The 127571-nt window shown below is 41.5% G+C and overlaps 7 protein-coding genes, 3 long non-coding RNA genes and 1 other non-coding gene across 15 annotated transcripts in view; 7 read left to right on the forward strand and 4 right to left on the reverse strand.

Moving 5' to 3' along the window:
- The window catches only part of LOC144065551 (uncharacterized), a 38806-nt gene extending 33671 nt beyond the window's left edge, over nucleotides 1-5135 (reverse strand). The window contains exon 1 of the mRNA XM_077588505.1: nucleotides 4938-5135. Coding sequence (XP_077444631.1) covers nucleotides 4938-5034 — 97 coding nt within the window. The 5' untranslated portion in view covers nucleotides 5035-5135. The remainder of the gene's footprint in view (nucleotides 1-4937) is intronic.
- LOC144065657 (uncharacterized) lies at nucleotides 1377-5766 on the forward strand. The gene is made up of 6 exons (XR_013297236.1): nucleotides 1377-1841; nucleotides 2272-2478; nucleotides 2691-2788; nucleotides 2877-3099; nucleotides 3572-3673; nucleotides 3749-5766. It is a non-coding gene; the product is annotated as an uncharacterized LOC144065657 (long non-coding RNA).
- A 2619-nt stretch (nucleotides 5767-8385) lies between these two features.
- LOC144065533 (uncharacterized) lies at nucleotides 8386-33485 on the forward strand. Its single transcript, XM_077588478.1, has 2 exons — nucleotides 8386-8910; nucleotides 30844-33485. The coding sequence occupies exons 1-2, from the start codon at nucleotides 8766-8768 to the stop codon at nucleotides 32748-32750; spliced, it is 2052 nt and encodes a 683-aa protein (XP_077444604.1). The 5' UTR covers nucleotides 8386-8765; the 3' UTR covers nucleotides 32751-33485.
- Nucleotides 19355-24747, reverse strand: LOC144065679 (uncharacterized). Its single transcript, XR_013297263.1, has 2 exons — nucleotides 20784-24747; nucleotides 19355-20699 (listed from the first exon to the last, which is right to left on the reverse strand). It is a non-coding gene; the product is annotated as an uncharacterized LOC144065679 (long non-coding RNA).
- A 10892-nt stretch (nucleotides 33486-44377) lies between the features above and the next one.
- On the forward strand, nucleotides 44378-53864 carry LOC144065514 (uncharacterized). Of its 2 annotated transcripts, none has more exons than XM_077588431.1 (3): nucleotides 44378-45128; nucleotides 48672-49235; nucleotides 49887-53864. In XM_077588431.1, the coding sequence occupies exons 1-3, from the start codon at nucleotides 45068-45070 to the stop codon at nucleotides 51638-51640; spliced, it is 2379 nt and encodes a 792-aa protein (XP_077444557.1). In that variant the 5' UTR covers nucleotides 44378-45067; the 3' UTR covers nucleotides 51641-53864. The 2 variants fall into 2 exon arrangements, with proteins under 2 accessions (XP_077444557.1, XP_077444558.1); XM_077588432.1 differs by having other exon boundaries at nucleotides 48672-49091.
- A 7011-nt stretch (nucleotides 53865-60875) lies between these two features.
- On the forward strand, nucleotides 60876-63105 carry LOC144065578 (general transcription factor II-I repeat domain-containing protein 2-like). Its single transcript, XM_077588553.1, has 2 exons — nucleotides 60876-62690; nucleotides 62871-63105. Exon 1 carries the CDS (start codon nucleotides 61061-61063, stop codon nucleotides 62675-62677), a length of 1617 nt encoding a protein of 538 aa, XP_077444679.1. The 5' UTR covers nucleotides 60876-61060; the 3' UTR covers nucleotides 62678-62690; nucleotides 62871-63105.
- Nucleotides 63106-68046: 4941 nt separating this feature from the next.
- LOC144065586 (uncharacterized) lies at nucleotides 68047-71663 on the reverse strand. Its single transcript, XM_077588562.1, has 2 exons — nucleotides 71264-71663; nucleotides 68047-70744 (listed from the first exon to the last, which is right to left on the reverse strand). Exons 1-2 carry the CDS (start codon nucleotides 71295-71297, stop codon nucleotides 69255-69257), a joined length of 1524 nt encoding a protein of 507 aa, XP_077444688.1. The 5' UTR covers nucleotides 71298-71663; the 3' UTR covers nucleotides 68047-69254.
- Nucleotides 71664-73471: 1808 nt separating this feature from the next.
- LOC144065594 (uncharacterized) lies at nucleotides 73472-82931 on the forward strand. Of its 3 annotated transcripts, none has more exons than XM_077588574.1 (2): nucleotides 73472-73763; nucleotides 80619-82930. In XM_077588574.1, the coding sequence occupies exon 2, from the start codon at nucleotides 80926-80928 to the stop codon at nucleotides 82363-82365; it is 1440 nt and encodes a 479-aa protein (XP_077444700.1). In that variant the 5' UTR covers nucleotides 73472-73763; nucleotides 80619-80925; the 3' UTR covers nucleotides 82366-82930. The 3 variants fall into 3 exon arrangements, with proteins under 3 accessions (XP_077444700.1, XP_077444701.1, XP_077444702.1); XM_077588575.1 differs by lacking the exon at nucleotides 73472-73763 and adding an exon at nucleotides 76115-76326; XM_077588576.1 differs by lacking the exon at nucleotides 73472-73763 and having other exon boundaries at nucleotides 80691-82931.
- Nucleotides 82932-95782: 12851 nt separating this feature from the next.
- LOC144065656 (uncharacterized) lies at nucleotides 95783-108225 on the forward strand. Its single transcript, XR_013297235.1, has 2 exons — nucleotides 95783-99808; nucleotides 105916-108225. It is a non-coding gene; the product is annotated as an uncharacterized LOC144065656 (long non-coding RNA).
- A 4660-nt stretch (nucleotides 108226-112885) lies between these two features.
- trnai-aau (transfer RNA isoleucine (anticodon AAU)) lies at nucleotides 112886-112959 on the reverse strand. Its single transcript has one exon. It is a non-coding gene; the product is annotated as a tRNA-Ile (tRNA).
- A 10336-nt stretch (nucleotides 112960-123295) lies between these two features.
- LOC144065561 (uncharacterized) overlaps nucleotides 123296-127571 on the forward strand; it is a 5571-nt gene continuing 1295 nt past the window's right edge. Inside the window, exons 1-3 of one of the 2 annotated variants that reach the window (XM_077588524.1) lie at nucleotides 123495-123599; nucleotides 125810-125843; nucleotides 126567-127571. The exon at nucleotides 126567-127571 is cut by the window's right edge and continues 1295 nt beyond it. In XM_077588524.1, the coding sequence (XP_077444650.1) occupies nucleotides 126674-127571 (898 nt within the window). In that variant the 5' untranslated portion in view covers nucleotides 123495-123599; nucleotides 125810-125843; nucleotides 126567-126673. Of the gene's footprint in view, nucleotides 123600-125809; nucleotides 125844-126566 lie in introns of both variants that reach the window. The other variant, XM_077588522.1, reaches the window with a different exon arrangement.

A 127571-nucleotide genomic window follows, 5' to 3' on the forward strand; every position in this document is an offset into this window, starting at 1 on the left:
AATGCTTGTAATGCGCAGGGAGGCTAATTTTAGGGTGAACGTCTGCTGGGTTGTTCGCAATAAGTAGCGTGCCGGCAACAAATAAAACCAGTCACTAAAGCGGTCAGGGCCATACAAAAATTGAATTTCGTGTACAGACAAGACGCACCGACCGATTGGGCGCCTCGACCATTTTAGAATTTTTTTTAGACTTTTAAGTGCGCCCTACAGGTGTTAAATTACGGTACTGTTTGGCCACCATGGATGGCGCCATTTTGACGGCAGGAGCAAAATAACGAATGTGACCCCGGACAGGAAATTGAGTAAAGTGCAGGATCACACAATTCCCAAAATTCTGGTTTCACGACAGGTGTCAAAAAAATAAAAGCATTTCATTCTGTATGAATATGCTTCAAACTAATATTTATTGTCTATACTTTATTAACAACTACATAGCATTAGTATTGCAAAACACATCAAATAGTCGTTTAACTCATGGACTCCCATTGACGGTGCTGCCATTCAGCTGGGCAGGTTGGCGGCGACAAACAGATGAACGTCGATCATCGTCATTGGCAATGAATGAGTTAAAGAGCTATTAGATATTGAGTTAAGAATGTATTTAGAAGGAATTTAATCTATTGTCTACAATAGCGCAAACTGCTCCAACTTGTATAATTATTAATTAATTAATTAATTATTTAAACTACCGGGAAGAGCCCAGCCCAGTGCGTTTTAGTTGTTTAAACGTTCCTATTTTTTTGTTTGCATGATTTTGTTTTAATCAGTCAATTGTCTTGGAATCAAGTTTGAACCTTTTTCTGTCCACGAGAAAGTAAATTATTTGTACGTAATTGGAAGACACCGTCCTGGCTGTTTATTGCAGCACACACACACAAAAATCGCATCTTCTACAGAACAACTCAAAACGAGGACATTTAAAGTTAATAAACTAAAATAATAAAAATACAATAGTAAAATAGCACTATGCTTACATCAGCCCTGTATCTGTAGACATTGTAATTTATTTTCGAGACATGTAAATTAAATGTCAACTCACCTGACATTTTGGGGTTTAATGATTGCTTATTTTAGCGACGTGTTGATGCCAAATGCCTTGTCTCTTCACTTTATTAGCGGCTAACTTAGGCTAGGCTAAGCTAAACAAGTCGCGAAGTGTCAACGTCCTCCAAAACGATGGGTTCAGGGCATGCCCTCAAATGTCCGCCACATTTCAATGGCCAAAAAGTACATTAAACGTAGATCTGCTCGAGGCCGAGGGGGACAAAAAGCATAAAATAAAGGCTGTGAGCCCCGATTGGGACCGCTTTCGGATTGCGACCAATCGCTACTGCGCATGCGCGAAACAACGTCATTTCCTCTCAAGGAACAAGAGATACTACATAATTTGAGTTATAAAACAAACAAGATGATACATGATCGGTGTAAATCAAGTCAGAGTGTAATGGAAGAGTGAAAGTAAAAATTTGAATACGCAAGACTTGCAAGTCCCGGAGATTTAATGGTTAATTTCGGTTCCACTGTTTCGACACGCCTCTGCTCCATTTGCTCGAATCGGAATCGAGCATAACATCTCTATCTTCAAGTCGTCTATAAAGCTTTGAGCCTTGCTTTGGCTTAGCTTAGCTGGCATCGGGGAAAGGAACTAGTCTAGAAATCGTCGAAGAACTATTTTGAAGCTTTGCGCCCTACTTTAACTTAGCCTAGCTAGCAGCTATCAAAAGAACAAGTCATCAAATAGCTCGTTTACGTTTTGCGCCCAGTTTAGCTTAGCCTAGCTAACAGCTATCAAAGGCGCCCCCATCAGAAATCACGCGTGGAAATGCGCAAGAGCAAAACCGGTAAAGTCCCAGGAGGAACTTTTTGACGTCAAACAGGAGTATTCACCCCCAACATGCGATCGTTAATGGGGTGTACATTAAACACTTGATCATGTCACACAGACAGCAAGTGGAAGTGGGCTTGCAGCACAAACATTACATTGAAATATCTTTTTGGTCTTTATGATAATTATTATTCTAATAACAATAATCTGCTTAACATATGATGACCACAACACCCTCAACAAAATTGGTGGGCAAGTAACTATAAAAGCAAAACGGTTTCAGCATGGAACTGAATTGGACACTCATTGATGTCAATGGCAGGCAATACATTAAATACCATCAACTATTTAAAACAACTTTACCATGTTATTAAAGCCGTAACATAAGTCAATTTATGTTTTTAATCATTAAAATGCATTTTCCCTTTCTTCTCATTACATCACAGACAGAGCTTCAACAAGATCTTTGGCTGTGGTCCTTTGACTCTTTCATCTTCAACAACATCACAGAGTGGAGCCACGTATAAATATTTTTGAGGATGGGTTTACATACAATTAACCTTACGGGTACTTCAGCACTTTTGTCAATTGAATCAGTTCAGAAAGACAGCTTTTCACATGAATCCAGCAATGGAGGTGCTATCTTTCATGGGGTAGGTAAAAACTTGGAAATGTAATTTTTGCAAGATTATTATTATTTTTATTTGATCATTGGAATTTCTAAACTGGAAAATTGTAACCATTAATGATTGTCTGCTTGTATCTAATTATCTGCTCTTTATAAATGATACTTTTTGATATTGCATCATCCTTATAATCCCAAAGACACTGTGTTTACGTTGTATAACTGTTTTGTTTTCTAAAGCTCACTTTAATGTCAGTGTTGACTGTGCAATTGAAGAACTCCTCCAGATGCAACCCACTTCTTTGTCAGAGTGGGAGCAGCACATGTACAATGTCGAGGCAAGTCATGTCGAATGGAATCAATATTAGAGCTCATACACAGTTTAAGTGGAGCATATCAAGATAGTTTTGGTGTGTGCTTATGCAGAAAATCTACATGATTTATGCTTTTGGAGAAGGAGAACAAGGTTCCATCCGATATCTCAGCTGAAACCATGAAGCAGTGGTTGCTGAGCAACATGAATGAGTACCAAAGGCTCATGTGAAAATGCACATATGTACGTGGAATAATTAGTCATGTATGCCCATCTTAAAGGTTCTGCAGCTTTGAAACCAAACTGCATCCCAGGATGTTCGCTCTTCTGCAGGAGGTGAGTTCAGAAAAATAGTCAGGATACTGAATCTGGAATTATTTGAATAGTGTGTGCTATAATGCAATATTTCAATGTTTTTTTGGAAGGAGAACTAAATTCACGTGTAAGCATAAGATATTAGAATATATACTGAAGAATTTTGTCCATCGTAGTAGTTTGTATATGCAGTATATTGACATTCAGGTCCCTTTCCATTCACTTGAACGTAGCAGTGTGATGAGGAAGAAGAGTTTGGGGATTTGAAATGAACTGATATTCGAATTGATAATGTGCGATTTTTGCATTTTCATATCCTAATTTTATACTCATATCTCCAGTTGAAATAATCATATCATATGTGTAAATGGTGTGCATTCATTTGGGCCAAATTGAAATACTAGTCAGAACAAAAGTAAAAACTTTCAAGTTGCCACTGCATTGTCAAATTGTAGCAAGCAGACCTTTAACTTGTGACTGTTTATGCATGCAGGCCTGGACGAGGGCAAGGCGAATGTGCCTGAATCAGATACACGGGCAAGTCTGCAAGGAATTCACCCAAGAAGAACACATTTCGCAATTGTACAATAGAAAGGTAAGGAAATGATTGTCTTTACAAAATGACCCACGCGGGACAATTTGTAACCTCCTCTTTTTTTTTCTTGCGAAGGTCACACTCGAAGCCTCCGCAAGTACCTTTCAATCGGTGTCCTGCACACTCCAAAGGACCGTTGTCTCCTCAGGAGGTAGAGGTGGCTCTAAAATGCAAAAATGGTACATCTTTAATTGGAATATCAGTTCATTTCAAAACCCCAAACTCTTCTTCCTCATCACACTGCTACATTCAAGTGAATGGAAAGAGACCTGAATGTCGATATACTGCATATACAAAGACCTACGATGGACAGAATTCTTCAGTATTTCCTAATATCTTATGCTTACACGTGACTTTAGTTCTCCTTCCAAAAAAAAAAACATTAAAATATTGCGTTACAACACACACTATTCAAAGAATTCCAGATTCAGTATCCTGACTATTTTTCTGAACTCACCTCCTGCAGGAGAGCGAACATCCCGAGATGCACTTTGGTTTCAAAGCTGCAGAACCTTTAAGATGGGCATACATAATACCAGTGGCGGGCGGTGCATTTTCTGGTAGCGCCTTCAACGTATCAATCCAACCCTCAAAAACTATTTTATGGCTATAAAACCTCTACTGCAGCTACAGCTGCAACACATAAAAAACAATCAATAAATTAATGCACAAAAATGGGGTAAAATCCACTTCCTAGCAGCATTTCATGATTAAATACAAATACTGGAGCTTTTCAGACATTAAAACCAGGCCAGGGGGTGATTTTCCCGGGAAAAGACAGCGATGAACGTCAATGGCGTACGGGCAAACATTGCCCGAAAATGGGGTAAAATCCAGCCGAAAACAGCATTTATTTATTAAATACAAATACTGGAGCTTTTTAGACATCAGAACCGGGCCCGGAGTATCATTTCCCCGGTAAAAAGACAGCGATGAACGTCGATACGTCCATACGTGAAATGACAAAAAATGCACTAAAATTAGGTAAAATCAACTTCCTAGCATCATTTATTGATTGAATACAAATACTGGAGCTTTTGAGACATTACAACCAGGCCAGGGGGGTGATTTTTCCCGGGAAAAGACAGCAATGGACGTCAATGGTGAAACGCCAAAAATTAAACTGGGGTAAAATCCACTTCCTAGCAGCATTTTGTGATTAAATACAAACACTGGAGCTTAAATACAAACACAAGCTTTTCAGATATCAGAATTTGGCCCACAATTGAAATATTATTTAGGAATATAGCTATATTTTACTTACCAAAAATCCTTTTTACACAATATCCATCCTCCTTTCTTTCTTCCTTCTTTCCTATCGCCATCGAAGTTAATGATGAAAGTCGAGCCTGTCCTGTCATATTTCTGGCATAGTCCGTTTTGAAAATGGCTTTAAATCAAAACAACAATATACTATTTGCTTGTGGAGCTAATTTAGCACACTAAAAGTGCCGCACACACCATTTTCCCGGCTGTAACAGGCTTGCTAGCTTCGGAGTTGACCGCCCTTTCTTAATGATGTCCATTTTTTCTGGAAAAGTCCGTCTGGAAAATAGCTTTGTGAGAGAAATCTGCAACAGAATCCATTTGTTTTTGCCACTGTCGGCCATGTGGGTGGAGTTTGCGATCTCTGCTGCTTTGGCCCGCCTACTAGCCAATCATAGTTTGTGAAAGCAATGACATGTCCCAGCCAGCAAAATGCTAATGCCTATGAAAAATCATTGTGGGGTTGCCAACTCGAAATCTGATTGGTTAAAAGCAACAGTCTAGTTTAATGCAGCAGAGCCCGCAAGAACTGATTGTGCAGGCTTTGAGGCAGATCTGATCTGGCAACAAATAATGGCTGAAATGTGATTGGTTAAATGCTTCAATATGAAAACACACATCTGGAAGCAGTGCAACCAGGGGGAAAAGCAATGAAAGGAAGCTAACAGACCATTTGGAATAATAAGTATTGATGGACAAATTATAATTTGATTCAGATATTTCTTAGGCCAGCAGAGAAGGCCTTGAAGGCCCTGACGGCCCGCCGCTACTGTTCTGTAACTTTAAAGTAACCTTTTATTCACATTAAACATTGCTGCCCACCATGACATATTGTTCTGAACATAAATTATTCTTGTATTATGCTTATTCTTGACATTAACCCTTGTGCTAACAAAATGACACATTTTTTCCTCTTTTTTTTCTTCTTCAACAATCGAACAACAAACTGAAAGTCTCTTGTGCAACTTCTTTGTGTGTGTGCTGTCATTGTCTATGTATGCATGGGTCTGGACTTAGTAAGGGCAGCGTGCAGCCTACACCCTAGTCGAACCTTTGTTTTCATGTATGCTCTTCTACGATCACCAATTCAGTTTAGGCGGTGGCCGTGAGAGGCGGCCACAACGTGTGTAGAATGCCTGGCCTGGTGAGTCGCTGCGTCTCTGCGGTGTCTGGCAATCCTGGTGCCGGTATAGACGGGGTGCGAGGAGCCAGACTGCTTGGGGCGCTGGGGCTTTCCGCACGGTGCGATTCCCCATGGCCTGACCCATGGGCAGTGTCTGCCCGGGCTGATGTCCCTGTTCCAGACTTCGCTGTTCTGGCCCCCTTATTGGCATTATTTCCACCGAGCGCTCTGCCACTCGTAGATCCACGCAGTTGCACCTGTAGAGAGTAGTTACTGCCTAACCCCTCTGTGGGCGTGGATTTCTCGTTTAGCCCTGTGGCTAACACACAGTCCTCAAATTCAGCATGAAAAATGTCCCAGTTCTTTGGCAAATCCCAGAACATTTTCATGCCCTCTGGCGCCGGAATCACATTGTTTGCCATTGCTTCTAGTTTTAGCCAGCCACTCCTGACACCATGTTCCGGATCGTGTCTTTATTCAATTGAATACAAACAGCGCGTAGCATTATGGGTAGAACTGAGAACGTGCTACAATGATGAACCACTAGATGTCGCAAACTGCTCACTATAGAGTACAGTGGTACCTCGAGATACGAGCTTAATCCGTTCCGGGACTGAGCTCGTATGACAAGTTACTCGTAACTCGAGGTAAAGTTTCCCATTGAAATGAATGGGAAACAATTTAATTCGTTCCAACTCTCTGAAAAAAACACCAGAAACAGGATATTGGATTGAAAAAAAATGTTTTATTTCTTATAATTCGCCATATATTGACAAAGTAATAAATAACGAGCGGTTTAATAGAAATAAAGTGTTTAATCTAACTAAAATTGGCCGGATTTCGCCGAGGGGAGAGGGGCTTCGTTTTTTTTTTCCCTCCACACAACGCACTCGTAAACAGAACAAACACTCCACCCTCACGTTCGCTATCGATGGGCTGTTTGCTGTCGTACTATTCCCTTCAAAATATTCCGAAAATGATGCACACAAATGTCCTCACAATCGGAGAACGCACGACCACTTGCCAACGAGCAGCAAGCAGTCTTATCAGCGATCGCCCCGCTGCTCATCTTCTTCTTCTTCTTCTTCTTCTTTTTCACCTCAGGCGCCTGAGGATTACCCTCAGCAGCGCTAGGGCTGCCACTGGAACACGGATAAGTTCATCCAGGGAGTTGCCCAAGCCGCGATGGTAGCGTTCGGTCATTAAGGCCGGACAGCGGAGCCATAAGTGTTCAGACGACTCTGTTTCCTCGTCGCACAGGCGGCAGCGATCCGAGTCGGATTTCTCATGGGAGCTACAGGGGCGCTGGCTAGCGGCTCCTTTTAGCTTGTAGCATCTGTGTTCGCGTCCCATCGAACGGCGCCTATGATAGAGTTGCTACCGGGGATACTTTTGCGAGCACGAGTATACTTCATTACCCAGAAAGCCCTCTTTTCACCGCGCATGCGCGTTGTGCGTTTCCTGGTCTGAATAGCTCATCCGGTGCTCGTAAATATTGTTATACACGAAAGATATGCCAAAAAAAAAACCATGGCAACCTGGCTTGGTCGCATCACGAAACTTTGACCGCATCACGGGCGAATTATTCGATCGAAATTTCCCCCGTAAGACGAGCATTCCGTATGACGAGCATTCCGTATGACGAACGGTCGTATGACGAGGTACCACTGTACTATAATCTGTAACAGCGCGTGGTGATGACGTCATATCTAAGGGGCGAAGATTTTGCCTTCAGACGGGAAAAACATAAAAAAGAGAAAGGAAAAAAAGAATAGAAATACGAAACATATTGTGGAAATGTATGAATTATAAACCTTTTCTCCAATGGAAAAATGATAACCAACTGATCTTTTTTAGTCATTTCGTTTTGAAAACTCATACAATCAATACAACCAAGATAATAACGAAATTATTTAATTCATAAATGCCATTCAGGTATAAACTCTGTTAAAATATATAGAGACACAAGTCAAAGTTTTTGCCAGGTTTAACAGTATTAAAATTTAAATATACAAATGATACGAAGATCGGGGTTAATGAATATACCACTTAGTTATATGTATTATCCTATTAATATTAAAACATTTTTTTCATATATATAAGAAAAATACGTGGGGCCAAACAATATATATTAACAGGGGTTTGATACTCGTGGACTGCAACACACATCATAGATCAATTTACAAATAGAAAGTTTGAATAAACCTTAGGAATGATAATAACACACTTTTTTTTTATTTCCGTTAAAAAAGAACACAACATATCGACAAAAAGCAGCGATTCCGACACAATGTCTCCCATCATTGATTCCCCCCCAAATTTTCAAATATAGATTGAATATTATACATACGTGAAACATCTTATTTTGAACGGAAGGTTGGCATTACGGAAAACTGTCTTTCCCATCATGCACCCCTGACAGGAAATGTGAGGGCAAAAAAAGTAAAAATGGCCGAATAGGGAGCGCTTAGTCTGCGATGATTTGACTTTTTGCCCGTCTAATTTGTCTTTTTATTTCAGTCACTTAACTAAACTGAAGTATTGAAGGTGTTTCTAGCATTATTAACTTCACGGATTCAACATCAGTCATCCATCTTAAAGCTGTGCGACTTAATTTAGCTTAGCTTCGCTAGCTAGCTGCTATAAAAAAAACAAGCGTCTCCATCAACACGTCGTCAAAACATCCGAATTCAAGTGTGCGGAATGGCCGCCATAAAAACAACAACAACAACAACAACAACAAAGTTCCAGGAGGAACTTTTTGACGTAAAAGAGGACCTTACACGTCACCGCCACCCCATTGAATGCAAATTAATGCAAGCAAAAGTTATTCTTCACAGACTAGAAGGTGGGTTCACTTTTGCTGAGCATTTGTTTACAGTACACGGCGTGATTTATATTTTCCGTGTCCAAATATTATTCTATTGATGTTGCAATGTATGTGAGACTATTTAGGTATGTGTAGATTTTATTAACTCCCAATTCCATATTTAAAAGCCTGCAGTTGGGAATACTACCCGTGGATTACAATTTTTTGCATGTGTGAATACGTTGACTGCGTCTATTGGTCCAAAAATTCATGAAACAAAATAAACCCCAACCCACCCAGCCGAACCCCAATTTACAAATTTCTCAAATACACACTTCAATTTAAAAAAAGAAACATCTGTCTTCTTTCATATTGTATCATAATAATAATAATAATCGGACGTAGGCTTTTTCATCATCATTGACTCGACAAAAGCCTAATTGTCATCATACCCAGCTGTTTATGACGAAATTGGTAGTGTTTGTCCACAAGGTGCGCTTTCCCGGCAAAAGGCCCAAATAAGGGATAATTTCAGACTTGTTGGCATTCTGCCGTGATGGATACATCGCATCACCCCTCGAGCGCAACCAAATCCCGGCCACTGCAGAAAACGTTTGCCTCGCAGATGCCAACAATGAAAAAAAAACGGATCACTTACCTCCCACTGTCTCCTCACTCACCTTCAGTCAGCCAGTAGGAGGCAGATCACCGCCCAACGTCCCTCACCCCGAAGTTATTACACAGAAGGGATTGTGTGTCGTGCTACCACAAGTTCAGAGTCCTGATGGCTGTTGAAAAAAACTGTCCTTAAGCCTATTTGTCCGTACTTTGTGAGACCTGTAGCGTCTGCCAGAGGTCAGCAGCTGGAACAGGTTGTGACCAGGGTGGTATGGGTCCCCGGCAATGTTCCCGGCTCTGCTGAGGTAACGAGGGCTGGCAATGTCTTCCAGTGAGGGCAGAGAGCAGCCGACGATCCTCTGGGCAGTGTTAATCACTCTCTGCATTGGCCTTTTTGTCTGCTGCCGTGCTTCCAGCGTACCACACTGTAATGCAGTATCCAGGATGCTCTCCACAGTGGCTCAAGAGAAGGTCACCAGAAGCTTAGTGTCCAAGTTGTTCCTCCTGAGTACCCTGAGGAAATGGAGTCGTTCGGTGCCTTCTTAACTACTGCCGTGGTGTATGTAGACCAGGAGAAGTTAAAGGACTGGACCCTGTCTACACATACTCTCTTTATGAGGAGTGAGGCCAGATAGTTTTTGTGTTGTTCAGTGTGAGATTGTTTACCGAGCACCACGAAGACAGTTTGTTGACTTCATCTCTGTAGGCCGACTCATCCCCTCCTGAGATGAGTCCGACCGCAGTAGTGTCATCGGCAAATTTGATGATGGAGTTAGACTGGTGGTTTGGTGTACAGTCGTATGTGTACAGGGAGTACAGAAGAGGACTCAGTACAATGCCTTGAGGGGAGCCAGTGCTCAGTGTAATGGAGGAAGAGAGGTGGGGACCAAGTCTAACAGTTTGTGGTCGGTTGGTTAAGAAGTTCTTTATCCAGCAGCAGATGGGAGAGGATAGTCCAAGGTGGGAGAGTTTGTCAGCCAGAATGTCCGGTATTATAGTGTTGAAGGCTGAGCTATAGTCAATGAAAAGCTTCCTCACGTAGTTCCCATGGTGCTCCAGGTGGCTCAGTGCTGTGTGTAGAGCAATGGCGATAGCATCCTCAGTGGACCTGTTTGCTCTATAAGCAAACTGGTGGGGGTCAACTGAGGGAGGGATTGTATCCCTGATATGGGATACTTTTCAAAGCACTTCATGTTCACAGGCGTAAGTGCAACAGGCCTATAATCATTCAGGTTGTCAATTGTTGGCTTTTTAGGGACAGGGATAATGGTGGCTGATTTCAGGCAGGATGGGATGATGGATTGTTGCAGGGAACAATTGAAGATCTTTGTGAAAACACCAGTCAGTTGGTCAGCACAGGCCTTGAGCACCTTCCCAGTACTTCGTCAGGGCCAGCAGCCTTCCTGGTGTTCACAGTGCAGTACCTGTCTCACTTCATGTTCCTGAAGCTCCAGTGACTGGGTCTGATTTGTCAGTCTCAAAGCGGGCAAAGAAACGGTTCAGTTCCTCTGCTAGTGAGGCATCTGCGTTAACAGACACATTTTTGTCATTGTAATTGGTAATACAGACGCTCCCCTACTTACGAACATTCGAGTTACGAACAACGGTACATACGAACATGTCTGCAAATTGCGTTTATGTCGAAAAATGTTCGTAAGTTCAATTTGTATTGCACGCCTTTTTCCGAGTAGTGCTTCTTTCCGCTGCTAATACCGATGCCTGGTGCTGTGAGAGCTCAGCTCACCCAGCATCCACCTTCTTCTGCCCAGTTCGTTGCAATGCGGAAGTGTGTGAACGTGTCTCCAGTGCGCAAAGAACCTTTTTCATTTTTATCATTAAATATCTCGTGCATCCATTATTCAATATGGTTGGTGAAAAGCGAAAGGCTTCTATTGAGGGAGGTGCAAGGAAGAGGCAAGCCATTTCATTTGAAACGAGTGGCAATAATAACGAAGCTTGATGCGCGTGATAAAATGGTGAGCGTTGCACGCGAATACAACTTGAATCGTTCGACCGTCAGTACCATTTATAAACATAAAGATCGAGCAGCAGGACCCAAATATTGAACGTTGCACAAAGTTTGCAAATCAATTGAATGATGCCATACAGTGCTACCGCATCATTTATGATGAAAAAAAGAAAACTGCAATCGTCATTAGATAGCTTCTTTCGGCCAGTTTCTAGTAAATCTCTCTCTCTCTCTCTTTAATGTATGTATACAGTACTGTATGTATTCTCTCCATTTTATGAAATGTTTTTTTTCCAGTACAAACCAATGTGTGTTACTTATACAAGCCTTAAACATAGAAATGCACTTATATAAACCTTCAATATACTTATATAGGCTTCAATATACTTATATAGGCCTTAAACATAAATTATAATACAAAATATAGCACTGAGCAATTTACGAACAAATTTAACTTATGAACAATCGCTCGGAACCTAACTCGTTCGTAAGTAGGGGAGTGTCTGTATACACATATATACCGTATTTTCACGCCTATAAGGCGCGCATAAAAGTCAAAAAAATTCTCCATAATAGACAGGGCGCCGAATAATCCAGTGCGTTTTATATATGGACCAATACTAAAATTGTTATCACGATAAAATAAAATAAATCAGTCGATAGGATAACTACGGAAACCAGCCCCCGACTCTACTATTTTCCCGTAGATAAAGTACTGCGCAGTGACTGCTGGGATATAGAGTTCTTAATACACCCAGTTCTTCAATACAGTTAGTATGATGGCAACCACACTAATTTGGTGCTGGCCGTCATTTCGGCTGTATTTACAAAAGAAATCCTGCCGCTAAATGTTGGCGTCAACAGAGCATTCACAGCTAGACTGTGAACTATGTATATATATATACAACTAACTACGCCAAGCAGCCCGACTCTACTATTTTCCCGTAGATAAAGTCCTGCGCAGTGACTGCCGGGATATAGAGTTCTTGCGTGCAACACCCACACGCTAAAAACACGCTTTAAAAAGGCAACGGAAGCAAAACTGAGTTTGGTTGTACTTTATTTAGACATTTTACAACTTACTCACGTCATCATCACCCACAAATCCATCAAAGTCCTCATTTTCTGTGTCCGAATTAAACAATTGCCCAAATGAGTATTCCAAAACGCTGGGTCCCGCGGTTGTAGTTCTTCAGCCTCCGGGAATGACGGCAAGCTCCGAGTTATTATATATATATATAATATATACATAGTTCACAGTCTAGCTTTGAATGCTCTGTTGACGCCAACATTTAGCGGCAGGATTTTTTTGTAAATACAGCCGAAATGACGGCCAGCACCAAATTAGTGTGGTCGCCGGCTGTATTTACAAAAGTAATCCTTGTGAACTATGTATATATATTATATATAATAACTCGGAGGTTGCCGTCATTCCCGGAGGCTTAAGAACTACAACCGCGGGACCCAGCGTTTTGGAAGACTCATTTGGGCAATTGTTTAATTCAGACACAGAAAATGAGGACTTTGATGGATTTGTGGGTGATGATGACGTGAGTAAGTTGTAAATGTCTAAATAAAGTACAACCGAACTCAGTTTTGCTTACGTTGCCTTTTTAAAACATGTTTTAGCATGTGGGTGTAGCGAGGAAGAACTATATTTCCCAGCAGTCACTGCGCACCGGAACCCGGAAATAGGCTGCTTCAGGTAGCCAGCGCTATTGCGTTATGATGTTCATCCAGATATAATATATATGAGTCTAATGAAATGGTGCGTGCTTTGTGTGTTTTAAATACAGAAATAGCACTCGTTACTGACACTGCGGCGTAAAATACGATGCGCCAAATAGGCGTGAAAATACGGTACACATATATACATATATATACACATATACACATATATATATACACGTATACACATATATACATATATATACACATATACAGTGGTACCTCGACATACGAGCGTAATCCGTTCCGAGACTGAGATCGTATGACGAGGTTCTCGTAACTCGAGCAGACGTTTCCCTCTGAAATGAATGGAAAAAATAATAATTTTTTTCCAGCCCCCTGAAAAAACACAAAAAACAGGATCTTTGATTGGAAAAATGTTTTATTTCTTCTTATTCCCCATCTATTAACAAAGTAACACAAAACTAGTGGTTTAATAGAAATAAAGTGTTTAATCTAACTAAAATTGGGCGGATTTCGCCGAGGGGAGGGGCACAAAAGGGGCGGGGGGCTTCGGGTTTTTTTTTCTCCACACAACGCACTCGTAAACAGAACAAACACTCCACCCTCACGTTTGCTATCGATGGGCTGTTTGCTGTCGTACTATTCCCTTTAAAATATTCCGACACAAATGTCCTCACAATCGGATAACGCACGACCACTTGCCAACGAGCAGCAGTCTTTTATCAGCGATCGCACCGCTGCTCATGGGAGCTTCAGGGGCGCTGGCTAGCGGCTCCTTTTATCTTGTAGCATCTGTGGTCGCATCCCCTCGAACGACGCCTATGATAGAGCTGCTACCGGGGATGCTGTTGCGAGCCAGTGCCCCTGATGTTCTTATGAGCAGCCAACGAGAAGTAATATAATACTCCTCGTATTAGATAGAAATAACAGGAAATGCAGCAGCTGAGCTTACCCACGTATTGATTGTGGGTAAAGTTTTATTCTGAGTGCCATTGCCTGTCGGTGTTGTGTGCACGAGTATACTTCATTACCCAGAAAGCCCTCTTTTCCCCCCGCATGCGCCTTGTGTGTTTCCTGGTCTGAATAACTCATCCGGTGCTCGTAAATACTGTTATACACGAAAGATATGCAAAAAAAAATGCCATGGCCACCTGGCTTGGTCGCATCACGAAATTTTGACCGCATCACGGGCAAATTATTCGATCGAAATTTCCCCCGTAAGACGAGCATTTTGTATGACGAGCGGTCGTATGATGAGGTACCACTGTACACATATATATATATACACATATACATATATATATATATATATATACACATATACAGACACTCCTCAACTTACGAACGCAATTGGTTCCGAGCGATTGTTCATAAGTTGAATTTGTTTGTAAGTTGATTTAGTGCTATATTTTGTATTATAATTTATGTTTAAGGCCTATATAAGTATATTGAAGGTTTATATAAGTGCATTTGTATGTTTAAGGCTTGTATAAGTAACACGCATTGGTTTGTACTGAAATAAAACATTTAATAAAATGGAGAGAATATGTACAGTACTGTAGAGAGAGAGATAGATTTATGTATTAGAAACTGGCCAAAAGAAGCGACCTAATGACGATTGCACAGTTTTCTTCTTTTTTTCATCATAAATGATGCAGTAGCACTGTATGGCATCATTCAATTGATTTGCAAACTTTGTGCAACGTTCAATATTTGGGTCCTGCTGCTCGATCTTTCTGTTTATAAATGGTACTGAATGTGCAACGCTCACCACTTTCTGACGCGCATCAAGCTTCGTTATTATTGCCACTCGTTTCAAATGAAATGGCTTGCCTCTTCCTTGCAACTCCCTCAATAGAAGCCTTTAGCTTTTTACCAACCATATTCAATATTGGATGCATGAGATATTTAATGATACAAATGAAAAAGGTTCTTTGCACACTGGAGATACATTCACGCACTTCCGCATTGCAACGAAGAAGGTAGATGCTGGGTGAGCTGAGCTCTCACAGCGCCAGGCGTCGGTATTAGCGGCGGAAAGAAGTACTACTCCGAAAAAGACGCGAAATACAAAATTGGACTTGCGAACATTTTTGGACTTAAACGCAATTTGCAGACATGTTCGTATGTACCGTTGTTCGTAAGTTGAATGTTCGTAAGTAGGGGAGCGTCTGTACATATATATATATACACATATACATATATATATACATATACATATACATATACATATACATATACATATACATATACATATACATATACATATACATATACATATACATATACATATACATATACATATACATATACATATACACATACACATACACATACACATACACGCACGCACGCACGCACGCACGCACGCACGCACGCACGCACGCACGCACGCACGCACGCACGCACGCACGCACGCACGCACGCACGCACGCACGCACGCACGCACGCACGCACGCACGCACGCACGCACGCACGCACGCACGCACGCACGCACGCACGCACGCACGCACGCACGCACGCACGCACGCACGCACGCACGCACGCACGCGCGCGCGCGCGCGCGCGCGCGCGCGCATACACACATACACACACATACACACACATACACACACATACACACACATACACACACATACACACACATACACACACATACACACACATACACACACATACACACACATACACACATACACACATACACACACATACACACATACACACACATACACACATACACACACATACACACATACACACATACACACATACACACATACACACATACACACATACACACACAGTGGAACCTTGACATACGATCTTAATCCGTTCCGGGACTGAGATCGTATGACGAGATTCTCGTAACTCGAGCGGACGCTTCCCATTGAAATGAATGGGAAACACATTAATAAAATAAATAAATTAAATAAAATCAGACTTAGGCTTGTCATCATCATTGACTAGACAAAAGCTTAATTGTCATCATACCCAGCTGCGTATGACGAAATTGAAAGTGCTTCTCCACAAAGTGCGCTTTTCTCAGGCAAGAGCCCAACCAAGTGATAGTTTCAGACTTGCTGGCATTCTGCCGTGATGGATACATCGCATCACCTCCCGAGCGCAACCAACTCCCGGCGACTGCGAAAAGGTTTGCCTCACCGATGCCAACAAAGAATAAAATGGATCACTTACCTCCCACTGTCTGCTTACTTACCTTCAGTCAGCCAGCAGGAGGCAGATCGCCGCCCAACGTCCTTCATGTTTCCTCACCCCGAAGTTGTTACACAAAGGGGATTGTGTGTCGTGCTACTGCAATTTAGAGTCCTGATGGCTGTGGGAAAGAAGCTGTCCTTAAGCCTCTTTGTCCGTGCCTTGTGAGACCGGTAGCGCCTGCCAGAGGGAAGCAGCTGGAACAGGTCGTGACCAGGGTGGTCCGGGTCCCTAACAATGTTCCCGGCTCTGCTGTGGTAACGAGGGCTGGCAATATCTTCCAGTGAGGACAGAGAGCAGCCGACGATCCTCTGGGCAGTGTTGATCACTCTCTGCATGGCCTTTTTGTCTGCTGCCGTGCTTCCAGCGTACCACACTGTGATGCCGTATGCCAGGATGCTCTCCACAGTGACTTTATAGAAGGTTACCAGAAGCTTAGTGTCCAAGTTGTTCCTCCTGATTACCCTCAGGAAATGGAGTCGTTTCTGGGCCTTCGTCACTACTGCCGTGGTGTTTGTGGACCAGGAGAGCTTGTCCGTGACGTGGGCCCCCAGGAATTTAAAGGACTGGACCCTGTCTACACGAACTCCATTTATGAGGAGTGGGGCCAGATCTGTGCTCTGTTTGCGGAAGTCCAGGATTATTTCTTTAGTTTTTGTGTTGTTCAGTGTGAGGTTGTTCATCGAGCACCACGAAGACAGTTTGTTGACCTCGTCTCTATAGGCCGCCTCATCCCCTTCTGAGATGAGTCCGAACACAGTGGTGTCATCAGCAGATTTGATGATGTAGTTGGACTGGTGGGTTGGTGTACAGTCATAAGTGTACAGGGAGTACAGAAGAGGACTCAGTACACAGCCTTGAGGGGAGCCAGTGCTCAGTGTAATGGAGGAAGAAAGGTGGGAACCAAGTCTAACAGTTTGTGGTCGATTGGTTAGGAAGTTCTTTATCCAACAGCAGATGGAGGAGGATAGTCCGAGGTGGGAGAGTTTGTCAGTCAGAATGTCCGGTTTCATGGTGTTGAAGGCTGAGCTATAATCAATGAAAAGCATCCTCATGTAATTCCCATGGTGTTCCAGGTGGCTCAATGCTGTATGTAGAGCAATGGTGATAGCATCCTCAGTGGACCTGTTAGCTCTATAAGCAAACTGGTGAGGGTCAACTGAGGGAGAGATTGTATTCCTGATATGGCGGGCTATCAACTTTTCAAAGCACTTCTTGATCACAGGCATGAGAGCAACAGGCCTATAATCATTCATGCTGTCGATGGTTGGCTTTTTGGGGACAGGGATAATGGTGGCAGATTTCAGGCAGGATGGAATGATGGATTGTTGCAGGGAACAATGGAAGATTTTTGTGAAGACTCCAGCCAGCTGATCAGCACAGGCTTTGAGCACCTTCCCAGGTACTCCATCAGGTCCAGCAGCCTTCCTGGTATTCACAGACTGCATTTCCAGTCTCACTTCCTGTTCCTGGAACTTCAGTGTATTGCTGCAGGATAGTGGCGGGGGTGTTGAGACTGGGTCTGATTTGTCAGGCTCAAAATGGGCAAAGAAGCGGTTCAGTTCCTCCGCTAGTGAGGCATCTGCGTAAAACAGACATATTATTGTTATTGTAGTTGGTAATATGTCGTATTCCCTGCCACATCTTCTTTGGGTTATTTTCTGTGAAGTGCTCCTCAATTTTCTTAGTATATTCTGCCTTGGCCTTTTTAATGCCTCTTTTCAGCTCAGCTCTGGCAGCTCTATATTTCATCTTGTCCCCTGATCTGAAAGCGGTGTTACAGCATTTGATGAGTGCCCGTGTCTCCTTGGTCATCCAGGGTTTTTGGTTAGGAAAAACCCGTATTTGTTTATTTCTAGTGACATTGTCCATGCAGTTTTTGATATAGGAAAGTACAGCGTCCGTATAGTCCTGGAGGTTGTCGTGTTCAAAGAGTTCCCAGTTGGTACGGAAAAAACAGTCCTGCAGCTGAGAAAGGGCATCCTCGAGCCAAGTTTTTATTGTCTTTATTTGTGGCCTTGTTAGCCTCCGAAATGGGGTGTATGCTGGGGTGAGGGCTAGACAGAGGTGATCTGATTCAGCTAGGTGAGGGAGGGAAGTGGCTTTGTAAGCATGTTTAATGTTAGAATAAACATGGTCAAGAGTTTTGTCTCCCCTCGTGTGACATTTTACGTATTGGATAAACTTAGGTAGAACAGTCTTTAAACATGCTCTGTTGAAGTCACCAGCAACAATACAGACTCCATCGGGATGGTCAAGCTGTTGTTTGTTTACAGCCATTAGCAGGAGGTTTAATGCCGTGTTGACGTTAGCATCAGGAGGAATATAGATCGCCGTTACTATGACAACCGTTAGCTCTCTCGGTAGATAGTAGGGCCTACATCGTACTGCCAATAGCTCTAAGTCCGGGGAACAGTGAGTGTCAATGATCCTACTGTCACCACACCATTCATTATGTATGAACAAGCAAAGTCCTCCTCCTCTGCTTTTGCCTGTTAGCTCCTTTGAACGATCGTTCCAAAAAAGCGTTCGGCTAGCTAGCGATACCGCAGCGTCAGGGATTTGCGGGTGTAGCCATGTTACAGTTCTTAACAAAGCTTTTGGTAGCAATTCGAACTTCCAACTCATCCATTTTGTGGGTGATGGATCTGGCGTTGGTCAAAAAGATACTTGGAAGGGGTGCTCGGTGTGGTTGTTGACTTAGCTTAGCAGCAAGGCCCGCCCGACAACTGCGCTTTTGCTTCCTTTCTCTCCGCCGCCTTCGCTTCCTTCGACGTGCTTTGAGTGGGCTGACTATCCACGGAGATCCCGGAGGTCTCGAGATGCCCTCGGGGATATGGTAGGTTCATTGGTAGTTCGTTGTGACATCGGATATATCGCATCTCCTTCCGATAGCAATTAAGTCGTGGCGACTGTAGGAAAAGTTTGTGTCAAAGCTGGGTTGCCTCGACAATAATCTTCATACAGAGGAAGCAGCAAAACACGTGGTAGTTTTAAGCTCCCGGCCGAAGGAGGTTATCTGGACAGGAGGCCCCATCTCGATGGCTCTCAAAATGGTCGCCGCCCGCTCCTCTCTCTTTGTTCTTGGCTAGCCCCCTTGGCTAGCCCCCACCCTTCCTAAGAAGGGGTCAGCGGACGGACAGAGCCAAGCGTCCACTTCGAGGTCCCCCATCCAGATACGCCGTTCACTCGGTCGGGGAAGGTATTTAATAGAAGTTTAGGCGGAGACAAACTTTTGGCGGGCACACAAAAGGGGTGGGTTATATACAAAGTGATGACAGGCCTTGACCTGTAGGTGTCAGTAAAAATTCTATTCTAGTAACTAAATTCATAAAAGTGCAGAAAGGTGCAAGATTAAATATAAGAATACAGTTCATATTTCACATTTCCCCCCTGTTGTAACTTGAAAGAATTTTCATTAAACATATCAATTTGTATCCCTCCCCTCCAGGTTCTAGAATACAAATATCATTGACAGTTACTCAACAGGGTATGGAAAATAACAAAATCACATGTCAAGGCAGAGGCGAGAAATGATGTAATCAGTGGTAAAAATTCCTCTACGTCCCTCTTAATGAGCGAACCCAATATTTAAATCAAGACAAACACATTTGCATAGAGGACTCGTCACACTTCGAAAGAATGCGATAATCTCCAGTATGGTCTGTCATGCGGGGATACTGTGTCACTATAACCTACTAGCATGTGCTGGATTGTGTTTTGAATCATAACTTCCATACAGGGGATTACACACATAAAAAATACAGAACAGTAGCAAAAACCGCAAGGTTGCAATTTTAAACAGAATTGAGAATCATGACCCGGTTATTAACCACGACCACAATGATACACCTACGGCTGAATGATCCTGGGCCATGGGGTTGACTAGGGCCTTTATTTCAGCTACGGCACGAGTAATGTACTGGTTTCATCTGGGATGAAGGTGCAGCAGTGTTCTCCCATCATGGCACACACATCTCCATCTTTGGCTGTTATCAGATCCAGGACTATCGGTCCTGCAACTTCCCTAAGGGCTTTTAAATCATCTGCTATACCCTGTAGGGCCTTGACAGTTTGGTTAATGAACACTCATGTAACAGCTCAATGTCTTTACACATAATTTTCTGGGGGGGGGGGTGGACCACAACCTTTGGTCAACAGGAACATCATCGCACCAGATTGAATCACGTGGTTTGAATTGCACTGATTTTGCACTGATTTTGATATCTTACTGTTATGTTCACTCTCCTTAAAAGGAATGCATCTTAGACCATCTGCACGACTGCAGATTTAAATGTGACGCCTCGACCCAGTGAATTCAGGATGTCAGGATCTGTGGAAATGGGTATACGGCTACACACATAACAACTTTCATTCGCAACAATCAGTTTTTTTCTGGAACACCATGAAATTATACCACACGTCTTCTTCATAGTAGTTCTCCAGATTGTTCTTTCATCTTGCTGTTGAGGGATCGAAGACCCTCCAGGGCCTTGGTTAAACTCCCGTCAGCTGCTGTGTTGTTCGGGATGAACGTGCAATTTGGTCAGCGAGCTTATACTCATCTGGTACGCTGCGGGGAACCCCGATGTTGATGTAGGTTGGGTCCCCATCCAAGAGCGGACCGCTTGGCTCTGCCTTTCCAGTGATGAGGCAGGACGTTTCCTGCACTTGTTTTCCAACTCGAGTCTCTGTGGGCGGGGCGTTCAGACACGCCCAGGCTGTCACTGACAATCACTGTGATGTGGATGGCAACAGCTTTCACTGTGGCTTCTGTATAGAGGTGCAAAGTCTATGGGAGGTCAGGGTTAAGTGAGGGGTGCTCGTGGCTGGTGAGTAGACGTCAGATGAGTTTCTTCACGGACAAGGGTTTTGACACCGTCCGACTTAGTCCACTCAGAGTCACCTGTCTCGAACGACCTTGAATCGACCTTGGTGAATCGACTTTGACTTTTCAGTGATCTTTGCTGCTGTGGAGGTTGGTGAGTTGGGCCACGAATGGGTCTTCCCATCGTGGAGAGAACCAGGACTTCCTTTTATGACTCGGATCAGGATCCAGTCACCTGGCTACACCACCTCCTGCAAGATAGACAAAAAGATCACGGCAGCTTACATGTTCTTTGGATAAGTTTCTCTCCTTCCTTAGTCTCTCGTCATGGTTCATCTTCCCATAGAGGAAGTTGGAATGGTCTTCCATGAACTATCTCAAAAAGGTGTTAATCCCGAGCTAGTTGGTACTATCTTCATATACGTTTTGGCCAGTGTTAGGCGTTCTGGCCATGGCTTATTTATCTCCCCCATGGTTTTCTTAAGCCTTGGTTTTATCGTACCATTTGTTCGCTCTACTTAGGTGTTTTGCCATGTTTTGCACTATGCTGTTTGCAAAATTAGCTCCATTGTTACTCCAGCTGATTCTGGAGATCCCATGTTCTTTACAGATCAATAAAATAACAAATTAAACAGTTCCTTCAAAAATTTTAAAAGTAGGTATTTCGATGTCCATCATATCTTTTCCTCCCTTTTGAGACATTTATGGCTCAATTTTGGAATACATTTTTTGGTAGGCACGGTAGGCCTTTAGCTGTGTGCAGTTCGTCTGCTGACTGTTCTTGAGATCGGCTCAGTTTTGTTGTTGTGTATGCTGCTGTGTAGTGTTTGCGCTGCTGCTTTAGCTGCTGTGTTCTGTCGTTGTCTTCAACACGTGCTTAAAATTTGCTTACGGCTATTTGGTTCGGCTTAATACCTCAATGAACAAAAATCGCAACAATCTTACTTATTTCATCACTATAGTTTGTGAAAATTTAAATGCCTTATCAGTCAAAATCAAAAATGCTAGCTGGTATTCTATTATGATCACTGCTTCCTTGTTAAGCTCAAGAACCCTATTTGGTTTTCCCCTTTCCTGTAATTACACAAATTAACTAATCATACTAAAAATAGGAAAAACACAAAAAGTAAACCAGGGTGCTTTCTCCCCAGGAAAACAGCTTTCCCGTTCTCTGTAACAGTTAAATTCACATCAATTAATATCCAGAAACAAAATGCACACATTTATAATTCTGAATATAATTGAACCCACTAAGTTGTAATCACCCCTTGTTTGTCAAGGTTAATATTTTAGCATAATTGTATCCTTTAAAGCAATTAAAACTCATTACTTATAAAATGCATACTAATCAAGTCCCAATTCATTTAACAATGTGTATCGCGTTGCATATTAAACTCAGTTGTTTGAAATTCAAAATATCCCAATCTAGTAGTCTTTTTATCAAATGTAACATCCCATTGTCTTTGGAGTTTGTCAATCATCTCCTATAAAACTTTCTTAATCAATATTTTTCAATAGTCAGGCATAAAATTAAAATCTAGTAACATTTCTATCCATTGTAGTTTATTTTCTCTCTAATTGTTTACTTTAAAAATCTGTAAGAAGATCTAGTCTCAATTGTTTACTTTAACTATCTGTAAGAAGGTTTGGTCTCAATTGAAACGCTTTCACTTTTTTTATGGAGACAATAAAACCAATATAAAAAGTTCCTCATGGCTTACAGCATTGCTCCCCGAGCAATAATCTTTCCAATCAATATTTGAGTGCTTGCCATTTCGTCTGATTACGTCAAAAAATTTATCTTACCTGTCTCCTCATACGTTTAAACTGAGAGAACCTTCTTACAGTGCAAAAAATGGATCCCGCTATCTTCATGTCTGCTGGTTGGTCAGGAACACGTGTGTTGAGCACCCAGGCTCCCGGGACCGCCGTTGGTCCAGTCTGTTTTCTGTTAGGAAGCACAGTCTCCTCCTGCTAACCCAAATTCAGTGTGTTCCTTTAAAGTTTTTTTTTCTTTTATGCAGATAGCCAGATTAGCCTCATCCTCTAGTTCCAATCGTGTAGTGAATAATGGCGTTTGGTATGGTCTACTAAATAGGATGTCCATATTTTGTTGTCCGGTTGACCTCGTTATGTAGGCGCAATGACTTCATAACGAAATATGGAACCTTTTTTCAATTGAGTCAATTATTCTGTTAACACAATTTGGATGCCATTATCACAATAAATCAATAGTACTTTGGAATTTCGTATCAAGCACTGTCTGTTTTTTGTTTTTCTCAGTGCTCCTAAATTTCGCATAGCAGATTTGTTTCTCCACTTCAAATTTCACATTTGGAGTACTGCTGCTTTTTCATTAAAAATTTCCTTGGACGAAATATTTTTCTATAATTTGGCGTTGCCATCCGTGAAACGGCTTATTGGCAAATTCCGAAATCGATTCCAATTTGCTAAATCATTTTCCACCTTGATACCTAACCGATTGATCATATCTCGGTGGTCGGCCAATCAAAAACACAAAAGGACAAACAACCATTCACGCTCACACTAATTTTCAGACATCCGTGGTCTGCAATTTTTTTTTTTTTTATCACTGGTGAAGAGCGCCATCCCCAGTCCTGGGGCTTCTTGGCAGCTAACCACCTTTCGCTGTGTCATGGCAAGTCATTCTAAAAGGAAATAGGTCAATGTTGTTTGGTTGGCATCAATTGTTCGATTCTAATGCAATTAATATTCTAATGGTCATTAATATGAACCACGCTAAAGCATATTCCACCTGTTGATGGGCAAAACAATGAATTCTCATCCGTGCACTGATGACAAGTCATGATGTTTATTGCATCTCAGCGAAATTATGCCTATCCTAAATTAATTATTTTATCTAAACTTGCCAGCTACAATTTACCTAATAATTTGGATCAATGCCATTTCTGCATTGTCTTCATGTTTGATATCATTAATAATTTGGATGATTCCTAATCCTTAAGTCTAAATCGCAAATCCCTCTCTTTTTGCTAAAATAGCTAAATTGCACTTGTTGAATTGCTATTCTGCTCCAAGATTGTGTTTATTTAATATAAGAGCCATTTTTTGTAGCTCACTCTTACCACAATTAAAATTTAGAGAAACTAACCTTCTACTTAGCAATTTCTTAATCATTTCCTAATGATAAATTTCAGTGTTTATTAGAGGACCCATAATTTGTCACCAATATGTTATATTGTCAATTTTCTGTCTCTAACTGTCTTCTTTTCTTTCTATTACTCTCTCTGCTCATGTCTCCATCTCTGCTCCTCCTTGCTCATCGTGTGGAATGTGAGATGTAACCTGAGATTTCTTGCATTCCAGTCCCTCAATCCCCCCCCTCGTGCTCCTGGCCCCTGCGAGTGGAGCCCGGCACGAGGAGTGGGCTAAGCACAGGGGGGGCACTGTGTCTCAACAGGCCTAATATATATATATATATATATATATATATATATATATCTTCCTGGGTTAGTGGAAACGTGGGCTGTGGAAGAAAGGCAGTTTTAACTTCAGTTGGCTCGCCGCCATCTTTTCCTTTGTCTCTGGGCTCGGCCATTTTTTCCTCTCACATGTGGTCTGCTTTTCAACCCCCCCACCATCCTGTCCCAATTCACCCTCTCTTAAATACTTATTTTTATCAGTCTAAGTATTCTTTTTCGCCGATTAAACTCCTATTTTTCGCGGCAATCGTACTTATATCGTTTAGGAACGCGTCATAGCGTACTTATATATATATCTATATATCTATTCATATGAAGATTACTTGCATGCGTTTATAGTTTTATTCTATTTCTTTTTTTTTCTCTTTATATCGAGCTCTTTCATTATCTTGGCACTGTATAACAATATATTTCTTCTATATTTTTAACACAACCCTCGAAGTCCCTTGGCGGGGAGGCGCTACCTCCACCTCTGTCTGCTTTCCAGGCAGATAGGCCGACACACAGCCTTTCATCGTGCAGTATACTATCAAACATAATTCCGACACACAGAAAAATGCCTTTCCGACACACAGAAAGAAGAATCTCCGACACACAGAGAAGAGTATACGCAACTTTTCTTTTTTACGAATGAAGCATTTCCCCTCCTCGAAGGGAAACGGGGACTTGGTGGGTTGGATTCTACAAATTAATTTTAAAAAGTGCCTTACCGTTTTTTGGTGCCTCCTCTGTACGAAAGGATAATTCGTAATCTGTTCCCGGGCCAGCAGGCCAGATCGCCCTCTCTCAAGGCTGGAGTAGCCGACGTCAAGCCATCCATCCTTCTGTCGATCTGCCGTGGCCGGAAAGCAGAGAAGAATCTCGGGTTTCAGGCACCAAAATGTCAAAGCTGGGTTGCCTCGACAATAATCTTCATACAGAGGAAGCAGCAAAACACGTGGTAGTTTTAAGCTCCCGGCCGAAGGAGGTTATCTGGACAGGAGGCCCCATCTCGATGGCTCTCAAAATGGTCGCCGCCCGCTCCTCTCTCTTTGTTCTTGGCTAGCCCCCTTGGCTAGCCCCCACCCTTCCTAAGAAGGGGTCAGCGGACGGACAGAGCCAAGCGTCCACTTCGAGGTCCCCCATCCAGATACGCCGTTCACTCGGTCGGGGAAGGTATTTAATAGAAGTTTAGGCGGAGACAAACTTTTGGCGGGCACACAAAAGGGGTGGGTTATATACAAAGTGATGACAGGCCTTGACCTGTAGGTGTCAGTAAAAATTCTATTCTAGTAACTAAATTCATAAAAGTGCAGAAAGGTGCAAGATTAAATATAAGAATACAGTTCATATTTCACAGTTTGCCTCACAGATGTTGGTAAATAACAATAGGATTGAGAAAAGAAAACACCAAACTGGAGAGCAAAAAGCCGCTGCATCCGTGTGCGCCGCCATTTTGGATCCACTAGGTAAGCGGCGTGATTTGTGGCGTTGATTAAGTCGTTCCAACTCTCTGAAAAAACACCAAAAACAGGATATTGGATTGGAAAAATGTTTTATTTCTTCTAATTCGCCATCTATTAACAAAGTAACACATAACTAGTGGTTTAATAGTAATAAAATGTGTTTAATCTAACTAAAATTGGGCAGATTTCGCCGACGGGAGACAGAGACGTTTGGGGGGGGGTCGTTTGTTTCCACGACAACGCACTCGTAAACGGAACAAACAAATTTAAATTAACTTGGATTAATATATACAGACACTCAAACATACGTTTAATGTAACTTTACACAAAACTGAATTCTAATTTTGTTGTAATCTTTTGTTACCTTCGTTTTCAGGGTTGGCGGTTTGCCACGCCTCCACCTTCACGTTCTCTATCGATGGGCTGTTTGCTGTTGTACTACGTATTCCCTTCAAAATATTCCGGAAATGATTCACACAAATGTCCTCACAATAGGATAACCGACGACCACTTGCCAACGAGAAATAGTCTTGTAGTACATTTTAGCGATCGCTCCGCTGCTCGTGAAGACCGGCTCGCAACTCCCTCGTTGAAATGCCTCTGTTTGCAACCGCTTTGAACGGCGCCTATGAGAAAGAGTTGCGACCAGAAATATTACAAAGAGGGAATTGCGAGCCAGTGCCGCTGATGTTCTTAGGAGCAGCGAACGAGAAGTAATATAATACTCCTCGTATTAGATAATAAAAATAACAGGAAATGCAACAGCTCAGCTTACCCACATATTGATTGTGGGTAATGAAGTTTCATTCTGAGAGAGTGCCATTGCCTATCGGCGTTGTGTGCACGAGTATACTTCATTACCCAGAAAGCCCTCTTTTTGCCCGCACATGCGCGTTGTGCGTTTCCTGGTCGATGCGTAGGAGGAAATACTCGTCTGAAATAATCGTTCAGTGTAGCTATTGTTATACACGAAAGATATGCAAAAAAGCTTGGTCGCATCACGAAATTTTGATCGCATGACGGGCGAATTATACGATCGAAATTTCCGCCGTAAGACGAGAATTTTGTATGACGAGCGGTCGTGTGACGAGGTACCACTGTACACATATATATATATACACATACACGTATATATACACATATACATATATACACATACATACACATATACACATACATACACATATACATACACATATATATACGCATATATATACACATACATACACATATATACACATACATACACATATACATACAGACATATACATACAGACATATACACACATATACACGCATATACACGCATATACACACATACACATATATACACATACACATATATACACACATACACACACATACACATATATACACACATACACATATATACACACATACACATAAATACATACATACACATATATACATATACATACACATATATACATATATATATATATATATATATATATATATATATATATATATATATATATATACATACACATACGCATATATACATACACATACATACATACACACACACAAATATACACACACACACACATACACACATATATATACACACATACACATAAATGCACATGCATGCATACAGTAGGTCTTAACACAGCCATTTTTTTGTTAAAGAGCCTGACAGCTGATGGGAGGAAGGATCTGCGGAAGCGCTCCTTCCGGCAATGAGGGTGCCGCAGTCTACTGCTAAAAAAGCTTCGGAGGGACTCCACAGACTCATGCAGGGGGTGGGAGGTGCTGTCCATGATGGACATCATCCTGTTCAGCATTCTCCGCTCTCCCACTTCCTCCACCGAGTCCAAAGGACAGCCCAGAACAGAGCTGCCCCTCCTGACCAGCTTATTCAGCCTGTTCCTGTCCCTCTCCGTGCTCCCGCACCCCCAACAGAGCACTGCATAAAACACTGTAGATACCACCACAGTCTCGTAGAAAGTCCTCAGCAGTGTCCTGCACACTCCAAAAGACCGTAGACTCCACAGTAGGTAGGCGGCTCTGGCCCCTTTTGTACAGGGCATCTATGTTTGTGGACCAGTCTAGTTTGTTGTTGAGGTGAACACCCAGGTACTTAAAATTATCCACGATTTCAATGTCTGTACCCTGGATGTTCACCTGAGTGGTCTGTTGAGGATTCCTCCGAAAATCGATGACCATTTCCTTTGTCTTACTGGTGTTGATATAGAGGTGGTTTTGCCTACACCAGTCAACAAAGGCTGTGATGACTCCCCTGTACTCGAGGTCGTTCCCGTCCGTCACTCGTCCAACAATAGCGGTGTCGTCAGAACTTCTGGAGGTGGCAGGTGTCTGTATTATGTTTGAAGTCTGATGTGTAGAGGGAGAAGAGGAGTGGGGAGAGCACTGTGCCTGTTGGGGCCCCCGTGCTGCAAGCTACCACATCAGACGTACAGTCCTGGAGTCTCACATATTGTGGTCTGTCAGTGAGGAAGTCGACAATCCATGCGGCTAGGTGGTTCTTTACTCCAGCCTCTTCCAGTTTCCCTCTCAGGATGACCGGCTGAATGGTGTTGAACGCACTGGAGAGGTCAAAAAACATCATTCTCAGCGTGCTTCCCGTGTTCTCCAGGGGTGAAAGAGACCTGTGCATCAGGTAGGTGGTAGCATCTTCCACACCAATGCCTGGACGATAGGCGAACTGCAGAGGGTCCAGCTCTGCATTCATCAGCGGGCTGAAGTGATTGAGATGATTCTCTCCAATGTCTTGATCAGGTGAGAGGTGAATGCTACCAGCCTGAAGTGGTTTGGCTACCTGGGGTACGCAGTCTTAGGAACTGGGACCACACAGGAAGTTTTCCACAAGGTGGGGACCTTCTGCAGACTGAAGCTGAGGTTAAAAATATGCAGAATCACTTTACCAAACTGATCCGCACACTCTCTCAGTAGTCTGGAGCTGAGGCCATCTGGACCGGTAGCCTTCCTTGCCTCGTTCTTCTTTAGCTGTTTTATCACCTGATCGACCTTAATGCACAGACCGGTGGAAGAGGGGGAGGAAGAGGAGAAGGAGGACGAGGAGGGAGCATTGTTCTGGTCTGGGGGGGTCAGGGGAGTGGGGGCAGGACTGAATCTGTTAAAGAACTGATTCAGTTCATTGGCCCACTCCCTGCCGCCGGACTCCGGGTCTCTCTCACTGTTGCCTCCATGGCCCGAAATGGTCCTCAACCTCCTCCAGACCTCTGGTGTTGCCTCTCTGGAGTTGGTTCTCTAGCTTCCTCCTGTAGATGGTCTTTCCCTTCCTTATCTCTCTCTTCAGCTCCTTCTGGACCATTTTCAGACTCTCTTTCTCCCCAGACCTAAAAGCCCTCTTCTTCTTGTTCAGGAGGGCCCTTAGATCCTTAGCGTACGTACATTTTCATGAATTTGCACTAGCACCATTCGAAGAAAGACATAATAAATTCTATTTCTATTTAAATGTAACGACTCTGGAGGGAAAGAATGAGTCTCAACGCGTGTTAATACTTAACAACAGAATTAAGCAGTAGCTTTCCTTTTATTGTATCCTTATCACAAACAAACAATGTATTTTTCAAATTACGCAAAGCGCGAGCGCCCTTCACAAGCGTTCAAGAGTCATTCCTGCTACTCTCCCTCCATTTTTGGCTACTTGCTTGAGTAACATAACACTTATTTGCATGCTGTAAATCGAAAATTCAAAAACTAGAGATGTAGATGCACTAAACAACAACGAGAGCAGCGTTCAAACAACGGTGTCAAAGTTGCGGCCCAAGGGCCTAATCTGGCCCAATGCCACTCGTTGGTGCTGCCTGCAAAAGTACTTCATATTTAATGCTAAAATTCAAATGCAGCTTATAAATAAATAGAATACTAATTATCATCAGAAATCATCACTACATCCCTCCGCACAGACATTGAGGTATGGCCCTCCAAGGCAAGAGGGCTTCACCTCATAGAACTACCAGTACCATCAGAGGAGGGGATCGACACCACCTTCGAGCGCAAGAAGGCCGAATACTTGAATCTGGCAACCGAGTGCCAGAAAATTGTCTGGAAATGCACCATCTACCCAGTCGAGGTTTGCTGCCGAGGCTACGTTGGGCTTCTCCCACTGTTTTTAATCCCAACATTCATTCATTCATTTTCTGATATGCTAAATCTTGTATAGGGGTGCTGGAGCCTATCCCAGCTGCCTTCGGGCCAGAGGCAAAGAACACCCTGAATCAAAGGCCAGCCAATCGCAGAGCACGAGGAGAAAAATAACCATTCACGCTCACATTCATACCTAGGGGCAATTTAGAGTGTCCAATCAGACTATACCTCTATTTCAATCTCATTAATCCCCCAAATAATGATAGACCTGCTCTTGAATAAAAGATAATGCTTTTTAATGCCTCCCCTTTGGCGAAAGCATTTTAACTAAATTAAAATCTAAAACATAAAATAAAATGTTCACAATGAAAAGGTTCCAAAAAAAAGATTTGACTAATTTTAAGGAGCTACATCACCAATGAAGAGACTTTTCTGACCAATAGTGCCATACTTTGAAAAATGCACCTATAAACAGTTTTCATTGCATGTTGCTGTTGACGAGAATACTACAGTAGTAAGTACTGCATTGTGACGAAATGGATTTATGGCGCCCTCTTCCGTTTGGTTTCATTTCTGTGAACAAGAAATTAAGTCATTTTGTAATTAGAAAATGGTTAATCATTTATCTTTGTGTCTTGGCAGGTTTCAGAAAGGATCTTGGTGCTGATGGCCAGGAGTCTGTTGACCTTGAAGGGGAAGTTGAGCTCCCCCAAATCAAAGAGGAGGAGCCAGAGTTCCCTCAACAACAAATGGGAGACGAGCAACTTCCAATCAAAAAGGAGGAAGATGATTTCACCTGGTCACTTGGTCAGTTCGTGAAGAGGGAAGATGTTCGGGGCGTGGCCAGCGAAGGGGCGGAGTCTGCAAACACTACAACATGGCCCCTAGTTAAAGAGGAGGAGCCAGAGTTCCCTCAACAACAAATGGGAGACGAGCAACTTCCAATCAAAAGGGAGGAAGATCATTTCACCTGGTCACCAGGTGAGTCCGTGAAAAGGGATGATCTGGGCGTGGCCAGCGAAGGGGCGGAGTCTGCAAACGCCTCAGCATGGCCCCAAATTAAAGAGGAGGAGCCAGAGTTCCCTCAACAACAAATGCGAGACGAGCAACTTCCAATCAAAAGGGAGGAAGATCATTTCACCTGGTCACCAAGCGAGTCCGTGAAAAGGGATGATCTGGGCGTGGCCAGCGAAGGGGCGGAGTCTGCAAACGCCTCAGCATGGCCCCAAATTAAAGAGGAGGAGCCAGATTTCCCTCAACAACAGCACAAGAGAGAAGAGCAATCTCCAATCAAAAAGGAGGAGCAAAATGTCACCAGGTCAACTGGTGAGCCATTCAGGAGGGAAGATAATCTGGGCGGGGCCAACAGAGCGCCGCAGACTGTGAACTGCAGCTCAGCAGAAGGAACGCAAGCAGACATTGTCATCGCTTCTCCACCAGATGGCGACAACGTGCTTCATGACGATGAAGGTCTTAAGAAAAATCCCAGTGGCTGCAAATGCTCTCAGTGTGGGAAAACTTTTGGGAAAAAGTCTTCTTTGAAAACACATATGAGGAGCCACACTTGCGGGAAACAATTTTCGTGCTCAGTGTGTGGTCAGACATTTACACGGAAGGGAAGCTTAATTAGTCATGCAAGAGCACACACAGGTGAAAAACCATTTTCGTGTTCAGTTTGCGGTAAAGCCTTTTCTCAACAGCAACACTTAAAAAGGCACACAAGAACACATACAGGGGAAAAACCATTTTCGTGTTCAGTTTGTGGTCAAACATTCACACAGAAGGGACACTTAACTAGTCATGCAAGAACACACACAGGTGAAAAACCATTTTCGTGTTCAGTTTGCGGTAAAGCCTTTTCTGAAAAGCAAGATTTACAAAAACACACAAGAACCCACACTGGTGAAAAACCATTTACGTGTTCAATTTGTGGTCAAAGATTCATAGGGAAGAGAGGCTTAAAAATACACACAAGAATCCACACTGGTGAAAAACCATTTTCGTGTTTAGTTTGTGGTAAAAGATTTACAGAGAAGGGAAGCTTAAAAATACACACAAGAACCCACACTGGTGAAAAAACATTTTCGTGTTCAGTTTGCAGTAAAGCCTTTTCTAAAAATGAAAACTTGAAAATCCACACAAGAACCCACACTGGTGAAAAACCATTTGCGTGCGTAGTTTGTGGTAAAAGATTTACACAGAAGGGAATCTTAAAAATACACACAAGAACCCACACCGGTGAAAAACCATTTTCGTGTTCAGTTTGCAGTAAAGCCTTTTCTAAAAATGAAAACTTAAAAATACACGCAAGAACCCACACCGGTGAAAAACAATTTTCGTGTTCAGTTTGTGGTAAAGCCTTTTCTCAAAAGCACCACTTAGAAGGCCACACAAGAAACCACACTGGCGAAAAACCATTTTCCTGCTCAGTTTGTGGTCGAACATTTTCCCAAAGGAGAAGCTTAAAAAAACACTTATTAACCCACACTGGAGAACAATGTTTTCCTGCTCTGTCTGTGGCCACAGATTCGCTACAACAGCCCAATTAAAATGCTACACAATTCAAAAACCTTTTCCAGGTGCAGTTAATGTTCGAACATTTTCTCAGAAGGGAACCTGAAAAGAACACTTAACAACCCGCAGTGGCGTAAAGCCCTTTCTTTGCTCAATTTGTGGTACAGCACATTGGTTAAAAATACTTAATAATACATAATACTAAGTTTGTTGCCAAGGAGTTATTCATAAGACTTAAAAGACACAAATGTGTGTGTATTTATGTTCTCTATTAATTGGCTAAAATGACGAGAATCCCTCGTATCATTTTTGAATCATGTTGATAAAATTAGTCTGCTGTGAATTTGTCTCTGTTTGAAAAAGAGAAAAACAAGTCAAATGTTTTATTTCATTTAATCTTCAGAATTTTCAATTAGCTTTGTAAACTACATTATTTTCCTTTTTAACTATCAGAACTGACTTTGGGTTCATTTTGGAGTAGTTCTTTTCTCTTTTTATATTTATCCAAACTGATTTGATTTGTATGTAAATAGACCTCGCAGTCGGTAAATGAAGTCAAATGTGATTTTTTTTTATGTTGAACAATGTGATTGTCCATTGCTTTCACCTGTGGTCGCCTCCCCTGTGTCACCCACCTGTTTTCCATGTCTCGTTAACGCATGCCTTACTGCGGCTTTTTGTTCATTTTAATATTTTTGGGTGTAATTTTTGGCTCAGGTTTTCAGTTTGCTTTTCGTGTTTTTAATTAAAACTCTTTGTGTATACCGTAATGATTGTAATTGACTCACTACGAGTGGTGGGTTTGTGAGCATCACTTGTCGTTTCCACACAGTGAACCACTGCTTCACAGAATACTGACATCTGGTGGACGTTAAAATCACTGCAGGAAACTTTATACAATAAGCCGAAGGGTGAATTAACATCAACTCGATTTCATGTGGGCCGGACTATTTTAGATATAATATTCATATATATATATATATATATATACATAGATATATACATATATATGTATATATATACATATATAATAATAATAATCGGACATAGGCCCTGTCGTCATCATCAACAACAAAAGCCTACTTGTCATCACACCCAGAAACTGCGTATGACAAAATTGGTAGTGCTTCTCCACAAGGTGCATTTACCCGGAAAAAGACCCAAATAAGTGATAGTTACGGACTTGTAATTTGGCATTCTGCTGTTATAGATACAGGTCACTTACCTCTCACTGTCTTTGACTTACCTTAAGTCAGCTAGTAGGAGGCAGATCACCACCCAAACATCTTTTCATATTACCTCAGAAGGGAATGTGTGTTGTGTTACCGCAAATTTAGAGTTCTGATGGATGTGGGGGAAAAACTGTCCTTAAACCTATTTGTCCGTACTTAGTGGGACCTATAGCGTCTGCCAGAGGGCAGCAGCTGGAACAGATTGTGACCAGGGTGGTATGGGTCCCCTGTGATGTTCCTGGCTCTGCTGAGGTAACGAGGGCTGGCAATGTCTTCCAGTGAGGGCAGAGAGCAGCCGACGATCCTCTGGGCAGTGTTAATCACTCTCTGCATTGGCCTTGGGCCAAGTTTTTATTGTCTTTATTTGTGGCCTTGTTAGCCTCCGGAATGGAGTGTATGCTGGGGTGAGGGCTAGACAGAGGTGATCTGATCCAGCTAGGTGAGAGAAGGAAGTGGCTTTGTAAGCATGTTTGATGTTAGAATAAACATGGTCAAGAGTTTTGTCTCCCCTCGTGTGACATTTTACGTATTGGATAAACTTAGGTAGAACAGTCTTTAAACATGCTCTGTTGAAGTCACCAGCAACAATAAAGACTCCATCGGGGTGGTCAAGCTGTTGTTTGTTTACAGCCATTAGCAGGAGGTTTAATGCCGTGTTGACGTTAGCATCAGGAGGTATGTAGATCGCCGTTACTATGACGACCATTAGCTCTCTCGGTAGATAGTAGGGCCTACATCGTACTGCCAATAGCTCTAAGTCCGGGGAACAGTTTCTGTCAATGAGCCTACTGTCACCACACCATTCATTATGTATGAACAAGCAAAGTCCTCCTCTGCTTTTGCCTGTTACTTCCTTTGAACGATCGTTCCGAAAAAGCGTTCGGCTAGCTAGCGATACCGCAGCGTCAGGGATTTGCGGGTGTAGCCACGTTTCCGTGATGAGAATAATGTTACAGTTTTTAACAAAGCTGTTGGTAGCAATTCAAAGTTCCAACTCATCCATTTTGTGGGTGATGGATCTGGCGTTGGTCAAAAAGATACTCGGAAGCGGTGCTCGGTGTGGTTGTTGACTTAGTTTAGCAGCAAGGCCCACCCGACATCTTCGCTTTTGCTTCCTTTCCCTTCGCCGCCTTCGCCTCCTTCGATGTGCTTTGAGTGGGCTGACTATCCACGGATATCCCGGAGGTCTCGAGATGCCCTCGGGGATATCGTAGGTTCGTTGGTAGTTTGTTGTGAAATCGGATATATCTCATCTCCTTCCGATAGCAATTAAGTTGTGGCGACTGTAGGAAAAGTTTGCCTTGCAGATGTTGGTAAATAACGATAGGATTGAGAAAAGAAAACACCAAACTGGAGAGCTAAGAGCTGCTGCACCCGTGTGCGCCGCCTTTTGGATCCAGACTCTAAGAAACATTAGTAGAAATATGGTGTGAAAGACAATGAATTTGCTCAAAATAAATAAGTAGTACAATGTCCTTATACTTTTGTCATATTATAAGATGATACACGTTTTTAAACCGATTTAATGTGTCATCTTTTTGGTAGTTCCAATAAAGCTCTCTTTTTGGTGAAAAATACTCTTTGGGTCTTTTTGTTGACAAAATCAGCCTTCCAAATTCAAAGGTGACAAAAAAGAGAAGCATTATTTGCTAAGATTTAAAACTAAGAGGAAAATGAACACATTAATTTGAACAATTTGACAAATTAATATATAAAAGATTGTTTTCTTTCTACAGGTGTGAAAATACGGTAACTTCATGTCTGAAATTAACGGTAAATTGTTTTTATCTTTTTGATGTTGAAGGGGATAATTGGTAGAAATGTAACTAGATTTTTATTTTGTGTAACTATTGGAAAAACATTGAGTAAGAAAGTTTTATAGGAGATGATAGACAAACTACAAAGGGAATGTAATGTTAAATGTTTGCAAAAAACTACTAGATTGGGGTATTATTCATTTCAAACAACTGCACGATACACATAATTGAATGAATCTGGAGTTCTTGACTAGCATGCATTTTATGTTGCTGTCAAGTTCTTCTCTACTTTCTTCAAATTTTGCCCCAAACTTGAAAAGGGGCCCCGATCTTTTCACAGCAGGAACAACTCAAATCATTCCAGTTTACAATTTTATTGACGTTTTCCAGTGAGAGGAAAGAATTGTTGTTTCAGATTAGCTTTTGCTGAAAGGGTTAGCTGTTATTGTTGGAAGGATTAGCCAGTTGTTGAAATGGTTAGCTGTTATTGTTGAAAGGATTAGCTGTTATTGTTGAAAGGATTAGCGGATATTGTTGAAAGGGTTAGCTGTTATCGTTGAAAGGATTAGCTGTTATTGTTGAAAGGGTTAGCTGTTATTGTTGAAAGGGTTAGCTGTTATTGTTGAAAGGGTTAGCTGTTATTGTTGAAAGGATTAGCTGTTATTGTTGAAAGGATTAGCTGTTATTGTTGAAAGGCTTAGGTTGAAAACCTTAAAAAGGACAGAAGGAAGGAAGCATGTGACATAATTCAAGGGAAAGGAAAGTACAAAGAATGCAACTTATGGTTGTGAGAAAACAAACTAAGCATCAATCAGCTGGTATCTAAGTGGTACTTATATTTGATCCTACCAGTTGCGTGTGATCGTGTCTGAAGGGTATTTCTTGTTCCTTTGTTGCCTGTCTTCTTTCAAGGCTGGACTACTGAATTTATATCCTGGTTCATGACCTATGACTTCAGACAGGAAATGAGGATAGGTGAGTTTGATTGGGTTTTCTTTTCTGCCCCCTGTTGGTCTGGAGGAGGGGCAGACATATCTTCTCCATAGTTGACTTGACACCTCCCACTTGGCATCTCGGTTCTTGAACCCAGAGAGGTCACACAGTTACTGGTTGCTCATCGTCCGTTTCTTTGTTGGTTCATATTTGTTCTTCCACAGGTATCGGGACAATGATGCGTCGTACAACTCTATGCAGAATTGTGGAAGGGATCTTGTAGGGTTTTTTTCCAGTACTCTTTTCCATTTTGTAGCAGCTCTCCATACCCAGGCTATGACCCTGATCAACTTGGTTAGGCTGCTGAATTTCCTTATATTGATCAGTTCTTTCACAGCAGATCCAGCTGGAGGTCTTCGGGCACGGGGCTCATCTCCGCTTGCAGCATGTCGTGATATACTCCGATCTCTCCCATTCGTGGCATGGGTCGGATTACTTGTTCCGGCAGATGGTGCATCGCTCGTACTCCTTTTCGTGTGTGACCTGGTCTGTACTGCTGTGAAGGATTTTCTTCGGAGTTTATTAACTCCTTCCCTGGCATAGGCAGCGACTTCTTTGGTCACTTTTCTATAGGCAGCCTTAAGTATTTGGGTACATCTTGCCATGCGGAGTCCTCCGGGGCAGCTCCTCTTGGTAGTAATGTACATTGATGCCTCCCTGGATCCACCACCAGTCGTCGGCGGACGTGGTCTTATGAATTTCTCCAACTCTGCTGGTTCCAGCTTCTTGGAAAGCTTTCCTGACCAGAATGTCACCCTTCTGTTTGGCGGGGATGACAAGGCCTATCGGATCATAGAGGCCAGCTACCTGACTTAGTAATTGTCTCCTAGTCAGTGTTTCGGGAGTTTTTCTTTCACCTCTTCTTCGAGGAGATTTTGGCCCACTCATTTTCTTTCTTCTCTTTGAGAAGTTAATTGAGGTCATTGGGTACATTTTGTCACTTTCAACAAGGTAGCCGACTCCAAGAGCTTTGTCATTTTCTCCTTTTCTTTGATTTGGCGGAATGAGTACGTTGCTGGATGATACTCCTGATGTGAGTATCTCCCTCCCACTTTGACCTGACCGGAGCCAGGGTTTGAGGAAGAAGCCGCCAGCTTTCAGGATCTCTTCGACTCCTCTGGTGTATTCATCCAGTTTCTCCAAGTCGTTATGAGAGGTAAGCACATTGTCAACATAAGAGTTTTCCTCCAGGATACTACTCTTCTTTTAGGTGAGTAAACATGCTCTCAATGCTCGGCTCTTGGCGTTTGCTCTTGATGCTCGGCTCTTGGCGTTTGCTCTCGATTGTTGGGTTTATTCTGGGATGTTGGTATATGTTCATTAAGCATTTTAATAGGTAATGAAACTATACATTAATTTGTGCTTTATTTTGGGACAAAGTAAGCATGAGGACACTTTCCCCCACAGCTGCTTTTGAGGCCAGTTAATTGTTTTCAGGACTATTGACTGAACAGGACACCTTATTCCAGGCCGATCTGAGTTGGCAATGAAGATCTACAAGGGACTCATAAATTGCTTTGACTTGGATGCCGGCAGATGAAGATAATCGCATTATTGTTTAAAAATATGGCTGCTCTGTTTACCCACTCCAAAATGGGTGGCTCAAATGATAAATCGGCTAAAGACGACGATCTAAAAATGCGTCTGCCGTGTAAGGATTGGAAATTTGTTGAAAATCAGAGCGCTTTTAGGATTGGACATCTAAACTTATAGATAAAATAAATAGGGTTTTGCTGGCTTAAATATGCATAAGATATTGATACTATGGGATAATGTACGTACTAATGCATAGAAGTAATATATATGTATAATATATGAATGGAGATAGAAGTGAGACGGCTTGTTCCACAGATGCTAATTATTGTTTTTGATGGCGAGGCGGGGAAAGGCAAAACGTACTGTTTTGTAAAAAATAGCGGGGCCTCCTCGGCTGGTTGAATGAGGAGGTTAAACAGAAATCGAGCTTTCAAAAATACTATGTGCTGGTTTTGTGGAAAATTGGGGCATATATCGCGTGATTGCCCAGACAAAAGGGTCTCTAAAAACAAGGAATGCCTGCTCAAAATGATTTGAGTGTGAGATTTTGAATATGAGGATGTTGAGCTAAATTTAATGGAAACACTAGCATTTGATTTGGTTAAACCAGAGATTACATTTTTTGTGAATTGGAATTCAATTGATACTGGAGCTTATGAACTAATGGATCCCGTCTGCTAGCGGTAATATGGTGTTTAAAACCGAAAAGATATGGCAAAACGGCCGATTAAATGTTTTTTATACTCTAGACTGGTCAAATAATGCGTCGGCTGCGGGGGAGTGCGGCTGTTTTGCTGCGGCTGATGATTTGGTTGGAATGCGGAGAAACATGAGGACCGCGGGGCGACCGATTGGACAGTGTTAGGAACAAAAGCTTGATTATATGCAGTCATTCAATATACGCGCGGACCGCACAAGCGGCTAAAAAAGAAAACAATGTTTTGGGACCCCTTCCGTGAAGACATTACAATAATTGGCCTTGGGGGTGTTGAAGCAAACTTGAGGGCAAAAAAATGGGTTTTGCTATGATATAGTTATGCTTGCAGCATATTGTGATTATGGGGTCTTGGCAAAATATTGTGACATAGTTGGATATCGGGAGAGGAATTAATTTAGTCTTCTCTAAAAAGTGTTAGAATTGTGCACAGGAGGCGAAGCATTGTGCACAGAAAGAAAAAGAGAGCATTTTGGAATTTATAAACAAAAGATAAGAATGCTGCTGTCGCAGCGAACGTAAAGGTCACAGTTAGCAGCTAAGGGCACGTTTCCGTTTGAACATTTCAGAATAAGAGCAAAACATGGTCTGCAAGGGATGCAGGGTTCCGCGATTGTTTTCGCATTTAATTTTTGGATTTAATCAGGAATGTTTTTCGAGGTGATAGAAAATCTGTTTGGCAAAGATTGAGTTGGTAAAAGCTTTGGAATTGGGAATAGAGCAAGATAGCCATTATTTTTTTTACCAATTTGTGGAGTTCAAAGGGCTCTTAATTAAAGAGAGCTAGTTTTGGAGGGTAAAAGAATATTAATACTGTTTTTGAATGGTTGAATTGTTCAAAATACTTTAATATAGGAGATTGGCTGGTTAAAGAAAAAAAGGGATTGGAAAATTTTCAATATTATGGCATATTGGTGACAATTTGTGGGTCCTTTATTTTACATTGAAATTTGTAATTAGGGAATACCTAGTAAAAGGTTTATTTCTCTAATTTAATTATTGTAGATGTTTTGTGGTAACAGAGAGCCATAGGAAATAGCTCTTATCTTAAGTAAACATGGTATGAGGTGATTTGCAAATTATGTCTTAGGAATTAAGAGTTATTTGGTTGTTAAAGAGATCATACATGAAATTAACAATGAAGAAATGGCATGAGAAAAATCATGGCATTTGTCCAAATTATTAGGTAAATTGGACCTGGCTGGGGTAGCTAGATAATTGATTTAGGATAGGCATAGTTTCCCTAGAAGAAACATGGAGTGTTTTTAAGGTGCACAGAAGACATTCCCTGTTTGTCCTGAAGGGGGAAATATGCTTTGGTATAGGTCATATTGATGACTATTAGGATATTAGCATTGATCAATTGATACAACCAAATGGTGTTGCTGTCTATTGCTTTAGGGCATACAAATTAAGAGAACTTTAGCCAAAACTTACAGCGTTGCAATTATGGGGTTAATACACCTAAATGTTACAGTGATAACGATTGGCAATAACAAGCTTAGGTAAGGGGGAAAGGAACAATTCTCCAAGTTCCAAAATCTGTCTAAAGAATCAGATTATGTTTGTCGCTTTGGGTTTTGACATAATGGGTTGGCACATGAATTTTGAGATATTTGGTAAATATCTACAACAAATTCAAGAGAAATTTGGAAATAGGCTCTATTTTGGCACTGGATGCCCAAATTCTGGTGGGGCCTTTCATGGTGTGAAACAAGTGATGAAATAATTTCTGTTTCAAAAATAGTATGTCCAAATTATAAAATATCAACCTTTGATAATGCTTTAAGTAGATGGGTTGTCTAGAATGGGCAAAATTCGATAGCATTGAAAGGGGGTGTAACTTAATGCAGAACATGGGGGTAAAGTTTTTACAAACGGTTAAAATACTTAAGGGGGTGTGTGTTTCAATGTGTCACAACTTGTCCGTTATTGCATTATTGGCGAATAGAACAAATTTCTATTTGTAGATGTGTGGCAAGCGAATCTAATACATTAATTACCTAGTTCCTTCAGGAATGATTATTGCTGACGGGGCAGCAAGATTGGGTGAACTACCAAGAAGCCCCAATGGGGATGGTGGTTTACACCTGTGGTGAAAATTTACGGACCACTGAGGTATGAGTGAACGACCCAAATTGACTAGTGATTAACGCATCAACCTTGCGGTTCGAGGATCTACTAATGAAAGTGGGGTGGATCCAGACCTTCTGGAGTGTGGAGTATTCCTGGTGTCCTCAAGAATTCGTAGGTTTTCTCTGGGTACTCTAGTTTTACTCCAACAAACCAAAATTATGGATGACTGGTGGAACACTCTAAATTCCCTGATTATGAGTGCGAGCGTGGATGAGTGTCTGTCTTTTGTGTTTTAATTGGCTGGCCACCAAGATATGATATATCAATCTTCTAATATCAAGGTGGAAAAGGATTTGGAAATTTGATTTCTGAAATTGCTGATAAGCCTTTCGAGGATGGCGGTGGCAGAGTAGGACAGAAACAAAAAGAGGGAAAAGAATTTCGCCAAATGAAATTTTTGATTTCTGCAATGGGAATATTGTGAACCTGGGGGGCTAAACAAAAACAAAAGACTTGTCTAGGAGGGCTGCCATTTTGAGTCATGGGAAATTCCATGCCTCAAAAAGGGGGGAGATTGGTAGGCGCTACAAAACTTATGGAATCAATCTATATGCAAATATACGGGCAATTCCCAAAAGCTACATATCCATTTCAAAGGATACATTTGGATTTTATAGAGAATGTGTGGTACATAACAGTCCTAAACTGAATCGGGAAACCTTGTTGCAGAAACTGGTCAAGATTGGCTTGGATGACACATGCGTGCGCAAAAAAACATCAGGCCTTTGATACAATTAACCCATACGGTAGGGGGATTACAAATCATTATTCAGACTGACAAATTAACTTGTGGAAAAGATCCTTGTCTGACGTTTTTCCTAAGTCCATGGGCAGGTGGAGAAGACCCTTCTTACAAATTTTACATTTGTGTCTCAACAACAATGACCATGTCCATGGAAAACCGTCAAAGATGGAAACACCATAGGGAAATTGATGACCAGGGATGATAAATTCATTTCCGCAACAGGGAGTTCCCAAACGGGAGGCGGTAAGAAATAATTGGTTATTGTTGATGGAAAATGCAGTTATTGTAAATCAAACCTGTATAACATGTATGGGGCTCGGCCTCTCTTAAGAGTAGTACCCGCGCAAATTACCCCTGATTGTGTAAAGGAGATAATGATAAAAGAAGATGTAAGCCAAAGTGTGAGAAATGAAATAATGTATACCCTGTTCCAAGAGCAGCAAAGGACAAAGCTAACTTTTCAACACATGTTGCCTTTGATCATTTTACCTGCTTAAACCTTACAGGGCATGGTCTGAAGCTGGAGGCGGTAAATGAGACGTGGTGTGCCCACGTCCTAAAACAGACGGCACCACTGATACCACGTTCTGACCTATGGTGGTGGTGTGGTGGAAATAAATTATACGACTCCTGCCGAAACCCGGCAGGACTTTGTGCCTTGGTCTCACTGCTTTTACCAGTGTCTGTTTTTCCATCTACAGCGGAGGAGATACAATTGGCTGCTCAGAAATCCAGTATGATGGTGGGTCCCTCCCGACGGCGTCGAGCGGCATGGAGAGAGGGAGATCCAACATACATTGATGCGATTGGACGCCGGCAGTTTACCTTATAAAGAAATTATTATGCTTATACTGCAAATTCTTACGCAGGTGTTTTGGTTTGGATCTAATATGAGCAGTTGTTTTTTGACCTCGATGGTGTTATTTGGTTAGCTTATGCAGTTGTTTGATTACCTTAGATGTTTTGAATTATGAGCGACTAAATGGAGAGAAGAGTATGCCGCTCTTCAGAATCCTCCTGGATGAAGACGAATCGGGAGTGATTTTCACTTGCAAGTTGTAATCAGTGTATGTTAAAGATGTCTCCTGTTTGATTAATTTGTATTAATAATTAATCCATCAACGATGATGATGATGATGATGATGATGAAGGTCTTAAGAAAAAACCCAGTGGCGACAAACTGCAAATGCTCTTACTGCAGGAAAACCTTTGGGAAAAAGTATACTGTGAATAGACATATGGGGACCCACACTGGGGAGAGCCCCTTTTCATGTTCAGTTTGTGGTAAAAGATTTACATGGAAAGGAAATTTAAAAATACACAAGAACCCACACAGGTGAAAAAACATATTTGTGCTCAATTTGTGGTAAAACATTCCCATACATGGCAAGCTTAAAAAGCCACACAAGAAACCACACTGGTGAAAAACAATTTTCGTGCTTGATTTGTGGTAAGTCTTTCTCTCACAAGCACCACTTAGAAAGCCACACGAGATCCCACATTGGCGAGAACAAATTGTTCCTGCGTAGTTAATGCTAAACAGTTTTACAGAAGGGAACCGCACTGGGGAAAAAGCCCTTTTTTTGCTTAATTAGCGGTCCAACATTCCCTCCCAAGAAAAGCCTAAAAACACCCATAATAAAATCAACAGAAAGTTCGAAAAAGCAAGGAAAGCAAGAGTTAAATGTTTTATTTCAAGTTAAAAGTTTTCTTTTATTTCTTCTTTGGAAATTGACCAGAACTGACTTTTGATTCACTTTGTAGTTCTATTCCACTTTTATATTTATCCATACTGATTTGATTAGCATTTTGCAAAAAGACTTAGCAATTGGTATATGAAGTCAAATGTCTCTTGTTTGTTATTGGAATTTACTCAATATTTTAGTTATATATAACCATTAATAAAACAAACTAAAAATGATGGCTTGAAACTTGTCGTTGATTGTCCATTGCTTTCACCTGTGTGTCACCCAACTGTTTTTCCATGTCTGTGTATTTATTCTTGTGTTCTACCTCTTTTGGTTCTTTTTTGTTGTAGTTTTGGATCCTGGGCTTATATGTTTTCAATTTTCTTTTGGTGTCTTTAATTAGAACCCTTTGATATACCTTAGTGTTCGGACGATGGTACCTCAAGGATTGTATTGACACACTGACGACACACATTGTGTCGGCACTGTATTGAAACCGTGTTGGTCATCCAATAGTGACCCCTGCAGTAGTTATAAAATCATTGCAGGTAAAAAAATCCGTTTTAAATTCCAAACGGAATTTAAATGTAAAATAGATCAAATTTGAGTTACATTTTTTAACTTGTGTCCTAATTTTTGTTAACTGGTAAATCATGTGAAATAAAAGTGATTATTTCGTTTTGCCTCACACGATCAAAATGATTCCACACTGGGGGAAACTCTTTAGAACTATCAATAATTACGTAAAAGTCCGCCCAACAGACCCACGATAATTTGATACAGTTTATTTCTTTATACGAAACACTTTGGCCAAACGATACATTTCCTGTACTGGTCACGTGATTCTTTCTTAAAGCTATACACGCCCCAATACGGACTTGCTCCCTTGAATTCTCGGCATGCTATTGACTCACCAGTGTCGATCGTCCCAACACTATCAGCAAAACCTTTTTAGCTTAGCCTAGCGAGCAGCTACCAAAGGAACATGTCCGGGTCGTTCAAGAACTCGTTGGACCTTTGCGCACTACTTTAGCCACGCCTAGCAGCTATTCAAAGGAATAAGTCGTCGAATGCTTTTCCAGGCTAATTTAGCTTAGCCTAGCTAGCAGCTACCAAAGGAACACGTCCGGGTCGTCCAAGAACTCGTTGGACCTTTGCGCACTACTTTAGCTAAGCCTAGCAGCTATCAAAGGGATAAGTCGTCGAATGCTTTTCCAGGCAGCAGCTATTAAAGAAATAAGTCGTCGAATGCCTGTTTATGCTTTAGCTTTGTTTAGCTATCAGCTATCAAAGAAACAAGTCACCGAAGAACTCGTTGGAATTTTCCTGGCTAACTTAGCTTAGCCTAGCTAGCAACTATTAAAGGAAGACGTCGTCGAAGAGCGTGTTTGTGCTTTATCTTAGCTTATCTTAGCTAGCATCTATCAAAGAAAAGAGTATTCAAGTCGTCGAAGAACCAGTTAAAGCTTTGCGCCCTACTTTAGCTTAGCTTATTTTAGTTAGCAGCTATCAACAAAGGCGCCGCCATCATCAGAATTCACGCGTGGCAAATGTCCGCAGGAACGAAACGGGAGGAGGAACTTTTTGACCTCAAAGGATATAGACTAGAAGGTGGGTTGACCTTTTATTTCCATTAATTCTCTTAATGTTTAAAGGAAAAGCCTTAAAGGTATTCTACTGACGTAAAAGTATTATAGCGTTCGTAGTTTTTCATGAATTCGCACGAGCGCCGTTCGAAGAAAGACGTAATAAAAACTATTTCTATTTTAATGTGACCACTCTAGGACGGAAAGAATTAGTCTCAACGTGTTTATCCTTTAACAACTGCAGAAAAACATAGCTTTCCTTTTATTGCTTGAGTAACATAACACTTTCTAACATGCTGTAAATTTAAAATGCAAAAACTGAAGATGCAGATGCACTACAGTGCTTCGTGGTGCGGCCTGCTGTAATTAAAAATAAATTGAATATGTACTCTTTTACCCACTATTTTTTTAAAAATAAAAACATTTTGATGAAAAAATCTAATATTGAGTTGTTTTGTTTTAATAAAAATATAATATAAAAATAAGTGATTAAACCATTTTGCTTTTTTAATCTAATTCAAATCATATTTTTCTCTTTATATGAAAAACCAAAAAAAGGAAATATTTGATGGTTTCTTTAAATAAAAATCCCCGAAATAATAATTGACTAGCTACTGAACAAAAGATAATGCTTTTTTTAATGCTTCCCCTTTGGTGAAAACATTGTACAGTGGTATCTCTACATACGAGCATTTCGAGATACAACGAACATTTCGAGCAAATGATTATCTCTAGATAGAGAAAATTTTTGAGATGCGAGAAAGCAAGGTGGCCAAGACATGAGTCTGTTTATCATTGTAGCGCACTTTTTTGCCACATCTCTTTTGTGTATAACAGATATCTACGAGCACTGGGCGGAGCTTGCATTTTCCTGAGTTTTCCCCCCGTTAGTCAATGCATAATACAAAGTGAACAATAATGGATCCAAAGCAAACAGGTGGAATGAAGAGTTGTGCAAAGAAAAGTTGAACAGTTGACAAGCAACATTAAGCGCAAAATAATTGAAAAATATGAGAGTGGTGTACGTGTCACCGAGCTTGCTCGGCAATACGAGAGGAATACGTTAACCATATGCACCATCCTGAAGCAGAAGGACGCAATTAAGGAGAAGAGACCTTCCAAAGGACTAACTATAATTTCCCGCCGGCGCAGTGACATTCATGACGAGATGGAGAGCCTTCTTTTATTGTGGATAAATGATAAACAGTTAGCAGGAGATAGCGTGACCGAGTCAACTATATGTGAAAAAAACAGCAGAATTTACATGGATTTGATTACAACAAAAGGATCTGAAAAGGGGGATCCTTCAACACCTTCAGAACCCTTTAAAGCGAGTCATGGCTGGTTAAAAAAAATAAAAAAAGGATCTGGAAAACACTCGATAATCAGACACGGGGAAGCAGCAAGTTCCAATTCGAAAGCTGTGGTGGAATTAATCAAGACATTTGCCTCGATTATCACCCAAGAAAGTTACATCCCCAACAAGTGTTCAACTGCGACGAAACTGGTCTTTTTTGGAAGAAGATGTCCAGGCGGACATTCATCATGGCAGAGGAGAAGGCACTACCGGGGCAAAAACCTTTGAAGGACCGCTTAACTCTATCCTTGTGTGCCAATGCCAGCGGTGACTGTAAAATTAAACCGCTGCTGGCGTACAATGCAGAGAACCCGCATGCTTTCAAGAGACAAAACATCTCGAAAGAAAACCTACAAGTGATGTGGTGCGCTAATTCTAAAGCTTGGGTTACGCGTCATTTATTCACAGAATGGGTTAATCTGTGCTTTGGTCCGGCAGTCAAAACTTATTTGACAGAGAAAAGCCTGCCAATGAAATGTCTCCTGGTCCTTGACAATGTCCCTGGTCACCCTCCTGGTCTCGAAGAGGAAATTGTGGATGAATATAAATTCATCAAAGTCCTCTATCTAGCGCCCAACACCACGCCACTCCTCCAGCCCATGGACTAACAAGTGATTTCAAATTTTAAGAAATCGTACACAAAGTATTTATTCAAAAAATGCTTTGATGTGACAGATGACACAAACCTAACCCTTTGTGTATTTTGGAAAGAGCACTTTAATATTGTCCATTGCTTGAAAATTATTAACGATGCATGGCAGGGTGTCACACAACGAACTCTTAATTCAGCATGGAAAAAATTGTTGCCAGCTTCCGCTGATAGAGACTTTGAAACACCAGCCCCTGCTGTACATGATGAACTTGTTGTCATGGATGATATAATGTCACTTGGAATTTCCTTGGGGCTGGAGGTTAACGAGGCAGATGTGAATGACCTAATCGCCGAGCACCACGAAGAACTCATGACACAGGATTTAATCGAGCTCCAGGAGAGTGAACATTTGTTGCGTGAACTCAGCAGCGAGGAGGAGGTGGAAGATGGGGACCCCCTGGCTACAAAGGATATCAAAGACATGCTAGCGAAGTGGCAAGTGTTTTCGGATTTTGTAGAAAAGAGGCACCCTGATAAACTGGCAAGTGGTCTCGCGTTACCGTATTGTGAGGACATTTTGTGCGCGTCATTTTCCAAATATTTTGAAGGGAAGGCAAATACAGAGAACCCGTGATGTGTTCCTTTTAAAAACTCCCGCTGAAAGTCCGGGTGGAGTCAACCCGGAGAACAAAGGTAAAAAAACAAAAAACAAAATTAGATTTCAGTTTTGTGTCTGTCTATATTAATCCAAGTTAATTTAAATTTGTTTGTTCTGTTACGAGTGCATTGCTGTGGAAAGCCCCCCCCCCCCTTCTCTCTGTCCGTCTGTCTCTCCCCTCCGCGAAATCCGTCTAATTTTAGTTCTATTAAACACATTTTATTACTATTAAACCACTAGTTATGTGTTACTTTGTTAATAGATGGCGAATTAGAAGAAATTCAACATTTTTTCCAATAAAATATCCGGTTTTTGGTGTTTTTTCAGAGGGTTGGAACGAATTAATTTGTTTTTAGTTCATTTCAATGGGAGACGTTCGTTGGAGTTACAAGAAGATCGACAAGCGAGCTCAGTCCCGGAATGAATTAAGCTCGTATGTAGAGGTACCACTGTAACTGAATTAAAATCTTAAACATAAAAGAGCATGTTTTCAATTAAAAGGCTCCAAAAAAGATCTGGGCAAATTTTAAGGGCCTACCATCACCTGTGAAGATACTTTACTCCCCACTGTTCCTTTTCTTTGTAAAAATACACCCAAAAAATCATATCCCATTCCTTTATGGGATAAGATGGAAGAGCTGTCGGCGCTTACCAGGCCGGAAACGAGTGCTTCCTATTCTGCTACTGTTGTTGTCAGCTCCAGACTACTGAGGAACTGTGCGCATAAGATTGAAAGAGTGACTCAGCATATTCTCTACCTCGGTCCCAGTCTGCAGAAGTTCCCCATCTTGTGGAAGACTTCCTGTGTGTGTGGTTCCAGTTTTATCCAACTTTACAACGTCTTTTTCTTGAATCTGTATCCGTTTTTGCTATCGCAACCAAGATGGCGCCGTTCTGTGAACAAGGAATTCAGTCATTTGAGTTGGTAAATGTTTCATAATTTATCTTCGTTTCTTTGCAGGGTTCCCTAAACAAAAAATGAGAGACGAGCAACTTCCAATCAAAAGGGAGGAAGATCATTTCACCTGGTCACCAGGTGAGTCCGTGAAAAGGGATGATCTGGGCGTGGCCAGCGAAGGGGCGGAGTCTGCAAACGCCTCAGCATGGCCCCAAATTAAAGAGGAGGAGCCAGAGTTCCCTCAACAACAAATGCGAGACGAGCAACTTCCAATCAAAAGGGAGGAAGATCATTTCACCTGGTCACCAAGCGAGTCCGTGAAAACAGATGATCTGGGCGTGGCCAGCGAAGGGGTGGAGCCTGCAAACGCCTCAGCATGGCCCCAAATTAAAGAGGAGGAGCCAGAGTTCCCTCAACAACAGTACAAGAGAGAAGACCAATCTCCAATAAAAAAGGAGGAGCAAAATGTCACCGGGTCAACTGGTGAGCCATTCAGGAGGGAAGATAATCTGGGCGGGGCCAACAGAGCGGCGCAGACTGTGAACTGCAGCTCAGCAGAAGGAATGCAAGCAGACAATGTCATCGCTCCTCCACCAGATGGTGACAACGTGCTCCATGACGATGAAGGTCTTAGGAAAAATCCCAGTGGCTGCAAATGCTCTGCGTGGGAAAACCTTTGGGAAAAAGTCTAATTTGAAAAGAAATATGAAGAGCCACACTGGCAAAAAAACATTTCCGTGCTCAGTTTGTAGTAAAGCCTTTTATCAAAATGAACACTTAAAAACCCACACAAGAACACACACTGGTGAAAGGCCATTTCCATGCACAGTTTGTTAGTCAAACATTCACAATGAAGGGAAGTTTAAAAATACACACAAGAACCCACACTGGTGAAAAACCATTTACCTGCTCATAAATTATGCGATTGAAAACTTTACATCACTTATTTTTGCATCACTCAAACCGGAAGCTGTTTGGTGACATTAGGACAGTGTGAAAAATTAGATTTTGGAATAATTTTGGAGGTGTATGTGATGAATAACAATAAATGAAAAGGATAAAATGTTAAATATTCACTGAATCTGATGTCACCACTATTTTCTCTTTAAATTGTGTACTGGATGACTGGATCAAACCTAAAACGTGACTTTTCTGGCATATATTTTTGCGAAATAATCAACCATGCTGTGATAATAAACTTGTAAAAGTAAGAGAGAAAAAAATATTTCCCATTTTCGACTATATGTAGTGATACATAATATCTTTTTGTCTTTGCAGGTTTCAGGGAAAATCTTAGTCCATTTGGGCAAGAGTCTGTTGGCCTTAAAGAGCTCCCCCAAATCAAAGAGCAGGAGCCAGAGTTCTCTCAACAACAAATTAGAGAAGACCAACTTCCAATCCAAAAGGAGGAAGATGATGTCACCTGGTCACCTGGTGAGGCCTTGACGTGGCAACATGATCTGGGCGGTGCCAGTGGAGGGGTGGAGCCTAAAAATGCCTCATTTTGGCTCCAAATCAAAGAGGAGGAGCCAGAGTTCCATCAACAGTGCAAAAGAGAAGAGCAACCCCCAATCAAAAACGAGGAATGTGTAAAATGGTCAATTGGTGAGCCTTTCAAGAGTGAAGACGATCTGGGCGTGGCCAACACAGGGGCGGAGCTTCTGAGTGGCAGCTCAACAGAAGGATGGCGAGCAGAAAATTTAATTGCTCCTTTATCAGATGGCAACGACTTGCTTTTTGATGATGAAGATGTTAAGAAAAATCCCAGTGGCGACAAACTCTGCAAATGCTTTCAGTGTGGGAAAACCTTTGGGAAAAAGTCTTCTTTGAAAACACATATGAGGAGCCACACTGGGGAGAAACCCTTATCATGTACAGTTTGTGGTAAAACATTTACACACAAGGGAAATTTTAAGAGACACACAAGAACCCACACGGGTGACAAACCATTTTCATGCTTAGTTTGTGGTCAAACATTCACACAGAAGGGACACTTAATTAGTCATGCAAGAACCCACACTGGTGAAAAACCATTTTCGTGTTCAGTTTGTGGTCAGACATTTACACGGAAGGATCACTTAAATCTTCACACAAGCATCCACACAGGTAAAAAAACATTTTCGTGTTCAGTTTGTGGTAAAACATTTACACGGAAGGATCAATTAAATCTTCACACAAGAATCCACACAGGTACAAAAATATTTTCGTGTTCAGTTTGTGGTAAAATATTTACACGCAAGGGAACATATAAAATGCACACAAGAACCCACACGGGTGACAAACCATTTTCATGCTCAGTTTGTGGTCAAACATTCACACAGAAGGGACACTTAAATAGTCATGCAAAAACCCACACTGGTGAAAAACCATTTTCGTGTTCAGTTTGTGGTCATACATTTAAACGGAAGGATCACTTAAATCTTCACACAAGTATCCACACAAGTAAAAAAACATTTTCGTGTTCAGTTTGTGGTAAAACATTTACACGGAAGGATCACTTAAATCTTCCCACAAGAATGCACACAGGTAAAAAAACATTTTTGTGTTCAGTTTGTGGTAAAACATTTACACGCAAGGGAACATTTAAAATGCACACAAGATCCCACACGGGTGACAAACCATTTTCATGCTCAGTTTGTGGTCAAACATTCACACAGAAGGGACACTTAATTAGTCATGCAAGAACACACACTGGTGAAAAACCATTTTCGTGTTCAGTTTGCGGTAAAGCCTTTTCTCAAAAGCAACACTTAATAATGCACACAAGAACCCACACTGGTGAAAAACCATTTTCGTGTTCAGTTTGTGGTAAAACATTTACACACAAGGGAACATTTAAAATGCACACAAGAACCCACACAGGTGAAAAACCATTTGCGTGCTCAGTTTGCGGTAAAGCGTTTTCTCTAAAGCACAACTTAGAAGGCCACACAAGAACCCACACTGGCGAAAAATCATTTTCCTGCTCAGTTTGTGGTCAAAAATTCACACGGAAGGGAAACTTAATTAGTCATGCAAGAACACACGGGTGAAAAACCATTTGGGTGCTCAGTTTGTGGAAAAAGATTTACAGAGAAGGGAAATTTAAAAAGACACACAAGAACCCACACTGGTGAAAAACCATTTTTGTGTTCAGTTTGTGGTCAAAGATTCACACAGAAGGGACACTTAAATAGTCATGCAAGAACACACAGGTGAAAATCCATTTTCGTGTTCAGTTTGCGGTAAAGCCTTTTCTCAAAAGCAAGATTTACAAAGACCCACACTGGCAAAAAAAATATTTTCCCAAAGGAAAGCTTAAAAGATTACTTATTAACCCACACTGGAGAACAATGTCTTCCTGCTCAGTCTGTGGCCACAGATTCGCTACAACAGCCCAATTAAAAAGCTACACAATTGAAAAACCTGAAAAGAAGACTTAACAACCCGCACAGGAGAAAAGCCATTTTTTTGCTCAATTTGTGGTAGGAATATCTTAAAAACACAATTACCCACATCCGTCAGAAACCCTTTTTCTGCTCAGCTTCTTGCCAGAGATTTAGTCGTAAGGATAGACTTAAAAGACACAAATGTGTTGTGATAAGCATTGGGCAATGACGGCTTTGCTTGCTTTATCAATTTCTGTATGAAAGATCATTGTAATCGCAGTATAATTGTATTTCGCATTCTGAAAATCTTGTTTACACTTTTTAATGTGTAATATCGATCCACACTATTCAAATACAGTAATACCTTAAGATACGAGCTTACTACGGGATCGAGCTAGTATGTCAATTTTCTCGTACTCAAGTCAGTTCTTTCCATAGAAATGAACAAAATACAAATCTGTTTCCATTCTAAAAAAAAACAACAAAATTGGTTCTAATTTACTACGGACTCACAATTGGGAACCATCTGGTATGCTCATATCTCAAATTTGTCTCGTATCTCAAGGCAAAAAAATCTCAGAATTTCCTCGTATCTCAAATTTCTCGTATGTTGGAACACTTGTATGTCAAGGTATTACTATATAAGAAATTGAGTGTTGTTGATTTTATTTACATTACAATTCTATCCGAAGTAGTAGAGCCTAAATTAGGAAATTACAAAGTAAATACAGATGCTCCCCTACTTACGAACATTCGAGTTACGAACAACGGTACATACGAACATGTCTGCAAATTGCGTTTATGTCGAAAAATGTTCGTAAGTTCGATTTTGTATTGCGCGCCTTTTTCCGAGTAGTGCTTCTTTCCGCCGCTAATACCGACGCTTGGCGCTGTGAGAGCTCAGCTCACCCAGCATCTACCTTCTTCTGCCCACTTTGTTGCAATGCGGAAGCGTGGGAATGTATCTCCAGTGCGCAAAGAACCTTTTTAATTTTTATCATTAAATATCTCGTGCATCCATTATTCAATATGGTTGGTGAAAAGCGAAAGGCTTCTATTGAGGGAGGTGCAAGGAAGAGGCAAGCCATTTCATTTGAAATGAGTGGCAATGATAACGAAGCTTGATTCGCGTGATAAAATGGTGAGCGTTGCACGCGAATACAACTTGAATCGTTCGACCGTCAGTACCATTTATAAACGTAAAGATCGAGCAGCACGACCCAAATATTGAACGTTGCACAAAGTTTGCAAATCAATTGAATGATGCCATACAGTGCTACCGCATCATTTATGATGAAAAAAAGAAAACTGCAATCGTCATTAGATAGCTTCTTTCGGCCAGTTTCTAGTAAATCTCTCTCTCTGTAATGTATGTATACAGTATTGTATGTATTCTCTCCATTTTATTAATTTTTTTTAAGTAAAAACCAATGTGTGTTACTTATACAAGCCTTAAACATACAAATGCTCTTATATAAACCTTCAATATACTTGTATAGGCCTTAAACATAAATTATAATACAAAATATAGCACTGAGCAACTTACAAATAAATTCAACTTATGAACAATCGCTCGGAACCTAACTCGTTCGTAAGTAGGGGAGCGTCTGTAATCAATAATGTGATTTAAATAATATGGAAAATGTGTTCACAGTTAAAGACATGCCTAAGAAATTTGAAATATTGCAGTTTTTGTCCATTGAATTTGCTAGCAAATCCAATAAGAATATTGAGTGTTATCCAAACATGATACATTTTAATGAAAATAATTGTTAAATTGAATCTAGGATCTAAGAAACATTAGTAGAAATATGGTGTGAAAGACAATGAAACCAATTTAACTTGTCATCTTTTTGGTAGTTCCAATAAATCTCTCTTTTTGGTGAAAGATACTTTTTGTGTCTTTTTGTTGACAAAATCAGCCTTTTCGAAGCTATTGTAGGCCGCAAAGCTTCAAAGTTCTTCGACGACTTGAAGACTTGTTCCTTCGATACATGCTAGCAGGCTAATAGAAAGTAGGCCGTAAAGCTTCAACGAGGTCTTGAAATTGATTTTGACTGATATTTAAGGCCGTAAAGTAGCTAATGCTAGACACATCGGCGACGCATAGGTTGAGTTAGGTGATGAATATTGCACATGCGCGGTTCTAGCGTCACTTCTTTTGATAGCATTCGCTTTATAAATGCAAAAGAGTCGGACCTAGGAAATAAATATTCTTCAAATGGTGTGACATGGTTTTACCAAAGATTATTGCGCAGGTTTGAATTAAATTGAAAATTAAAATAAACCTAAATTACGCGTCTCAAAAGAAGGCGACGCAAAACGCATGCGCCGAACAAATCGTCCATGATAATGGTGCTGTTGCGGTTTCGCCGATTGGCATCACGGGAGAAGTAGTTCTTCATTGAAACGGTTTGAACTTGCGGGAATCAGTCTCTTATTTAGGTGCCGCTCTCTCGTGGTCAGGAGAAAATTTGTTTAATTTTAATTTCAGTATTCGTGGACATTGTACATGTGACATGCTCAAGTGTTTAATTTATTAACGATTGCATGTGGGGGATGTGCAACTAGTTTGGATTGGATGTATATCAATATTTGATTATTGAGGCCTTTATCTGTGTACCTTGACCCCAGCACGGGAGATCTTCATATCATTAAAGTTGGATTGAGGAAGCAACAACTAATCACTATTGTGATTATTTCTCCCCGTGTTTCAAGCGAAAATGCAGGGTGCAACATTTGGAGGCACCGCTGGGATTGCTGTTCAGATTTCCAGTGTCCATGACCTGCTCACTGAATTCTGAGCCAGCTAAATCCCCCCAAACACTACAAACCAGGCAGATGGCAGTGAGAGCCCTGCTTATGTCCCAAAGAGGTGTTTTGCCTGTCAGCAGGGAGGGCGAGATGTACAGTGCACACACTGTTATCGGTGTGGGAGTGGAGAACATTTCCAAGCTGGATGTAAAATCCGAGGAGTCAGACCATTAAGAGAAGCCCTTTTTACACGGCTAGTGGCTGCCCCTGCGGGACGAGTGTCAACCATGAATGAGGAAATGTCCCCTTTGACTCTGCCTTTCTTACAGATGTGTTGTTCAGTGTCAGATGCAAATGAGACAGCTGCTGCGTCAATCAACTCCATACCAAAAGAAGAGACTATAGCAGAGCTAACTCAGGAAAGGGAAGGTGTCGTTCGTGTGCTTTGAGCACATCCAGTCCACTGTCCATCGTCAATCCTCCCAGCATGCAACAGCAGCAGGTGGGAACTCATCAACAACTGATGGTGGAACTTGCCGATTCAAAGGCAAAGATCAGACGACTTAGACAAGAACTAGAAGAGAGGAATGAACAACTGCTGGACAACAGACACGAGCAGGAAAACATGGAGGGAGAAATAAAGAGGCTGCAGCAGGAGAATTTGAAGCTGCTTGTAGACGCCTGTGCAGCCCGCGCCTATCGCGATGAACTGGATGCGCTGGTAGAACCCGCAATCAAAGCTGACAAGCTGAAGAGTGAGGTGGCACGCTACAGTGAGCAAATGCACAAGATGGAGTTTTACAAGGCCAAAGTGGAGGATCTCAAAGAGGATAACAATACTGCAGGAAACCAAAGAGATGTTTGAGGATCAATTGGCAGGCTGGAGGGCATGCTCAGATCAAATCCACCAGCTGGAGAAGCACAGCCTGCTGCTGAAGGCCCGGATCTACGATATGGAACAAGGAAGGGATGCAGATCGTAAATGCATTGAGGAGCTGCAGGATGAAAACTTGACTTTGTGTTTAGCTCAGAGGAGAAGCATGGAGGAGTCTCAGCACCTAGGATGGGAGATAGAACAACTATCTAAAACTAATGACAACTTTCAGGGGCGGCAGACTCGAAGTGAGGAGGTGAGTGAGCAGATCCGTAGTCGACTGTTAAAACTGGAGAAGGAGAACCAAAGTCTTCTCCAGACTGTCGAAGAGCTAAGATCTGTCCATATTCACAACAGCATGCAGTCCGACAAACATACTCCCTACAGTGAGGACGATGCCCAACAGTCGCTTTGGTGTAGTGGCTGGAAGTTATTGACAAATGAAAACATGTCATTTACAAAGCCAATGAAACAGAAGATATTTAATACCCTTGCCGTCTGGAGTTTTCATGAGTATCAGCTCACAGAAGAGGATGTGAAGTGACAAGTTCGCTAGACTGTTCAGAAAAACAACCAACAAGTGGAGAGATATTTGGAATGTACTGATGTCGAGACGACATTTGTTTTGTGGGGGAGTGTGACGTGCTAGAGTGTTTGATTTATTAACTATTGCATGTTGGGGATGTACAACTAGTTTGGATTGAGTGGTTATCGGTGTTCGATTGTTGATTTCTTGATCCACATAGCAAGTGTGACATGTTAAAGAGTGTGTAGGTATTCGATTATTGATGCCTTGGAACCCATAGCTTGGCAAACACGGGAGATTTCCCTCATAACAGTAAAGTTGGATTGAAGAAGCAACAACGTATCACTGTTGTGATTATTTCTCCCTGTGTTTCAAGATTAAAATGCAGGGTGCAACACCATGAGTCAATTTGCAGTCCAAGTTGGTTGTTGTTACTGTCAATCAGCCGAAGTAGCTCAGTTGGGAGAGCGTTAGACTGAAGATCTAAAGGTCCCTGGTTCAACCCTGGGTTTTGGCCACACATTGGACTTTACAAACACAGCCTAATTCAACTGGCAGCCAGTATGAAATCTGTTTTTTTGTAAGCCATGAGTCTTTTTGCAGTCAAGTTTGATTCCTGTCACCTACATGAGCCGAATTGGCTCATATAGAGAGTTTTGGAGAGCGTTCCCTGAATCGACCTCGGGCTTCGGCAGTCCGTTGAACTCTCTAAACCAGACCAATATCAGTTAATGTTCCAATTGGAATATTGTACTAGTAAGCCATGAGTCAATTTGTAGTCCAAGTTGGTTGTTGCAATTGTCAATCAGCTGAAGTAGCTCAGTTTGGAGAGCGTTAGACTGAAGATCTAAAGGTCCCTGGTTCAACCCCAGGTTTTGGCAGCACATTGGACTTTGCAAACACAGCCTAATTCAATTGGCAGCCAGTATGAAATCTTTTTTTGTAAGCCATGAGTCATTTTGCAGTCAAGTTTGATTCCTGTCACCTACATGAGCCGAATTGGCTCATATAGAGAGTGTTGGAGAGCGTTCCCTGAATCGACCTCGGGCTTCGGCAGTCCGTTGAACTCTCTAAACCAGACCAATATCAGTTAATGCTCCAATTGGAATATTGTACTAGTAAGCCATGAGTCAATTTGTAGTCCAAGTTGGTTGTTGTAATTGTCAATCAGCTGAAGTAGCTCAGTTTGGAGAGCGTTAGACTGAAGATCTAAATGTCCCTGGTTCAACTCTGGGTTTCGGCAGTGAATTCAACTAGATAAACCCAGCCTAATTCAGCTGGCAGTCAGTTTGAAAACTGTTTTCTTGTAAGCCATGAGTCGTTTTGCAGTCAAGTTTGATTCTTGTCACCGACATGACCCAAATTGGCTCAAATAGTGTTGGAGAGCGTTCCCTCAATCGACCTCGGGCTTCGGCAGTCCATTGGACTCTCTAAACCGGGGGTCTCAAACTCAATTTACCTGGGGGCCGCTAGAGGCCGAGTCTGGGTGAGACTGGGCCGCATCAGGATTTCCACAAGAAAAGCGCGGATAAAACATTCCAACGTTATCTTTATTTTTTAACAAAAAATAAGGAATTAAATAAATTAACTTAAAGATGAATAAAAGATCAATCAATCAGTAATACAAAAATAAAATAATAATAATGAGCATACAGTAGATATACACTGGCTGGCTAAGTAGAGAAAATGAATTATTTTTATTCCGTTTCAAATGTCTGTATAACAGCTCTTTAACCTTTAACTTTCTGAACTTGAATGGAACATTGAACATGAAATATTCTGAACACGGCTTCTCTTGCCTACTTCTTGCTGCTAGAGACCTGGCAGCGCTTCTTCTCACATAGCTGAGTCACATTTGGCTTGAGGGAGGAAGCAGTGGAGACCCTCAGTAGAGCTTGAAGATGCTCATCAGTAAGTCTGGACCTGTACTTGGACTTATTGAAGTTCAAGGTGGAGAAGAGCTTCTCACACAAGTATGTGCTTCCAAAAAGGCACATGGTCCGCTTGAACATTCGGGAAAGTTCAGGGAAGCTGGGGGTCAACTCTCTCAAAAATTGCCCACGCTTGTCTGCTTCTCCACTCACCTCCCTGAACTTGGCTTTGAGTGCAGAGTTGCACTGCAGGTCAATGAGCGCCATTTGAAGCTCAGGAGGGGCATCTTGCACATCAAAGAAGAAGGGGTCCGCAAAAATTTGGAATGTGGCTGTGTGTCTTGAAGTCTGCAAATCTGTGATCAAATTTCTCCTGTAGCTTCGAAATGGCCTCAACATACTTCTCACCACTGAATAGTGTGCCTGCATCCACGAGAGCCTTGCATGCTGGGAAATGGCAAAGGTTTGTCTGAGAGAGCTGGGCTTTCCATAACACAAGTTTAGTGCAGAATGCTCTCACGTTGTTATAGGCAGCACTGACAAGTTGCCCCTGGCCTTTTAGCTTCTTGTTCAGTATATTAAGCTCATGTGTGATATCAACAAGTAAAGCCAAGTCCATGAGCCATTTGGGATCACTTAGCACAGGAACAGCAACCCCGTCTATCTCCATGAAGTCTTTTACTTCTGCTCTCAACTCAAAAAATCTCTTCAACACGTTTACCCTGCTGACCCAACGTACCTCAGTGAAGTAGAGCACATCTCCATATTCTGACTCCATTTCCTCTAAAAAAGCACGGAACCTTCTGTGCTTTAAGCCCCTGGATCTGATTTGGTTGATGCATTTCACAACGACAGACATCACATTGTCAAACTTCAGGCATCTGCTGCAAAGGGCCTGCTGATGGATAATGCAGTGCAGAGCTATGGCCTCCTCCACACCCTCCTGTTCCAGTTTTTTTGAACAAGTGCTACCAGTCCATTCTTCCTCCCTGTCATTGATGGGGCTCCATGGGTTGTTATTCCAACAAAGCTCTTCCATGGCAAACCGGTATTCTCAATGGCATCACACAGCTGGTGAAATATTTCCTTAGCGGTGGTCTGGCCATGCATTGGAATTACTGTGAGCAACTCCTCCATTACTTCAAAATTGTCATTAACACCACGGACATATATTGCGAGCTGGGCAGTGTCTGTGGTGTCTGTGGTCTCATCAAGAGCCACTGAATATACACTGAAACATTGTGCTTTCTCACACAGTTGGTCATAAATGTCACTTGACAGGTGAGAAATGCGCTCTGCCACGGTGTTGGCAGAAAGGCTTATGTGGTTGAACTGACTTTTCTTTTCTGGACAGACAATATGTGCAGCCTGTAATATGTACTTTTTGATAAATTCACCTTCTGTGAATGGCTTTCCTGCTTTAGCATTCAACTCACAAACGGCGTAGCTAGCTTCGACTGCTGCATTACTGTCTTTGGTAGCCTTCTTGAATAAATCCTGTTGCCTCAGAAGACTTGTTTTAAGACTGGCAACCTGGTTGGCTCGCTCATCTCCCTGGTATTTTTCGTACTCCTCAGCATGTCTCGTAGTATAATGACGTTTCAAATTGTATTCCTTGTGCACCGCAACTCTTTCAGTGCAAATGAGACACGTCGGGGTGCCCCTGTGTTCAACAAAGAAATATTGCACTCCCCGCTTTTCTTGAAACTGTCTGTGCTCATCACCGACCTTTCTCTTCACGGCAGGCTGTGAAAGAGACATCTCTGGGGCTCTGTAATATGTGTTTCCACTTGGAATGAGCCTCGGGTTGAATTTTAACTTTCAGTCGCGCGGGTCTGTGGCGCATGCGCACTTTCGCTCTCCGATCGTATTGGATTACGGCAGTTCTCCGAATTTCTCAAGTGTCATGTTAACGCACTTACTGTTAAGTTTCAGTTTCACTCGCGGAGATGGCTACAGACACTGACACAGGCTGGATCACGGATCATAGCGCCTCATTCAGTTCTATGCTGAGAGCAGCGGAGGAGTGTGCGCGCCGAGCGGAGTGATCAGCTTCACGGCTTCTCCTCCGCCCAGCTGATTGGAGGAATGAATGAGTGAGTGAGCGAGGCACTGGACAGCCCGGACGATGTCCCGCTCTCCAGAGCCGTATACCTCACCGTGATTGGTTCATTCAGCTCCGAACACAACAAGTGTCATTCATATCACTCTTGCGGGCCGCACGAACATTAATATTTCATATTAAGACGGGGGCCGCAAATTATCGTCCCGAGGGCCGCGAGTTTGAGACCCCTGCTCTAGAGCAAGGGTGTCAAACCCGGGTTGGTTCGCGGGCCACATTAACATCAATGCCATTTTATGTGGGCCAGACCATTTTAGATCTAATATCTAGACTTTTTTTAATTTTCAAAATTGGATTAAAAGAACTGGATCAAAAGCTCTAAATAATCCGTTTTTATAGATCTAAAGCAGGGGTCACCAAACTACGGCCCGCGGGCCGGATACGGCCCACGGGCACATTTGGACCGGCCCTCTGAACAATACCAGAGACGCTATCGGATTTTTTTCCTATTTGGCCTTGAAGACTGGGACGTTTTACTCTTGTGTTTGGTTAATTGCACCCCTGCTGAGCCCACAAATCATCCCAGTGAAGCGGGCCTTCGCATTGCTCCTTTGGTGACACGCGCGGGGAGAGTGTTTGCCTTTGATGCATGCGGGCACTTCTACCGTTGCATGCGTGAGCAGAGTGTTAGCGAGACATCTGGACGATCGCAGGTTAGGGCGGAGCCCTGGTACCATCGCTATTGCGATGCTATTCAAGCATATAAAAACTGTGCAACCTGAACGTGTTTGAGAACGGAATAATGGCGAAAAGGTTAGTTAAGAGAAAAATTGATTCAGAATGCAGGGTATTTAACCTGCAGTGGACAAACGATTATTTTTTTGTTCAATGCAAAGAAAAGGCTGTTTGTCTCATCTGTCAAGAGACGGTGGCAGTATTCAAAGAATACAATCTTCGGCGGCACTACGAATCCCGTCACAAAGACAAGTACGATAGCATGCAAGGCCAAATACGAGCAGACAAACTCTCAAAGCTAAAAGTTGGACTATTATCTCAGCAGACTACATTTCTACGCCAAGCTCAGCTGAACCAGGCATCCGTTCGGGCCAGCTTTCGGGTTGCTAAACTGATAGCAAGCAACGGTAAGCCTTTCACTGACGGAGAGTTTTTTAAGAAATGTATGGATGTTGTCGTGGAGGAAGTGTGTCCCGAGAAGAAAGATGCATTTAATGCCGTAAGTCTGTCGGCGAGTACAATCACCAGACGCGTTGAAGAAATCGGGAATAATGTATATGCCCAGCTGCAGCAGAAGACGAAAGAATTTGACTTTTTTTCATTAGCACTGGATGAAAGCACGGACGTGCAAGACACAGCGCAACTGCTCATTTTTATTCGTGGAGTTAGCGCAAACTTTGAGATATGCGAGGATCTGGCAGCCCTCCAAAGTCTCAAAGGGACCACAACGGGAGAGGATATTTTTGACAAAGTGTGCCAAACCATGGAGAAGTTGGACCTGGACTGGTCAAAGCTGGCTAGCATCACGACTGACGGGGCTCCTAGCATGGTGGGCGAAACTCGCGGTTTAATAGGACGCATGAACCGTGAGTTGGAAAAAAGGGCTCTAACCGCCCCGCTACGAGTCCACTGCCTAATTCACCAGCAAGCACTGTGCTGCAAAGTGTTGACGTGGGATTCTGTAATGAAGGTTGTGGTGTCGTGCATAAACTTCATCAGGGCAAAGGGACTTAAACACAGGCAGTTCCAAGAATTCCTGTCTGAACTGGAGTCTACGCACAGAGTTGTGCTGTACTACACAGAGGTCCGATGGCTGAGCCGGGGCAGAGTTTTGAGGCATTTTTACGAGCTTCTACCCGAAATTAACACATTTCTTCATTTAAAAGACAAAACGGTCCCAGAGCTGATCAACCCAGAATGGAAATGGCACCTCGCATTTTTAACAGACGTGACAGAAATACTTAACCGCCTTAACTTGCAGCTACAAGGCGAAGGGAAACTCATTTGCGACATGTATTCACACATAAAAGCATTTGAGGTGAAATTAGCGCTGCTTTTGGAACAAGTGAAAAAGCGCAACTTTGTCCATCTTCCTGCTACCCAAAACCTGTCGACAGAGAATCCAGCGGTCCCGTTCCCAGCTGAAAAGTGCGTGGAAGCACTGGAAATGCTGAAGGCGGAGTTCGGTGTGCGATTCACTGAACTACATGTTCATGCAAAAGAAATCCGTCTTTTTCAGAACCCCTTTGTTGCCGACATTGATGAAGCCCAGCCTTCATATCAGTTTGAGTTGGCTGAGTTACAGAACTGTGATGTTCTGAAAGACGCATTCAAGCTCAACAGTCTCATTGACTTCTATGCTTCCCTCCCAAACGACACATATCCAAACATAAAAAAACATGCAATGAAAATGTCCTCAGTTTTTGGCAGCACGTATATCTGCGAGAAAACCTTTTCTCGCATGAAACTGCTGAAAACTCCGATGAGATCAAGATTGACAGATGAACATTTGCATCAGTGCTTGAGACTGGCTGTAACTAGAATGGAACCTGATATTCAACTTCTCACCAGCCAGATGCAGGCCCACAGTTCACACTGATGAACAGACATAGGTAAGCTCACTTTTCTGACTTGAATGAGTCATTCTGAGCATAAACAAATATAATCATAATAAAATCTACTGGGATAAAATCCATCTTTACAACCATACTGGTAGTGAAATGTATTGTGCTGTGTAGGTGCGGTTTCACTTAGTTCAGTTTCTCAACCTGCTTCCTTTGTGGTTTTCACAGGGAAGTTGCTGAGAGAGCTGCAAACAGCGGTGTCTACAAGCCTATTGGAACAAAAGGATTATAAGGAAGAAACACAAGAACTTTAGGAGACTGCTCATATGTGTCAGAGAGATTCTGCTCTGACAACTGAGCTGAACTTTTATCTGTTAAGATTGTGCATGGCACAACAGAAAGTTAATGTTCCATGGCTTTTTTTCTATGAAGAACCCAGAGAGAGTTATTTAGTTCTTATTTATTTCATAAATAGTATTATTTATTTCCTGTTTTTTATGTAAAGAACTCAGAGGGTTATTTAGTTATTATTTATTTCATTAATACTGTTATTATTTGTTTTCTGACTTTTTTCTGTAAAGAACCTGGAAAGGGTTATTTGGTTATGTGTGGCTTTCTGGCGAAACAATAAAAAAAAATTAAGCTCTCCTACGATCGTCACACTTTCTGTTACAAACTGACACCGGCCCCCCATCAGAGAAGGGAAAAGTTATGTGGCCCTCACAGGAAAAAGTTTGGGGACCCCTGATATAAATAGTGATTTTTCCGCCAGTTCACTCGCACTGGTTTAGCTCAGTCGTTACTTCATCTAGAAACAACATTGCTCAGCAATCGCTTCTACTCATTCCCAGACTCGGATCGAACCACGTGCGCTGTCCGGTGTTTTTCTACTTTTTTCCTACCAAAATCTTATTACACAATTCACATCGATGTTAATGTAAGATTTTCTTTTAATTTTGACCCTTGGAATTGCGTTTTGAACAGTTTTGAACAAAATAGGAAGACATACACAGTAGATTTGAATATAATACCACTTGTAGTTAAATGTTCACAGTAGATTGTTGCAAATCCATGTGAGTACATGTTGATTATCCATTAAATATTGATTACATTAAGAACTAAGGGTAAGAAATACGCCTTTAAAAAACTTGATCTAATTGACTCAACAGCGACTCTTATAGGTTGTTTTATAGTAAATCAATGTTGACTTTCACTTGGAAAAGCTATATGTATTGAAATCAAGGCTCTGCAAAAACAAATAACTCAGCCAATAATTATCAACGCTTTCTTGTCAATTAAACCTTAGACGCGCTTGTATAAGATTTGTATAAAATGTCAATATTTGCGAGGAAGTAGCACAAAAGTGTAGTCGGGGGTTACTTCATGTAGAATCAACTCTCTCTAAGAATGCATCTCTACTCCATCCCTGACTGGGATTGAACCGTGGGTGCTGTCCACTGTCTTTTCTCATTTTTGTTACACAAAATCATGTAACGCCTGACGACGCCCACCCCGTTATTTTACAGAGCGCATTACTCATCAAGTCTTCTAAACAAAAAGAACCAAACTGCACTTCAAATTGACTCATGGCTTACTAGTAAATTACTCCAATTAGAGCATTTACCCAATCTTGGTTTGGTTTACAGAGTCCAATGGACTGTGGAAGCCCAAGGATGTTTCAGGGAACGCTCTCTAACATTCTTCTATCTGAACCAAATTGACTTGCAGCTTATTTTGGCTAGGTTTGAAAAATCCAATGTGTTTCTGAAGCCCAGGGATTAACCAAGGACCTTTCGATCTTCAGTCGAACACTCACCCAACTGAGCTACCTCAGCTATTGGAGTTACATGACAACCGACAAGGACTGTAAATTTACTCTTTGCTTATTAGTAAATTATTCCACTTACAGCATTTACTGATTTTGGTTTGGTTGACAGCGTCCAATGAACTGCCGAGGTACAGGGTTGATTGACGGAAGTTTAGACCTCCTATCCAACGCTCTCCCATCTGAGTTTCTGCTCGTGTAGGTCAACAAGAACCAACTTGGACTGCAAATTGTCTCATGGCTTACAAGTAAACAGATTCAGTCTAACACTCTCCCATTGAAGCTTCTTCGGCTTTTGTAAGTGAACAATAACCAACAAGTACTGCAAAGTGACTCATTGCTTACTAATAAATTATTCCAAACTGTGTATTTAATTGCTTTGGTTGGGTTTACAGAGTCCAATGGACTGCCAAAGGTTGGGGTTTAATCAGCGACCTGTAGTTTAGATCTTCAGGGTAATACTCTCCCATCTGAGTTACTTTGACTCACATAGGTGAACAAAAACCGACCTAGACTGTATATTGACTCATGGCTCCCTAGTAAACTGAACTCAAATAGAGTATTAGCTGACTTCATACAGGGCAATGGAGTGGTGCAGCCCAGGGTTGAACCAGGGAATTTTAGATTTTCAGTCCAATTTTAAATCCTGTTTGTGTTCCATTCATAGATTTATTTCCTTGTCAGCTGGTTGGAAATCAGTTCCTTTATCAGAATACATCTCTGTTACTTGTCCTATTCTGCCAAGAAATTTTCTGATTGCATTGAGCCAAGCATCAGTGTTGATGGAAGATGAAACTTTTAATGAATTCATTCATTCAATTTCCGTACCGCGCATCCTTGTAAGGGTTGCCTATCCCAGTTGACTTCAGGGAAAAGGCAAACCACAAGCTAGACTGGTCGCCAGTCAGCCGTAGGGCTCACAGAGAGACAGAAGACCATTTGCACTCTCCATCCTACCGCCACCAGCAGGAATTGAGCCTACCCGCACCAAAAACAGGCAAGTGAACCACCACACCATCAAACGTACTTCATTGTATTTAATGTGTTCTCTTATTGCAAGATATGTGAAGATTATGCCATATTTATTTACTAGGCCTCTTCCCCTTTATGCTTGAAACGGACCAAAGCAATCAACGGCAACTGTTGAGAACGGTGGATCGTCGGACATTACCCTACAGGAAAGTAGATCTGCCTGTCGTTCAATAAAGCCTGCAATTGGCTGGCCACTGATTCAGAGTATTCCCTCCCTGAAGGATCTGGCAAAAATAAATAAATGTATTTTCTGATGAAATTTTCATTTTCTTTTAATTCTCTAGTCTTTTCTGTTTTTGTTAAACTAGTATTGCCTTTTTTAATAAAGGGAGGAAAAGTATATCGCTGGTGGTCCTTAAGAGCGCCGGCAGCAGGTGGGAATAGCCACAGAGGTCAATGGATCGAAACCATTCTCTGCTACTTACAGTCAGTTCCTTGTTTTGAAGAAGCTAACGACCTCCCTTCCAAGTGTTGCCGTTACTGTGAAAAACTGATATTGATATTGATTAATTCTGTAAAAGCTGCCTTTTCTCACTTCACATTCTTCTTAGGGATGCCCCCAATCAAAAATTGGATCGGAATTGATTGGAATTGATTGGAAATTCTTGGAAATCACGTCATTTTCAGAGGATTGGAATTGGGTAAAAAAAAAGATTTTTTTTCAATACATTGGTTTACATTTTTAGGTAATAACTCATTAACAGGGTGACCCGGTGGAGCGGGTGGTTAGCGCATCGGCCTCACAGCTCTGGGGTGTTGGGTTCAAATCCAGGTCGGTCCACCTGTGTGGAGTTTGCATGTTCTCCCCAGGCCTGCACGGGTTTTCTCTGGGTACTCCGGTTTCCTCCCACACTCCAAAGACATGCATGGTTGTCTGATTGGACACTTTAACTTGCTCCTAGGAATGAGTGTGAGCATGAATGGTTGTTTGTCTCCTTGTGCCCTGCAATTGGGTGGCCATCAATTCAGGGTGTCCCCTGCCTCTGGCCTTAAGTCAGCTGGGATAGCCTCCAGCACCCCTGTGGCCTTAGTGAGGATAAAGTGGTTCAGTGAGATGAGATGAAATTTCTTTGAGGTTTTGACAAATGAGAGCAAGTTTTATTGAATGTGCCCTTTTGCTTTAGTGAGGGTGATTTTCTGTATTAGCAATTGGGAAAAACTGTAACGTGTCACTGTTAATCAGGAGTTACTGAAATTGCATGTTTGAAATTAATAGTAAAGGAAAATGAAACATTTCTTAAGGTTGTCATTAGCCGAGAAGTCACTTTCTAAGCAAAATTTCTGCAACCAACTTTAAACAATCAAAACATCGACTTTTTTGCCAGGTAATCCATGGCTAGGATCACGGCATGCAACTTCATAGGTGAGTTAAATTTGGTGACCCAGTACTCTTGACAACAGTATGGACTCACATGACACCATGATTGGACAAAGCGACCGTAGAGCATGAAATGTGCTAATCCTCAAAATAATTCGATTATTAGTTTCACATTATTATATATTTGCATGCAATGAAGAATATGCTTTGCTTTACTATTAAACTTAGTTTCATATTATTACATGTTTGCTTGCAACAAAAGAAATGCTCTGTTCCTGAGAACCTTAGTTAGACTAAACAAAGAGAAGCCAAAATGCCTTGGACTGCTTGGAGTGGACTGAACAAAGAAAATTCAAAACACCTTGAGCTGCACATGACTTTCAGACCTCCATTTGTTTTGACTATATTGACGTCTCACTTCTGTTTCCCACCCCTCCCCTGAGAGTTGAGACGTCCATTGTAACTAAGTTAATAAACAACAAGCCTATCCCAGCTGACTCAGGGCCAAAAGTGGGGGACACCCAGAATCTGTGGCCAGACGATCGCAGGGCACAAGGAGACGGACAACAATACACACTCACACCTATACCTAGGGGCCATTTAGAGTGTTCAATCAGCCTACCATGCATGTTTATTGGAATGTGGGAGGAATTCGGAGTACCCGGAGGAAACCCACACAGGCCCAGGGAGAACATGCACACTCCACACAGATGGACATGATCTGGATTTGAACCCAGGACCCCAGAGCTGTGAGGCCGACGCGCTAAACACTCGTGCAACCGGGCTGCCCTGAGGTTGGAGATATTTAGGTTTACAAATGCCCTCCACAGAGGACTAATTTGAACTACTGGTATGGATGTATAGATATCTTTATTTATTTATTTGCATTTCTGTATAAAAGTGGAGGAGAAACATGAAACGGTTTCTTCTTTTGATTAAAAAGTTAAAACAGTAAATGTTCATTGTTATGTTTACATTCATGATAAAAGGAGAAAAGAGTAAACATTCTTCGTTTTACTTCGTTTTCATTTTTTTTACGCATTCAGTTTTTTAGGTTTATTTGAACTTTAAATACTTCATTTAAATAAACCTATTTTTTTACAGACGCAGTATATGTACTTTAATACATTTTATTTTCATTTAAAAATAAAGGGGTAATTATTCAATTTTTAGTCGTTCTGTTGGGTCTAAAATACAACTTCTGGAACACGCACAGAAAGTGAGACCAATTTAAAGGAAATAGGTTTATTACCAGACTGCAGGATGGAGAGAGCTCAAACAGCGTGACAGCGATGTAGGACAGAGTTTATACAAACAAAACTTTGGGCTGATATGGTTAGACATTTGCAGGGTTAAGATTGTGCAAACACGATATTTTTATAGCTCACACAAACTTCCGCAGCCTATCTTACATCGCGCGATGTGAACAAACAATTGCAAAGCCAGTTTGGCTACATGGCACGATGTGAACAAGCAAATGTAAACCCTGTTGGCCGGCCTATCCCACACATTCTGATTCTAAAAAATCTTTTGGCACCAAAATGCAAGCTAGAAAATAATGTAAATATTTTCACTTCACTTAATTAAAAAAATGTTTTTTAAAATGAAACAAATGCTAAATATTTATAAAATAAATAAACTGCAAAAACAAAAAAAGTTTTCATCAATAATTAAAAAAACTAAAATTAATTTAAGGAGAAAAACAATTTAAAAAAACAACTCCAGAAAATTAATTACCCCGAATAGAAAATGAAAATATTTCAAAAGGCAAATGCTAATATAAACTATTTAAAGTGTTAAACATATAATTTAAAAAACAACCCTCAATATGAATTAAACCATAATCATGGTTGTAAAAAAATATTTCAAAAGCAACTGCTAAAATAAATTTAGAAAAACATAACAACAAAAAAATGGAACCTCAAGAAATACTCAGAAAAGTAGAGTTGAATAAAAATAATTCAAAAGACAAATCCAGAAAACAAATAGAAGCAAGTTGGAAAAAAATATGTCAAAAACAACCCCAAAAATAGGTGGATTTATAAAAAGCATTGTGAAAAGAATCCAAATCAATCAATATGAGGAAAAACAAAATCTGAATTTGAATTTGACGTGGGGGGTGGGGTCAGAACAGCCAGACCAAGCATCATGCCACTTCAAAGGTTCTGATCAATATCATACATTGGACAAAGATTGGTTAAAGAATCAAAAGTGTGAATCCTAAAGATATGACAGAAGACCACAATTAATTATCTTTCATACAGAAAAGGATGAAGTCAGCAAGGATGACAGGCAAAGCGTCATTGGGCAACACTTCTCACAACACATTCGTGTCTTTGAAATGACTCCTTACGACTAAATTATTAGCAACAAGCTGAGCAGGAAAAGGGTTTCTGACCAATGTGGGTTCTCATGTGTACTTTTTTCCTTTGGAGCTTTAGCCACAAAGTGAGCTGGTCAACATTTCTTCACAAATGGGTTCTTGTGTGGCTTTTTGATTGAGCTTTGGTAGTGAATCTGTGGCCACCGACTGAGCAGCAAAACCTTGTTCTCCAATGTGGGATATTGAATGTTGTTTTAAGCTTCCCTTGTGAGCGAATGCTTGACCACAAACTGAGCACAAAAATGTTTTTTCACCAGTGTGTGTTCTTGCATGACTATTTAAGCCTGTCTTTGTTGTAAATGTCTGAGCACAAACTGAGCAGGAAAATGGTTTATCGCCAGTGTGTGTTCTTGAATGACTATTTAAGCTTGCCTTCTGAGTAAATGTCTGACCACAAACTGAGCAATAAAATGGTTTCTCACCTGTGTGGGTTCTTGCGTGATTATTTAAGCTTCCCTTCTGTGTGAATGCTTGACCACAAACTGAGCACGAAAATGGTTTTTCACCTGTGTGGGTTATTAAGTGTTTTTTTAAGTAATTCATTACTGCAAAGCTTCTGCCACAAACTAAGCATAGAAATGGTTTTTCACCTGTGTGGGTTCTTAAGTGGGTTTTTAAATGTTGCTGTTCAGAAAAGGTTTGATCACAAACTGAACAGGAAAATGTTTTTTCACCAGTGTGGGTCCTTAGGTGTCTTTTTAATGTGGCGTTGGTAGAGAATCTGTGGACACAAAATGCGCAGGCAAAACATTTTTCTCCAGAGTGGGTTTTGAAGTGTTCTTTTAAGTTTCCCTTTATCCTGAATGTTTTACCACAGACTGAACACAAAAATGGTTTTTCACCCGTGTGTGTTCTCGTGTGAGTTTTTAAGTTTTGCTTTCGAGAAAAGGCTTTACCACAAACTGAGCAGGAAAATGGTTTTTCATCAGTGTGTGTTCTTGAGTGATAATTTAAGTTTCCCATCTGTGTGAATGCTTGACCACAAACTGAGCATGAAAAGGGTTTCTCCCCAGTGTGGGTCATCAAATGTGATTTTAAATGATACTTATTTCGAAATGTTTTCCCACACTGGGTGCATTCGTAGAGTTTGTTGCCACTGGGATTTTTCTTAAGACCTTCATCGTCATCATTATTATAAAGCAAGTCGTCACTATCTGATAAAGGAGCAATTAAAATTTCAGCTTGCCATCCTTCTTTTGAGCTACTGAGTTGCGGAGGCTCTGTGACATCTTCCTGCTCTTCGATTGGAGGTTGCTCTTCTATCTTATGCTGGTGTTGAGGGGTCTCTGGCTCCTCCTCTTTAATTTGGGGCCATGTTGTGGCTTTTGCAGGCTGTGCCCCTCCGCTGGACACGCCGCAATCATCTCCCCTTTTTAAGGGCTCACTAGTTGACCAGGTCACATCTTCCTCCTTTTTGATTAGTTGCTCTTCTATCATTTGTTGTTGAGGGAACCCTGGCTCCTCCTCTTTGATTTGAAGGGGTTCAACGCCCTCTTTGGCAAACTTTGACCCCCACCCATCAGGACCAAGATCATTTCTGAAACCTGCAAAAACACAAAGATAAATTATATATTTTATAAACTATATATCTAAATAGAAGCCCTTTAAGTTAGACTGGGAATTTCAAGTTTTATACTTATTTTGGCAGTGTTTGGGCTGGAAAGAAAGGACTAATATGCTGGTTGCCACAGTAATGAAACTAAACGGAAGAGGACGCCATACATTGTATTTTAATTAGAAAATGATTATTGGTCAGTAAAGTATCCTCACAGGCCATTAAAATTTGCCCAAATCTTCTTTTTGAGTCTCTTTGCAAATATTCTCTTGTATTTTTTTTAGATTTTAAATTATTTAAAATACTTTTATCAAAGAGGGTACCATCAAATATTTATTTTATTATATTAAATCAAGAAGGAAACATTATATATCTATTGCTTTTTTATTGACATTGAAAAAAATTCTGTCGACTTGAGAAAATTAAATAATTTGCAATTGCAGCGAACAAAAATAGCACTTCTACAATTAGCATTAGGGGAATATATCCATATAAAAAGTGAACCCACCTTCCAGACTGTCAAGGACAACTTTTGCATACATTATTTTGCAAAATGTCAAGTGTTGCTCCTGGAATTCTGCTGGTCTTTTCCCACACGTAAATTCTGATGGCGGCCCCTTTGATAGCTGCTAGCTAGCCTAAGCTAAAGAAGGACGCGAAGCTTCAACGAGATCTTCGAAGAATTGAAGAGGATGTTGACTGACATTTAAGGCCGTAAAGTAGCTAATTCTAGACACGTCGGCGTCGCGTGGGTATAGTTAAGTGACGGAATTTGTGGAAAAACAAGACGCGCAACTGTCACGACGAGATCGGGACTTGGAACGGAACCTTGACTTTAGGTGTTGCGCATGCGCGGATAATTGCGTCACTTCTTTCGATGGTTTTTAAATGCAAGAGAATCAGACTTGGGAAATACATAGTTATTCTTCAAACGGTCTCACGTGATTTGAACAATAATGTTTTCGCAGGTTTGAATCTTCCATAAATCACTTGAAGATCGTGGCTCAAAAGGAGGCGATGCGTCATTCGCATGCGCAGAACATATTGACAAATTATAACATTGCCTGTCGCCGATTGGGATCATGGGAGATGCAGTTCTTCACCGAAAACACCGGTTTGACTCGCAGGAATCAGTCCCTTATTTTGGTACCGATCTCTAGCGGTCAGGAAAACATTTGTAGTACGTATATGTATTTTCATTTCAGTATTTGTATACACTGTACAGTAAGACTGTCAATCACCATTTATTGAAAAAGCGCAAGAAATAATATCAGAAAAATAAAAATTTCTCAATGGTGTTTTAAATAAGGAAACGTTTGTTTTTTTCTTTTATTTGGATTACATTAGAACTTTATTTCATCCCGTATTTGGGAAATTCCCTTGGTTGCAGTCAGTGGTGGTTCGTGCATTTTCTCGTAGCGCCTTCAACGAATCAATCCAACCCCCAAAAACTATGTTATGGCTATAAAACCTCGACTGCAGCTACAGCTGCGACACATAAAAAATAATCAATAAATCAATGCACAAAATGGGGTAAAATCCACTTCTTAGCAGCATTTAATGATTAAATACAAATAATGGAGCTTTTCAGACATTACAACCGGGCCAGGGTGGTGATTTTCCCGGGAAAAGACAGCGGTGAACGTCAATTGTGTACCGGAAAACATTGCCCGAAAATGGGGTAAAATCCACTTCCTAGCAGCATTTAGTGATTAAATACAAACACTGGAGCTTTTCAGATATCAGAACCGGGCCCACAATTGAAATATTATTTAGGAATATAGCCATATTTTACTCACCAAAAATCATTTTTAACTGTACACAATATCCATCCTCCTTTCTTCCTTCTTTTCTATTGCCATCAAAGCTAATGCTGAAAGTCGAGCCTGTCCTGTCGTATTTCTGGCATAGCCCGTCTTGAAAAAGGCTTTAAATAAACACAATATATTTGCTTGTGCAGCCCGCTCCAAATACAGTTTGGTAGCTCTGGCTAATGACTAGCCTCATAGTTGGTGAAAGCAATGACCTATTCCTCCGCCTGCGACAAGGCAATGGCGTATCCCTACGCCCGCGACAATACATTGTGGTGTTGTCAACTCGAAATCTGATTGGTTAAAGCAACAGTCTTATCAACGCTTGTTTAATGCAACAGAGCCTGCAGAACTGATTGTGAAGGCTTTGAGGCAGATTTCTGACCCTGGCAACAAATAATGTGATTGGTTAAATGCTTCAATATGAAAACACACATCTGGAAGCAGATTTTCCATTGAAGAAAAGGTCAATAATTCACATTATTTTCCGTAATAGATATTGTTTTTTAAATTAAATTTTCCTTTCTCTTTTTTTGTTTTTTCTCGTTTGAGGCAAAATCTTCGGCATTGGCTCCTTAGCCGGTAACCGGTCAAATAGTGCCAGGGGTTATTTAGCCGGTAACCGGTCAAATAGCCTATATGGCCCCATATGGCTATATAGCCGGTAAGAATTCTGTGTGGGGTAAATAATAAGAAACTACGGCTACGGAGCCACTGCCTAAATAATAGTCATTAAATCCCTATTCACCTAGAGTTAAAATCTATCAATTGGCAATAACACATCAAATTTCAATAAGATTGGTTGAATGGTTTAGAAAATCCCCTATTCACTCAATGTTAAATAATAGGTTACCGGCTAAATAGCGCTTGGGACTATTTGACCGGTTACCGGCTAAGGAGTCACTGCCAAAATCTTCCCCGCTTGTATATGACGTCATCACCACTCGCCGTCTCGTCCGTTTGCTCCGGAACGGCGAATGCTATCCTTTTGGAAAGCGATTTGCTTTTTTTTATCGCTCCTTAGCCGTATGACTAATACAATAAAACTTGGGCGAAATACATCTGAGCACACGCGTATCGTTTTGATCTCGAGTTGTTTGGGTAGACGTTGATGTTTTTGGCGTCCTTAGCTTAGCCTAGCGGAGTTTAGCTGCGAGGGAAGGGTCAGCATGCAAACACCAAGCCCAAAAATGTCAGGTGAGTTGATGTTTCCTTTTTAAAAAATGATAATTTGAGAAGAATCCCCTTTTTTCCACAAATTCCTATGATGAAGCGACTCCTCAATTACTAAATATGAAGGTTTTTTTCTCTTTCTCTTCGACGTAGCCAAAAAGCTTCACAAACATTTCGGCCTTGTGCGGAATTAACGAAAATTAGCGAAAAAAAGTTGTTCCTTTTAGTTCACTTTCTATTTTAGCCTCAGTTGTGTTTAATATTTTTCATTCATTCATTTTATGAACCGCTTTATCCCAATTAGGGTCGCGGGGGCCGACCACACAGGTGGAGCTATAGTTTTGTTTACCAACTCATTCTTTGACAGCAGTTTTTAAAGATTTCTGATCATCTTTGAAGTCCCACATAGTACTTTATGCTATGACTTTAATAATACAGAATTTACCAATACCAAGAGTAAACTCTAATCTTTCATCAGGAAATGAGTGATTTCTACTCTTTTCTTTAGTCTTAGGCATTGGTAAATTTCACCCCAAAAAATCAATACAGTGGTACCTTGACATACGATCGTAATCCGTGCCGAGACTGAGATCATATGACGAGATTCTCGTAACTCGAGCGGACGTTTCCCATTGAAATGAATGGAAAACAAATTAATTTGTTCCAACCCACTGAAAAAACACCAATAACAGGATATTGGATTGAAAAAAATGTTTTATTTCTTATAATTCACCATATATTCACCATACTAAGTAATAAATAACGAGTGGTTTAATAGTAATAAAATGTGTTTAATAGAAGTAAAATTAGACGCATTTCGCGGAGGGGAGAGACAGCGGCATAAATGGGGGCGGGGGGGTTTCGGGGGACTTTATCCACAGCACTCGTAAACGAACAAACAAATTTAAAGTAACTTGGATTAATATATACAGACACTCACACATACGTTTAATGTAACTTTACACAAAACTGAATTCTAATTTTGTTGTAATCTTTTGTTACCTTCGTTTTCCGGGTTGGCGGTTTGCCACGCCTCCACCCTCACGTTCGCTATCGATGGGCTGTTTGCTGTTGTACTACGTATTCCCTTCAAAATATTCCGAAAATGATTCACACAAATCTCCTCACAATAGGATAACCCACGACCACTTGCCAACGAGAAATAGTCTTGTAGTACATTTTAGCGATCGCTCCGCTGCTCATAAAGACCAGGTCGCAACTCCCTCGTTGAAACGGCTCTGGTCGCAGCCGCTTTGAACGGCGCCTATGAGAGAGAGTTGCGACCAGAAATATTACAAAGAGGGAATTGCGAGCCAGTGCCGCTGATGTTCTTAGGAGCAGCGAACGAGAAGTAATATAATACTCCTCGTATTAGATAATAAAAATAACAGGAAATGCAACAGCTCAGAAATTTCGATCGCATGACGGGCGAATTATTCGATCGAAATTTCCGTCGTAAGACGAGAATATTGTATGACGAGCGGTCGTATGACGAGGTACCACTGTATCAGGGCAAAAATACCTGAGAAAGAAGCTTTTTGTGAAAATATACATTTCCCACATTCTGTCTCTCATGGTTGAGGTTTACGCATGTTGACAATTACAGGTCTCTTTTCAAGTAGGACAACTTCCACAATTGGTGGTTGACTAAATACTTATTTGCCCCACTGTGTAAGAATCTTGAGTGTAAAAAAAAAAAAGATTTTATTCACTTCAAAATTTTAAAATCAGAATATGCTGCCTTTTTCAAGTGATCCTTTTTGCTGTTATTTGAAATGGTAGAACCTAAATTCGGAAATTACAAAGTAAATAATCAATAATGTGATGTAAATAATATGGAACAATATTATTTGCATTTAAAAAATCTCAAGCCAAACCATTAACTGAAAATTGTATCATTTAAAATTATGTCGCCTATATTAACATTATAAAGTCGTTTTTTTATCAAAGTTTAATTAACAGGAATTTAATAATGCCAAAGAGCTTCCGGTTTACATTACAAAAGAATAAAAGTGACTTGATAAAGATGATATTAGGATCTGAATGTTGTTATAGTACCATCTATGATTTCATATTTCGATTTTAACCTCGTAATAGCTTTTATTTTAATCTCTTAATATATAGATTTCTCTCTAGCTTTTATGTTGGTTATATTGATTCTACGGGTTTTTAAAAGGAAATCACTAAAAAATATCATTTGGTTATAATTTTCCCATTGGAGAAAATGTTAATAGTTAACATTATTTTCCATTATAGATATTGTATTTTTATTCATTTTTCGTTCTCTTTTTTTTCCGTCTGAGGCAAAATCTTCGCCGCGTGTATATGATGTCATCACCACTCGCCGTCTCGCCCGTTTGCTCGGGAACGGCGCTTGCTATCCTTTTGCTTTTTTTGTTATCACTCCTTAACCGTAAAACTAATCCAATCAAAATTGGGCGAAATCCATCCGAGCACACGCAAATAATTGTTTTAATCTCGAGTTGTTTGGGTACACGTTGAAGTTTTTGGCGTCCTTATCTCAGCCTAGCCGAGTTTAGCTGCTAGCGAAGGGTTAAAATGCAAACACCAAGCCCAAAAGTGTCAGGTGAGTTGACTTTTCCTTTTTAAAAAATGAGATTTTGAGAAGAATCCCCTTTTTACACCAATTCCTACGATGAATCGACTCCTCAATGACTTAATATTTAGTTGTTTTTTTCCTCTTTCTCTTCGACAAATAGCTTCACAAACATTTCGTCGTTGTGCGGAATTAACAGACTCAAATTTAGCAAAATGTATGCAAAATCCACAATTCGAGCAAAACCACGACGTCATCAAGTCTTGACTGTTTACAAAAACTTGTTTCTTTTAATTCACTTTCTATTTTAGCCCCAGTTGTGTTTAATCTTTTTCATAGCATTCATTTTCTGAACCGCTTTATCCTCATTAGCGTCGCGGGGGGAGCTGGAGCCCATCCCAGCTGACTCCAGAGGCGGGGACACCCTGAATCAGTGGCCAGCTGATCGCAGGGTACAAGGAGACGGACAACTAATCATACCTAGGGGCAATTTAGAGTGTCCAATCATCCTACCATGGATGTTTTTGGAAAGTGGGAGGAAACCAGAGTACCCAGAAGAAACCCACACAAGCCCGGGGAGAACATGCAAACTCCACACTGGTGGACCGACCTGGATTTGAACCCAGGACCCCAGAGCTGTGAGGCCGACGCGCTAACTACTCAGTCGCCGGGCAGTGTTTTTTAATCTCTCCATCGTAATTAAACGTTTCTTAATATCTCTTCTTCAAATATATAAAATATTAATTATAGAGCTATAGTATTCTTTACCAACTCATTCTTTGACAGCAGTTTTTAAAGATTTCTAATCATCTTTGAAGTCCCACATAGTACTTTATGCTATGACTATAATAATAAAGAACTTACCAATACCAAGAGTAAACTCTAATCTTTCATCAGAAAAATGATTGATTTCTACTCTTTTCTTTAGTCTTAGGCATTGGTAAATTTCACCCCAAAAATCAATTTCAGGGCGAAAATAACTGAGAATGAACCTTTTTGTGAAAATATACAATGATCTGGAACACCTCCTAACTCTCGAATTTCAAAATAAAATACGACAAGAGTACAGTCGTACCTCTACTTACGAAATAATGGGTTCCAGAACATTTTTCGTGAGTTGAAAATTTCGAAAGTAAAGCAGTACTTTACATGTAAATCAGGGGTCTCAAACTCGCGGCCCGCGGGCCAACTGCGGCCCTCGGGACGATAATTTGCGGCCCCCGTCTTAATATGAAAGATTAATGTTCGTGCGGCCCGTAAGATTGATATGAATGACACTTGTTGTGTTCGGAGCTGAATGAACCAATTACGGTGAGGTATACGGCTCTGGAGGGCGGGACATCGGCCGGGCTGTCCAGTGCCTCGCTCACTCACTCATTCATTCCTCCAATCAGCTGGGCGGAGGAGAAGCCGTGAAGCCGATCACTCCGCTCGGCGCGCACACTCCTCCGCTGCTCTCAGCATACAACTGAATGAGGCGCTATGATCCGCGATCCAGCCTGTGTCAGTGTAGCCATCTTCGCGAGCGAAACGGAGAAACGGAGAGCGAAAGTGCGCATGCTCCACAAACCCGCGCGACTGAACGTGAAAGATCAACCCGAGACTCATTCCAAGTGGAAAAACATATTACAGAGCCCCAGAGATGTCTCTTTCAAAGCCTGGCGTGAAGAGAAAGGTCGTTGATGAGCACAGATAGTTTCAAGAGAAGTGGGGAGTGCAATATTTCTTTGTTGAGCACAGGGGCACCCCAACGTGTCTCATTTGCACTGAAAAAGTTGCGGTGCACAAGGAATACAATTTGAAACGTCATTATACTACGAGACATGCTGAGGAGTACGAAAAATACCAGGGAGATGAGAGAGCCAACCAGGTTGCCAGTCTTAAAACATGTCTTCTGAGGCAACAGGATTTCTTCAAGAAGGCTACCAAAGACAGTAATGCAGCAGTCGAAGCTAGCTACGCCGTTTGTGAGTTGATTGCTAAAGCAGGAAAGCCATTCACAGAAGGTGAATTTATCAAAAAGTGCATATTACAGGCTGCACATATTGTCTGTCCAGAAAAGAAAAGTCTGTTCAAACACATCAGCCTTTCTGCCAACACCGTGGCAGAGCGCATTTCTCACCTGTCAAGTGACATTTATGATCAACTGTGTGAGAAAGCACAATGTTTCAGTGTATATTCAGTGGCTCTTGATGAGACCACAGACATCACAGACACTGCCCAGCTCGCAATATATATCCGTGGTGTTGATGACAATTTTAAAGTAATGGAGGAGTTGCTCACAGTAATTCCAATGCATGGCCAGACCACCGCGAAGGAAATATTTCACCAGCTGTGTGATGCCATTGAGAATGCCGGTTTGCCATGGAAGAGCTTTGTTGGAATAACAACCGATGGAGCCCCATCAATGACAGGGAGGAAGAATGGACTGGTAGCACTTGTTCAAAAAAAACTGGAAGAGGAGGGTGTGGAGGAGGCCATAGCTCTGCACTGCATTATACATCAGCAGGCCCTTTGCAGCAGATGCCTGAAGTTTGACAATGTGGTGTCTGTCGTTGTGAAATGCGTCAACCAAATCAGATCCAGGGGCTTAAAGCACAGAAGGTTCCGTGCTTTTTTAGAGGAAATGGAGTCAGAATATGGGGATGTGCTCTACTTCACTGAGGTACGTTGGCTCAGCAGGGGAAACGTGTTGAAGAGATTTTTTGAGTTGAGAGCAGAAGTAAAAGACTTCATGGAGATAGACGGGGTTGCTGTTCCTGTGCTAAGTGATCCCAAATGGCTCATGGACTTGGCTTTTCTTGTTGATATCACACATGAGCTTAATGTACTGAACAAGAAGCTACAAGGCCAGGGGCAACTTGTCAGTGCTGCCTATGACAACGTGAGAGCATTCTGCACTAAACTTGTGTTATGGAAAGCCCAGCTCTCTCAGACAAACCTTTGCCATTTCCCAGCATGCAAGGCTCTCGTGGATGCAGGCACACCATTCAGTGGTGAGAAGTATGTTGAGGCCATTTCAAAGCTACAGGAGGAATTTGATCACGGATTTGCAGACTTCAAGACACACAAAGCCACATTTCAAATTTTTGCGGACCCCTTCTCCTTTGATGTGCAAGATGCCCCTCCTGAGCTTCAAATGGAGCTCATTGACCTGCAGTGCAACTCTGCACTCAAAGCCAAGTTCAGGGAGGTGAGTGGAGAAGCAGACAAGCTTGGGCAATTTTTGAGAGAGTTGACCCCCTGCTTTCCTGAACTTTCCCGAATGTTCAAGCGGACCATGTGCCTTCTTGGGAGCACATACTTGTGTGAGAAGCTCTTCTCCACCTTGAACTTCAATAAGTCCAAGTACAGGTCCAGACTTACTGATGCGCACCTTCAAGCTCCACTGCTTCCTCCCTCAAGCCAAATGTGACTCAGCTATGTGAGAAGAAGCGCTGCCAGGTCTCTAGCAGCAAGGAGTAGGCAAGAGAAGCCGTGTTCAGAATATTTCATAGTGTATTGATATTCATAGTGAATATTTCATCTGTGTTCCATTCAAGCTCAGAAAGTTAAAGGTTAAAGAGCTGTTAATACAGACATTTGAAACGGAATAAAAATAATTCATTTTCTCTACTTAGGCAGCCAGTGTATATCTCTCATTATTATTATTTTATTTTTGCATTACTGATTGATTGATTTTTTATTCATCTTTAAGTTAATTTATCTAATTCATTATTTTTTGTAAAAAATAAAGATATTTGATAACGTTGGAATGTTTTATCAGCGCTTTTCTTGTGGAAATCCTGATGCGGCCCAGTCTCACCCAGACTTGGCCTCTAGCGGCCCCCAGGTAAATTGAGTTTGAGACCCCTGATGTAAATACTCTAATTCGTTTCATGGTCCTCACAAAACTACCAACTAAACCCGTAAAAATTCATCAGTGTCCCAACTTTGTAGGAAAAGTGTGAAGACACAAAATTGAGAGAAAATGATCATAAAATTATTTAATAAGCCATTAAAAACTCTTCTAGGCATAAGGTCAAGCACACCGGCAATCAAAGAAACATGCAGGGTTGTTGTGAGAGCCAATGAGAGCCCAGTAGAGTGGAGTGAACATGTCAAGCAAGCAGTGCATCCGCGAAAATGTCAAAATAAAATAATAGATACAGGAAATGTATGGATGTTTTCGTAACTTGGAGCTTTTTTTGTATCTTGAGGCACTGAGAAGTTCGTAAGTACAGGTATGGCTCTATAAGACTTTAAATTCTCAGTCTAACCTAAAGGACTTCTCGTCAGATAGACAGTTGATAAAATATATCATTTATCTTTGTGTTTTCCAGCTTTCAGAAGTGATCTTGGTGCTGATGGGCAGGGGTCTGGTGGTTTTGGGGAGAAATTTGAGCTCCCCCAAATCAAAAGGGAGGAACCAGAGTTCAATATTCACCAAAAGAAGAAGAACAACTTCCCATCAAAAAGGAGGAAGAAGAGTTGCCGGACATTAAAGTGGAAAGTAGCAGCAGGTTGACTGGCGAGCCCCTGAAGAGCGAAGATGATCTGGGCGTGGCCAGCGGTGCAGCAGAGCCTGCAAACACCTCAACATGGCCTCCAATTAAAGAGGAGGAGCCGCCACAGTCCCCTCAACAGCAAATGAAAAAAGAGCAATCTCCAATCAAAAAGGAGGAGCAAAATGTAACCGGGTCAACTGGTGAGCCTCCCATGAGTGAAGATGATCTGGGCGTGGCTGGCAGAGGGGCGGAGCCTGCACACGGCTGCTGCTCAACAGAAGGATGGCGAGCAGACTCTTTAATTGGTCCTTTAACACATAGCGACGACTTGATTCATGCGAATAAGGACGATGAAGGTGTTAAGAAAAAACCCAGTGGCGACAAACTCTGCAAATGCTCTCAGTGTGAGAAAACATTTCACAATAAGTCTCTTTTAAAATCACATATGATGACCCACACTGAAGATAAACCATTTTCGTGCTCGGTTTGTAGTAAAAGATTTACACAGAAGGGAGGCTTAAACATCCACACAAGAACCCACACTGGTGAAAAACCCTTTTCGTGCTTAGTTTGTGGTCAAGCGTTCACACACAAGGAAAGCTTAAACATCCACACAAGAACCCACACAGGTGAAAAACCATTTTTGTGCTCAGTTTGTGGTCAAATATTCACACAGAAGGGACACTTAATTAGTCATGCAAGAACCCACACTGGTGAAAAACCATTTTTGTGCTCAGTTTGTGGTCAAGCATTCACACAGAAAGGAAACTTAAAAACCCACACAAGAACCCACACTGGTGAAAAACCATTTTTGTGCTCAGTTTGTGGTCAAGCCTTTTCCCATCAGCAATATTTAAAACCCCACAGAAGAACCCACATTGGTGAAAAACCATTTTCGTGCACAGTTTGTGATAAAACATTTACAGAGAAGGGAAAGTTAATAACCCACACAAGAATCCACACTGGTAAAAAACCATTTTCATGCTCAGTTTGTAGTAAAAGATTTTCACAGAAAGGAGGCTTAAACATCCACACAAGAACCCACACTGGTGAAAAACCCTTTTCGTGCTTAGTTTGTGGTCAAGCGTTCACACACAAGGAAAGCTTAAACATCCACACAACAACCCACACAGGTGAAAAACCGTTTTCATGCTCAGTTTGTGGTAAAGCATTCACACTAAAGGGAAGTTTAAAAAGCCACTCAAGAATCCACATTAGTGGTAAACGTCTCTCCTGCTCAATTTGTGGTCAAACATTTCCACACAAGGAAAGCTTACACATCCACCAAAAAACCCACATTGGGGAAAAGCCCTTTCCCTGCTCAGTTTGTGGTAAAGCATTCGCTCGAAAGCAACACTTAAAAAGACACACAAGAACCCACACTGGTGAAAAACCATTTTCGTGCTCAGTTTGTGGTCAAGCATTCGCAGAGAAGTCAAAGTTAAAAAACCACACAAGAACCCACACTGGTGAAAAACCATTTTCGTGCTTGATTTGTGGTAAGTCTTTCTCTCACAAGCACCACTTAGAATGCCACACGAGAACCCACATTAGTGAGAACTCCTTGTTGCTGCGAAGTTAATGTTTGAACATTTTTACAGAAGAGAACTATAAAAGACTAAACAACCCGCACTGGGGAAAAGCCCTTTTTTTTGCTTAATTTGCGGTCCAAATTCCCTCCCAAGAATAGCTTAAAACACCCATAATAAAATCAACAGAAAGTTCGAAAAAGCGAGGAAAGCAAGAGTTAAATGTTTTATTTCAAGTTAAAAGTTTTGTTTTATTTCTTGTTTTGAACTTGACACGAACAGACTTTTGGTTCATTTTGTAGTTCTATTCCACTTTTATTTTCATCCATAGTGATTTGATTTGCATGTGTTTAAAAAGACTTGGCAATTGGTATATGAAGTCAAATGTCTCTTGTTTGTTATTGGAATTCACTCAATATTGTTATATACCTATCACCATTAATAAAACAAAAACAAAAAATTGATGCCTTGACACTTGTCGTTGATTGCCCATTGATTTTACCTGTTTCTCACCCAACTGTTTTTCCATGTCTCGTTAACCCATGTCTGTGTATTTATTTTTGTGTTCTACCTCTTTTGGTTCTTTTTTTTGTAATTTTGGATTCTGGGTTTATATTTTTTCAATTTGCTTTTGGTGTCATATACATATATATATATATATATATATATATATATATATATATATATATATATATATATATATATATACATATATATATATATATATATATATATATATATATATATATACACATATGTATATGTATGTATATATATATATATATATATATATATATATATATATATATACACATATGTATATATATATATATACACATATTAATATTATATCTATAATAGTCCGGGCCACATGAAATCGAGTTAACCTTAATGCACCCTGGGGCTTTTTGTGTTCCCTGCAGTGATTTTTAACGTACACCAGGTGTCAGTATTCTGTAAAGCAGTGGGTCACTGTGTGGAAACGACAAGTGATGCTCACAAACCCATCACTAGTGTGACAATACCAGTGGCGGGCGGTGCATTTTCTGGTAGCGCCTTCAACGTATCAATCCAACCCTCAAAAACTATTTTATGGCTATAAAACCTCTACTGCAGCTGCGACACATAAAAAATAATCAATAAATTAATGCACAAAAATGGGGTAAAATCCACTTCCTAGCAGCATTTCATGATTTAATACAAATACTGGAGCTTTTCAGACATTAAAACCAGGCCAGGGGGTGATTTTCCCGGGAAAAGACAGCGATGAACGTCAATGGCGTACGGGCAAACATTGCCCGAAAATGGGGTAAAATCCAGCCGAAAACAGCATTTATTGATTAAATACAAATACTGGAGCTTTTTAGACATCAGAACCGGGCCCAGAGTATCATTTCTCCGGTAAAAAGACAGCGATGAACGTCGTTACGTCGATACGTCCATACGTGAAATGACAAAAAATGCACTAAAATTAGGTAAAATCCACTTCCTAGCATCATTTATTGATTGAATACAAATACTGGAACTTTTGAGACATTACAACCAGGCCAGGGGGGTGATTTTTCCCGGGAAAAGACAGCGATGGACGTCAATGGTGAAACGCCAAAAAATAAACTGGGGTAAAATCCACTTCCTAGCAGCATTTTGTGATTAAATACAAACACTGGAGCTTTTCAGATATCAGAACTTGGCTTACAATTGAAATATTATTTAGGAATATAGCCATATTTGTAATTTTACTCACCAAAATCCTTTTTACACAATATCCATCCTCCTTTCTTTCTTGTTATTTTCCTATCGCCATCGAAGCTAATGATGAAAGTCGAGCCTGTCCTGTCATATTTCCGGCATAGTCCGTTTTGAAAATAGCATTAAATCAACACAACAATATACTATTTGCTTGTGGAGCTAAGTTAGCGTGCTGAAAGTGCCCCACACACCATTTTCCCGGCTGTAACAGGCTTGCTAGCTTCGGAGTTGACCCCCCTTTCTTAATGATGTCCATTTTTTTCTGGACAAGTCCATCTGGAAAATAGCTGTGAGCAAACAGAATTAATTTGTTTTTGCTTCTGCTTCTGTCGGCCATAGTGGGTGGAGTTTGCAATCTCGGCTGCCTCGGGTACTGCTTTGGCCCGCCTACTAGCCAATCATAGTTTGTGAAAGCAATGACATGTCCCAGCCAGCAAAATGCTAACGCCTATGAAAAATCATTGTGGGGTTGCCAACTCGAAATCTGATTGTTAAAAGCAACAGTCTAGTTTAATGCAGCAGAGCCCGCAAGAACTGATTGTGAAGGCTTTGAGGCAGATCTGATCTGGCAACAAATAATGGGTGAAATGTGATTGGTTAAATGCTTCAATATGAAAACGACACATCTGGAAGCAGTGCAACCAGGAGGAAAAGCAATGAAAGGAAGCTAACAAACCATTTGGAATAATAAGTATTGATGAACAAAATATAATATGATTCAGATATTTCTTAGGCCAGCAGAGAAGGCCTTGAAGGCCCTGACGGCCCGCTACTGGTCATTACAATCATTACGGTTTACATAAAGTTTTAATTAAATACACAAAAAGCAAACTGAAAACATAAGCCCAAAATCAAAAATTACACAAAAAAATTAAAATGAACAAAAAGCCGCAAGACGCAGTAAGGCATGGGTTACCGAGACATGGAAAACAGGTGGTTGACACACAAGGGAGGCGACCACAGGTGAAAGCAATGGACAATCACAACGACAAGTTTCAAGCCATCAATATTTTTTTCACACTAATGATTATACATAAGAATATTGAGTATTATCTGTTTATTCAACATTAAAATAAAAAAAATCACATTTGACTTCATATACCCCCTGCCAGGTCTATTTACATACAAATAAAATCAGTTTGGATAAATATAAAATGGAAAACTACTCCAAAATGAACCCAAAGTCAGTTCTTATAGTTAAAAAAGGAAAAGAATGTAGTTTACAAAGCTAATAGAAAATTCTGAAGATTAAATGAAATAAAACATTTGACTTGTTTTTCTCTTGTTTAAACGGAGACAAATTCACAGGAGACCAATGTTCCCTCTAATTTTTCGTTGGTCTGGGCAGAAAGACAACCTCCCTGAGCGCACTGAGTACCAGTGTGAGCGACATCATTGGTACTCGGATGATTCGCCTAAAGACGTTTCGCCGACGGACGTTTGACAGACGGGCAGGTCGCCGAATGGACGTTCCGCCAAACGTTCATTCGGCCGAACGGCCGTTCGGCCGAATGAACGTTCGGCCGAACGGCCGTTCGGCCGAATGAACGTTCGGCCGAACGGAGGTTTCGCCGAAACGGGATTCGCGCGCTCGCCCCGCCCCCGGATCGTGTGTGTACAAGTTTTTCAACCTCGGCCCGCGGGCCATATACGGCCCGTTAGGATTTTTAATCCGGCCCGCCACCGGCGTTGTCCAAATTATAGTAAAAATCAATGATTCATTTCCCTTTTCCACTCATCACTCTCAATTTATTAATCTACCATCAATGGCAGCCCGGGAATAAGCACTATTGGGCGGGCATGGCAGCCCGGGAATAAGCACTCTTGGGCGGGCATGGCAGCCCGAGAATAAGCACTCTTGGGCGGGCAGATGTAGCAGAACCGAGCCGTAAAATGACAGCAATCGGGTCAAATCCATCTTAAAACAGCATTTAATGATTAAATAAAAATACTGGAGCTCTTTGGACATTAGAACCGAGCCCAGGGAAGTGAATTCCTCGGTAAAATGTCGCGATGGAGGCAAAAAAACGTCTATATACGTCCATTCGCCAAACGGCTCAAAATGCTCTCAAATTCGGTCAAATCCAGCCATAAACAGCGTTTAATGATTGAATACAAATACTGGAGCTCTTTGGACATTAGAACCGAGCCCAGGGAAGTGAATTCCTTGGTAAAATGTCGCGATGGAGGCAAAAAAAACGTCCATTCGCCAAACGGCTCAAAATGCTCTCAAATTCGGTCAAATCCATCTGAAAACAGCGTTTAATGATTAAATACAAATACTAGTATTTGGTTTTAATCATTAAACTAACAAATACTAGTATTTGTATTTAATCATTAAACTAACAAATAGTAGTATTTGTATTTAATCATTTAATCAAAACACTGTTTGAACGAACGTTCATTCGGCGACCTGTCCGTCTGTCAAACGTCCGTCGGCGAAACGTCTTTAGGTGAATCATCCGGTCACGACATCATCATTGCTCGCTATGGGCACACCAGTATCACACCTGCCACAAGCAGGTGCATGTCAATGTTCCCTCTAATTTTTCATGTAGAACATGCTGTAAAACACGAAAAACATAAGAGTGGACAGAGCTACTGCCACTGGCTGCCGCTTAAACGGCGCCATCATGGGGAAAGGGGTAAAAAAAAAAACGAAAAAAAAATACTGCACGCCATATGATTGCTACTGCGCAGAGAGGACGAGAGTAGTGCGCAATTGCGCACGCGCGCAGTTTAGAGGGAACATTGGTTGCAAACACCAATATTATCCGTCAAAAAAAGCAAATGAAATAAAAACATCTCGATGACTTGGCACCAAGCATAACGACTACGACCGACCAAACAAAGACAAAGCTCAGAAAAAGCCACAAATTAAAGTTTAGTAAAAGCTTCTGGCCTCCTTTTACAATCTGAACACACTAAATTTGATATTTTTCAGTCACTTTTTTTTTACATCACAAGTAAATAAACGCCAACATGTGAGCAGGACTCTTTCACTCAGTCAATGGCTAAACTATCTCAAAGTTGAAACCAACTTACCTTGAAGGATTTTCATTGTTTCCAAAAGTTTGTCCGAATGAGTCTCGTGTCTCCAGATGAGTCGAGGACGTCCAACTGCAGCATCTGACTGAATGACATCCTCTGGATGCTGCATATTTGCGTAGTTGACATCAAAGAGCAAAGAGCCACGCGCTTTGATGGGTGACATCAAAGAGCAGAGAGCTCCTGCTGACGCCACGCGCTTTGATATCCATTTGGACCGTAGCCCCGCCTCCTTTGGACCCTGATATATGATGGAGGCACTTTAAGCCATTTATTTCTTCTCACAAATTCAATTCATTTAAGCAAATAAGGGAATGATTCGTGCAAGTTGGTACATTTTCATTGAAGAACTTCATCTCTCGTGATTCAATTTGGCAAAACAGCAATGGTTCCTTGATAATTTGTCGATTTGTTCTGCACTTGCGCGTATTGCGTCGCCTCCTTTTGAGCCGCAACCTTCTTCAGGTGACTTATGTCGTAAATTCAAACCTACGAAAACATGTTTATTCAAACCATATGTCAGACCATTTGAAGAATAATTATTTCCTATGTTCGACTCTCTTGTTTTTAATAAACCTAATGCCACCGAAAGAATTGACGCTCGAGTTGCAGAAGTGACGCAATGTTCCGCGCATGCGCAACCCCAAAAGTCAAGGTCCCGTCCCCAGTCACAATCTTGTCGTGACCGTAGCGCGCCGAGTTTTTCCTCAATTTCCACCACTTTACTAAAGCCACGCGTGGCCGATGTGTCTTGCTTAACTACTCTTCCGTCTTAAGTTTCAGTCAACATCATCTTCAAGGCGTCTAAAGCCTCGTTGAAGCTTTGCGGCGTACTTTAGTTTAGCCTGCTAGCATCTATCAAAGGTGCCTCCATCAGAATTCCCGTGTGCGAGTGTTCCACGAGGAACACTCGATCGTTTGCAAAATAATGCATGCAAAAGTTGTTCTTCACAGACTAGAAGGTGGGTTAACTTTTTATATTTATATATTCTCCCAATGTGTTATAAAAGGGCTTTTTTGTGCGCTGCAATTGATTTATTTAAAAAAAATTAAGTCGACAGAAGGTACAAGCTTGATTTCAAGACAATTAAATAGTACAAACAAAATCATGCATAATAAATCATGGGAAAAGTACAAATCATAACAACTATTTCCCATTTTCATACTGTAATGCATATAAAAATATGAAATCATATATATATATATATATATATATATATATATATATATATATATATAGAATAATAGACAGTTTTTAAAATATATCATTTATCTTGGGGTCTTTGCAGGTTTCAGAAAATATCTTGGTCCTAATGGGAATTTGTCAGAGTTTTCTGGTGCCAAAGAGGATGTTGAGCCCCCTCAAATCGAAGAGGAGGAGCCAGAGTTCCCTCAAGACAGAGAGAGAGAGAAGAGCAACTTAAAATAAAAAAGGAGGAAGAAGATGTCACCTGGTCAACTGGTGCGTACTTAAAGAGAGAAGATGATCTTGGCGTGTCCAGCGGAGGGGGCGGAGCCTGCAAACACTTCAACATGGCCCCAAATTAAAGAGCAAAAGAGAGAAGAGCAACTTTCAATCAAAAAGGAGGAGCAGCAAGATGTCACTTGGTCAACTGCTGAGCCTTTCAAGAGTGAAGTTGATCTAGGCCTGGCCGATAGAGGGGCGCAGCCTCTGCACGGCAGCGACTCAACAAAAGGATGGCTAGAAGAAGCTTTTATTGCTCCTCCTTCAGATAGTGACGACTTGCTTTATGATAATGATGATGATGAAGGTCTTAAAAAAATCCCAGTGGCAGCAAACTCTGCAAATGTTCTCAGTGTGGGAAAACCTTTGGTAAAATGTTTACTTTGAAAAGACATATGGCAACCCACATTGGGCAGAGACCGTTTTTGTGCTCAGTTTGTGGTAAAACATTCACACAGAAAGCAAACCTAAAAAGCCACACAAGAACCCACACTGGTGGAAAACCATGTTCCTGCTCAATTTGTGGTCACGCTTTCTTTTGAAAGCAGGACTTAATCATCCACACAAGGACACAAACTGGTGAAAAACCTTTTTCGTGCTCGATGTGTGGTAAATCTTTCTCTCTCAAGCACAAGTTAAAATGCCACACAAGAACCCACACTGGTGAAAAACCATTTTCGTGCTCAGTTTGTGGTCAGACATTCACACGGAAGAAAAGCTTGATTAGTAGTCACACAAGAACCCACACTGGCGAAAAAACATTTTCGTGCTCAGTTTGTGGTCAAGCCTTTTCTCAAAAGGAACATTTAAAAAGGCACACGAGAACCCACACTGGTGAAAAACCATTTTCCTGCTCATTTTGTGGTCAAGCCTTTTCTCAAAAGCAAAATTTTAAAACCCACATGAGAATCCACAAAGGGGAGAACTCCTTTTCCTTGTGCAGTTAACAACTTCACCTGAACTGACTTTGGGTTCATTTTGTAGTTCTATTACACTTTTATATTTATCCAAACGGATTTAATTGGCATGTAACTAAACTGACCTGGCAATTGATATGTAACTGCCACATTTTAGTTTCACTGTATTTATTTGTGTATTTTAATGTTAGTTTTACCATACCTTCTGTAGTTGGCGCAGTGGCGTACGTTTGCTAAATGGGAAGATTAGTGCAGCAAAAAAAGCGCTCTCGGTAAGACAAAGGCAGCACGAGACAAGCTCAGCCAGAAAGTTGCAAGCTAAAGTAATATAAAGAGAAATAAAGAATAAAACTGTGAAATATGAATTGTATTCTTATATTTAATCTTGCACACTTTTGCACTCTGATGTATTAGAAGTTACCAGAATAGAATTTATCTACACCTATTGGTTAAAATGTGCACTACACCTTTTGTACTCCACCTCCTTCATTTGTATTAACGCCTCCCATTTTTATGACTTGTCTTATCTCTATTAAAAACACCGTTGAAGCAGCTTTTCGGCGGGAAATAGCTTGGAGGAGCCTGGAGAGTAGTCACATTCTCCGGCATCTGAATTCTTGCTTGACCCCCGCCTCTGCAGACGCGGCCTTACATTTCATTCTTTCTGTCTCAATGTGTGCTCTTGTGTTCGAGTTTAATTAAGTGTTGGCAAGTATCCCCAACATTCTGGTGCCCGAAACCCGGGAAGATTCGCATCTGGATTTTGGATCGCGAATAATCAATCCAAAAATCTGACGTCAGCTGTTTCCCCATTGAGGAGAAGGGTGATCGATTCTCCGCTGTCCAGAAGAAGGAAGCGAATCCATCCCACCGGACGCAAAGCGCACCTGAGCGGTAAGGCACTTTTAAAATTAATTTGTAGAATCCAACCCAGCATAAGGCCCCGTTTCCCTTCGAGGAAGGGAAATGCTTCATTCGTAAAAAAAAAAAGTTGCGTATACTCTTCTCTGTGTGTCGGGGAGGCTTCTTTCGGTGTGTCGGATTGATGTATAAAAGTATACAGCAGGATAAAAGGCTGTGTGTCGGCCTATCTGCCTAATCAGCAGACATAGGGGGGGTAGCGCCCCCCCCGCCAAGGGACTTCGAGGGTTGTGTTAAAAATATAGAAGAAAAATATTGTTATACTGTGCCAAGAGAATGAAAGAGCTCAATATAAAGAAAAAATATATAGAATAATAACTATAAAACTTGCAAGTAATCTTCATAAGGAGAAATTCAAACCAGAGCACTAGTGACACGCTCGTAAATCACAACATTGCCGCGCAAAACAAGAGTATAAACGACTACTTAGGTGGATAAATAAGATAGTAAATTAAACGGGACGTACCTAGAGAAGGTGAGTAAACACCGCCGTAAATAAAAAGTCATAAATGCGTAACGGGAATAGCAGAATATGCAAATATCATTATTTTTAAGAAAAATAAAACATCTTCAAACAAAAGAAAAGTTTCCAAAATGGGATTGAAAAGCAGCAAAGAAGTCCCAACCGACATGATGCTTAAACATTTTCCTGATAATTGCACTTATATGGAAAAGTGGAGGAAGAATAAGGAGTGGGATGGGAGACTGTTGGAAGAGCCATTACAGGCCATAAAGCGGAAATTGCAAGTGGAGAAAGCTATTGAAAGTGGAAAAAAGGAGAAGATATGTAGAGAGCTTCAAGATATTCAGGTTTGGATCGTCCAGGCCCAATTAAGACATAAGAAAAAGATTATTAAGAAAATTAAACAAGCTGAACAAAAAACAAGTATGACAGCTTTGATTGATATTAGACCTCATGAAGAAACACTGGCCCCCTCCTCAGCCCCCCGCTCCGGCGACAGACCGTACCAGGCTCCTTTTACAAGCCAAGAGCACAATGCGGGAGGGGGACCTGCAATGCACACACAAGAGCAACATCTCAAGTTACAAAATGTCTCTTGCATACCACACGATGAAGCAAGGAGGGGCGAGCCAGAGCCCACAGATGCCCCTGCAGGACCAGCAGGAGTCATCAAAATGCAGACGAGAGCACAAAAAGAAAAAAGGGGGGGACAACAACTCTATCCTTCCTTGATAGCATTTGAAGGACCTCATGCTGACCCACAGCCATGGGCACCACCAAGCCAAATGTACCCCATAGTTGAAGTTGCAAATCCACACTTTCAAGTGAACGGAGATCGCGATCAAACCATTCTCGTCCACCGTCCATGGACCAAGTCCGAATGCACCGAAGCATGCAAAGGACTGGGAGACCCAATAAAGAACCCAATTGAATGGTCCAATAATTTTGAACAGCTGAGACAAAGTTTCCACCTGAATGGAGCTGAGACAAAGAAAGCATTCACCTTGAGTCTGGGACACAACTGAGCCAGAGTAAGAGGAAACTTCGACGAGAGAAACAACCAAGGAAAAATCCACCCCCATGATTCAGAATACCTAACGCAGCTAGTGGAAAGAGTCCTGACCCGAGTTCGAGACACGTGGCGCCCTACACCATGTTATGACAAAATCAGAGCCACAACACAGGAACAAGGAGAAGGAATTCATAAATTTAGAGCAAGATTTGAAGAAGTGTTCAAAATCCACAGTGGGATAACAGAAGACCAAAATGAGCAAGGAGCGTACCAAGCCCAATTGAGACAAGGGTTCCTGGAAGGGCTCCAGCCCCAAATCAAAGGGTTCGTGCAGAAGTACTGTGTCACATACCGAACCATGCCAATGAATCAACTAATGGAGTGGGCGCTTCATGCCGAGGAGAGACACCGCCAAAAAAAGGTAAGCTCAGGAGTTAATACTCTTACCCAAGCCATGGCCTCATTGGTGAACCAAGAGTCATCAGAAATATTCTACCAACGAGGACGTGGAAGAGGAAGAGGCCGAGGAAGACACGGCCCACCAAGAAAAGCAAACCCAGATGACAATTGTTACAATTGTGGACAGAGAGGACACTCTGCTCGAGACTGCAAAAATCCACCAATGTGGAACCAGAGACCCGCACCGTTCAACCCTGAAAATCAATATCAAGAATGACGCCAGAGGAAAGAGAAATGGAAGCCTAACACGAAAGAGGAAACTGAAGAAAGCGATGGGGAGGACGAAGAAACCCCCTGCTCGCCAGTAGAAGTGTTAGACTTAACCGAAATCATGTCCACCCTCTGGGACAGAGACAGCAAACCATACTACACCTTGCTGGTGGGACAAAGTCAAACACCAGTTAGATTCTTATGCGACACTGGAGCAGATAAATCAGTCATCAAAGACAAAGTGCCAGGATTGTTACCAGGAAAGGAATGGATCACTGTGATAGGAGCAGATGGACACATGGAGCTGTTGAAGAAGTCGAAGAAAACAAAAATAACAGATGAAAATGGACGAAATCATGAAGCAAAGTTCATCCTAAGTAAGAACTGTCCTGTGAACCTCCTGGGAAGAGATCTACTCCGTAAACTGGGAATCAGCCTTATCCCCACGGATGATGGTATGAAACCAGTACACAGGTGGGAAGAAGCGGAAATCCAAGTAGTCGAAGATCAAGAGGAACCTCATACGTTCTACTCCCTAGATTTAGCAACACAAGGGCCCTCATCTGTAATCCGGCATTTAAAATCCAAAGTCGAAAATGTAAATGGCCAAACACAAACCCACTTGGCCACTACACATCACCATGAAGTTTGGGAAAGCCAGACCGGAATTTGTTAAACAGTTTGAGTGACTGGGACCCCAACTAGTTCGACTGCAGTACTTGTACTCCACGGCAGAGGGAGATGCGGCCACCTCAGTGGACCTGCCGCCTCAAGCGGAAAAACTGCTACAGTTTGAGATATCACCCCATGTGTCCATAAAGAGAAAACCCCACAGGTCCTGGAAAGACCTAGGACACATGGTGCAATTCTTGGAGACCAGAAGCGAGGAGTCGTGGTCACATCAGACTCCCACAGTCAGCGTACTGACAAACACCCCATATGGAACAGTGACGAGACATAAGCTGAAGTGGATGACTCAAGCAAGTCCGAAAACGCATTTGACTGCATGACAAGACTACATACTGCTACAAGCTGAAGACTTCCCTACAGTACCGAGTTCACTGTGGTCCAAATCAAAAGCAGACGTAGGAAAAATGACCACAGCAAAGGAAGTAAGAATTGAGCCCAAGACATCATATCGACCACAAGCCAAACAATACCCCCTTAAACCAGATACTATAGATGGCATCCGACCAGTAATTAAAGAAATGCTCGAAGCAGGCATTCTAATTGAAAATCCATCAAGCGAATGTAACACGCCTATCTTTCCCGTGAAGAAAACAGAGACAGGAACGTGGAGATTGGTCCAGGACCTAAGACGGGTCAACGAAGCAGTGAGATCCAGAGCACCCTGTGTACCAGACCCACATATACTGTTGAACGAGTTAAAACCACATCAGAAATTCTTTACAGTAATTGATCTAAGCAATGCATTTTTCTCTGTTCCATTACACAAAACAGCCCAAGACTGGTTTGGTTTCACGTTCGAAGGAACCAAATACACATACACAAGGCTGCCACAGGGGTTCTGTGACAGCCCCACAATATTCTCACAAGAGATCGCAGCATGTATAAATCAGCATGAACATAAAGACACCACACAGATCTTAGTATATGTAGACGACATACTGATAGCCAGTCCCACAGAAGAGGAAAACAAAGAAGAAGCGATCAGATTATTCAAACATCTGGAGCAAACTGGGAACAAAGCGTCGCTGAAGAAACTGCAGTACTGTCAGGAGTCAGTCACCTTCCTGGGACACCGAGTCTCACAGAAAGGAAGGGAACTAACGGATGGAAGACGAGAAGCCATCCAGCAATGTCCGAAACCACAGACGAAAAAACAAATGATGGCCTTCTTAGGCCTAACTAACTACTGCAGGAGTTGGATTCCAAACTATGCAGAACTAACTCAACCACTGCTAGACATGATCTATGCTACTGAGATGACAATGAGAGACCCAGTAACATGGACTGAAGAAGGAAACCGAACATTCATGGAAGTGAAGCAACAAATCTTGGAATCAGGAGTCCTAGCGCTTCCTGACTATGAAAAAACATTCACCCAAACAGTGACTTGCAAAGGAACGTTCATGACATCAGTGTTACTACAACCACATGGAACAAAGATGAAACCAGTAGCGTTCTACTCAAAACGACTGGACCCAGTTGCAGCTGCTCTACCTCCGTGTGTACGAGCAGTGTGCGCAGCAGCATTGGCCGTCCAGATGACAGCTGAACTTGTACTGTTCCATCCACTCACACTCCATGTCCCCCATGAAGTGGATCTACTGATAACACAAACCAAAATGTCGTTCCTGTCACCAGCAAGACACCTGGCCATAACAGCCACATTGTTATCGCAACCCCATCTCACCATTAAGCGATGCAATACCTTGAACCCAGCAACGTTAATACCAACTGAAGAAGACGGAGATCCACGCCAATGTGATGAAAGAACCAGCGAAAGCTGCAAACCAAGACCAGATCTCAAAGATACTCCTATTCCAGACAGCACTTATGTATACGTAGATGGATCAGCATCCAAATCAGAACAAGGAAAAAATCAAGTAGGATTCGCAGTCGTCACAGACAACAAAGTCTTATGTGCAGAAAAATTGCCATCTAATCTATCTGCTCAAGCTGCAGAAATTATAGCATTGACAAAGGCATGCACATTGTTTAAAGGTAAGAAGGTCACCATTTATACAGACAGCCAATATGCACACTCCACTCTACATGTATTTGCCGCACAATGGAATAGAAGAGGGATGAAAACATCCACAGGCAAATCAGTAGAACATGCCGAACTGCTGAAACAATTACTTAATGCAGTACTACTTCCAAGCCACATAGCTGTATGCAAATGTAAGGCACATACTAACAGCAGTGACACAATTAGTAGAGGAAATTCTAGAGCAGATACAGCAGCTAAAGGAGCAGCACAAACACTTACTGCACAGTATACACAACAACAACAACAACAAAATGAGTCAATCCCAAAAACAGTATTGATTGATATGCAAAACATTGCACCACAGAAAGAAAAAGATGCATGGATACTTAAAGGCGCAGAACAGTCTGCAGACGGCCTATACACAACAAAAGGCCTACCATGCTTACCAAAGAATTTATTCCAAATGGTAGCAAAATTGAGCCATGGAAAGTATCATGTCTCAACAGGGGGAATGATTAATATGGTACAGCGTGTGTTTTATGTGCCAACAGGTCTAAATACCTACTTTAATTTTTTTTTGTAAGAACTGTTTAATTTGTTGCAGACATAATGTGCAAGGTAACCTCAGGCCCAAACGAGGCCAATGCCCAAAAGGTACCTACCCATTTGAAATTATACACATGGATTTCATTGAATTATCCAGAAGCAACCAATATAAATACTGTTTAGTCTTGATTGACTCATTCTCAAAATGGACTGAAATAGTCCCCTCAAAATCACCAGACGCATTGACGGTGGCTAAAGCCATCTGTAAACACATAATCCCAGAACATGGGATCCCCAGAATCATCTGGAGTGACAATGGAGCTCATTTTGTAAACAGCATAGTACAACACATGGCAAAACACCTAGGAATAAGTTTAAAAAACCACTGCTCGTACCATCCGCAAAGTGCGAGACTGGTAGAGAGAACGAATGGTACAATAAAACTAAGGCTTAAGAAAACCATGGAAGAGACAAAAAAGCCATGGCCAGAATGCCTATCACTGGTCAAAACATATATGAGAATAGTACCAACTAGCTCAGGATTAACACCTTCTGAGATAGTTCATGGAAGACCATTTCAACTTCCCCTATGGGAAGGTGAACCATGGCAAGAGACTAAGGGCGAGGCAGATCCACTCACAGAGTGGATGGTAAAAATGTTTAGAGAAAAACTTGTCCAAAATACATGTAAGCTGCCGCTATCCCCTTTGTCTCCCTTGCAGGAGGTGGTGAAGCCTGGTGACCAGATCCTGATTCGAGTCATAAAAAGGAAGTCCTGGTCCTCGCCACGTTGGGAAGGCCCATTCGTGGTTCAACTCACCACCCCCACAGCAGTAAAGATTGCTGAGAGGTCGACGTGGATTCACCAATCCCAAGTCAAAGTAGTTCGAGACATCGGTGACTCTGAGTAGACTGGAAGTCGGACGGTGCCAAAACCCTTGTTCGTGAAAAACTCATCTGACGTCTGCTCACCTGCCATGAGCACCCCTCACCTAACCTTGACCTCTCATAGTCTTTGCACCCTCACACAGAAGCCAAAATGAAAGCTGTTGCCACCCTCATCACAGTGACTGTACTGTCAGTGACAGCCTGGGTGTGGCTGAATGCCCCGCCCCCTGAGATTCGAGTTGAAAAACGAGACAATGCTGTGATCCTGTCACAGAGGAGAGTGAAGTGGTATGAAAAGAACAATCCAAAGAACCACTACGAAGAAAATATGTGGTATAATTTCATGGTATTTCAGAAAAAACTAACTGGTGTGAAAGAAAGTTGTGTGTAGTCGTATGCCCTATTCCACAGGTACCCCACCAGTGTATCCCAAGCCGATTGACCCCTATGCCTATAACACCTACACACCTCTATGGTATCCCGACATCCTGAGATCACGGTACCTAGAAAATGTAATTAGATCTGTAGTTCCCAAGATTGATGCCACTGTACCACCTTTAACAGGTAGAAAATTCACAAGGTTATTGAACTATGGTTGGACAAATCTAGCTATGTTAAACAACGTCCCATTCCCACGCGATTTTAAGGCTGTGTGTTTCGCTAGTAACATGGCATTCTGGGGCAACTCTAGGCTGGTAGGAGAAGTCCCCATGAAATACTGTAGTGAGGTACTTACTCCGTGCACACGAGACACCACTAACAAAGCCAGGTTCAATGCCACAGGAGCACCCCTGGGTGCCACCTGCAGGGACTATTACACTGTCCCCGATGTGATGGGCACTGATCCTCAAGATGATGGGTATTGGATGTGTGGATGTACGGTGTATTTGAGTTTGCCCACAGCATGGAAAGGTCGTTGTGCAATGGTGCAGATGGTCCTAGATGCATTCATTTTAAGGGGAGTGAAAATACCAGTAAGAAATAAGAGATTAACACCAGTGCAATTCAAACCACATGATTCAATTTGGGGCAGTGATGTTCCTGATGATCATAAATTATGGTCCACCCCCCAAAAAATCATATTGTCACTACTTCCCCAGCTTGGAGTGGATAAACTTATGCTAAGTGTAGAGACATTGAATTATCGCATGGGACTGTTCATTAACCAAACAGTCAAGGCCCTACAAGGTATAGCAGATGAATTGAAAGCCCTTAGAGAAATGGAGTTGCAAGACCGAATGGTCCTAGATTTGATAACAGCTAAGGATGGAGGTGTGTGTGCCATAGTTGGAGAACACTGTTGCACCTTCATCCCAGATGAAACCGGTGACGAAGGTAACATAACTCGTGCCATAGCTGAAATGAAAGCCCTAGCCAACACCATGGCCCAGGATCACTCAGCCGTAGGTGTATCACTGTGGTCGTGGTTCACAACCGCATCATGGTTCTAAATTCTGATTAAATTTGCAACTCCCTTTCTTGCGGATTTACTACTATTCTGTATTTTCTTAATGTGTGTAATCCCTTGTATGAAAGCTATGATTCAAAACACTATCCAGCACACGCTGGTAGCTTACAGTGACATACAGTACCACAGCATGACAAACCATGCTGGAGATTCTTGCACTCCTCCAAAGTGTGACGAATCCCAGAATGTTGAGTCCTCTGGGTAAATGCACTTGTCTTGACTTAAAAATTGTGTTCGCTCATTAAGAGGGACGTAGAGGAATTTTTTCTCAAGTACCGCTGAGTAAACTTGAGTTTTCGCCTCTGCCTTGACAAGTGACTTTGTTATTTTCCATACCCTATGAATAGTAACTGATGATGATATTTGCATTCTAAAACCTGAAAAGGAGGGATACAAATTGATGTGTTTAAAGAAAATTGTTGGAATAATGATTCAAACCTTTTAAATCATTATTAGTAATATTTAATTAAAAAAGGAAAAACATCTTTCAACAAACTCTGCCTACAACTTCGAAGGAGATGCAATGTGACGCCGTCTTAGTCCCCAGTGCATTCTGAATTGCAGTAACTGAATCATTGTATTTAATCGCGACACTCGAAAAACATGGTTATGTAATCAGTACAATAACACCCTCGCTGGTTAGAAAAACAACAGTGTGAGGAATGCTTTCATTATAAACAAAGCAGTATTATACTGTAAGCAAAGCCGTATTTTCTGCTGGAGTCCCGTCAAAACAGTCCCGTTGTGTTCTGCCGAAAAGCGTGTGTGAAAACAATGTGTCCTCGAGCTGTGGGGCCTTGAGGAGACGATGTGGAGGAAAAGTGTCCATGGTTCCATGAATTGGTTTATAGCCTTATTACTTATTGAAAAATGCTTACAACACATATAGAATATTCCATAATAATTCTAACAAAAATTATTTTAGTTACTTCAGGGGGGAAATGTGAAATATGAATTGTATTCTTATATTTAATCTTGCACACTTTTGCACTCTGATGTATTAGAAGTTACTAGAATAGAATGTATCTACACCTGTTGGAATTATTGTAAATAAGTTATCCTGATTTTAGTTTAGACTGTTGAAATGTTAGTTAATAGAATTGGGGATGTCTTGACCCCTGGGAAAAGTTTCACCTTATTCAACAAAGAGGAACTACCCAGGGGGGCCGACGCCTGTCTGTTTGTCTGTTTTGTGAGGGTTGCAAGATATCAGGAATAAGACTATAAAGATGTTATCTTGAAGGGGCATATGGTCATGATCAAAGAACCTTTTGTAACTGGGAGAGAACTATCTCTCCCTTGATCAGCTTGAAACTTCCTGTAACTTGGACACTCCCAAAACACAATAAGAGAATTGGCAGGAGGGGATTTTCTTCAGAGTGTTTTTGGAGGGCTGTGACAGGGACAGTCTCTGAACCTCTCATTTCTTAAATAAAGTTAACTCAAATTCTCTGTGATTTCCTTCTTTTCAGGTTGGTGAAACAAATGTCTGGTGTTTGAACCTAACATTTAATTGGTCCTTCGAGCCGGATTCCAAGATACCGGACGATCCCAGCGGGTGAGCAAGATCCAGAAAAGTCTGTGGCCACAGCATAAAGATCCTTTTCCAGGACTGTTTCTTCCTTACGGGCTGGGGTCCAAAGGTTGAAGGGATACCGAGGACGCAGAGAATCGTGAGTAAAATTTTGTTTAAAAAAGGAATGAATGAGAACGAAGTAAATTAAAAATCCGCAGGCGTAACAGACCCCCTTAGTTGGAAAAGACTAATTAAACTCTGTAAAGGATAGCGGAGTCCTGATTAAAGAAATAAAAGCCCTGAGAATCCTAGGCCCTATCAGGTAAAATTCAAACAACAAACATCCGCGGCGTAACAGACCCCCTTAGTTGGAAAAGACTAATTAAACTCTGTAAAGGATATCGGAGTCCAAGTTGTATTGAACAAACAATAACCAGAAATTCGTGGCGTAACAGACCCCCTTAGTTGGAAAAGACTAATTAAACTCTGTAAAGGTTTGCGGAGCCTTGGTTGCGAATTAAAAGGAGTGAACGTGCAAAAAGTGTGTTTGGAAATACATTTTACCATTTGGTGATTTGTATCTCATATCAAACAACAGGAGACAAATGTCGACCTCTAGTGGATGTATGTAGACGCGAAACTCCGCCTGAAAAGGTTGAAGTGAGTTTACCACTAAAGGAATTTATCGACATCCTGTTGTCTAAACCCAGTGTTAGTGCACTATAGGTGCAAAGACCCACTGGGACTAAATTTTATTCAAAAATGGGTAAAGTACAAAGTAAAACAAGTAAAAAAGAGGAATTCCTCTCGGAACTTGCGTCTAAAGACTGGAAGATAGTTCATAGAGAGGATCCCGACGCGGTGGAATCCTTGCATTATTGGGTAAAAAAATATGGGTTCACTGGTAGACTAATAATAAAAGATATCTGTGAATTACAACAAAAAATCGAAGAATCGTGTAACAAAAAACGAAGTAAAATGCAAAAACGAGGTTATGATCAAACCAAACTTTGGCTTCGGATAGCAGGGCAAAGGGAGAAGGGTGAGAAAGTTGCTAAACAAAAAATAGAAGAAGAGAAAAGGCGGGAAAGAGAAGAGGGAGAAAAAAAGGTCATGTATCACAGGAAGGAAGATAATGAATATGTGGGTCCATATAGTGGCGTAAGACAAATGTTAGCACAGCAACAAGAACCGACTACTCTCGAAACGGCGATCTCCGGATCACCCCCTCCACAATATAAACTAAAAGAAACCCATCCAAAAGTACATCAAACTAGATCCCAAGGCGTAATCGGGGAATGGTCAAAAGGGTTAGTAACGGGACTGGAAGGTGTGCTGTCACCCCCACCAAAAGGAGCAGAGTGTGAAATACAAAAAGGGGGGGAGGAGGAGCACATGTATCCTTTGATAGAGTTACCAAACCCACAAGCGGGTGACCCAAACGCGGCACCCATCGTTAGAGTTTATAGGACGTGGACACAGGAAGATGTGAGGAAGGCTGTAGAAGGAATTTCACACCCAAAGGAAGATTTAGCTGAGTGCGAGGCAGGAATGGAAAACCTCAGACATTCATACCATTTAAATGGAATGGAGGTACAACAAGTATGGATGTGTAAATTGGGATCAGATTGGTTCTATGTTAAAGGGTCTTATAATCCGACCGATGGGGAAGGTAAAATCTTTCCGCCAGAATCAGATGGATTGAATGATCAAGTGAGATTGTTGTTAGACAGAATCAGAGTAAAATATAAGAAAAGATCAAATTACACTGAAATAGGAAGATGCAAACAAAATTCGGAGGAATCATTTGAAGAATATAGAATTAAAATGGAAAAAGTATTTAGACAACACAGCGGATTAGAACATGATGAAAATGATGCGCGCCCCTATAAACAACAGTTAAAAAACGCCCTCCACTCTAATTCTTTGCCAGAAATAAAACAGTGGGTTGATCGCCATTACATAGGAATGAACGGAGGAACGTTGGGGGATTACATAAACCATGCTCTTCATGCAGAAAAAGTGATAAAAAATAAAAAACAGCAAAAGAAAGAAGCAGTTTTCTTTTATGGGGACGAAGATAGTTTTGGGACTGAAGCGTATTATCACCAGTATTCGAACGGTAAAGGTCGAGGCAAGAGAAGAGGTCGCGACAGGGGTGCGGCCAGCGGGGGAGTTCTCAGGTTTAAACCGGGAGCTTATCACGAAGGCAATCCGAGGACCTGCTGGTCGTGCGGCAAAGAGGGCCACTCAGCCAAAGAATGCAAATTCTACCCTCCCCGCTTATCGCAACGACGTGATAACGCATGACTAGAACGGGAGAGAGCAAAACAAATGGCTACCAAAAGTATAGATGAGATACCAATTGGGTACAAGGGAGAAGTGGAATGTAAAAAAGAAATGGGATATGAGGATCAAATCGGGAGTGAAGATGAAATATTGAATTTAGATGAAATATTATTCGAAGAAAAGGTCAGACCAGAAGTGATAATATGGGTACAAGGCAAACCATTAAAATTCCTTTGTGACACAGGAGCATGTAGAACCACAATCAGGGAATCAATACCAAACTTAAAACCAAGCCCAAATTTCGCAATAGTTAGGGCAGCACAGGGCGCCACAAAATCAGTACAAATGACAGAACCAGTCTGGCTTAGAGATCCAAAAGGCAAATCATGCCAGTTATCGATCTTAATACTACCTGAATGTCCAGTAAACCTTTTAGGCAGAGACGGCCTTGTGGGGCTAGGCCTGGCCGTTCTGCCAACGTCGGATGGCATGAAAATAATTAGACATAAACCAGAACAAGTGTTCGTGTTACAAGGGATGGGACAGCCAAATTACTATTATTCTCTGGACATTCCAAACAAGCCACCGATGCAAACAGGAACTAGTCTAATACAAGAGGGAATAAATTCGGTGCAGTTTGAAGGGGACCGTATGTCCCCAGAAAATTTACATGTCACAATGTCGTATATAAATAAACCAGATCTAAAGTACAAGGAAAGCCTCGATAAAGTCACCCCTACTCGAATAACGGTCACTTACCTATATACAAACGGGTTGGCAGATGCTGCAACCGCAGTCGCCTTGCCTGAAAAGGCACAAGCCCTTTTTAAATTACATACAGCACCATACATCTCTTTGTGTAAGTCCGAACACACCCAGTGGAAAGACTTAGGCAGGCTAGTGGAAATAGGGGAGAAAGCACATGACTGGGAGCCCTCGGGGCCTAATACATGGTATAGTGCGTCAACTGAGCTGTGGCGGAAATCGTTTTTTTGGACAGTAACTGTCGAGGCGGGGGTACACTTAATTCCAAAACAAAAGTGACAAATATTATTTTCAAAAGACGAAGAAGAATTGCTAAAACAAATACCTGCAAAATTATGGTCTAAAGGGCCTACAGATGTAGGACTCATAAAAGGTGCAGAACCTGTATTAATCCGACCTAAAACTGAATATAAACCTCGCGTAAAACAATACCCACTTAAAATTGATGCAATAGAAGGGATAAAACCTGTAATAGACGACTTACTTAAAGCAGGGGTATTAATAGAATGCGTCGACTCTCCGTGTAACACACCAATATTCCCAGTAAAAAAAGCTGCTCCATCAAATGGATGGAGAATGGTCCAAGATTTAAAAGCGGTAAATAATGCAGTAATTCAAAGATCCCCAACAGTGGCAGATCCATATACATTGTTGAACTCGCTAAACCCAAACGCAAAATACTTTACGGTAGTGGACATCAGCAATGCATTTTTTTCGGTACCAGTACATAAGGACAGTCAATTTTGGTTTGCGTTCACGTTCCAAGGGAAACGTTATACATACACTCGACTGCCGCAAGGTTACTGCGAGAGTCCGACTATATATTCTCAAGCTCTAAACGCAAATTTAGCAACCTTCGAGCCGCCAAAAAGTAGCCAAATAATGACTTACGTAGATGACATTTTAATTGCATCAGAAACCAAGGAGCAATGCGAAAAAGACACATTAGCGTTGCTAAAACACTTAGCTGAAGAAGGTCATAAAATCAGCAGAAATAAGTTACAATTCAGCCAAAAAGCGGTAAAATACTTGGGTCACCAGTTAAGCGCGGGGGGCAGAACAATTTTAGAAGAAAGAAAGGTGGCAATCCTAAAAGCACCGAAGCCACTTACAAAAAAGCTAATGATGTCCTTTTTAGGGCTCACAAATTACTGCAGATGTTGGGTACCAATTTATGCCGAATTAACAGCGCCATTGCAAGCCCTGATGTATAAAGAAGAACTAAAAATGTCAGACAAATTGAAATGGACGCCAGAAGCAGAAACGGCATTTTGCGATTTGAAACAGGCGCTAGTGAGTAGTAGCACACTCGCGTTGCCTGATTATTCTAAAGAATTTGTACAAATGGTGGACTGTAAGAATTATTTCATGACATCGGTATTGACTCAGAAATATGGCGAGAAGCTGAGACCAGTGGCATATTATTCCACAAAGTTAGATGCAGTGGCCTGTGCACTGCCACATTGTGTTAGAGCAGTGGTCGCAGCATCACTAGCGGTAACTGTAAGCGCTGAGGTGGTATTGTTCCACCCATTAGTTTTAAAAGTTCCCCACGCGGTCTCAGCTCTACTCTTACAAACAAAAATGAGTTTTCTGTCACCGGCAAGACATCTGTCTTGCATGTCAATACTATTGTCTCAGCCGCATCTAAAAATAGAAAGGTGTACAGTGCTCAATCCAGCAACACTAATTCCCACAGAGGAGGAAGGTGAAAAACACGATTGCGAAGCATTAGCGGAACAAAAGAGTAAAAGTAGACCAGATCTTAAAGATACACCGCTAGAAAATGGAGAAATAATATTTGTAGACGGGTCCTCGAAAAAAGATGATAAAGGGAAAACAAAAACCGGCTACGCCATAGTAACTCAAACAGTAATATTACAAGCAGCAGCGTTACCGCAACATTTCTCAGCACAAGCTGCAGAATTAGTGGCACTTACTGAAGCCTGTAAATTAATGAAAGGACAGGCGGTCACAATATATACGGACAGCCAATATGCGTTTGCAACCACTCAAACGTTTGCGCAACATTGGAAAAATAGGGGTATGGTCACATCAACTGGAAAACCAGTGACTCACGCCGAATTACTAACTGAACTATTACAAGCCGTGCAACTACCGACACAGTTAGCAATATGTAAATGTACTGCACACACATCAGGTACCGATCCCATAACAAAGGGTAACGCCTTCGCGGACAAGATTGCTAAACAGGCAGCACAAGGGGAAATAACAATTCTAAACATGGAAGTAAATAGCGAAAATGACCAACAAAAAATGGATGATAAAATTCTTATAGAAATGCAACAACAATCACCCAAACAAGAAAAAGAACAATGGGAAAAGAAAGGCGCGCGAATAAAAAACCAAATATATATATGTCCAGAAGGTAAACCAATCCTACCAAAAAACCTATACAAATGGGCAGCTATTTTGAGCCATGGTAAATCACATGTCTCAAGAGGAGGGATGATAGGAATGTTAAACCAAATATATACAACCTATGGATTTAATAACTATTCAAAAAATTTTTGTAGAACCTGTCTAATATGTGCAAGACACAATGCACAAGGTAACCTTAGACCAAAACGGGGTCAATTCCCAAAACCAGAATATCCATTTCAACACATACATATGGATTATATAGAACTAAATAAGTGTGAAGGTAAAAAATATTGTCTCGTAATAATGGACTCGTATTCAAAATGGGTAGAAATATTTCCGACAAAGACACCTGATGCCATAACAGTAGCAAAAGCATTATGCAGAGACATAATACCGAGATATGGCATTCCGGAAATAATCTACAGTGATAATGGGACTCATTTCGTAAACCAAATAATTTCAAAAATAGGACAAGCGTTTTACATCAATTTAAAACATCACTGCGCCTATCATCCACAGAGTGCGGGACTGGTGGAAAGAATGAATGGCACCATAAAAAATAGACTCAGAAAATGTATGGAAGAAACTGGTAGACTCTGGACACAATGCCTAGACTTAGTAAAACTACATATAAACATTACCAGCACAAACGGATTAACCCCGTATGAAACCTTATTTGGCAGACAGTACAGATTACCTTATTTTAAAAATATTTGGGAAACAGATGACGAAAGCAATCTTGCGGATTATATGAGAAAAATGCTACAAAAACAAAAAGAATTGACAGAACAAGCTAATGAAGATACGCCATCTGTGTCGTTGCAGGAAGACCAATTAGTTGAACCAGGTGACTGGGTCCTGATTAAAAGTATAAAGAAGAAACACTGGCACTCGCCTAAGTGGGAAGGACCCTATCAGGTTTTATTAACCACAGGAACGGCAATTAAAATAGCAGAACGAAATACCTGGATTCACCTGGCACATTGCAAAAGGGTTATCGAGTATGACTAAGTTAACAATTTCGATCATTGTGTTCAACCTAACCGTCGTTATTTGTATTGTAGTGATCGCGCTGTGGTATCTGCTGTAGTAGCATTGTAATCTTTCACCCGCCTCCGGAGGAAGTCCGACTACAAAGGGGGCTGTAATTTTAGTTTACAGTCATCTCAAACCCGGTGAAGACGTCAACAGCTCCGGTCTGGCATTAGGAGAGATTACAATCTACCAGCATGATATTCACCCGGGTACACAAAATAGGATTGGCGGTGGGAGGAACAATCGGAATAATAATAGTAGTAATTTTATTGTTACATGAAAAGTCACTCAATTTGCAAAAAAGAGGGGTACATTACTATCAAAATCCCTCTAGAATACCACGGAAGGTGATAAAGAATCCATGCAAAACGACAGATAGCAAAGATGATACCCATACTTACCAATTGTATTATTGTTACCAAACCAACAGAACTGAGGCAGTAATTACATTTGACCAAAATTTCAAGATAGGGGGATATCGGCTGAATGATTGGAGCGGGTATGATTTTTACTTGGACAGTGCTGGGGCAAAGAAATCGGGTCACTGGTGGGGTGACGTGGCGGCTACAACTGGGAAGTGGTCAAGAGGTTCGTATGGGTTCTCCAAGAGAGGGGCCAGGTGGAAAAAACAGGTAACCCTGACAAGAACAAAAAGCAGTTTGTTGTTAAATTTGAATACCACTCAGGTGCCACTCGGCGAGCCCGAACAATTGAAGGGCTACACAAACAAACAGCTATGCCACGGGCTGATGCTCTGTGTCTGGAGAGAACATCAGGAAGACCCATGCGTGCCCATAACGTTCTGTCCAAACGTCACTACCACAATTGTTGAACCTAGCAAAGAAATAACTCCTGGGCCGAAATCAAAGTTTCCAGACATGCCACAAATATACGTTGAACCAGAGGTGGATGATTTGTTTAAATTTGCGACAGGAATTTCTAGATTAGATAACAATTGGCTCCTAATGGCGGAACAAGCCGCTCAAGTGACGCAAGCAGACTGTGTGGTATGTATGGGGGCCAGACCATTGCTACAAGTAATACCCTCAGCATTGAGCTCCACCTGCCTGGTAGACGTGATGAACAAACCAGTACCATCTCAAAATTGTTCGTACTGGGATAGTGTTTTTCCAATGGCGGATGAAGAAAAGGAGAAACCAGTGTTTTCAAAGAAAATAGCACGGGCCAACTTCACGTGCATTAAGAGAATAGGAAAAGGGTTGATTCTGGGACGACTTAATAGTATACAATGTAAACAAGTGTTGACGGTTGATATAACATTCAAACCGGTAGCTCGTAGCGACATCTGGTGGTGGTGTGGTGATAATAGATTGTACGACAGGTTGCCATTCAACACTACTGGCTATTGTGCATCTGTGTCATTGCTCCTGCCTGTTTCCATAACAAAGATGTCTGCTCCTGAGTTGGTCACTGTGGCAGGAAACATCTTGCCTCACCACTGGAATGGCAGAGCCAAGCGGTCCGCTCCTGGATGGGGAGACGGGGACCCAACCTACATCGACAGCATCGGGGTTCCCCGAGGTGTACCAGATGAGTATAAACTCGCTAACCAAATGGCAGCTGGTTTTGAATCATTCCTGTGTTGGTGGTGTACTATTAACAAAAATGTGGACAGAATCAACTACATCCATTACAATGTGCAACGACTGGGGAACAGGACGGAGGAAGGGTTTGCAGCCATCCATGAACAGTTGTCGGCTACCTCTTTGATGGCTTTCCAGAACAGAATTGCTGTTGACATGATCCTGGCAAAGGAAGGTGGCGTGTGCTCCATCTTTGGCGACCAATGCTGCACGTTCATCCCTAACAATACAGCAGCTGACGGGAGTTTAACCAAGGCCCTGGAGGGCCTTCGATCCCTCAACAGCAAGATGAAAGAACATTCTGGAGTCGACACCTCAATGTGGGGCGAATTTGGTAGCATGTTTGGCGAGTACAAACAGTTGATTGTATCAGTTTTAATGTCAATCGCTGTTTTTGCTGCCATTCTCACAACTTGTGGATGTTGCTGCATTCCCTGTATTCGTGCGTTATGTGAAAGGTTAATAACAAATGCTATACAACCAGTCAAATCAGAAATGTATGCCTTATTGACATCTGGAGGCGAACCACGGGATGATGACGACGCCGACACATCTGGAGATGAGGAGGAAATGCAGTTCATGGGACTGCCTGACATGTTCCAAGATGCTAAAGACTCTGGCATTAACTTCTGAGTGTAACGTTTTCTGTTATTTTTGTGATCCTGTGATGCGAAAATCGGATAAGAAGAGGTCATGGGTGATGATATTTTATAACAAGAATCCGGATAAACAGGAGGGTTATGTTGGAATTATTGTAAATAAGTTATCCTGATTTTAGTTTAGACTGTTGAAATGTTAGTTAATAGAATTGGGGATGTCTTGACCCCTGGGAAAAGTTTCACCTTATTCAACAAAGAGGAACTACCCAGGGGGGCCGACGCCTGTCTGTTTGTCTGTTTTGTGAGGGTTGCAAGATATCAGGAATAAGACTATAAAGATGTTATCTTGAAGGGGCATATGGTCATGATCAAAGAACCTTTTGTAACTGGGAGAGAACTATCTCTCCCTTGATCAGCTTGAAACTTCCTGTAACTTGGACACTCCCAAAACACAATAAGAGAATTGGCAGGAGGGGATTTTCTTCAGAGTGTTTTTGGAGGGCTGTGACAGGGACAGTCTCTGAACCTCTCATTTCTTAAATAAAGTTAACTCAAATTCTCTGTGATTTCCTTCTTTTCAGGTTGGTGAAACAAATGTCTGGTGTTTGAACCTAACAACACCTATTGGTTAAAATGTGCACTACACCTTTTGTACTCCACCTCCTTCATTTGTATTAACGCCTCCCATTTTTATGACTTGTCTTATCTCTATTAAAAACACCGTTGAAGCAGCTTTTCGGCGGGAAATAGCTTGGAGGAGCCTGGAGAGTAGTCACATTCTCCGGCATCTGAATTCTTGCTTGACCCCCGCCTCTACAGATGCGGCCTTAAATTTCATTCTTTCTGTCTCAATGTGTGCTCTTGTGTTCGAGTTTATTTAATTGTTGGCAAGTAGCCCCAACAAAAACCCAGGCTAATTCCTCTTGGTACTCAGCCAACGAGGTGTTTTGTCAATTTGTGTCTATTTATTTTATTTCACAAATTGTCTATTTTTTTAAAGCTAATTTTCGTTTTTGTGTGTTATTAGTTATCTACGTGTTATTTGTAAATCTGCCAATATGGATTCAATAAATTCATCAGTTTGAGAAAGACACTTAGTACTCACAAGTAAGTACTCAATATTGCAGAAATGTATACCTAAACATGACTTTGAGTCACATATTAAGGCCCGTTTTGGAAATTGTTTAAAACGTCTCCTGGGTTATAGATGCTGGAGCAATTTTTCTTTTTCCAGTACGATTTATTTAGTTCAAATTTGCATTTTCAGTACTCATGATTGACTGACACATTGCAGTTGTTTTTCCCAATTGCTAAAACAGAAAATCCAAAAGGACCCACACATTTAAAAGACATAGAATAAAACTACATTCCATTTGAAAATATCACAAGCCCATTTCACACACAGACTCAATTCCCATATCACAATCCTCCTTTCTCATAAATCGAAACCTGGTAAATAAACTTCAAATGTTTTCGCTGAGTACTGTGGTGTTGAAGATGATGATTCTGTTTTTGCATCAATTTATGTATCCTCATCTGAAACTTCAGAAAAGAACCCAAGAAAATACTGTCCAGTAAAAATATTCTACATAAACTAAAATTACATTGATTATATGATTCTTTAGCAGATAGCATAACATAGGTACGCTAGTGGGTAGCATAACATAGGCACGCTAGCAGATAACATAACATAGGCTAGCAAAACATATGCTAGCAGCTAGCATAACATGCGCTAGTGGCTAGCATAACAGAGGTATGCTAGCAGATAGCATAACATAGGTACGCTAGTGGCTAGCATAACATAGGCATGCTAGCAGATAGCATAACATATGAATGCTAGCGGCTAGCATAACATAGGTATGCTAGCGGATAGCAAAACACTCTAGCGACTAGCATAACAGGTCCGCTAGCGGCTAGCATAACATAGTGAGGCTAGTGGCTAGCATAACATAGGTACTCTAGAGGATAGCATAACAAAGGTAGTCTAGCAGATAGCATAACATACGCTAACGGCTAGCATAACATATGTATGCTAGTGGATAGCATAACATATGCTAGTGGCTAGCATAACAGGCACGCTAGTGGATAGCAAAACATAGGTACGCTAGCATAACAGACGCTAGTGGCTAGCATAACATGCTAGTGACTAGCATAACATATGCTAGTGGCTAGCATAACAGGTACGCTAGCGCATAGCAAAACATAGGTATGCTAGCGGCTAGCATAACATACACTAGCGGCTAGCTTAACATAAGCTAGTGGCTAGCTTAACATACGCTAGCAGCTAGCTTAACAGGTATGCTAGCGGCTAGCAAAACTTAGGTACACTAGAGGCTAGCATAACATAGGTACTCTAGCGGATAGCATAACAAAGTTGTTCTAGTGGATAGCATAACATACGCTAACGGCTAGCATTACATATGTATGCGAGCGGATAGCATAACATACGCTAGTGGCTAGCATAACAGGTACGCTAGCGGATAGCAAAACATAGGTACGCTAGTGGCTAGCGTAACATACGCTAGTGGTTAGCATAACATACGCTATCGGCTAGCTTAACATACACTAGCGGCTAGCTTAACAGGTACGCAAGCGGCTATCAAAACATAGGTACGCTAGAGGCTAGCATAACATAAGTACTCTAGTGAATAGCATAACATAGGCACACTAGCGGATAGCATAACATAGGTACGCTAGCGGATAGCATAACATATGCTAGTGGCTAGCACAACATACGTGAGCCTAGTGTCATGCTAGTGCCTTATCGGATGAGGCGTCCAATGTATTGACAAAAAACTGAAAATATACCCTCAAATGAGACTGCACCCTATCACAAGGTGTGTTTTATAGTTGTGAAAATACAGTATTTGGGATTTATTCATCAACACTGCTTTGTCTACAAACCTCCTGGGACTTCTTCCATGAAGTTCTTGATGAAAGAGTCCTCGCTGAGGGAGCCCAGATACTGGACGATGTTCCGGTGCTTCAGTCGCTTTTGCAGGCAGATTTCCTCGTGGAGCGGCTGGGAATAACTGTCCACGGTGTGTTTGTTAGTGGCTGTCAAGTGGAGGGACAAACAATCCACTCACGTGCTGTCCTTTTTTGGAAACTTAATGATGGCTGCTAACGTCCCTGCCAGCATACACCGCCCCGTACGTGCCTTTCCCGAGTACCACTTTGTCGCTGTTTTCGTTGGTCTAATACACGTACTGGGAAGGGAAATGCGATAAATTATTCTGGATGGCAATTTAAGATTTAATTGTCTCTTTGTGGTTATAGAACTATACTTCCATTTGTAAAAGTTAGATTCAAATGTGAAAAAAAGTGTTGTCATCAGGTTATGCACTTTTTGTTTAGCGTCTTGGGCAAGTAATTACTCTCAAGAAGGGTTCTATGTCACTTGTGGTCAGCTTAGCTTTTAGCGTCAAGTTAAAAAGATATCCATGAAAGAGTGAAAAATGTGACCACAATGCTCAACTATAAATATTTTGTGATGTGTTGTTATATTCTAATATTGATAGACATACGCCAACTGTGTCTAATCTCGTATTCGCGCATGCTAGAAATTAGCATGAAAAGCTAAGGTTCAGAACGTTAGTGTTGGAATAATGATTCAAACCTTTTAAATCATTATTAGTAATATTTAATTAAAAAAAGGAAAAACATCTTTCAACAAACTCTGCTTACAACTTGCAAGGAAAATGCGCTGTGACGTCGTCTTAGCCCCCAGTGCATTCTGAATTGCAGTAACTGAATCATTGTATTTAATCGCGACACTCGAAAAACATGGTTATGTAATCAGTACAATAACACCCTCGCTGGTTAGAAAAACAACAGTGTGAGGAATGCTTTCAAGGTAAACAAAGCAAAGCCGTATTTTCAAACAATAATGCGATTATCGCCATCTTCTGCTGGAGTCCCGTCAAAACAGTCCCGTTGTGTTCTGCCGAAAAGCGTGTGTGAAAACAATGTGTCCTCGAGCTGTGGGGCCTTGAGGAGACGATGTGGAGGAAAAGTGTCCATGGTTCCATGAATTGGTTTATAGCCTTATTACTTATTGAAAAATGCTTACAACACATATAGAATATTCCATAATAATTCTAACAGTTAGCCCACTAGCATTAGCAAGGTAGCTCAGTCAATTTACGAGACAGATAGACAACTCTGTTACAGCATTTTGTTGATTCTATTTTAATAGTTTTTACATCTTTATTTGGAGATTTTTGCACTTGTGACGACTATTAAGAGTAATCATATTATTATTTTCTAAAGGCTTCCTCATTGGAGGCTAAGCAAAGTTGAGAAACACTGTTCTGCCCACTTGAGTATGAAGACAAATTTAATTTCACAACAATTTGGGAAGGAAAGAAATGTGGTGGGAACAAACCTCAAGTATTCCCTCACTGAGATGATTCACATCCTGGGTGGCATCTTCTGCCTTGTGGAGCAGAGAATTTACCAGATCACAGAAACTGAGGTAACATCAAGACAAGACATTATGTTATGTAAGGGCAAAAGAAGTTGTATTAGGCAATTTCAACTACCACAGAGAGCTCATGGCCCATGTGGGGGTTGAACCCACGATCTTGGCATTATTAGCACCACACTCTGACCAACTGAGCTAACAGGCCAAGTACTAAGCAATCCAGATTTTTGTGTGATGACACAAATGCAACACGTCAAATAGCTCAACATTTATGTTACAGCAAAAGAAGTTGTATTAGGCAATTTAAACTCCTACAAAGAGGTCACCACCCATGCAGGGGTTGAACCCACGAACTTGGCCTTGTAAGGACCACACTCTGACCAAGTGAGCTAACCGGCCTTTTGCAAATTAGTCATGATTTTTGATGCCCGTAAATGCAACAAGTCAGCTCGCTAAGTGTTATGTTACGGCAAAAGAAATTGTACTAGGCAATTTCAAATGACTATGGAGAGGTCATGGCCCAAATGGAGGTCAAACCCACGACCTTGGCATTATTAGCACCTCACTGTGACCAACTGGGCTAACGAGCCATGTGCAAAGTGGCCATGATTTTTGAGTGATACTTGCAAATACAAATGTCAGCTAGCTAAACTGCTATGTTACGGCAAAATAAATAATTTTAGGCAATCTTAACTTACTCTAGAAAAAGGGTGTTGGTTCGCGGGCCACATTAACATCAACGCCATTTCATGTGGGCCAGACCATTTTAGATCTAATAGCTAGATTTTCTTTTTTTTTTCGAAATTGGATTAAAATAACTGGATAAAAAGCCCTAAATAGTCCGTTTTTATAGATCTAAAGCAATGTTTTTTAGCTTTTTTTCTTAGTAGTATTGGAAAATGTCTTTTAATCCAGTTTTTTTATTTCAAATGGAAACTAAATATTTTTTTAAAGTGGAAAACGGAAAATATTTGTAAATTTAAACTAAAAACAAAAGAAAAAAAACAGATTAAAAAATTGCAATGATTGATTTTTAAAAGGGGAAAATCAGGAAATGTAATGTACATCTTTAATCATTTGAATTTGATCCTAAAACAGAAAGTCGGCACTCATGATTTACTTTCTCGGGCCGCACAAAAGGATGCAGCAGGCCAGATTTGTTCCCCGGGCCACCACTTTGACACCTGTGCACTAAAGAGGTCGTGCCCGTTCAGCAGTCGAACCCATGACTTTGGTGTTTTAGCACCACGTTCTAACTAACTGAGCTAAACACCAATGCACTAGCACTGGCTCGGGTGCGACTGGCGGGCCAGTCGGCACTGTGATGCGGGGAGCTTGGACGGGCAAGGTCGAACGGGGAGCTCAGACGGGAAAGGTCGAGCGGTGAGCTCGGACGGGCGAGGTCGAGCGGGGAGTTCGGACGGGTGAGGTCGAGCGGGGAGTTCGGACGGGTGAGGTCAAGCGGGGAGCTTGGACGGGCGAGGTCGAGCGGGGAGCGGCGAGTGGGAATTGAAAGTCTTTCTAAAAGGGGAACAAAACGATTGGGTCTCCCGGGCTGCACTGGCATCTGCCCCCACTATCGGAGCCAACTCACCACCAGGTTCTGATCGGTTGACAGCTCCGTCCCTCTCTTTACCCGAGTATCCAAGATATGCTGGTGTCCTGGTGCGAAGTGCACATTTAGACACCCTTATGCTTGAACATGCTGTTCATTATTGTCAATCCACTACGAGCGCAGAAATCCAACTATAGAACATCACTCGGGTTTCGATCACGGGGGCCGTTCTCCCCAATCACACCCTCCAGGTCTCACTTTCATTGTCCACGTGAGAACTGAAGTTCCCCCAGCAGAACAAGGGAGTCCCCCTAAGAAAGCACTCTCCAGTACCCCCTCCAAGGACTCCAAAAGGGGTAGTTACTCTGAACTGCTGTTTGGTGCATGCACACAAACAACAATCAGGTGCCGTCCGCCCACCCGAAGTTGGAGGGATGCTACCCTTTCGTCCAGCGGGCAACTCCAGAGCGGAAGAGTGTCAAAACCCCCTCGATAGGAGTGGTACCGGAACCCAAGCTGTGTGTAGAGGTGAGCTAAACTATGTCGAGCCAGAATTTCTCAACCTCACTCTCAGGCTCTTTCCCAACCAGAGAGGTGACATTCCACGCCCCAAGAGATAGTTTCTGCAGCCGGGGATTGCCTTCTTTGGCCCCTCTCACAGGTGGTGAGGCCATGTGAGGGGGAATCCACGTCTCCTCTCCGGGCTGTGCCCGGCCAGGCCCCATGAGTCTGGGCCCGGCTACCAGGCGCTCGCCATCAGACCAGTTTGCCATGGGTAACCCTACCAGGGGTAGAAGGCCCCGGACAACATTGCACCAAGGGTCACTGGGACTGACAAACCCCACCACCGGGACACACAAACCCCACCACCACGATAAGGTAATGACTTGTCGGTGGGGTATTATTAGCTAAATTGCGAGTTTAAATTCAACATGGTATCTTGTTTTGTAAATCCCGGCGCCGAATGTCTCGTACCGCGTTTTTCATTGGAACAGACATTTTTAAATGCGTAATGGATGACTCTGTGAATAGCAAGACTAACCAAGGCTATGCCAGTCCCCGGCCGAGACCGAGGTTCTTGCGCTGGTGGTCCTCAGGAGCTCCGTCAGCAGGTGGGAATACCCATGTGCCCTCAGTATATCTGGTTCGATTTGATTGATTAGTTTTGTGAGTCAGCTTGTGAAATGTGAAGTGGGAAGAAGCAGAGTGGCGCAGCGGAAGCGTGCTGGGCCCATAACCCAGACGTCAATGGATCGAAACCTCTCTGCTATTAACATCAGTTCCTTTTTTGTAGAAGCAAACGACCCCACTTTCATGTTTTCCCATTGCTGTGAAAATTGTTCTTGAAAATTATTAATTCTGTAAAAGTTATCTTTTCTCACTTCATATTCTTCTGATGGATACCTTCTGATCAAAAATCCAATCGGAATTGAGTAAAAAACGAATTATTCTTTTGAAACACGTCACGCAAATGCCTTGACATTCTGATGAAGCCGGAAGTAATACGGCGAAACATGTCAGGTAAGGTCTAAAAATTGTGAAAAAGGAACAGAAAATAGTCAAATAGGAAAATTCTTTTTTTATTTCATTACATTTAGTCCATTTTTCTTTTTGTCATCTATTTCAAATATTAACAACAAGTGATTACAGACGCTCCCCTACTTACGAATATTCAACTTACGAACAACGGTACATACGAACATGTCTGCAAATTGCGTTTAAGTCCAAAAATGTTCGCAAGTCCAATTTTGTATTTCGCCCCTTTTTCGGAGTAGTACTTCTTTCCGCCGCTAATACCGATGCCTGGCGCTGTGAGAGCTCAGCTCACCCAGCATCTACCTTCTTCTTCGTTGCAATGCGGAAGTGCGTGAATGTATCTCCAGTGTGCAAAGAACCTTTTTCATTTGTATCATTAAATATCTCATGCATCCAATATTGAATATGGTTGGTAAAAAGCTAAAGGCTTCTATTGAGGGAGTTGCAAGGAAGAGGCAAGCCATTTCATTTGAAACGAGTGGCAATAATAACGAAGCTTGATGAGCGTGAGAGTGGTGAGCGTTGTACATTCAGTACCATTTATAAACAGAAAGATCGAGCAGCAGGACCCAAATATTGAACGTTGCACAAAGTTTGCAAATCAATTGAATGATGCCATACAGTGCTACCTCATCATTTATGATGAAAAAAAGAAGAAAACTGTGCAATCGTCATTAGGTCGCTTCTTTTGGCCAGTTTCTAATACATAAATCTCTCTACAGTACTGTACATATTCTCTCCATTTTATTAAATGTTTTTTTTCAGTACAAACCAATGCGTGTTACTTATACAAGCCTTAAACATACAAATGCACTTGTATAAACCTTCAATATACTTATATCGGCCTTAAACATAAATTATAATACAAAATATAGCACTGAATCAACTTACAAACAAATTCAACTTATGAACAATCGCTCGGAACCAATTGCGTTCGTAAGTAGGGGAGCGTCTGTAATTGCATTCTCGTTTCATACTATTTGAGAGCATGTTCTCAACAAAAAGTAAAAAATGCATATATATGCATATATATATATATATATATATATATATATATATATATATATATATATATATACGTATATAGTATATACATACATACATATATATGCATTTTTTTCTTTTTGTTGAGAACATGCTCTCAAATAGTATGAAACGAGAATGCAATTAAACACTTGTTGTTGTATATATATATATATATATATATATATATATATATATATATATGTATATATCAGCAACACGCTTATTTATTTATATATTTATTTATTAACTTACTTATTACCTATCTATTTATGTCTAAAATGTGTTTCCTATTTCTGCATCCTCACCCTCTTGCTACTATGACAACGAAATTTCCCTAATACGGGATGAATAAAGTTATGCAATCCAATCCAATGTCGCTGTCCATTGTTTCACAACCATGGTGTCTTCCAACAGTCGATGGTCCAAAACGGAACATGGTTTGACTTTTTCAGATTGGACACAATATAAACATCAAGAGATGGAGAATAAAACAAAGATTGAGTGATGTTGGGCTTCCAATCCTTAGCCAACATGTATTCTCGTACAAAGGGCCCAACGTCTTTAGCTGAGTGAAGAGATATCATCATGGAAACGTGGACGAGATGGTGACATGGTGGGATCTGGTGGGTTATCCTTCATGTACCATTTTAATTGTTCATCAGACAAATGTGTATTGAAAGCCACTCCGGGTTACCAATAAACAAATCGCCACAATGTATTTGCCAAGTGTGTCCTTCAATTGTTTGGAACAAATCAGTATAGACCTCATTACCTTGCCTATCATCGTAGAGCGTGCAATGCAAGCAGTCAGAAACCAAGTCATAGGTATGTAAATATCGTACCCAGGGCAGCCTCAAAGGCCAGCAGCATCCAGCTTGTTTCCAGCTGTCGGAGTTGGTGTCAATGGGAGCCCAGTAGATCTCAGCAAAGATTGGGGCAGTTGCTTGTTGGTGCATTGCAGGAGAGTTTTGGAGTTGTGGAAGCGGGAACTCAGGACGATAATCGGGACTGCAAAAGAATGAGAGTCCATCTGGAAAGTGCAGATATAGTCCGTCTGGGCTGCATTTGATGACAGGACACATCTTGATAAGAAGGTCCCGGCCCATCAAGTTGACAGGGAACTTCAGAGCATAGATGAAGGAATGAATGAGAGTCAGTGAGTCACACCGGGGAAGTTAAAGGCAGGATGACCTCTTCACCCTTGTATCCTAGTAGTGGTATGATAGGTTCACCAATTGGCATTCCCAAATGCACGAGCTAATAAAGAGACAGGACTATCCTCTGTGAAATTCTTGCAAGAGAGAATTGAACCGACTCGTCTCTGTCCAGGTTCATTCTCACGTTACACCAGTGGCGGGCCGTCAAGGCCTTCAAGGCCTTCTCTGCTGGCCTAAGAAATATCTGAATCATATTATATTTTGTCCATCAATACTTATTATTCCAAATGGTCTGTTATCTTCCTTTCATTGCTTTCCCCCCTGGTTGCACTGCTTCCAGATGTGTGTTTTCATATTGAAGCATTTAACCAATCACATTTCAGCCATTATTTGTTGCCAGATCAGATCTGCCTCAAAGCCTTCACAATCAGTTCTTGCGGGCTCTGCTGCATTAAACTAGACTGTTGCTTTTAACCAATCAGATTTCGAGTTGGCAACCCCACAATGTTTTTTCATAGGCGTTAGCATTTTGCTGGCTGGGACATGTCATTGCTTTCACCAACTATGATTGGCTAGTAGGCGGGCCAAAGCAGCCAGAGATCGCAAACTCCACCCACATGGCCGACAGTGGCAAAAACAAATGTATTCTGTTGCAGATTTCTCTCACAAAGCTATTTTCCAGACGGACTTTTCCAGAAAAAAATGGACATCATTAAGAAAGGGCGGTCAACTCCGAAGCTAGCAAGCATGTTACAGCCGGGAATATGGTGTGTGCGGCACTTTCAGTGTGCTAACTTAGCTCCACAAGCAAATAGTATATTGTTGTTTTGATTTAAAGCCATTTTCAAAACGGACTATGCCAGAAATATAACAGGACAGGCTCGACTTTCATCATTAGCTTCGATGGCGATAGGAAAGAAGGAAGAATAAAAGGAGGATGGATATTGTGTAAAAAGGATGTTTGGTTAGTAAAATATGGCCATATTCCTAAATAATATTTCAATTGTGGGCCAAGTTCTGATATTTGAAAAGCTCCAGTGTTTGTATTTAAGCTCCAGCATTTGTATTTAATCACAAAATGCTGCTAGGAAGTGGATTTTACCCCAGTTTAATTTTTGACGTTTCACCATTGACGTCCATCGCTGTCTTTTCCCGGGAAAAATCACCCCCTGGTCTGGTTGTAATGTCTCAAAAGCTGCAGTATTTGTATTCAATCAATAAATGATGCTAGGAAGTGGATTTTACCTAATTTTAGTATTTTAGTGCATTTTTTGTCATTTCACGTATGCACGTTCATCGCTGTCTTTTTACCGGGGAAATGATATTCCGGGCCCGGTTCTGAAGTCTAAAAAGCTCCAGTATTTGTATTTAATCAATAAATGCTGTTTTCGGCTGGATTTTACCCCATTTTCGGGCAATGTTTGCCCGTACGCCATTGACGTTCATCGCTGTCTTTTTCGGGAAAATCACCCCTTGGCCTGGTTTTAATGTCTGAAAAGCTCCAGTATTTGTATTTAATCATGAAATGCTGCTAGGAAGTGGATTTTACCCCATTTTTGTGCATTAATTTATTGATTATTTTTTATGTGTTGCAGCTGTAGCTGCAGTAGAGGTTTTATAGCCATAAAATAGTTTTTGGGGGTTGGATTTATATGTTGAAGGCGCTACCAGAAAATGCACCGCCCGCCACTGCGTTACACGCATATTTTCCCTGTTTATTAGCTTCAAGGACCCTAGTTACAATAGACGTCTCAGCTCTCAAGGGAGGGGTGGGAAAATAGGAGTGAGAAGTCAATAGAAGTTTTAGCTCACAAAACAAATGAAGGTCATGGAGAGACGAAGGTTCTTCTCCACATTCCAGCAGTCCAAGAGGATTCGACCTTCCTGCTGTTTGGTCTAACTATGGAGCAAAGCATTTACTCCGTTGCAAGCAGATGTACTAAAATGACTTTTCTAATGTGAATAAGCTAAGTAAAGCAAAGCGTTCTTCATTTCGAGCAAATATATAATAATGTAAGACTAATAACCCTAACAGTATATTTTTTAATAGAAGTTAACCACCATCTCCCCCCTGTTTGCAAGGATAAATATATTAAGCCTGTACCCTTTACACCAGGGGTCACCAAACTACGGCCCGCGGGCCGGATACGGCCCGCCGGCACATTTGGACCGGCCCTCTGAACAATACCAGAGACGCTATCGGAATTTTTTTTTTTTTTTTTTTTTTTTTTTTTTTTTTTTTTTTTTTTTTTTTTTTGGGATGCGGCCCGCTGGCACATTTGGACCGGCCCTCTGAACAATACCAGAGACGCTATCGGATTTTTTTTCCTATTTGGCCTTGAAGACTGGGACATTTTAATCTTGTGTTTGGTTCATTGCACCCCTGCTGAGCCCACAAATCATCCCAGTGAAGCGGGGCTTCGCATTGCTTCTTTGGTGACACGCGCGGGGAGAGTGTTTCCCTTTGATGCATGCGGGCACGTCCACCGTTGCATGCACGAGCAGTGTTACTGAGACATCTGGACGATCGCAGGTGAGGGCGGAGCCCTGGGACCATCGCGGACTATTCAAGCATATTAAAACTGCAACCTGTTTGAGAACGGAATAATGGCGAAAAAGTTAGGTGAGAGAAAAATTGATTCAGAATGCAGGATATTTAACCTGGAGTGGACAAACGATTATATTTTTGTTCAATGCAAAGAAAAGGCTGTTTGTCTCATTTGTCAAGAGACGGTGGCGGTATTCAAAGAATACAATCTTTGCCGACACTATGAATCCCGTCACAAAGACAAGTACGATAGATTGCAAGGCCAAATACGAGCAGACAAACTCTCAAAGCGAAAAAGTGGACTACTATCTTAGCAGAACCAGGCATCCGTTCGGGCCAGCTTTTGGGTTGCTAAATTGATAGCAAGCAGCGGTAAGCCTTTCACTGACAGAGAGTTTGTTAAGAAATGTATGGATACTGTCGCGGAGGAGGTGTGTCCCGAGAAGAAAGATGCATTTAATGCCGTAAGTCTGTCGGTGAGTACAATGACCAGACGCGTTGAAGAAATCGGGAGTAATGTATATGCCCAGCTGCAGCAGAAGACGAAATAATTTGACTTTTTTTCATTAGCACTGGATGAAAGCACGGACATGCAAGACACAGCGCAACTGCTCATTTTTATTCGTGGAGTTAGCGCAAACTTTGAGATTTGCGAGGATCTGGCAGCCCTCCAAAGTCTCAAAGGGACTACAACGGGAGAGGATATTTTTGACAAAGTGTGCCAAACCATGGAGAAGTTGGACCTGGACTGGTCAAAGCTAGCTAGCATCACGACTGACGGGGCTCCTAGCATGGTGGCCGAAACTTGCGGTCTAATAATGGGACGCATGAACCAGGAGTTGGAAAAAAGGGGTCTCACCGCCCCGCTACGAGTCCACTGCCAAATTCACCACCAAGCACTGTGTTGCAAAATGTTGACGTGGGATTCTGTAATGACGGTTGTGGTGTCGTGCATAAACTTCAGAGCAAAGGGAGAAGATTGTGCATGGCACAACAGAAAGTTAATGTTCCATGGCTTTTTCTGTTACAAACTGACACCGGCCCCCCATCAGAGAAGGGAAAAGTTATGTGGCCCTCACAAGAAAAAGTTTGGGGACCCCTGCTGTACACAATATTTAAGACACTGTCAATCAAAAGTTATCGGAGAAGCACATTTTAAGAAATTATATCAGAAAAATAGCAATTTCTCAAAGGTGTCTTAAACCCAAAAGGAAAAGTTTGTTTTTTCTTTTATTTACATTATTCGCTTAATCCGGACCAACCACTAGATTTAAATTATGTCTTGATTTTCCCATTTTTAACGAATATTTGCAATTTTTCCCTCCAATTTTGTTCTTTTGTGTTTTAGTTCAATAAGTATTTTGTAAAATGTAAAAATAACTATATAGAAATATTTTCAACAAATGATTATTCCCTTATTGAAAATAAAAGCTCAAATAAACATTGTTTTAGATCTATGAAAAATATTTAAGGCTTTATATCCAGTTCTTTAAATCCGATTTAATCTCTCTCTCTCGCTCTCTTGCTCTCTCCCGCTCCCTCCCTCCCACTCCCTCTCTCCCTCCCTCCCTCCCTCCCTCCCTCCCTACCCTCCCTCCCTCCCTCCCTCCCTCCCTCCCTCCCTCCCTCCCTCCCTCCCAATCCCTCCCTCCCTCCCAATCCCTCCCTCCCTCCCAATCGCCACCCTCCCTCCCTCCCTTGTAGATCATCCGTCTGGCCTGGAACTTGTTGTCCTGTTCAGTCCATAGTTATGAAGACAATTGACTGGCCCCGACAGGAAGACTGGGGGAAAGTGCACTCGGTCCAAACAGTATGGCACAATTTAAATTATAGCTTCATTACCTATTAATTCCAAATGAACAAAGAACTGAATGACAAGCCTTGCATTTTAAATTTTTTATAGATCTAAAACTATGTTTATTTTAGCTTTTTTTCTTACAGAGGGAAGATGTCTTTTAATCATTTAATTTCAAAAGGAAACGAAATATGTTTTTATGTTCAAAATTAAAGTGGAAAACAGAAAACATTTTTATATAGTTATTTTTACATTTTACTAAATACTCATCAACTAAAACACAAAAAGAAAAAATAAGGATGAAAAAAATGCAAATATTCGTTAAAAATGGGAAAATCAAGAAATATAATTTACATCTAGTGGTTGGTCCAGATTGAGGGAATAATGTTAATAAAAGAAAAAACAAACTTTTCCTTTTGGGTTTAAGACACCTTTGAGAAATTGCAAATTTTCTCATATAATTTCTGCGCTTCTTCGATAACTTGTGATTGACAGTGTCTTAATTATTGTGTATAATGTCCACGAATACTGAAATTAAAATTAAACAAATTTTCTCCTGACCACAAGAGAGCGTTACCTAAATAAGAGACTGATTCCTGCGAGTTCAAACCGTTTCATTGAAGAAGTACTTCTCCCGTGATGCCAATCGGCCAAACAGCAACAGCTCCATTATCAAGGACGATTTTTCTCTGCGCATGCGCGTTTTGCGAAGCCTCCTTTTGAGACGCAATCTTCAAGTTATTTATGTTTAATTTAATTTTCAATTTAATTAAAACCTGCGCAAACAATTACTGCTCAAACCACACGTCAGAACATTTGAAGATTAATTATTTCCTATTTCCGACTCTCTTACATTTATAAATCGGAGGAAGTGACGCTGACACCGCGCATGCGCAGTTTTCGCCACCTAGCTTAACCTATGGGTCCCCGACGTGTCTAGCATAAGCTACTTTATGACCTTAAATATCAGCCAAAATCATTTTCAAGACCTCGTTGAAGCTTTGCGGCCTACTTTAGCTCAGCCTGTTAGCATATATCAAAGGATCAACTCTTCAAGTCGTCGAAGAACTTAGAAGCTTTGCGCCCTCTTTAACTTAGCCTAGCTAGCAGCTATCAATGGCGTCTCCATCAGAATTTACGTGTGGGAAAAGAGCAGCAAAGTTCCACGAGGAAAACTCGACATTTTGCAAAATAATCCATGCAAAAGTTGTCCTTCACAGAATAGAAGGTGGGTCCATTTTTATATCTATATATTCCCTTCATCATTAAGGCTTAATGGTAATTGTAGAAGTGCTTTTTTGTGCGCTGCAATTGCATATTCAAGTACAGTAATCCCTCAGCATTTCACTACATCGCAGATTTTTCTGGGGAAAATGTTTATTTTTTAAATATTTTTTCAAGCGGAAGCAACTCCCATGTCTTCCGCTTGCTACTAGGACTCAGCACTGGAGATTTTTTTTAAATTATAAATTCATAAAAATGTGAAAACCGGCCCAGAGGAGCGAGTGGTTAGCGCATCGGCCTCACAGCTCTCAGGTCCTAGGTTCAAATCCAGGTCAAGTCCACCTGTTTTAATTTGCATGTTCTTCCCAGGCCTGTGTGGGTTTCCTCCAGATACTCCGGTTTTCCTCCCACACTCCAAAGACTTGCATAGTAAGGCTTTTTTTAATAATAAAAAAGACCATGTATAGCAGGGGTCCCCAAACTTTTTCCTGTGAGGGCCACATAACTTTTCCCTTCTCCGATGGGGGGCCGGTGTCAGTTTGTAACAGAAAAAGTGTGACGATCGATCGTAGGGGAGCTTACATTTTTTATTGTTTTCCAGAAAGCCACACATAACCAAATAACCCTTTCCAGGTTATTTACAGAAAAAAAGTCAGGAAACAAATAATAACACTATTAATGAAATAAATAATAACTAAATAACTCTCTCTGGGTTCTTCATAGAAAAAAAAAAGCCATGGAACATTAACTTTCTGTTGTGCCATGCACAATCTTCTCCCTTTGCTCTGAAGTTTATGCACGACACCACAACCGTCATTACAGAATCCCACGTCAACATTTTGCGGCACAGAGCTTGCTGGTGAATTCGGCAGTGGACTCGTAGCGGGGCGGTGAGACCCCTTTTTTCCAACTCCTGGTTCATGCGTCCCATTATTAGACCGCAAGTTTCGGCCACCATGCTAGGAGCCCCGTCAGTCGTGATGCTAGCTAGCTTTGACCAGTCCAGGTCCAACTTCTCCATGGTTTGGCACACTTTGTCAAAAATATCCTCTCCCGTTGTAGTCCCTTTGAGACTTTGGAGGGCTGCCAGATCCTAGCAAATCTCAAAGTTTGCGCTAACTCCACGAATAAAAATGAGCAATTGCGGTGTGTCTTGCACGTCCGTGCTTTCATCCAGTGCTAATGAAAAAAAGTCAAATTCTTTCGTCTTCTGCTGCAGCTGGGCATATACATTACTCCCGATTTATTCAACATGTCTGGTCATTGTACTCACCGACAGACTTACGGCATTAAATGCATCTTTCTTCTCGGGACAGACTTCCTCCACGACAACATCCATACATTTCTTAAAAAACTCTCCGTCAGTGAAAGGCTTACCGTTGCTTGCTATCAGTTTAGCAACCCGAAAGCTGGCCCAAACGGATGCCTGGTTCAGCTGAGCTTGGCGTAGAAATGTAGTCTGCTGAGATAATAGTCCAACTTTTAGCTTTGAGAGTTTGTCTGCTCGGATTTGGCCTTGCACACTATCGTACTTGTCTTTGTGACGGGATTCATAGTGCCGGCGAAGATTGTATTCTTTGAATACTGCCACCGTCTCTTGACAGATGAGACAAACAGCCTTTTCTTTGTATTGAAAAAAATAATAATCGTTTGTCCACTGCAGGTTAAATACCCTGCATTCTGAATCAATTTTTCTCTTAACTCACCTTTTCGCCATTATTCCGTTCTCAAACAAGTTCAGGTTGCACAGTTTTTATATGCTTGAATAGCATCGCAATAGCGATGGCCCCAGGGCTCCGCCCTCACCTGCGATCGTCCAGATGTCTCGCTAACACTCTGCTCGCGCATGCAACGGTGGAAGTGCCCCATGCATCAAAGGGAAACACTCTCCCCGCGCATGTCACCAAAGAAGCAATGCGAAGGCCCGCTTCACTGGGATGATTTGTGGACTCAGCAGGGGTGCAATGAACCAAACACAAGATTAAAACGTCCCAGTCTTCAAGGCCAAATAGGAAAAAAATCCGATAGCGTATCTGGTATTGTTCAGAGGGCCGGCCCAAATGTGCCGGCGGGCCGTGTCCGGCCCGCGGGCCGTAGTTTGGTGACCCCTGATGTATAGTAAAGTATCAGTTTCTTTAAAAAATGACCATTTATAGAAAGGTTTTTTTTTTTTTTAATTACCTTTTTATTTTGTCGCGTGTGGGTTTTCTCCAGGTACTCCGGCTTCCTCCCACATTGTAAAGACATGGTAGGCTGATTCGACACTAAATTGCTCCTAGGTATGAGTGTGAGTGTGAATGGTTGTCTGTCTTGTTGTGCCCTGCGATTGGCTGGCCAACAATTCAGGGTGCCCCCCCCCCCCTCCGCCTCTGGGCCAAAGTCAGCTGGGATAGGCTCCGGGACCAACACCCCCCCCCCCCCCCCCCCCCGACTCTGATGAGGATAAAGCTGTTCAGAAAATGAGATGAGATTAAAGAATCCTTTGGGTTTAATAAAACAACACATTTTTATACATTGAAATGTGTTGGTGTGCTCTTAATAGTACTTTAATTTTAAAGGTGAACTCTGTTTTCCTCAAACTGTTGATTACAATGCGGGTCACCCGCGAGTGCTATAATTATTCCTTGTTAATTAAACATTTGCTGTGGCAGCCAGCATATTACCGGAAAACGTTGACATACGGGTGTCCCATTTTACGGGAAATTTGAGATACGAGCTAAATTCGGAGCCATTTTTTTCCTTGAGAAATGAAACAAATTGGAGATACGAGCTTATTGAGATGGTGGTCAAATATGTGTGGGTGTGTATAGTCATTTGAGTTGATTTCAGTTAAATTTCAAGTTAATGTCATGTTACGAGCCTAACCACCGCCAATATAAGTATAAGACTTTACATTCCCAGTCTAACCTAAAGGACTTCTCTTTGGATAGACAGATTATGAAACATATCATTTATTTTCGTGTCTTTGCAGGTTTCAGAGAATATCTTGGTCCTGATGGGAAAGAGTCTGTTGGCCTTAAAAAGGAACTTGAGCTCCCCCAAATCAAAGGGGAGGAGCCACAGTTCCCTCAACAACAAATGAGAGACGAGCGACTTCCAATCAAGAAGGAGGAAGATGATGTCACCTGGTCACTTGGTGAAAACCTGAAGAGGGAAGAGGATCTGGGCGTGACCAGCAGAGGGGCGGAGCCTGCACACACCTTAAAGTTACCCCAAATTAAAGAGGAGGAGCCAGAGTTCCCTCAACAGCAAATCAAGAAGGAGAAAGAAGATGTCACTGTGTCAACTGGTGAGCCTTTCAAGAGTGAAGATGATCTGGGCGTGGCCGACAGAGGGGCGGAGACTCCGAACGGCAGCTCAGCAGAAGGGCAAGCAGACAATTTAATTGCTCCGTTATCAGATAGCGAAGACTTGCTTTATGACAATGAAGGTCTTAAGGACGGCAAACTCTGGAAATGCGCTCAGTGTGGAAAAACCTTTGGGAAAAAGTCTACTTTGAAAACTCACATGAGGAGCCACACTTGGGAGAAACCCTTATCATGTACAGTTTGTGGTAAAACATTCACACAGAAGGGACACTTAATTAGTCATGCAAGAACACACACAGGTGACAAACCATTTTCATGCTCAGTTTGCGGTAAAAGATTTACAGAGAAAGGAAGCTTAAAAATACACACAAGAACCCACACTGGTGAAAAATCATTTGCGTGCTCAGTTTGTAGTCAAACATTCACACGGAAGGATCACTTAATTAGTCATGCAAGAACACACACAGGTGACAAACCATTTTCATGCTCAGTTTGTGGTAAAAGATTTACAGAGAAGGGAACCTTAATTATTCATGCAAGAACACACACTGGTGAAAAACCATTTTCGTGTTCAGTTTGTGGTAAACGATTTACAGAGAAGAGAACCTTAAAAGGGCACATAAGAACCCACACTGGTGAAAAACCATTTTCGTGTTCAGTTTGTGGTA

This window comes from Stigmatopora argus, chromosome 20 (genome assembly GCF_051989625.1).
Source record: "Stigmatopora argus isolate UIUO_Sarg chromosome 20, RoL_Sarg_1.0, whole genome shotgun sequence".
Lineage (NCBI taxonomy): Eukaryota > Metazoa > Chordata > Actinopteri > Syngnathiformes > Syngnathidae > Stigmatopora > Stigmatopora argus.

Bases quoted from the DNA above. Each gene is read 5' to 3' on its own strand.
- LOC144065533 (XM_077588478.1), top strand. From the start codon at position 8,766: ATGGCCGCCATAAAAACAACAACAACAACAACAACAACAAAGTTCCAG. The intron at 8,911-30,843 runs GTGGGTTCACTT...GTGTCTTGGCAG, and splicing joins TATTCTTCACAGACTAGAAG to GTTTCAGAAAGGATCTTGGT.
- LOC144065514 (XM_077588431.1), top strand. From the start codon at position 45,068: ATGTCCGCAGGAACGAAACGGGAGGAGGAACTTTTTGACCTCAAAGGA. The intron at 45,129-48,671 runs GTGGGTTGACCT...GTTTCTTTGCAG, and splicing joins CAAAGGATATAGACTAGAAG to GGTTCCCTAAACAAAAAATG. The intron at 49,236-49,886 runs GTCTTAGGAAAA...TTGTCTTTGCAG, and splicing joins CGTGCTCCATGACGATGAAG to GTTTCAGGGAAAATCTTAGT.
- LOC144065578 (XM_077588553.1), top strand. From the start codon at position 61,061: ATGCAAGGCCAAATACGAGCAGACAAACTCTCAAAGCTAAAAGTTGGA.
- LOC144065586 (XM_077588562.1), bottom strand. From the start codon at position 71,297: ATGTATGCAAAAGTTGTCCTTGACAGTCTGGAAG. The intron at 70,745-71,263 runs GTGGGTTCACTT...GTGTTTTTGCAG, and splicing joins TGTCCTTGACAGTCTGGAAG to GTTTCAGAAATGATCTTGGT.
- LOC144065594 (XM_077588574.1), top strand. From the start codon at position 80,926: ATGAAAAAAGAGCAATCTCCAATCAAAAAGGAGGAGCAAAATGTAACC.